This window comes from Tiliqua scincoides, chromosome 1 (assembly GCF_035046505.1).
Source record: "Tiliqua scincoides isolate rTilSci1 chromosome 1, rTilSci1.hap2, whole genome shotgun sequence".
Taxonomy (NCBI): domain Eukaryota; kingdom Metazoa; phylum Chordata; class Lepidosauria; order Squamata; family Scincidae; genus Tiliqua; species Tiliqua scincoides.
In genome coordinates this window covers 53,046,058-53,190,236 of record NC_089821.1, presented here as the reverse complement: position 1 = coordinate 53,190,236, position 144,179 = coordinate 53,046,058, and the positions used below count along the sequence as shown (strand labels likewise).

Here is a 144,179-nt window from a genome sequence, read left to right as displayed (position 1 = left end):
TTCTATTTAGCATTATGTGTGAAAGCAGCTTTATAGTTAGAACTTACATCTCATTGAAACATTTGTAAATTTATTTTATTTCTATTTTCCACATTTTTATATGGCTTTTCCTCCAAGGAGTTCAGTTATATGGCCTTTCCTCCAAGGAGTTCAGTACATAGTTCCTCCTCTTGTTCTGTCTTTCCATCAACCCTGTGAGGTAGGTGAAGCTGAGGGAGTGACTGATCTAAGGTTACCCAGGAAAATTCATGGCCAGGAGGGGATTTGAACCTGGATTTTCCAAATTTGAGTCCATCTCCTGAATCACAATAGTATCCTGTCTCTCAACTTTATTAGCTGCGTTTTTCAATCAAATTGAAATCAAGTTGAAAATCAATTTGATTGAAAATAAAAATGTTAATCAAATTGACTAATGCAGTGATTCTCACACATTTAGCATCGGGACCCACTTTTTAGAATGAGAACCTGTCAGGACCCACCGGAAGGGATGTCATGACTGAAGGTGACATCCTCAAGCTGGAAAATTTTTAGCAATCCTAGACTGCGATCCTACCCACACTTATCCACATTGACTATCATTGTTAAAAGCTTGTTAAAAGTACAGATCTGTAACATTTCCCCAAATGCAGTCACAGACCATGGTAGCATCAAGTCTAATATATTAAAAATAAAATATTGAAATGAATGGGAACCCACCTGAAATTGACTCACAACCCACCTGGCGGGTCCCAACCCACAGTTTGAGAAACACTGGATTAATGAATTGATTTGATGTGTTTTTAATAAATGCTTAGCTATCCACTAACATGCAAGGATCTCTGTGTGGGTAATGGATAAGTGAATACTGTACTTTTTTGTTTAGTAAATTGCCGTCAGGCTGATGTCCTGTGGAAAGGGGGACCAGCTAATAGAATCTAGCATAAGGACCCTTGAGTTGACATAAGGGGAAAACTCACCTCCTTCCACTGGTTCTTGAAGGAAATTCTCCTTGCACCTCTGTGTCACAGTTGTGTTTAGAAGGCCATTGTGCCTTTATGGTACAGGTATGGCAGGAACAGAGAGATGGATTCAGGCCCTCTTTCTAAAGTATTTACAGCACAGTCCTATGCATGTCGACTCAAAAGTAACTCATGTTGTAAGTTTAGGTTTGCAGCTCAAAAGAAACCTAAAGTCACTGTCACAAAGCAAGTGAACCTGGTTGGCATTAATGTGTCTATTTCTAAGGTGTCATCAGCAGTTAGTGCCCAATGTGTAGGGAGAAACTCTGACTAAAATTCAGCATAGCATTGTCTTCATGCCACAGCAGGCATCCAAAAAGGAAAACGTTTTGCAATGTGGTGAGCTGGTGCTGGTCAGCTTCCTGGTGAAATTGTTTAAAATGGCCTCCGAGTGACAGCCACAACATGTAATCGATTCCCCAGTCCATTGTGCAGAAACCTCCATCAGGATGCAAAGCTCTGCTTTACACAGATCAATTTATTCAACAGTGCCAAACAGAATTCTCGCATTGTCCTGCCCCGAAGCTTTCTTAGGATTGTAGAATGGGGATGTAGAGAGATTGGTGACAGCTCTTTATTATTTTTGCTGTCGTAATTAAATAATATATAAAAGCAGGGCTTGATGGAATACATATGTTTCACTAGTGTTTATGTACAAGACCATTTGAAAAGGGGCATTAACACTGTAAAGATGCTGAAAAATCAATGGTCAATCCATCCAATGTGTTTCTTGTCCGTACAAACAATCCTGGCCTTTGCCATGTATGTATGCATTCAAGGAGTAAATGTAATGTGTGAACTTTGTGGTTAATAATCAGGTTTGGGAGCACAGTCACACTTTTTGCCACCTGCCATGATAATAGAAATTAAGGTTGACCATGTTCATGATTGAATGATTCACACAGTACACAGCAGGTAAACAAGGTGTTTGGCTTCAGTTTCCAAATGGAATACCTTTTTGGCAATCAAGTTTCATAGTCTTATTCAGTTTTAAAACCATTTCTTAGCAGTATACAAATGGCACTTGAGGCAGCACACAAAAAATTGCCAAACTACAAAACATAAACCATAAATTAACAATATATCAAGCATGAATAAACCACCTATGGTAGTCTTGGCACCAGGAAAGTTTCATACTGAGCATAAGACAAATCTTGAGCTTCATTTTGAGTTATTTGGAATAAACCACAATTTAATTACTAATGGGATCAGAGTAAATTCCATGGACAGACTCTCTCTCCCCCCCCCCCCCTTAATCCAAGCAGTGTGCCACACTGATTTCAGTCACTAGGCAGGTTAATTCTTCTGGCCTTGCCAAGTCCCAGTGGGAAATCAACTCACTAGCCACATGATGAAAATGTATCTAGGATTAGTTTGGAAAGGGATCAGTAACTCGGAACCACCAGTATTGAAATTAAAAGCTACACCAGAGCATCTGGTTTCATGCTGATTCACTATAAAGCCTTCAAGTTCCCCAATACGATTCTTTAGGTTACGTGTTAAGCAGGGTCAGGACTGCTCATGTGGATGCCAAAATATATAGTATTGTGTGAACTGGTTCCTAGTCACATGTTCATTAAGTTCTTAGATTGTCAGCTTTTTCTGTGTACCATCTCTTCCCAGGTGTGGAATTACATAGAGAATGCCTAGGTGTGTCATCACATCAGCCAGAAGCCATCTTTATGTGTGCATTGTCATGATCCAGCATGCTGCAGTTGCATAATTGCTTGTGCAGTCTGCTTCATACTGAGATTTTATAAGATCCGATACCTAAGGAGAGAGCCTGTCTGAAAAGTAGCAATGTGAACAAGCCCTCCTCATGATGTGTATTTCAGGTAGTGGATGTGCTCATGAATCATGTATGCTCCTTGCAGTACATAAATGTGCAAGGTGATTCAGCATGTGTCAGACTTCTGACTGCTCACAAGGCTAATGAGGTTGACTGCAGAATCAAATGTAGACTGTGAGGTCTGCATGGCTGGCTCTCCACTGTTGTCTGGGTTGGAAGGATGTCCCTTCAGAGAAAAGGATGCTTGCTATTTTCAGGGCTACTTCCTCTGCTTCTATGCTGTGTAATGCTGAAACCACAATTGCAGACGGCTGCTAAGCAGAAGTGTCATGGGTATAGAAATTCATATATAGTTAAGGTTGCAGTATAGCTTGTAACAACAACAAAACCTTGACCTTGAAATCCACAGTTGAAGCTTTTTGACCATAGATAAGCATTACCACCTGCAGGAATAATGCCTTCCTTGGCAATGCTATCTACGCAACATTTTACTTTGTGTTTCTGTAAGGTTTTCACATGCGACACTGAAAGGTTTCTTTGAGCCTCTACCACAGCGATTTTCAGCCTTTTTCTTCTCATGGCACACTGACAAGGCACTACAATTTTCAATGCACACCATCAGGTTTTTGACAATGACAAGGCACACCATGCTGCCAGTGGGGGGTTCACATCCCTCATTGGCCCTACTAATAAATTACCTTCCCCCAAATTCCTGTGGCACACCTGTGGACCACTTGTGGCACACCAGTGTGCCACGGCACAGTGCTTGAAAATGGCTGCTCTACCACAGTATTCATGTATGTGTCTGAATGTTGCTAGAAGGATAAAATAGTGTATATCTGGTCACGGCAAGCATTTCATTTGCAGGTGGGAGAAATGCAAAAGTTGATTTAAAAGCTTATGTATAAAATTGTCTAAAGTCAAAATCTGGAAAAATGGATACGATCCCACCAAAGTTAAATACTGTATGATTAAGGCTACAATCCTTAATCTTAATCACTTACCTGAGAGTAAGCTGCATTATAATGGAACTTACTTCTGAGTAGACATACATAGGATTGGGTTCTAAGTTATTGTTGTTCTTTTGGGAGAGCTAAGCATGTGGTTAGATTATGGTGGATCAGATCAGCCGTGCCACTTTTAAATTCCTAGTGAATCTTGCTCATGGCATTGTCCCTTTAAATGTTGCAAGGATAACCAGTTCTGGTGTCACTTTCACTTTTCATGTGTTCATGGAATTTTAAAAAGTAATTATATCAGGACCAATCACAAGGCTAGGGTTTTAAGAATAGATAACTGGATGCCTAATCCATTGAAATCAAAAGGAGTCTACTTGTACATAATGAGTTTGAGACTGAGATGCTGGAAATCAATGGTTAGAATTTTTGAACACCATCCACAGCGATAGTCTGCTGCACACAAACCTCTTTGAAATGAATAAGAGTATCTTTATACTTTGACTTATTCATTATTTTCCATATTTCTGTACTGTTCTTCCTCCAAGGAGCTCAAGGTATTGTACATAGCTCCTTCCTTCATTTTGTTCTCACAGCAACCTTGTGAGGTAGGTTAGGCTGAGAGATAGTGACTGACCCAAGATCACCCAGGAAGCTTCATGGGTGAGTGGGATCTGAACCTGGATCTTCCAGGTCTAAATCCAACTCTCAAACCATTAAACCATAGCAGTGATTGCCTCATTTTCTAATCCTTTTTAGCTTCACAAGTCAAATTACACCATGAATGAAGACAATAAAGAAAATAAAAGCAATTCATCTGAAATGGGAAGAGCTGCAGTCATTTTTTCCTTGAAGAATGAAGTTGGGGGACTTGTCAAAGCCCTAAAACTCTTTCAGGTATGCAGTCTCTGCTATGTCTAGCAGGTACAGAAAAGAGCTCAGTAATAGCTTAATGCATATTGCTGTTGTAATAAAATACTAAAAAAAGAGAAAGTAAACCTAAATTTTCCCCTACATAGACTTCAGAGAAAGAGCTGAATGATAGAGATTTTGTTTCTCAGATGCTACTGACAAACTAACAAAAATTGTCTTATCCATCAGGAGAAACACGTGAACCTGGTGCACATAGAATCTCGAAAATCCAGACGAAGAAATTCTGAGTTTGAGATCTTTGTAGACTGTGACAGTAACAGAGAACAGCTGGATGAGATCTTCCATCTCTTGAAATCCCACGTCAATGTCGTTTCTGTGAACCCCACAGATAATTTCACAGTACAGGAAGATGGTAAGGAAGAAAACAAATGCCATGTATTAGAACTGTGACAGAGGAAGCAATAAGCCTCCATTTGCCTGAAGATAACTTCCACAAGGTCGCCAGTTCGAGGCCACTGGCACCGTGCGACCTTGAAGCAGCTGACAAGCTGAGCCGAACTATTTCCATCTGCTCTGAGCGTGGGAGGATGGAGGCCAGGATAGAGGCCAGATCAGAATGAAACATCTGAATTGTTGTGGCTCTTGAAAGATAGAGCCGTCTTTCGATTGTAAAAATCCCTACGGGGATTTAAATTAGCCTGCCTATGTAAACCGCCTTGAATAAAGTCTTGAATAAAGACCTAGAAAGGTGGTATATGAATACCTGTATTATTATTATTATTATTATTATTATTATTATTATTATTATTATTATTTAGTTGATAAACAATGAGGGGGACAGGGAAAAGGGAGAGTCATAGGGGCTCTTTACCTAAAGTCACTCATTAGGAGCTTCCACTATGAAGCTGTTCTGTGTCATTGAAATGAATGTAGCATTCATTTCCTGCCTGTATAGGAGAACGTCTTTAAAGATCGTGATCTCGGTTTAATTACAGAGCAGGAACTGCTAATTTTGCTTGAAAAAAATGTTTGGTATGATTTACAGAAAGTCTGCCCATAGGAAAATAATAAAGAAATCAATGTTAAACTACCACTATACATAAACCTCAAAAATACTTCATGCCTTCCAAGTTACATTCCGACAACCTTCTTTAGGGTGTACAACAACCATTCAGAGTGCAAAGTTCTGTTGCTCACTCTGGATATTATTATAGAAGCCCTAAGTTAAGTGAGAGGAATTGTTCTATTTCATTATGACTGTTTGGTTATCTAATTGTCACAGGATATGCTGTTTCATGCGCTGGAGACAAAAATAAAAATGAACAAACTGTATTCAGATGTAATTCAGAAATATGGGGACTGGAACAGATCTCCAACTTATCTTTTAAAAAAAACAAACCCCAAAACGTCATTCTCAAATACAGTAGACCCTGATAACACAGGTCTACAAAATTGAGGGCCAGAAATGTTTTTCCCAAACTTTATGGTGGTTTGATATGAATTTGGGGTGCCGATTCCAAAAATGGCATCTGTTTTGTCCTATCATGTCTAGTTTTGGAGATATAGTATAGCCTCATTAGTGAATGGTTCAAGCAGCTTCCTCATGAGGAAGCCATGGTATAGGTAAGAGGTCGAACAGTCACCCTCACAATGAGAGAAGTTGCATTGGGCCAGCACTGGCTCCAGCATGTCTCTGGAGGGCCATATGTTCATTGGAGACTAGGGGTTCCCCACGGGCGCGAGGGCTCACGAGTCAAGAGCTCGAGGGTCGAGGGCTCCCTCCACTGCTTGCTGTTTCACATCTGTTTCACATCTCATTTACATTGATGAATGCTTTAATCTATGTAAATGTATGTAAATTTATTCAACTTTTAAATATAAGTTAATTCTTTTTTTTCACGGCCCTCAACACAGAGATCGTGTGGCCCTCCTGCCTAAAAGTTTGGACATCCCTGTTCTAGTGGAAACTTTTCTCCTGGGTCAAAAATGGATATTTAGAAGTCAGATATCAACTACTAGAGTCTTTAAGATTTTAAATTCATGCAAGCAATAATGAGCTGCAACAGTTGCCACTTTAACTACAGAGGCTGGGTTTACTATCACTTCCCCTAATTGTACTATGCCAAGACTCTTTTGTGTGAACTGTACCACAGGAGGAAATGCCTTGGGTGGTGCATATGTCAGATATGAAGATGCTCTCTTGTCCTCTGCCATTAACTCCTTAATGGCTAGATTTCAGTTGTAGCTGGCCCTGAAAACAGTATTTCTTTTTCCTAAACAGCTTAACTTTATTAACAAATGGAGTTTGTGTTTTTTCCTTTTTCTAGATATGGAGAATATTCCCATGTTCCCTAAGAAGATCTCAGATTTGGATAAATGTGCAAATCGTGTTCTGATGTATGGCTCTGACCTAGATGCTGACCACCCAGTGAGTAGATTCATATTCACATTTGACTGATCTCTCTCTCTCTCTCTCTCTCTCTCTCTCTCTCTCTCTCTCTCTCTCTCTCTCTGTGTGTGTGTGTGTGTGTGTGTGTGTGTGTGTGTGTGTGATAGATATTATACCAGCTTGAAGTATTCCTTTTTGGAATGTACTAACTTCAAGTATCCAATGTAAGCTTGCTTTGCTTGCTCCATTAGCAAGTTTACTATACAGGAAACATATTAATACTGGAGTCTCACTGTCTAGGTTTCAGGCTTAAATAAGTTGCACACACTGATGAAAAGGAAATGTTAGGGCAACGGGCCCTCACATTATTCAAAAGGTCAAAGATACCCATTTGGGTCAATAACTGCTATGACTTGGCTTCATCTATTATTATTATTATTATTATTATTATTATTATTATTATTATTATTATTATTATTATTATTATACTGCTTTTCAATGAAAAGTTCACAAAGCGGTTTACAGAGAAGAATCAAATTCAGATCTTATTCAGATGAGGACATGTGAATTCTAAGCATGATGACTTGAAGAAAACCTAAGTGTCTTATGACTGACAGTTGAGAATGACCTTTGGAGGACAGTAGTGACTGCTGGCCCTTATGGGCTGAGCTGTCAACCCCCCCATCAGTGGGCTGCCACCTCTGGCCTCCCTCCTGGAGGTCCAGGGAGGCAGCACACACCCTTCCTGACCCTCCGAAGGCCTTATAAAGGCCTCAGAGGGCTGAAAAAAAACTTCACTTTCAATTTAATGGAGGAAACAGGAAATGACGTTTATCGACCCACTGAGGCCTTTATAAGGCCTTTGGAGGGTTGGGAAGATAGCAGCCTGCTTCCCCAGCCCTCAAAACAGCTCTGGGCATGCAAGAGTACCTGAGTATGGTGGTACTGTGGAGGGGGGTTGATGGCGGTGCAGCGGTGCCTCCCATCCTGGCATCCAGGGCATTTGTTCCCCTTATCCCCCTCAGGTACGCCACTGGAAGAGGATGCTCTTTTCCCCCACCTTAAATTAGCACAGGTAATCATAAGTAAAAAGATGCACCACTTGCTAAAAGGTACCTGGAAGTCGAGGATTCCAGAGGACTAAAGCAAGTGAGCCAAGGGCAACGATTGCCACCTTAATGCAAGCAAGATCCATTCTCAGTAGATTAAATGTAGTGTACTTTCAAGTCTGGGCTAGAAGTCTGTTCCTTGATTGCCTTTTCGTTTTTTAATTAGAGGAATGCCCATATTAATCACAACCACTGACTGGATTTATTTATTTTTATTCCACCTTAGGGCTTCAAAGACAATGTTTATCGCAAGAGGCGGAAGTACTTTGCAGACCTGGCTATGAATTATAAACAGTATGTATTAACACTTGTTATATGTTTTTGATATGAAAAAAGGAGCCAGTTTAATTCACTGTGCTGGATCCTGGGCAAACCTTCCCTTCTCTGAGTGATGGGAAGGTCAAGATAACCATTTTAGGATCAGGGCAACTTGGAGGAAAAGATACAGGAGACTTTTTAGTGGTGCTTTTGTAATAATTTACAAATTCAGAGACCCCAGAAGGATGTATTATGGACTGCATAATTATAATTATGGATTGCACCTCAGCTTCTCCATAATGGAGTAGGATTAAGGACACACAAAATATTCTGAATCCTGAATGAAGGATAACTGGGACTTCACTGCAGTATGTGTAACAGTGTTTACAGTATTTCTAGTATTCTAATACAGAATTTCTAAGAATGTATCAGTAATTTCATTCTTTACAATTTCTTCTCCTGATAGTGGTGATCCAATTCCAAAAGTTGAATTCACTGAAGAGGAGATTCAGACTTGGGGCACTGTATTCCGAGAACTCAATAAGCTCTACCCAACCCATGCTTGCAGAGAATATCTTAAAAACCTGCCTTTGCTAACAAAATACTGTGGGTACCGAGAAGACAACATTCCCCAGTTGGAAGATGTATCACGTTTCCTAAAAGGTAACTGAGCAGTCTGTATGATCAGTTTTAGTTTTAGTTTTTTTTTAAATTTCTGAAGCACTGCAGCCATGGCCTTGATGAAGGACAAGAGGCTAGAGTCCTAGAATATGTTGGAATTACTGGAACTTGGTTATCTTGTGAGAAGACCTGGCAGGTTGTTGCCTTCTAAACTTACCATTATATCACTTAAAAAATGATGTCCTTGGTTCTTTCACTGAAGTTTTGTAATCAGCAGTTATCATAGGGTAACTGGCTACTATTGCTGGTTGTTATTACATATACAAATGCCTTCATTTTCCTGTCCCCTTTATCTTATCATTATAAAACATTGCAATTAAGATCAGAATGGCAGTAGGGCAAAGTCTTAACATATCTATACCCCCTCCTGCCCTATTTTACCCTCCGCAGCTTGCTGTTTAATATGAAAAAAAAATAAAAAGGCACTTGCTTGTTCTGCATGTTTAGTTTGACTCTGGATTGATAGATCAGATGGACCAATGCTGATCGATCTGGTACATGGCAGCTTGCTATACCTTTACTTCTGTAAAGCTCTGCCTCTCTTGGGGTTTTGAATGTTGGCTTGCATCCCTTTTGCCATGTTTCATCCTTTTCCTGAGCAATCCTGCAGAGTACGTATCTTTCACTTGAGCTTTCTCAGCTCTTTCCTAGGGGAATGTTGAAACATAGCTAAATGTTGGCTCCATGCCAACACTCAAAACTCCAAGAAAAATTCTTGCTTTTATAAAAAGCACCTAATATTTGACTCCTCTACTTTCTTTAGCAGTCAATTCTTGTGTGCCCTTGCTCAGAAATAAGTCCCACTGAATTCAAAGAGGCTTTCTCTCAACTAAAGGCACATAGGATTGCCATTTTAGTGTCACCTTCACTAGTGAACATTTTTGTACAAGGGTCTATCTCAGAATTTTTCTGTTTAAAAGTAAACTATATGTGTTTTATTTTTCAGAGCGCACAGGATTTACTATCCGCCCTGTTGCTGGATATCTGTCGCCCAGAGATTTCTTGGCAGGCTTAGCATTCAGAGTATTTCACTGCACTCAATATGTGAGGCACAGTTCAGATCCTCTTTACACACCAGAGCCGTAAGCAATTATTCCGATGCTTATTTCAAATATTTGAGCATAATTTGTGTGTTTGTGGGTGTAAACCTCATGTAAAACCTCATGCATTCCAATTTAGATTTGATAATTGTATTGCAATTTACATCTAGTAGTGTCTCTAGGGCACTATAGGAAAAGGATTGTCAGGATAGGCATCATGTGAAATCTGCCTTTGGTAATATTGTTTAACGTGTCTCTTCCGCACTGACACACACACATTTATATATATATATCAAGGGCTCTCCAAACCCTGGCCTATGGACTGGATCCAGGGTTTGGAAAAAGCTCCCCTGTGAGTGGCACTTACTATTCTTACTCCCTGTGCCCCGATCAGTTTGAAAGAAATGCAGTGCCATGGTGGAAGAGTAAGCGCCGCTCAGGACAGGAAGGGCTTTTTCAGAACACAGCGTTTTCCAGTTTGAAAACCACTGTTAGACCATAATAATAATAATATTAACATTTTGATAAAATGGCATGTAGCTCCTGCAAGCTAATGACACAATACATAGCATAAAGATGCTTGATCTTTTTCAATCATCTTCAAGTTTTACAATTGTTACACATTGTAGTCACTTATCATGTAGTAATATTATGCAATTATATTCAGGGATATTGGTTTTCCACAAGAGCTGCAATAACTGGTTCAACATTCACTTTCTCGCCCCTTTTCCAGGGATACCTGTCATGAGCTTTTGGGCCATGTCCCTCTTCTGGCTGAACCTAGCTTTGCTCAGTTCTCTCAGGAAATTGGCTTGGCATCGCTTGGAGCATCTGATGAAGCTGTTCAAAAGCTGGCAACTGTAAGTAGAAGATGCGGCAGAGCTCCAGTGGTTGTGTAGGGTTTCCATGTTACAAATCCCTGTTGGCAATCCCAGGTATTAATGAAGAGAAGCGAGTGGTACAGAGCTTGAAAATTTGTGTGAAGAGCAGACATGCGCATTATCTTGAACAGGCCCAGCCCAAGTTGACCCAAACTTATGCCATATTTTGCCATCCACTCCCAGCATGCAAACTTGCTATCCATCCCTTCTCTACTGCTGATGCTGCCTTGCCTCATGTCCTCAGCACTGCGGCTTCCTTTAATCTGGCTGGGTGGAGTTGATTCTGGGAGTGGAACTATCCTCCTCCCCACCTGGCAGAGGCAGCAACAGTAGCTACCGCCTTCTCATTAGTCTTTCAGTACCATCTTCTCCAGCTCCCTTGAAACCAAGTGAAGCTGTGCCCCTCTCTTCCTGTTGCTAGCAGGGCATGTAAGAAGAGGATAAGGCAGCAGTTGGGTGGAGTTGCCAAGCAGGTGGTGGGGCAAAGTCAGAGACCAGTGGGTACAGAATATGGAGCACTTCCCCCACCAACTTGCTACCTCCATCAGCCCACCACTTAATGTGGCTATTTCAGGTAGCTTCATGGATGGGCTGTTCCAATGATGGTGTTTTTTTCCTCTCTCTGTCTCTGAAGAGAAAGATATCTCAGTCATCCAAAATGTATTTTTAAGTCCCTTTGATTTAAATGGTTAAGCCTGTGCTTCACTATCTCATTTTTTTGAAACAAAAGAAGCTTGAAAGTGCCGTGCTAATTATAAATTAACCACAGCTAAGCTAGATAACTTGCCTGTTTTCTGCAGAAATTTTTCCATTTCCCAGTTGTATGAAAGATTGAGGCCCTTTGGTGATGCAGTGCCCCCGTTTCCTAGGGACACTGCACCACCAAAGTATATACCATGAAGATATAGGTATTTTTTGAATCCAGAATTTGGGATTTCAAAATTTTGTGGTTGTGAAAGTCAAGGGTGGAGTTACAAGTGGCCTATTTGAAAAGGAAAGTATCATATGGTCCCTATGCCTCTCTGAAGAGTTCAGTGACTGCATTGACCAAATAATGTTGAAACTCAAGAATGTCATCAGTTTCATCTGAGGAAGTGATCTCTTGCCCTCAAAAGCCTACCACACAGTAAATGGGTTATAGCCCAATCCTATGCATGTGTACTCAGAAGTAAGTCCCATTAGAGTCAATGGGGCTTACTCCTAGGAAAGAGTGGATAGGATTGGGTTGTTAGTCTGTAAGGTTTTTTGTGCATGTTTGCTGCAACAGGTAACACTGTCTGGAAGGAGTTTTTATACATTTCAACCAGCAGAGGGAGCATGAATACAGTCATTGCCTGAGTTTTATCATGCTGTGTCTGTGCTGAAGATCCACTGTTCCTTCATTTCAATTCTCTTCTTTTTCCAGTGCTACTTTTTCACTGTGGAGTTTGGGCTGTGTAAACAAGAAGGTCGACTAAGAGCTTATGGAGCTGGTTTACTCTCTTCTATCAGTGAACTGAAAGTAAGCTCTAACGTATAGATTTGGATTACAGTTTAGGATTTCTGTCTGAAAAATGTCTACATCCAGGGAAAGTTTTCCACTCAATGTATCCACCTTGGAGCACTTGCCAAGTTCCTAGGCCTGCGGTTTTCAAGCTCGCAGGGAGTTTGAATTCTGCAGTAAGTCGTTGCGGGTTCGGGGGGAGGCAGTGGCAGCAGTGCAAAACGTGAAGCAGAGCGCGATCACCCCACTCTCACTTTCCCTGACCCGAGGAGCCCTGCAGGTGCTTGTGCCCGGCTCCCCGCAGCCAGGGACAGCTGCTGCAGGGGCTGGAGGGTGCACCCCAGTCCCTGCAGCCCGGTCAAAAGCGGAGCAGGGCGCAAATGCTCCGCTGTCACCTTCCCTGACCCAGGGAGCCCTGCCGAAGGTCGCGCAGGGCTCCCCGCACCCCCGGGGAGTGGCACAATCCTGGGGATCGTGTCGCTGGCTCCTGGTTGCCCCCGCCCCTTAGGGGGAAAGGGACCAGGACCCTCAGGCTGGGGCGTCGCGACGCCCCAGTTTGAATACCACTGCCCTAGGCCATGCATACGATTGTGAGACATATCCTAGAGCAGGGATGTCAAACTCATTTCATACAGTGGGCCAAAGTTAGCATTCATGGTGCCTGCTGAGGGCCAGAAGTGACATCATTAAGCAGGTGATGTCCAGAAAAAAGCACTTTGTTCTCTCATAGAAATAAGCACTTTGTTCTCACTCATTAGCTGCAAATCACAGAAGAGAAAATGTGCAAATCTTGTTCATAATTTCAAGATATGAGAGAAGCCACTTATTACTCTGGGAGAGCCCAATTATATCGAGGGGGGGGGCTTAGAAATTGCTTCCGGGGACCACATCTGGCCTGCAGGCCTTATGTTTGACACCCCTGTCCTAGAGTGTATAGTCAGTTCCCACCGGACCTTTGCAAGGTCTGTTTGGCTTCACTGTCACCTTGGAAGAACTGCAGGTGTGCCCCCAAACACACTAATGTTCTCCTGAAGCTGCATGATGCAGGGGAAGAGTGGTAGTGGTGGGCAATGTTGCCTTTCAGAAAAGCTTGTGGGGCATTACTGGTCTCCTAATTGGGGAAACTGATAAATTTCAAAAGCGATCTAGGGACTGTGGGAACACAGTAGGACTCTCCAGATAGCCTGGAAAGCTGCCTGATGTTCAGTGGTGTTCCTGGGGGTCCCAGCGCCCAGGGCAACTCATTTTCCACCCCCCCTTTTTTGCCCCCGCCCCGACCTGGAAGTAATTGTGGCCACGTCATTGTCACCACAATTACTTCCGCACAGCAAACAAGGGGGAATGGAGGAGGCAGCCGAAGCCCCAACGGAGCCTTCCACGCCGCTTGTAAGCGGCACAGAGGACCCTACTGGAGCGGTTAGCGGCTGCTGAAAGCAGCCCCAGACCGCTACAATAGAGACCTCCATGCCGCTTACTCTCTTCCGAAATTACATGCTTCTCTTCCGAAATTGGAGGGGGTGCATGCCGCTTCCCCTCCGCCTCTGAGGGTCGCCCTCAGACATGGAGGAGGGGCGCCCAGGAGTGCTGTGGAGAGGCAGCAAGATGCTGCTTCTCTGGCAGCGATTCAGTGCCGGACTGGGCCACCCCCTCTCCCCTCCTCCTTTATAGGAGAGGAAAGGGGTGCCCTAGAGAAGCAGCGCATCAGGAGATGCGACTCCCGGCATGCTGACGCTCTAGGGTGCCCGTCTCCTATCCTCCAGAGGAGACAAGACAGTGCCCTAGAGAGCAGCATGCTGGGAGTTCCAATGCTGCCTCTTTAGGGTGCCCTCTCCCCTCCTCGAGAGGAGAGGAAATGGGCACTCTAGAGTGTCAGTGCACCGTGAGTTGCAACTCCTGGCGCCCTGCCTCTATAAGGCGCCCCTTTCCTCTCCTCTTATAAAGGAGGAGGGGAGAGGGGGTGGCCCAGTCCGGCACTGAATCGCTGCCAGAGAAGCAGCATCTTGCTGCCTCTCCACAGCACTCCTGGGCGCCCCTCCTCCATTGGGAGGCTTTTTCTTTAAAGGGACAGAAGATGGTGGAGCTGCCGGCTTCTCTCCCTTTGAAGAAAAAAGGCAAATGGGCGGTGGGGGGGGGCAAGGCTCGGGGAGACGCCCCCTGAAGTTCAGTGCCCAGGGCTTTTGTCCCGCTTGCCTCCTTCCAGGTACGCCACTGCTGATATTGTCTTGGGATTTACCTCCCTGCATTAAATAAACAAACAAAACCCTTTCTGTGCTCCTTGTGTGCTGCTGTGCAACCTGGAGGGAGGTGGTGGCAGCAGCTGGCTTGGGGTGAAAGGTACCCCAAATTCACCACTCCCTCAGACCCCTCACAATTTGCTGCTGATGCAGCCTATGTCAGGAGCTTGCATGAACAGGCCAACCTTGATTACTGCCATTTTTGTTTATGCAGAAGAAAGTCCCATTCATAATAATTTCATGAGACTCAATGTGGCATGTTATGTAATAAGATGCTGTGCAGTTTGAGTAAGAGCAGCAGAAGGAGGCTCCATAAGAGTTTAGTGCCTTAAAGTTTAATGTATCAGCAGGAAAAATCCTTAAAAGGCGAGATACAGCTGCAAGATCATCACTTTCAACACCCTGTCATCTCTGAAAATCCTTTGATACTGATGTCCCTAATTTTTTGCCCTTTTCCTTTTGCCTGACAACTAGCATGCTCTCTCTGGAAATGCCAGAGTCAAGTCCTTTGACCCCAATATCACCTGCAAGCAAGAATGCATGATTACAACTTTCCAGGAAGTTTATTTTGTTTCTGAAAGCTTTGAAGAAGCAAAAGAAAAAATGAGGTAAGTGTTAACTACAGTTGGAAAGACTGAACATAGGAAGCTGCTTTATATGGAATCAGATCATATACATCTTGGTCAGTATTGTCTATACCAGTGTTTCTCAAACTGTGGGTCGGGACCCACTAGATGGGCCGCGAGCCAATTTCAAGTGGCTCCCCATTCATTTCATTTTTAATGTATTAGACTTAATGCTGCCATGGTATGTGACTGCATTTGGGGAAATGTTACACATCTGTACTTTGAACAGGCTACTATATATATATGCTTTTAACAACGATAGTCTATGGGACTTACTCCTGGGTAAGTGTGGGTAGGATTACAGCCTAGGATTGTTAAAAATTTTCCTGCTTGATGATGTCACTTCCAGTCATGACATCACTTCCGGTGGGTCCTGACAGATTCTCATTCTAAAAAGTGGGTCCCGGTGCTAAAAGCGTGAGAACCACTGGTCTATACTGATTGGCAGATTTATCCAGGTTTCATACAGGGATGTTTAGCATCCTTATGTGGAGATACCAGGAATTAAACCTGGGACCTACGGCATGCAAAGCATGTGCTCTAAATATTTTTTACAGGCCTGTAAATATTTTTCACAGGCCTAAATCTAAATATTTTTTATAAATCTAAATATATATATATATATATATATATATATATATATATATATATATATAGATAGATAGATAGATAGATAGATAGATATAAAAATAAAATATATATAGATTTAGATATAAAAATAAAATATATATAGATTTAGATATAATATAAAATATATTTTATTTTTTATAAATCTAAATATTTTTTACAGGCCTGATTCTTTTATGATTTGCTGCTGCTCTATGCTCTTTTTTACCTGACTATTTTTTATCTGTTTTTATGCTATGTGTTAATATGTTTTTATTTCTTTTAAATTATGTTTTTAATCTGTTTTAACCTGTTGTAAGCCACCTTGAGTCCCTTCGGGGAGAAAGGTGGGGTAAAAATAAAGTTATTATTATTTATTATTTACTTGAAAACTGTATGTAAGAAGGTTTCAGCTGATTTCATGATAACCTTTTTTTTCTGTTTTGCACCTGAACAGAGAGTTTGCAAAGACAATCAAGCGCCCTTTTGGAGTGAGTTATAACTCATATACGCAAAGTGTTCATATTTTGAAAGATACAAGGAGCATTGCTAATGTGGTGAATGAGCTACGTCATGAACTGGATATTGTCAGTGATGCCCTCAACAAAATGGGCAAGCAGCTGGGAGTCTAAGCTCAACAGTGAGACCATCAGCCACTTTGCACTCAGCAGTCATGCCACTTTCTTAAAAATGAGGAATGAAAGAAAAAGATGTATTTCTCTATGATTTACTCAGTTAATAATTTTAATATCCCATTTCCCCCCCGGACTTGCGATTTGGAAGGAAAGCAGCCTTAATTTTCTCTTTGAAAGCTGATGTAGGATCTTACGCGCAATTGCTAAACTGAAACAGACTAATGTTCATGCGGTGTGTTAATCTGACATCAAAAGTGGCAAAGCTCAGCTGGTATAGGAGTAAAATTTCTGAACAATGTATGTATTGTGATGTTACTCAACAGGGTGTCCTGCTTAACCTCCAATGATTTAAGTTCTTAGTTGAAGCAATAAGTGCCATTTCTCAACATTACATTACCACTAAATGTTATTATATTTCCATGTAGAGGATCAGAGTGCTTATACATTAGGAAAGCTGAGTTTTGGCCTATACAGCAATACCTTGACTTTCATCTACTTGACTTTCATTGCTTTGCTCTTTTAGCCATTTTCAATTATAACCACATTTCATATTTCATCTGCGTGTTTTGTCTTTCATCCAATTTCACCATCCTTCCACAATGTCCTTATTTTTATTTCTGTTTATTTTGGTTTTGCATGCATTTGCATGAATTATATAGTTACGTTTTTTGCTGGCCAAAATAAATTTGCAAGCTGTGCTTTGACATTCATCCATTTTTGATGTTCATTCATGCTTTGGTCCCTAAGCAGACGAAAGTGCAAGGTATTGTTTGTACTATTTATTACACTCTGATTTGGTTATCTGACCTGCAAATTTGATGGGCATTATGAAGAACAGACACTACAATTCCATGCAAAAGTTGTTTTTCCTTATAAGCAAATATATTATTTTGGGATGTTTCATACATGCATATTCATCACTTGTTTATAGTAACATCGAGCAATAAGTTGCATATGTGAATGAATCATTCACATGTTGCTTGAGAGCTATCAAGCACTGCACAATCAAATGATGACAGGACAAGTAGTATGCTCTTGAGTGACTCAGCATTCAGGAACATCAATCCTTAAGTTCTAAAATTTGCCCATTAGCCATGGCCATTAGCAGACTAAGGGTCCAATCCTATTCAACTTTCCAGCATCAATGAAGCCATAATGCAGCCCTGAGGTAAGGGAACAAATGCTCCCTTACCTTGAGGTGGCCTCCATGACTGTTCCCCCACAGCACAATGCAGTATGTGCCCCGTTGGCAAGGCTGCATCCATGTTGAAAAGTTGGATAGGATTGGGCCCTTAGGGCCCAATCCTATCCAGTTTTCCAGTGCCAGTGCTGCTGTGTCAATGGTCTATGCACTGCTTCCTGTGTTGGGGAGGCAGTCACAGAGGCCTCCTCAAGGTATGTGAATGTTTGTTCCCTTACCTCGGAGCTGCATTGCGGCTGCACTGGTGCTGGAAAATTGGACAGTAAGGGCACAATCCTAACTTGCACTGGAACAGGCAGGCCAACTGGCTGTTCTGGCTGTGGGAGGACTGGTTCTGGGAGGGGGACTGGATTGGCCTCCTGCACTTAGGCCAGATCCTAACGCCCCTCCTGGGCAACCCAGCATTATACTGGGCAATTTCTCTGGTGCAGATCTGAGTAGCCCCATTGTGTTGCTGGGGCATTTCTTGGGGTAAGGCAACATAAGTTCCCTTACTCTGAGTTGCACTCCATCCACCTTTAAACCTGTGCTGGATACAGTGTAGGCCACTTGGTCTTCCTGTTCCAGTACAGGTTAGGATTGAGCTGCCCATCGGTTCTGGACAGAATCTGTGAGAGGACAAGGCTTCCTGAAGTTGTGAAGAATTACAACAAGACTATGGGATATGTAGCTATGTAGGTAAGAAGGGGTTCAAGCAGGGTCTATGCTCAGAGTCTGCCCTAGGATCCAAAAGAAGGCAGAAGGTAAACTTCATTTCCCTCCTTATTACTTCTGCAGTGGAAGAAAAGCCCCTTTCACATTTAAACCAATTTTATTTTTATGGTTTCTTGTTGGGTTAGACTTTGAAGCTTTAAAACAGGGGTCTCCAAACATTTTGGCCAGAGGGCTGCATCAAATATCTGGCATGGTGTTGGGAGCCAGAAAAAAAATTTAAATATAAAATTTATATAAATAAATTAGAGATGGAACTTAGATGAGTGAAGAAATGAATGAATGGGCTCATTCATTCAACCTCTCTGGCCCTTAGAACACCCTCCAGACACAACCAGAGCATAGCTCCAGTCATGTTCGGCCAAGTGGGCCAGAAGCTTTCAGGGGACAAGAGGCCGGCCGCCGGCTGGATAGAAGCTCGCTGTGGGCTGCATCTGGCCCCCATGCCGGGGTTTGGAGACCCCTGCTTTAAAAGGATAATAATTAGTTCAAAAAAGTGGTAATTGTTAATCTGAATTTCACAAAAAAGGCATTATCATGTTTCTCATTGTGAACAGAAATTGATTTTTAAAAATTAGAAATTGCATTCAGCTTTGTTTTAGTTTGTATTATGCATGTAGTTCAAGACAAAATGTTATACTACTGAAGATGCAATTCTATCCAACTTTCCAGCACTGGCATAGCTTTGTCAATGGGGCATGTGATGCATCCTGCAGTCAGGGGGCAGTCATGGAGGCCTCCTCAAGATAAGGCAATGTTTGTTCCCTTACCTTGCAGTTGCATTGCCCTTATGTCAGTGCTGAAAAGTTGGTTAGGATTGCGGCCTAAATTATTTCTTGTATCTTAACTTCTTATATTTTAAAATTTCTATCTTTTGGAGCCAATAGGTGTTTGCATTGATCTTGATGGATTCAGGAATTCACTTGCAGTTTAAGGAGATGTATTTTCAGAGTACTTAAACATTTTTATTATTTTTAGCACAGATAGAATTTTGCTGCATGTATTAATGGTTTCACGGTGACTTACTGTGATGTTCACGTTTTGAAATATTCAGGGTTCTTAGACAACGACGTTACCCAGTTTTTAGTGTCATTGCTATCTTCAAATACAGAAAGTCATACAATAAATTGTGCTTTGTTTACTTGTATTTGACACATAGGACAAGATGACAATAAAATTGTGGGAAATGAGAATAATTTCCTGTTTTATTGAAGTTTTTGGGAGTTCGACTGACTAGTCAAAAAGGATTTGGTGAATGGACTGGTCAAATAATAGCCAACAATATTTTAAGCATTTTTTTTTTGGTGCTGCTTACAAAAATCAAATTTGTTAACTATCATTGTGAAGCGAGGAAATACATTTTTAAAAAAGTTATTAGACCAGTTTCTCATAGGAGCTGTATAGAGCACAGATCACATAGAGAGATACAGCTCATAGGAGCTCTATACAGCTCATAGGGGCTGTATAGAGCCAGATCACATATAGAAATAACTTCTTGGTTCCTGCAGCAAGCAAGATGGTGTCTTAAGACCCAATTCTATCTGGAGGCTGTGCCGATGTTGCACAGACATCAGCACAATGTTCCTAATATCCCAGGTCTGGTCAGCAAAGGAAGGGGAGGAGAGAAGACAACCAAATCTGAGCCACATCCCACTGGTGCAGCAAGATTAGCAACAATGCTAATGACCCTTGCAATCACAACACCATAAGAACAACATAGCTGGGCATGCTGTTAGCACCACAATAACCCTGCAACTGAGCTGTGCAAGATCACCCAATGACTGAGTGATGCTGCACAGACTCAGCCCCAGAACCGCACACTGGATCTCAAAGCCACCTGCCAAATCCACATTCTCAGGCACCATTCTACCTCCATTAAAGCATATGCACAGAAAATGCGCCAGGAAAAGCCAGTCAAATTTTACCATCCCAAGGAGGTCCTGCTCACTTGTTCCATGGGATGCAGTGAAGTCTAGTCCTGAGGAGACCTGCAGAGGACCAAGCTGACACTGTTGGGAGGTATCAAGGACTGTTAGTTATGGTATAGAATGCTTACCTGAAATGTAAAACTGCATGGTTTTTCATCTCTCTCTCTGAATGTCCAAGCAAGTTCAACTTGAGTCTCACAAGCATTTGGCTGGAATTGGGCAGCCTGCCACAAGATGTTTTCTTAAAACTATGTTGATACATTTGAATGAAGTCTTTGTCTTCAGAGCACAGAAAAAAAAATCTAGCAGTTTAAATTTGGCTTGAAGTTTTAACATTGCTTTAAAGTCCAGTTTGAAGACTTTTAGAGCACTAAGCTGTGCACACACATGCTAGAAAGCAAATATTCACCCCAGCTCTCATAGAAGAACACTAGTAAGCTTAGCTTTCTTATATTTTCTTGTTTTTCATTTTGAAATCAGTTTTGGGGTACACATAAGTGTGACTAACAAATAGTAATATTTTAACTGAGTTTTAGTGGATTAACTGCATTCTAGAGTTTAAAGAGACATGATATCAAAGCCTGGTCAGCAGAGACGGCCTCTTCAAGATTCTCCCCAAGATTGGATGTCCACCCAGGCTCCTCAGCATCATCAGATCCTTCCACAAGGACATGAAGGGCACTGTTGTCTTCGATGGCTCCACATCAGACCCTTTTGACATCCGAAGCGGAGTGAAGCAGGGCTGTGTTCTTGCACCAACCTTGTTTGGGATTTTCTTCGCTGTCCTGCTGAAGCAGGCCTTTGGAACTGCAACAGAAGGCATCTATCTCCGGACCAGATCAGACGGAAAGCTCTTCAACCTCTCCAGACTGAGAGCAAAATCCAAAGTCCAGCTGAAATGTCTGCGTGACTTCCTCTTTGCCGACGATGCAGCTGTCACTACCCACTCTGCCAAAGATCTCCAGCAGCTCATGGATCGTTTTAGCAAGGCCTGCCAAGATTTTGGACTGACAATCAGCCTGAAGAAAACACAGGTCATGGTTCAGGATGTGGACTCACCTCCCTGCATTACAATCTCTGAGCATGAACTGGAGGTTGTCCATGACTTTGTGTACCTTGGCTCAACGATCTCCGACACTCATTCTCTCGATGCCGAGCTAAACAGGCGCATCGGTAAAGCAGCTACCACGTTTTCCAGACTCACAAAGAGAGTCTGGTCCAACAAGAAGCTGACGGAACATACCAAGATCCAGGTCTACAGAGCTTGCGTCCTGAGTACACTTCTGTACTGCAGCGAGTCATGGACTCTCCGCTCACAACAGGAGAGGAAACTGAACGCTTTCCACATGCGCTGCCTCCGATGCATTCTCGGCATCACCTGGCAGGACAAAGTTCCAAACAACACAGTCCTGGAACGTGCTGGAATCCCTAGCATGTATTCACTGCTGAAACAGAGACGCCTGCGTTGGCTTGGTCATGTCGTGAGAATGGATGATGGCCGGATCCCAAAGGATCTCCTCTATGGAGAACTCGTGCAAGGAAAGCGCCCTACAGGTAGACCACAGCTGCGATACAAGGACATCTGCAAGAGGGATCTGAAGGCCTTAGGGATGGACCTCAACAAGTGGGAAACCCTGGCCTCTGAGCGGCCCGCTTGGAGGCAGGCTGTGCAGCATGGCCTTTCCCAGTTTGAAGAGACACTTTGCCAACAGTCTGAGGCTAAGAGGCAAAGAAGGAAGGCCCATAGCCAGGGAGACAGACCAGGGACAGACTGCACTTGCTCCCGGTGTGGAAGGGATTGTCACTCCCGGATTGGCCTTTTCAGCCACACTAGACGCTGTGCCAGAACCACCTTTCAGAGCGCGATACCATAGTCTTTCGAGACTGAAGGTTGCCAATACAAAAGATATCAAAGCACTTCTGGATTAACACATTGCAAAGGTCAGATTCCCAGAGAAAATCATTTCACAGCAGTTTTTAGATGAACACACACACCGTGACGTCAATAGCAAGTATGTTGCATTTCACAGGTTGCCTTACGAAGGCCACAGAACATCATCCGATGATTATGGATGAGGTCAGGTTTGTGTGCAGTGCCATTGGCCAACTGCTGGGGGTATATTGTATATGATGGATGTATAAGGTGGCCTATTATAAAACAACGGATGTTTTGAACCCACCAATGAATTGTCTCCAAATGTGTTTCAAGGAGGGAACCCCAGATTGTAATAAAAGTCAGCTAAAGGAGGCGTTACACGCTTCTCTTCTTCACACTTCCTATGCTCACAGTCTCCTTTGGTGATGTGGATGGATTTACAATCTTTTGCTGATGGATTTACAATAAAAGCCTGGATTTGATCACTGTTTTCTACTGAGTTTGCTTTGGTACCTGGGATTACAGTGCAACATCTGAGATCTCTTGTAACATCTAGGATCCCTTGTAATTCTTGGTTTTTGCACCTTGCAACAACACCAGAGTATATACTGAAGATATATTGCTGCCAAGGCCCATGACTGCCATGCCCAAAGGTGGGCAGCCAGTGCCCACACATTCCACTGCCTAGACACCACTACATCCACACAGCTCCACATACAAGGGACCATGTGTATCAGCTGCAAGGTGGTCAGTCACATATGGCATCAGCACTTGGGCACAGCACACTGTCAAGCCACCTGCACCAAGCATTGCCATCTCATGGTGATGTTGCACTTGGGGTTCATGAGGAGAAGTGGGGGGAGGGGTTGAGCAGGGGAAACAGGAGAGAGATAACAAAGAACAGGGAGACCCTACTGCCTGGCCCCTTGCTTGTATGCCTAGGAGTGTGGACTATGGGCACTGGTCCCACTGGTAGGGTGCTCGTGCCGGGGCCCATGCCGGCACCACAACCTGAGCCCTCACCGGTCAGGATACACAGCACAGTACTTTGGTCACTGACAGTGAGTGCAGGGTGGGCTCAGGGGTACATGGCTCTGAGGAGTCAACGCTGGGGTGTTGGTCCAGGAACTGCCAGGAACTGGTCCAGGACATGCGGTGGGTGGGGAAGCAGATGAGGCAGAGCCTCCCCACCAGAGTCCTCTGAAAAGCGCCACCGGGGTGAGGCACCCAAGCACCCACCACCCACACGCTCTGCGCTCCTTTTCTCCTCGCTCTGCGTGTGGGTGATGGGTGCTTGGGCGCCTCTCAAAGGACTCTGGTGGGGAGGCTCTGCCTCACCTGCCTCCCCACCCACCGAACCTCCCTGATAGTAACCCAGGGAAGGAATCTCGGGCAGCGACCACGCAGGGCACACGGAGCGCGAAAGGCGCGGGGCCGCCCGGACGCGGCCGCGCATCGGAGGCTACCCCAGCACCTCCGCCCTCCCCAGAGCAGCCCGAGCAGCCCGGGCAGAAGCGCCAGGCGGACGCGGAAGTGACGCCTCCTGTAGTTTTCTTGCGTGCCATGGAGGACTCCGCACAGGCGCTCTTCGCGTGGGTAGGTGCCCGTCGCGTCCCCGGAGAGGGCGGAGGCGCCTGTGCCTTGCTCGGGTGGCGGGAGGGCGCCCTGCTCTGCTCCGCTCCTTCTGGGACAGCGGGCGCGTTTGTTCTCTGCAGCCCCCTCTTCAAATAAGGCTCTTGAGGTGGTTTTCACCAACACCAACCCTTTCTGGACGACGCCTGGGTCGTGCGGTGGCTGGCGAGGCAGGCGAGGGCAGAGCCTCCCCGCCGGAGTCCTTCGAAAAGCTCTGCCGCCTTGTGTGGCGCCCAAGCACCCACAACCCACGTGCGGAGCGAGGAGGCAGGGAGTGCAGAGCGCCTGGGTTGTGGGTGCTTGGGCACCTCACAAGGCGGCGGAGCTTTACAGAGGACTCCGGCGGGGAGGCTGTGCCCTCGCCTGCCTCCCCAGCCACCGCACGACCCTGGCGTCCTCCAGTAAGGGTTCGTGTTGGTGAAAACCACCTCAAGGACCCACAGCCCACGTGCAGAGCAAGGAGGGAGGCAGTGCAGACCACATGGGTCGTGGGTGCTTGGGCGCCTCTCACAATGGCTGAGCTTTTCAAAGGACCCAGGTGGGGAGGCTCTGCCCTTACCTGCCTCCCCCACCCACCGCACATTCTTGGAGAATGCAGTTGATCAATGCCCCCCCCCCCGCCCTGCTACTGGAATAAGCAATTTCTGACTATCAGATACCTATCTTAGAAGAGATCATCTGTGAAAAGATCCCTGGCACCAACCCATGGCTCTACATATGTTGGCTCACAGCCTCTACAGCTGTACAACAGGCCACAATCCATAGGCACCACATTCCATGTCATTTCAACTTTGTCCCCCAGGGATTCCAAATTCTTTATTTGGAAATTAAAAGCTTGTTTATTCTTACTGAGAAATTTATATCCAGCCTTTCCCATGCCAAAGCAAATGCGGCTTACAAAGCTCCATAACGAAAGTACAAGGAGTACAACAGGTAAAAAGAAAAATATCAAACAAAGCATTAAAGACATTAGTTTGAACAATAAAACAGTGAACATTTAAAAAAAGACAAAGCAAACCTGACACGTTTCTTTATGCCATAGGGGGAGCAAATTAGTCTAGCCTGCAATCCTTTACACACTTTCCTGGGAGTAAACCCCATTAAACACAATGGGGCTTACTTGTGAGTAGACATGTATAGGGTTGTGCCCAAAGTTACCTAACAACCTGTTGCTTGTTACCTTGTGTGTTTTTAAGCGTAACAGCTTCTGTTCATAGAAAGGTGGCATTTTTAGCTTTTACATACCTTTAGAATTCCTCAGAAGCTTCCGGATGGAGTAGGAGTTCTCACAGTTTTTGTTAGGGCTTGTCCAAACAGCTGCAATTCGAATTGGGAATTGGAAGCTTTGTACATCGCATTCCCATCCCTGCAGTCTCTAGACCAGTGAGGTATTTTTGTCCTGTTCCATTCCCTGCTGGCCAATAGTGAAAGCGATTTCACATTCTATGATAAATGTAAGTGAAATGTGACTACTTGGCATCCTGGAGTCAGTCACAGAGCCTGTTTTTATGCCAGGGATCAACCTTAGAACTTATGATATAATAATTAAGAATAATTTGAGCATATGTTGAATGCCTTCCATTCACCACAGACAACTTCCATGTAGCTAGGACTAGAGGGCAGGACTTGCAGATATGAGGGTGTAGTTCTTTCTCTGGCAGTGAATTTGTGATTACTAGGTGTTGCTTCCCCATTATTTAGTTTAAGAGACAAACATAAACCACTGTTGGTTTCCATGAACAAAAAATATTACTGCCATATGTCACAGCAAACTGTCTTGCAGTTCTGAGATTAAGGGCCAAATTGTTCTTATACAAACTTAAATCGGTTTTGTTTTAAAGAATCTCCTAAGGCAGTGGTTCTCAAACTGGGGCATCATGACGTCCCAGCCAGAGAGCCCTGGCTTCTGCCCCCTTAAGGGGCAGGGAGGGGGGAAGGCAGCATCGCAATCGGCAGGATCGCATCACTGTTGAGGGGCACAGTGGCTTTCCCGGACTCATCACAGCCTGCAGCAGCCTTCCAGGAGTGCAGGGAGCCCCGTGCCAGCCTCAGCAGTGTTCCTGAATGTGTGGAGACACTGCAGGCAATGATTGTGGCCCACTTACAGTTTGCGATTGCAAAACGGGCAGCAAGTTTGATCGAGATTGGAAAATATAAGATCCCAGGAAATTTTTGGGGTGCTACTTTGGCTCCTGGGCCCCCTTTTTGACCCTAGGTAAAAATTACCCCCTGAATCCCCTCTCATGGACCCTGCATGCAACCCTCACCCCTTCACAAAGAAAATACAATTAAATTTGTAATAATTAGAGATTTATTAGATGTGAATCACTTACTAATTATAGTGAAGATTTGTGGGTTGCTGCTTTTGTTACTGGTTTTCCAGAAGTACAGTTTAAGACCTTGGGGAAGCCTCAGAAGGCTTCCCAGTCAGTCTCACAGTCGCGTGAGTCTTCATTGCGCTTAGAAGGTGGTGGGTGGCTTTGCGTGCGGGGGGGGGACGGCATCTTGCGAGGGTAGCAGCATGGCGGACCTTTACCCCAGGTGTGGGGCAGGGTAAGTCCATCACTGCAGTAAAGAAGTCTACTTCATTTTTCCTTCCACTGTACTTACAGGGAGCAAACAGCTATGGACAGCTTGGTCTTGGTCATAAAGAAGATGTGCTTGTGCCCCAGGTTGTGAAGGAGTTTCCCTGTAAACAGAAAAACATCCGAAACATTACTGGAGGAGGGGGCCACTCTGCAGTTGTTACTGGTAGCTTTAGTATTTCCTATACGTTGCAAAGTCTAGTGTATTTGCAGATATAATATGCTCAGCTTGCTTTGTAAGTGCACTTTACTTGCTACATGTACTTAGCAAACAAAAAATAATGCAGGTTGATTCCACCCACCATTCCACTTACTAAATACATGTCCCTGAGTGAGCCTGAGATGGGAGAATGAAACTGCCATTCTTTCAGTCAGTCACAATTCATCCTTGCCATTTGTAGTTTTTAAAGAGACAGTACGTATTTTTGTGTTGTGAGGGTTTTTCATGGTAACAGACAAATGTCTTGCTGTATGCCCAAACTAGTCATTTTAAAAAGCAGCCTGCTAGGTAGAATGGTGTTAAAAGCAGAACTATAATCAACAAATAACAGCCGTACATATGTACCCCATTGTTCCAAATGACGCAGGACTGTAAGTAAAACACTAGAGATGGCATCATCAGTTGACCTATTATTCCTGTATGCAAATTGACAAAGATCCAAGGTGTGTGGAAGACCAGACTTAATATATTTCAACACTAGCCTCTCAAAACACTTCATAATTACCGAAGTTAGAGCCACAGGTCGATAATCATTGAGAGAAGCAACTACTGTCTGCTTAGGAACTGGCACTATAATAGATGTCTTCAAGCAAGTTGTTTGATGCCAATCCTGCCATCAATATGACTTAGAATTTTCTGATTAATTGCAGCTTTCTGTGTTTTTTAAAAGGAGATGATAGAACAGTATTAGTGTAGCCAAATGCTAGTAGCAGTGGAAAGGATTGTGTGCTGTTAGTGTGGAAATTTCTCCAAATACTATGGGCAAATAGCAATTTTTGGATTCTAATATGTATTTATAATTTATAATATAATATTGTTTGCTTGCTACATATCTGCCTGACAGTATTTGTTCATTTTGCAGGGAGTGGAGATCTCTATTTATGTGGCCAAAATAAAGATGGACAGTTGGGACTTAATCACACTGAAGATGTGACACAATTTATGTTATGCTCTTCTTTGTCTGGCTGTCTTGTAGCACAAGTTGCTTGTGGCTGGGATTTTACAATCATACTTGCAGGTAAATCCATTTTACCAGAGGTATTACAAATATCATATGCAATTAATGCGCAGTCATACTCTACCCAGGTCCCCATAAATAGTCTCCTTTAAAGACTTTTACAGTGTACAGTTGTAAAGCCACAGGGATGTGTATTATTGGTGGTTTGAAAATAGGAACTCACTGGGTTGTAGCTTAAGTGCTTCTTCCATTCAGGAATGAAACTCCATTTGCACAAAGGGAAGGGGAGAGGTGATTTGCCCTGCTCTCCCCTGCCCCCCCCCCCCATTTCCCAAAAATCTGTTCTGAGATTCCTTTCAGCCACAAATATTCTGGGGGAACTGCAGAGGGAAGGGGAAAAATCACCCCTTCTGCTTTGCACAAATGGAATTTTGTTTCTGTGAATGGAAGAAGAACCTCAGCTATAACCCTATTATGTGTGCAGCTGCGGATTGATGTAATTTAAGAAAATGAATTGTGAGCCAGGACCCGTGCTTCATCCTTGTATTCATGAAGCATGGTCTGGTAATTGAGCTGAGAGCTGCCCAAAGACTGCTAAGCAGAAGCAGTCCTGGTTGAATTCTGGATGGGAGACTGAAAGCTGACAAAGCAGTCGTGAGAGGGTGAAGAACTTCTGCAGGAATGTGGAGGAGTATGGACAGTCAACTTGCAAGAAAGAATGGTTAACAGCTTGGCTGACCTGAAGCTGCTCCTGCTGGAAGCTCAAAAGGCATACCGAGATGCCAGATGTGTTGACCACCGTGAAGGATTTCAGCTGGAAGTGAAGGGTTCTCCAAGTTGCGTGTAGAAAAATAATTGTAAAAGCTCATTTGTAAAAATGAGTTTAGGGTAGCCTGCCTATGTGAACCGCCTTGAGTCTGTAAGGGCGCAATCCCTTGTAAGTCCCTTGCGTCGCCCCATGAAGATCATGAAAGTGCTATAAAGCACTTTCGCATAATTTCTGGAGGAGCTTGGCTGATGTGGGGGTCTTGGGGAGGGTGGGAGTGAAACATTTTAAGGTGGGCGGGGGGGCAGGCAGGCCCGTGGGCGGGCAAGGGGTAAATGGGAGGTGGGGCCAGGATCCGGCACTTATGCCAGATCCTAACCATAGGCAGTCCGGGGCAGCTCCAGGCAGCTCGGATCTATGTTACCTCTTTAGTGACGCAGATTCGAGTATGCCCATCAGGGCTGCTGCAGAGCAACATGTGGTAAGGGCAAGCAATTTCCCTTGCCTTGGCCTTTATTGCTTTTGGCCCCAGCCCTGCCTTGGATGTGGGGCAGGCCTGCTGGCCTACCTGGTCAGGGCAGGTTAGGATTGGGCTATAAGGCCCTCACAGTGTGTTGTGGGCATTAGTGTGAAAGCCAGTAATAATAATAATAATGGACACCATTTAGCAAATGTTAGAAGCAACAGAGACTTAAACCAAATAGAACTTATGTTTGTAACAGTAATTACTTCGCATCTCCATTTCATTGCTTTTCATGTGATGTAGGTGTGACTGATATTGGTTGAATGCTTACCCTTGAGGTAGTCAAGAACAAAACGGTTAGTATTATAATGCCGTTGTACAATCGATGGTAAGGCCACACCTGGAGTATTGTGTCCAGTTCTGGTCGCCGCATCTCAAAAAAGACATAGTGGAAATGGAAAAGGTGCAAAAGAGAGCGACTAAGATGATTACGGGGCTGGGGCACCTTCCTTATGAGGAAAGGCTACGGCGTTTGGGCCTCTTCAGCCTAGAAAAGAGACGCTTGAGGGGGGACATGATTGAGACATACAAAATTATGCAGGGGATGGACAGAGTGGATAGGGAGATGCTCTTTACACTCTCACATAATACCAGAACCAGGGGACATCCACTAAAATTGAGTGTTGGGCGGGTTAGGACAGACAAAAGAAAATATTTCTTTACTCAGCTCGTGGTCGGTCTGTGGAACTCCTTGCCACAGGATGTGGTGCTGGCGTCTAGCCTAGACGCCTTTAAAAAGGGATTGGACGAGTTTCTGGAGGAAAAATCCATTATGGGGTACAAGCCATGATTTGTATGCGCAAGCTCCTGATTTTAGGAATGGGTTAAGTCAGAATGCCAGATGTAGGGGAGAGCACCAGGATGAGGTCTCTTGTTATCTGGTGTGCTCCCTGGGGCATTTGGTGGGCCGCTGTGAGATACAGGAAGCTGGACTAGATGGGCCTATGGCCTGATCCAGTGGGGCTGTTCTTATGTTCTTATGTTCTTAGTCAATAAGTATTTTAATTGGTATTTCACAATCACACTCTTGGAATGCACTGCTTTGTCCTGCAGAAAATGGCCAAGTTCTGTCCTGTGGATCTAATTCTTTTGGACAATTGGGTATTCCTCTTATTTCAGGAAGTTGTACTGTCCCACAGAAGATTGAGGTAAGTGCTTCAAAATTGATGTTTTTATTTCTAAGTGGTCTACTAACTGAACATTTTCATTAGTTATTAGAAAGGAAGTACAGGTATAACCTAATTATCCACAGATTTTTTCACCTTTGGTTTTATCTCAGTGGGATGAGAAGAGTCCTTTAAATGAAAGAAAAAAGTTGTTTAACAATCACCTCGTTAATGCGGGAGAGGGCAGCCTGCAGACAATCAATCAATCAATCAATCAATCAATCAATCAATCAATCAATCAATCAATCACTCTCCCTCTCTCTCTCTCTGTCTCTCTCTGTCTCTCTCTCCAGGCGCTTAGAACAGCTTCAGTCTGAAGCAAGTGACCCAGCCTTTCCCACCGCCCACCCCCAGCATGTGAAAGAATGCAAGTGATTGTCACCTCCTCTTTGCATTCTTGCCTTGCACTGTACCCTGGGTGAAGGGAGGGGTTGCTGCCTCTGTCCTGCATAAGATAAGCAAGGCTGTTTTTTAATCACTGAACAAAGGGATGTTATTTTTTAAGTGGATTTCCTTTAACACAATTTTTGGCATCCACGTGGGTTCTGGGAATGGAGCCGTCCTGGATACTGAGACTCAACCTGTAATCTTTAGTCCATTCAGACATCATCCTGGTTTGATATCTTAAGTTAACAAATTAAGTTATCAAACTGTGATGCGCACAAATGGCAATTGCCTGTATTTGGATGAAACAAGAAACTGGTTAGTTGCAAATGGAAGGTCCTAATTGCCCCTGAAGGAGGAAGAAAAGGGATGGGGCCATGCACAAGCAGAAGGATTGTGCTCATAATGAGGGAAATAACACACTGTGGTTTGCTGTGATATCTGAGCTGGGTCTTACTGCTCAAATGTAGAAATGAAAGGCTTCCTTCCCCAAGCTACAGCACTGTGGATTAGTGCTGCAGTTTTTTATGTTATATTATACTCATGTATTTATTAATCAAATTTGATAATTTTGGTCTAAGCTTTGAATTGGCTTGTTGTGTTCTCTTGAATAGGCCATTTTTAAATATCTTTTTTTTTTTTTTTGTCTTATCCAATAGTCTTTAAAGGATAAAGTGGTGAATGTTGCTGCTGGACTCAGGCATACACTGGCTATCACTGGTGGGTTCTGCCATTACAATGATCTTTCTTTTTTCCTATCTTTCTTTTTTTCCTATTTTTATGAAGTCAGGATTTAGTAGAGGTTGTCATATGAACCAATAGAGCACTATTTCCACAGCAGTTGTTACTACATGATTTAAAAGAATCCACAAAGCAATTAAGGAATAATTCATCCACTGAAGGGCTAATACTTCACTCAGATGCACTCTAATCTCTTTTTAAAACTCACTTATTATCTTTGGCAATTACTGTTTCCCATGGTAATGAGCTCCATGTCAGTGGGTATGTTTTAAAGGGAATTTGTGTATTGACTTTATTTATATTGGCCTTTTCGATTAATACTATTAAACTATATTGAATTAATTGCTTATTTTAAAGCACAGTACCAAAGGCAAATACAAACCTCCCCACTGATATATGTGAAGTATGCCAATATCCGTAAGTGGTAAGACAGAGATGTCAGAGTGATATACTGAAAGCTTTGTTCCTCTGTAGCTGCAGTTTGTTTGTAGCAGGGCACAGGTAAAAAGGTTGGGATCCATTTTATGCTACTTGAATTAGGATGACCAGAGAGTGGCATTGGTTCTGATACTACGAAAGTACTGGGACAGTGAACCTATATGCAAACCTCTCTGCTTGGGCTTGTATCTGTGCATAACTGATGTACAGCTGTGGTGTGCAGCCATTGTAAAACCAGCCCTTATATTTTTGCTTGCACAGAAACAGTTTGGTCATTATGGTAGGGCCTTTCTAGAACTTTTTCTTTTAGCAATAGCTATGCCATTACTACTCAGTTCACGTGCAGGATTCAGAATTCTTTCTCCAAAGGTATACTTCTGTTAAAGGGTATCAGTTTTTCACAACACTCAAAGCACAACACTCTGGAAAACATGATTCTGTTCCCTCCCCTCTTTATCCCTGAGCTAGTGTGTCTATTACAGTTGAGAGTACTGTGTGGAATATAGTTATGTAGCAGGGGTGGCCAAACTTGCTTAACATAAGAACCGCATACAATAAACTTCAGATGTTTCGGAGCCGCAATATTTAAGAAGTATTTAAATTCTTAAATGCATTTAATCACCACATATACTAAACTTCTGTTTTAATCCTTTGGATTCTCTTTATACTTGGTAAATAATTATAAAGCTTGGAAAATTTTTTATTTATCCTTTATTCTAATTGTGACGTCAAAAGGAGTGTGGTCAACAAATTTCTGGCAGGCACATGTGTGGCTTATGAGCCGTAGTTTGGTCAACCCTGTTATACAGCATAAGTATCTCTTGCATAGTGACTGTGATATCACTAGTGAAGAGTAGTATGACTTCTCCAGCCTATGCTGCATCATTTCATGATCTGTTATAGAGTTTTGTTTTGTCCCAATACAGTATTAAAAAAAAAAATCTTTTGAAGCTGATAGCTACCCTGAAGTTCCTCTGAAGTACAGTACAGATGTGCTCAACCCTTAAAAACAAAGATAAAAAAGAGCAAACCTTTGCAATAATGGCCCACCAATGGACTTTTCAACTTTTTCAAATGCTATAAGACTGTGCATTCCCCATCTCTCAAGCTGGTGTGCAGCTTTTGTTTTCTCTTTTAAAGATAAGCTCAGTTTAGTACATGCATCAAGTCTCCTTGATGTCCTATGTACACTGTTGTACACTAGTGTGGGGATGGGACTTTTTGCCATTGCTGCTGTATCAGGGCCAGCACAATTATATTGCTGAAGGCAATTTGGGTCTTTTGATGGTCTGAAATGACCTTTGCAGATATTGTTGTTTCCCCACCTCTAAGTGAAGCTGTTCTAAGAATCCACTCATAGTCATAAAATTTATTTCAGTGTTTTTGTACTCCTGGGCCAGATAGAAAAGAGCAATAAATTAAGAGAATTGTTGCTGACTGCAGCCTGTTTTGGTGTGCTTTGATTCTCTGGGGCTTAAGAGTGGGTGGGATTGTAACTAGTGGCTGTTTTGCCAACTTGGATGCAATAGCAAACTAAGGTTTGATTAGGATGTCATGTATTTTGCCCATGTGTATAGGAGGAGGGGGAGAGCACATGAGTTGGTGGCTTGTTGCCAGTCCTTCAAACAATGGTATGGATGTTTACTTGAATGCAGTTATTGTCTTGCTTAAGGAATGATTGATGAGACGTCAAGGACTTTGTCATTAATAACAAATGCTGTAATGCAATGCAATGCAAGTGATCTGTTGATTTGCTGCTTTCAAATTTCTTCCGTGGTATGTTGGAGTGTTGCCTTGACTCCTAAGAAACTTTCAGTGCATTCCTAAGCATGTTTACTTGGGAGTAAGTCCTTCTGTGATCAGTGAGGGGAACATCCTAGAAAGGATGCTTAGAATTGCAGTCTTAGGCTTACTTCTGATTAGACATGTATAGGAGCGTACTGTTAGGATCATTTCACAAAGGCAGTATTTTGCGTCTCTAGCAAAAGTACCCAAAATCGGGATCTGCAGACAATCACAGCTTCCACATGTTTGTCACATTCATTACATTGTACATTTAAGGTATCTTAGGTGATTGCATGTGTGAAGTGGCCCTAAATTGGATGTGGGGATATTTTCTTTGAGGTGTTAAGACTTTTATAGTAGTTGAGCCTTATCATTTTTGTTTCATGCTGGTGTTAATAAAAATGTCCACACGCTCACTAGCAAGTGAACATCTTTTAATATTTAAATTTCCTTTTGCATGTATCTGCCAAAAAGAAAATGGCTCAGTATTCCAGTGGGGAATTGGTATGGCATCTCGGGCAAAGAGGGCGTGTCAAGGGAAACCGATTCCATGCTTCTTGAGGGCAAAAGAACCTTGCCAAGTAACAGGTCTGTTTTCTAAAATGTATTTTGCATTTGTGCCTGTAGTGTCTTAGGTATTAAAATATTTAAGGTATGGAGTGGTGTCTTTTGTATATGTATTCAGGAGCCCACAAATTTTTTGGCTTGGCATTGTAGTCAGCCGTTATTTGTGACATGCTACCTAGCTTGAGCTCCTGCTAGTACACCCCTGTGTTCTCAAGCCTGGATATGGTGTCAAGTCTTTCCCTTATTTCAGAGGTTTCCAAACACTTATCTCAGAGGTTTCCAAACAGTCTCTGCGGGGGAGAGGGAAGGGGCGGCAGCGGCGCTCCTGCGATTGTGCTGCCATGACAAAATTAAAACTCACTGGCACTCTGGAGGGTGCAGGGAGCCTGTGGTCTCCTCTGTGAATCTCCTTGCACCTCAGAACTGCTGGTGATCGTCATCGCGACCCACTTCTGGTTTTTGGACAAAGACTGAAGTAGGTTGCAGTTGCAACTGGCAGATGTTTTGAGGTGCAGGAAGCCCACAGAGGGGTCCACTGGCTCCTTGCACTTTCCAGAGTGCCGGTGTGACCCTGGTGAGTTAAGAAAAACCATTTTGTTGTGGTGGCAGCAATGCAATTGCAGGAGCACCGCGGCTGCAAGGTCACCATGCACCTCAAAGGGGCAGCAACTGGGCTTTCCTGGCTGGGTCATTGTGATGCCCCAGTTTGGGAACCTCTGCTTTATCTCCGCACTTGATTATCTTAGTCTCTTCTTTGCTGAGTACTCTATTCTGATAGCCTTATTATGCAACGTTAGCAGTTGGTGAATGTTCTCTCATTTGTCATTTTTAAAAAAAAATAGTAAAGTAGTTCAGCTGTATGTAGGTGACTTCTGAGCTGTAATATTAGCCAGGAATGTTGTATCTCAGTATAATTCAAAATGCCCTTCCTTTCCTCCATGTTCTGCATTTGTGTCTGGTAGCTTTTTTCTTACATAGCTTTACCTGCTTCGGAATTCTGAATTACAAAAAGAAAAGCTCTCTTCTGCCAGTGAAATAGAGTGGATTATCTTTCTAGGCCTGGAAAACATCATAGCAAAGAGGATCACTTCTGGCTCTTACCATGCTGTATTGCTCACAGGTAAGTTCTTGCAGTGTGTAGTCAAATATTTTATTAAGTTTGTATTAGTCGGGGAACAAAATGATTAATATATTTGAATTGTGTGAAGTCTTTTGTCCTTGAGACAGCTTTCTTCGGAAAACTGTGTGTTTTAATGTTCACATTTAATTCTTTTGCCCTCATGGTTCCTGTCCTGCCTTTTGCAACAGATTTGTGACTCCCAAAAGGCATAAGGAGGGTATTTTTTTACCTTGTCAAGGCAAACATGAGGAACATACTTTTTTAAAAAGTCATAATGGATTCAACACTCAGGCTGGGTTCAGAAATAATACTGTAAAGATGATATCTGGTGTGGTATCTGGACTGAGCCATTAGCAATTTGAACCCCTCACCCTAAAACTGTACATCCCTGAGAGGGACTCAGAAATATTTTGGTGTTGCATGGTCATTGGTCTGGATTTTGGCTGATGTCTTCTTCAGAGATAGAGAACACCTCCTCTTTGAAAGAGTTGCAGGATTTGTTAGCAGTATCTGACTCAAAAAGCAACCTTTATAGTTTTTCTGAGAAGTTGTGACTGCATTCAGAGGCAAGAAAAGGAAAATGTTCAGCAGTTGTAATATTGTTTGTTCAACAGAGTTGCAACCCAGATGTTGCACAGCACAAAAATGCAACTAAGGGCGCAATCCTGACGTGCCCTTGGGCTGCCGCAAGTCCCATGCGTCATCCCTGAAGGGTTGCAAATGTGCCATAAGATATGTTTGCGCCTCCTCAGGTGAAAGCGGGCCAGCACACCCCCAGAGGTGGCGCAAGTCTGAGGATACCCATAGGGGCAAGGGCGTTTTACCCAGGTGTAAGGCGAAAATTTTCCCCTTGCCTCTGGCTGAGCTGCCTTGGGCCCCTATCCTGCGCTGGTCACAGTGCAAGCCTCTTGGCTTGCCTGTTCCATTGCAGGGTAGGATTGCGCTCTAAGTTGCAACCTGTACAGCCAATGACAGTTTCAAAGTGACTCTCCTTTGCATGTTTTTGGTAACTTCTATTAGCATTTGGTTTGGTATAGGAATACATGTACTGTATTGTCTCTGAATATTAATACATAGTTTTTTTTATTCTGGTTTGATGAAAAGGGTTTTATTATATGATATGGATGTGTTTCATTGTATGATGCCATGACTACTTTTGTGTAGAGTAGTGCTGGTTGTGCTGCATGGGTCTTTTTGTGGAGAGGTAAGTTGCAATTCTGAGTAGTTGTGTTCATTGCAACTCATGCTTCATTTCTTTTCCTTTATAATTTTTGAGTTGCAAGGTAATTTTTGCCTCTTTCATAGAGCATTGTTTTACCTGCATCTGTGTTCAGAAATGAGGCAACATGTGCTAAAGAACGACTGAGTACAATCCTGTGCACATTGTCTTGAGAGCAGGCTTCATTGAACATAGTGGGATTTGGTTCTGAGGAAACAATTAGAGCAGTGGTTCTCACACTTTTCGCACCGGGGCCCACTTATTAGAAACAGAATCTGTCAGGACCCACCAGAAGTGATGTCATGAAAGGAAGTGACATCATCGAGCAAGAAAATTTTTAACAATCCTAGGCTGCAATCCTATCCACACATACCCAGGAGTAAGCCCCATTGACTATCATGTAAAGGCATATGCAGAGTAGCCTATTAAAAGTATAGATCTGTAAGATTTCCCCAAGTGCAGTCACATACCATGGGAACATCAAGTGTAATAAATTAAAAATAAAATACTGAAATGAATGGGGACCCACCTGAAATTGGTTCGCGACTCACCAAGTGGGTCCTGACCCACGGTTTGAGAATCACTGAATTAGAGGCTTGTGTTGATTCACAACCCAATCTAAATGGCACATTGTGCCAGCACAGGCCCTCTTTGCAGGCTTTTGAGGGTGCAATTATAACCCACTTTCCAGCACCGACTTAAGGGCAATGCAGCTCTGAGGTAAGGAAACAAACGTTCCCTTACTTTGAGGAGGCCTCCATGAGTGCCACCCAACTGCAGGATGCAGCACACGTCCTATTGGCACAGCTATGCCATTACTGGAAAGTTGGTTAGGATTTGGGCCTAAGTGTCACAAATGTTGCATAAGGCACATTTGCACTGACTTGAGAGCCAGCAGAACCAGCATGGAGGCTCACGCCAGCTCAGCTGGACTGGATCCCAATCCTGTGCCGGACTGAGCAGATAAGTTTGCACTGGCCAGTGCAAGGGGTGGGAAGGGTGGTGAGAGCAGGGTGACCAGATGTCATAACCACAAGAGGACAGGGCCCCTGAAAATGTAGGAAATCCCAAAAAAAAAGTAGAACGTGACAAAATAGAAGCTAAAAACACTTACATAGTGATTTCATGTGGTTAACTTAAACACTATATTACTTATTATTAAATTAAAACTACATTACAAATAATTTATTAGATATAATTCATTAATTACAAGAAGGCTATGCGCTGCCTGCATGGGCCCGCTGACAGGGAAAAGGAGGACTTTTAAGTTCTTTTCCAGGCACCAGACTAAAAAGCAGGATATGTCCTGGAAAAAGAGAACATCTGGTCACCCTGGGTGAGAAGGCATTGTGGGGTGGGGAGGGGGTGTTTCTGGGCAGGGTTTGCGATATGGGAGAGGATTGGGCTCGGGTCAGAAGTGGGATCAGTAGTGGCAGCACACAATGTATCCTAACCCCTGCTCCCAGGCCTTGAAGCCCTATATGGGCTGCTTGGATCTTCATCCGCTAAATAACTGGCACAGATCCAAGTAGTCCCACAGGGCAGACTGGGGTGTTACATGGGATAAGGAGAAAAATATCCCCTTACTCTGAGGTGATCTCCAGTAATTTCTCAACCTGCATAGGATGCCGCGTAGGTCATTCTGGCCTGGCTGTACCAGCACAGGTTAGGATTGCTCACTTACAGAACAATCCTATCTTGCACTAGAACAGGCAGGCCAGGAGGCCTGTGCTGTATCCAGCACGCGATGGGCCCAAAGTGGATCAGCCGGAGATAAGGGGAAACTCTTCCCCTAACCCCTGGGTAAGCCACCGCAGCCCTAATGGGTCTCCTCAGACTTGTGCCACCTCTGGAGGTGGCCTAAGTCTGAGGAGAGCGGAGCGGCTTGCAGCCTCTCTACGGCTGCTTGGGAAATGGGGTTGGGATCCAGCATAACTGCCGGGTCCCACGCTTGTCTCCTGCTCCCCACCTGCCAACACCCGGGACCGCCCTTTGCCTGTCCTGGAACACCTCCCTACCACCTCCCCAGACCCTTGCGTCGTCCAAGCTCGGCTGACGCAACCCTCCCTGCCAGAGTCGGCACAGAGGCTAGATTCAGCCTCTGTGGGCAGGCTTGTGTCCCTGCACCAGCCCAGCCAACTCTTGAGGAGATGCAAATGTGCTTTACGGCACGTTTGGGGCCCTCCTGGACTGGCACAAGGGACTTGGGCCAGCCTAAGGCGTACTCAGGATTGCACCCTTAATCTGTTTTTCTGTGTTACTGTAGCAGTGGCCAGGCTGCTGGATTAGAATTGGAGCAATCTAGATTCAAATCTTCACAGCTGCAGAGCTCACTGGCTGACCTGGAGCCAGCCACTCTCTCTGCCTGGCCTACTTTCAGGGAAAAAATGGTTTGGGGGAGAATAATGTACACTGCCTTGAACTCCTTGAAGAATGGGTGGGATAAATGTGTAATGGATAAAATGTTAATTTTTAGGTACCCAACTTCCTTTCTTACAATTTTTTTTAAAGATGGAGGAGAGTTGTATGTTTGGGGAAGCAACCAACGCAAGCAGCTGGTGAGCAAAGATGATTTTCTTTTGAAACCCCAGAAGATAGAAGCTCACTATTTCTTGGATGAAAAAGTCAGAAAGGTCTGGACTGGATGGACACACATTGTTGCACAAACAGGTAGGGTAACATAAAGTATCTTATCAAACATCCAACTGTTTAAGAGCATTGTCTGGACAGTTCATACAAGGTTTTCAAGATGTTTGTTAGTATGCGAATAGCTATATCATATTATATATTCCAGTGGCTCCTGCTGAAGATTATGGGTTGGTATTATTACTACTATTATTAACAGTATTTATATACCGTTTTTCAACAAAAGTTCACAAAGCGGTTTACGGAGAAAAATAAAATGACTAATGGCTCCCTGTCCCCAAAGGGCTCACAATCTAAAAGATGCAGAACACCAGCAGACAGCCACTAGAAAAGACACTGCTGGGATGAGGAGGGCCAGTTACTCTCCCCCTGCTAAATAAAAGAGGAGCATCCACTTGAAAAAGTGCCTCTTACCCAATTAGCAAGGGTTGGTAGAAAGACAATCACATACACAAAATGTTCATAATTTCATTTTTGCCAGAGTAGGAGAGATTCTGTGCCTGGAAACTGTAATGTATGAATTGGGCTTCAGACCAGAATCCTTACTTGACCAAGATTTTCAGACATAGAATCAGGGTCCACAGTGTGGAAAGGAAGAAGGTAGAGTCTGTTATGACCTGTTACAATCTATTGCAGCGATTTTCAATCCTTTTCAGCTTACGGCATACTGACAAGACATTAAAATTGTCAAGGCACACCATCAATTTTTTGTCGACTGACAAGGGACACTGCACTGACAGCAGGAGCACTCATCCTCCAGTGGCCCTACTAACAAATGATCCTCACCCAAACTCCCGCGGCATACCTGCAGACTGTCCACGGCACACCAGTGTGCCACGGCACATTGGTTGCAAATGGCTGAGCTATTGTTTAAAGTTTTGTCGGTGTTAAAGGTACAACAAAATACCTTAGGTCACTGGTGCTCAAGCTGGTGGGTTGTGATTCACCATGGGATGTAAAAAAGGCCCATTTCCCCTTAAAGGGAGTGGCCCAGGAATGGGTGCCCTGGCAGTGCTGCAGTGATCGCAATGCCACAGGCACACAGAGGCTTGTCACCCTACTGGGGGGTGGCGGTCTGCAAGCCTTGGAAGTACCTTCCAACCTGCAGATCAGAGCGATAAGATACTTCAGGGAGACCTGCAGAAAGGGCTGCAGGCCTTGTGGACCCTCTCTGAGGCTTGCAGAGCCCCCCCCCCCCATAGGATGACAAGCCTCTGGGTGCCTGCAGCACCATGATTGCTGTGGTGCTGCTGGTGCACATCTCGTCTCCTAATTCCTGCCCTCGCAAGCTTTCCTGGAGAGTTTGAGAACCACTGCCTTGGGCTGTTTTAGGAAACAACTTGACAATAGCTACGCTTCTGTTATCTCCCTTCACATATATAGCCTCCCTCATGGAACCCTTGCAGGTTGCATTGTTAGAGGAACTGGGAAATACAAAATCAAGGCTGGAAGTTGCTCCTTAATGTTCACTATGTCTCTTGTTGATGGAATTAGGTTCTGTGATGCTCCAAATGTAAGGATAGCGTAGAGCTCCTTTGACTGAAGGCATTCCTAAATATAGCAAAAGGGTGGTGGGGAAAAAACAATTGTCTTAAGCCTTATAAAAGGTGAGTCATCTTTAGTTCAGAACAAGTACCTTTCTCCTTAAACTGGTATGGTTGATAACAAAGGCAGCCTTAATTAAGGAAATCTGTTTAGCTGATTTATTCTGAAGAACACCATGATAAGCTGTTTGTCATGTACCATCAAATCAAATTAGTATAAAATTGGCTAAAGAACTTTTTGGCATAACCTAAGATTTACAAGCTACTTTACATGGAGGGCTGGCACGGAAAAGATTTTTTAAAAACCGTTTCTGCCTCCTACAAAAATCCAGGTGGAGCTATAAAAAGACTTGGATCACCTATACACTGTTCAACTTTTATTGAAGCAGCATTGCATAATAGTATGTCCTGCATACAAATATGTTATTGAATTTGAACTCACTTGGTAGTCCCTTAGCACAGTGGTTCTCACACATTTAGCACCGGGACCCAATTTTTAGAATGAGAATCTGTCAGGACCCACCAGAAGCAATGTCATGACCGGAAGTGACATTGTAAGCAGGAAATTTTTTAACAATCCTAGGCTGCAGTCCTACCCACACTTACCCAGGAGTAAGTCCCATTTTCTGTCATTGTTAAAAGCATATACATAGCAGCCTGTTAAAAGTACAGATCTGTAACATTTTCCCAAATGCAGTCGCATACCATGGTAGCATCAAGTCTAATATATTAAAAATAAAATATTGAAATGAATGGGGATCCGCATGGAATTGGCTCACGATCCACCTAATGGGTCCCAACCCACAGTTTGAGAGACACTGCCTTAACAGCATTTCAGTGAGTAGACAGCACTTCTTGTGGAAATACTGATGTACTCTTTGCTGTGTGCTAAATGTGCAAGCAAAGCAGGATTTCTCCTGTTGGGAGTGAAAGCCTTTGCTTGTGTATATGTGTGTGTGTTTTAATGCAATTAGATGATGCACTTAGATGCCCCATTCAAGAACCAGTGGGCTGCTAATCTAAGCAATGCACCCATAAAATTTATGACAGGAGTGAGATGGAGAACTTGGTGAGTTTGAGAAGACAGTGCACAAATGAAACAAAAGCATTTGGTCATGGAATGCAAGAATTTTGGAAGGACTAATCAGGTGTTGAGTGTTTATTGTGTTAGAAATATGCTGGCAACATTCCTTTTTACTTCATATTGAGAATGAGTGTAGCATGGTAGCTAAGGGAGCAAATCATATCTTTATCTCATTAGGTGGCCATTATTCTCTCAGCCTGATTTGCGTTTGAGCATAATAGCATTGACTGACTTTGCAGGATGGATGTAGAAATTACCAAGTTCATGTATATGAAAATGTTCAAATGTTCGAAAAGGACTAATTAGTATTAATTCAATAAGGGCGCAATCCTGAACTTCCCTTGGGTCAGCACAAGTCCCTTGTGCTGGCTCGGAAGGGTCGCAAAAGTGCTGCACTTTCGCGCCACCTCTGGTCTTGGCACATGGACATGTGCTGGCCTCCAGATACTGAATCTGGCTCCATTGCTCTGGGAGAGCGGTGAGTTTGCACTGACTGATAATCAGGCCGGCACGGGGTCTGGGGAGGGGGGGGTTGGAATGGGGGCTCTCCAGGGCAGGCGGAGGGCATGTGGTGGTGGGCCCATGGGTGTCTTCGGGCTGTGTGGGGTTGGGGCTTGCATCTGGCACTTAGGCCAGATCCTAACCCCAGTCCTGTGCAAACTGGCTCAGCGCCGGGCTGCTAGAATCTGCGCCACTGATTTAGGTGACGCAGATCCGAGTAGCCCCATTGGGGCTGCTGCCATGTTACCCGGGGTAAGGGGAGTTAATTGAAACGCAGCTAGTCCCAATCCTGTGCTGGATACAGCACAGGCCAGCTGGCCTGCCTGTTGCAGTGCAGGTTAGGATTGGGCTGTAAATGTTGTGGGATGCATATATTAATATGAAGAAGAGACTTAATTTAGTATATCAAAGAGAGTTAAGAACAGTAGTGTCTTAATGAACCTCCAGGAAGGAGAGTTTTATATAAGATGTTCTTTTAGAAGAAGAGGGAGAGGAAAATAATGATACATACAAGTTCTTCTTTGTTCTGAATTTTTTATATTGGTTTAAAAAGTAATAGTACTTCACTCTGTTCCAGTCTCTTCAATATTAATCTTTAATTCAGTCCTACCTCCTATGGTGTTTGCCATCTCTCTATGTTTTCTGCGCATCAGGATATGTTGTCCACTCCCTCATTCAAATTATTTAACAAGACCAAATTCAGGTGAAGTCTCTGTGAGGAGATGTTTTTTAACACTGTCCTCATTAACAATAAGCCATAAATAATTACTCTTTGGGAAGGGATGTTCAGTTAGCTGGCTAACTGGCATTAAGAAAGAACAATATAACCATTTCTTTCAAAGCTTTGTGCCTAAAAATGTCTTGTGGAGCTGACAGAAAAACTTTGCTAAAGTTCAGTGAGAATCATTAAATTGGAGACCCTGAAAGTTTAACTGGCATATTGCCCACCTCTCATCCTGTGTTTCATTCCTCGCAGCTTGTTCTGAGACTACCACAGGAAGATTGGCTACAGGGCCAAATTGCTCTATGGTTTTTCTGGAGTAATTTGGTACTTAATTTTTTTCTGTAGGTGCCCAAATCGATACTTTTCATACTGTCATGTATATTGATATCATCAGTTTGTCCAACTGCGGAACAAAATTTGCTTTCACCCATTAAGCCATTGAAAGGTTCTGTAGAACAAAAATGTCAACATTGAAGTTCCCTTTCTGAAGAAATGGGATATACAGATGCAGCCTATTTATCCACGGATTTTTTATCTGCGGAATTGTCTCAACTTGAATGGGCTGGGGTGCTGAATGTCACACACACCTTTGCCACCTTTGCCCTTCACTGGCTGGTGCCTCGCTCCGTTTCCAGGCAGCCCAAAACACTGCAAAAAGGCTCTGCCTCGCCCAGGCAGGGAATAGCCCTGGAACCCTGGAAGAGGTTCCCCTTGCAAAGGAATAGTAACATTCCTGGAGCCCCTGAGCCAGCTGAGGCTGAAGAGGGGAATGGGGGGGGGGAGAACCTCTGCAGCCAGAACACGTGCAGTGGGAGGTGGAGGTCTCGGTCTCTCTCTCTCTCTCACACACACCCCCACACAGGTGCCGTAGCAACAGAGGGGATTGCTTTAAAGAGTGTTTAAAAACACCAGGGAGTGTTTGCTGAATTCCCCCCCCCCCAATGGTGCAGGCTATCACAAAGCCTTCCCACCAAGCAAAGCATTCGAATTTACAGCCCAATCCTCTCCACACTTTCCTGGGAGTAAGCCCCATTGACTGGAATGAGGCTTACTTCTGAGTAGAAAAGCATAGGGCTGGACTCTTAAAAGATCAGCATCCCACCTGTGAAAGAAGCCAGGCAGCTGGCAATGGGGAGGGCTCAGGAGGAGGAGGGAGGAGGGGGAGGAGAGGGGATTGCTTTAAAAAACCCAGGGAGTGTTTGCCAAATCCCCCCCCCCCCCATGATGCAGGCTCTTGGGAAGCCTTGGTGAGACAGGTGACAGTGAACAGAGAGCTGGACTACAAGTCCCAGAATGCTCCAGGGCAGAGGAGTATCCATGATGGTGGTTGGGAGGGTTGCAGGAGGGCAGCAGAGAAGAGGAGGAGGCAGTGAAGAACCTGCAGTGCTGTTGGGAGGCTGCCTGGGACACAGAGGCTTCCCAAGCAAGCTCACCATTCCAACTGTGAAAGAAGCAGGATAGCTGGCAACAGGAGGGCTGAGTACGGAGGGAAGGGAATTGAGAACAGCTGCCTTAGTTTCCTTCCAACCGGAAGTGTCAGGCTGCTGCCTATTTGCTCTATGGACTCTAACTCTATGAACTCAGCACAATGTGTTTTTTTGTTAATCGCACCGAGTCATGGAACGGAACTAACGCGGATAAGTAGGCTCTACCTGTACAATAGCAACATAGAAAAATGATATGTTATATTGGCATTCCCATGGTGAAGTCCCTCCTCCCTGCGTATATCCTTCAGTACTGATTACTGCATAAGTTGGAACTACAGTCAACTGCCTGGTTTTTTTTCTCCTTTCAGGACACTGTATTTTGTCTGACCGAGTGCATTGGTGTGTGATGGGAGCCTTGGTGGTGGGAAATAATTGCCAGTGACTTGCCAAGGCAGTAGAGTTGAATAATTGTGGACAGGGCATCTGCAACAGCTCCCTTTACCCTCTCAGATTAGCACACCAGCCCAGCACCCAACTGCTTTCTTATAACACCTGCCCAGGGAAGCGAACATGTTATAATGGAGATTGCTGCTCAGGTGGTTCAGTGCAGCGAATCGCAGCAACCAAAGATCAGACCCAGTGACACCTTTATATACGAGTGGGTTGGAATGACCTTGCTACTGAGGCCTGCAAAATTTGTTACATGATTGCCTTGGCTCATGAGGTATGTGTTACTATCTACAGTGGCTGGGGTCTGCAAGTCACTCACAGGATGCCACCCACTTAGGAAAGCCATCACATTTGAGGCAAGCCTTCTTGTTTCCCATGTTGCTGCTACCGCTTCCGTGGGACTTGGTCACAATGTAAAAGTTGTTCTGACAGGGTCAGCTGTGCTGACCAGATGGAGTCTAATTTGTGCAGATATTGTTACTTTACTTTAAAAGTTTTCCATTCAGTGTGTTGGAGTTTTCAGTGTGAAGAGCTTTCAGTGGTAGTGTGCTAACAATAGATGCAGGGTAATTCAGGTCAGCTGTATGGAACAACTTTTATGGAACAGCTTTTACTGATTTATTTATTTTGCCTCTTTTTAGGGGCACCTTTACAAACAACATGACATTCCTGTTTTGACTATAGAATAGAAAAGGTGGAAGTGTCAGTAGCTTTTTACTCTTAGCATTTGCTAAATATGTGTAAATAGTTTTGTGTTTGAAAAATATCCCTAAAATGTAGATTTCAGGTCCACGGTAATGAGAAGCTGGGGCTTATTGCAGTATTTTTAGGGTGTAATCTTAACTGTTCAGATCCCCTGTACTGACTTGAGTATTGCAAAAGTACTGTAAAGCAAGTTCACACTGACTCAGTAGTTGGCTCCTGGAGGCCAGATCCAGATTCATGACCTGAGCAGGGCAGTGCAGGGGGTGGAAGAGGGTGGTGGGAGAGCATAACAGTGAAGGCGAGGGGGCATTTAGGATGAGGAAGGGTGGTGTGGGAGCCAGATTGGAACTAGGAAAGGGGTGGGATCGACTGTTGAAGCCCACGCTGAATCCTAACCCCCATCCCTGGGCCAAGCAGTCTTACATGGGCTGTTTGAATTTGCACCAGCGAATTCGGTGGCACAGATCTGAGTAACCCCATAGGGGTGGCTGGGGCTTGATATGAAATAAGGAGAATATATCTGCTTACCCCGAGTTGCCATCCAGCCACATCCTAACCTGCTCTGGATACAGCACAGGCCAGTTAGCCTGCCTGTTCCAGTGGAGGTTAGGTTTAGGCTGCCCATTTGAAAAGAATTCTGGCATGTTCTTTATTTTCCCTGATTGAGAAAACAGTATTTGACTTAAAACATGTTTTAAATGTAAACCATGATGTGTTTCTGTTTTGCAGTCAGTCTGATAAAGAGGGTGGAATAAAGATTTCATTATTTATGCCTATAAAGGGCAGTCTGGGATATTTAGATGCTCTCACTCTTTTATAGGAAGTTAGATTGAAAGGGTTCAGTAGTCTCCAAATTAAAGTTCTATTTCTTCAGAGCTACTTTCATTATAGTTGTAGCAAAACGCATCTGCAGGTGTTGCTGGGAACCTGAATGTGCAATGCAATGGTGTGTGCTGGAAAGTACATCCTGTTGCTTAGATGGTTTTGCTGATGCTCAACATAACTCAGTGAGCTCCTGAGAGAGAAGACATGTGCCAGAAGTTGAAGTCTTGACTCATGTTTATTTTGTGAGTGAATATATTATGTAGAATATACTCTTACAGACTGTGAGGGCCCAATCTTGAACACTACGTGCTGGCTTACCGCGGTGTGCATTGTGGCAAATGTGCTGTAAGGCAAAGTTCTTGCTGCGAGCCTAGAGTGGTGAGTCAACAAAGAATTCCTTGCCCAGAAAACATACACTTGAAAGCGACACCTTGAATTCTAGACTTTCAAATCCAAATCTAGTGCTCTACAGTCTAGGTTTTTCCCTCCTTGCTCCAGCATTTGTTTTGGGCCTAGTTATTTTGGGCAAACAATTGATCTAATCCAAGTGCCCAAGCTAGTGGAATATCATTGAGTGTGTTCCTTTACTCATCAACCTGAAGTTTAGCTAACAGAATGACTGAGAAATGTTGCTTCAGCCGAGGCCTCAGCTGTAATGATAGCAAAAGTTTCTACAGAAAGTTCAGTTAGCATTTTAGGTCCTGAAAATAGCACGTTTTTAGAAAATGGTAAATGTGTTGTCTGGAGAAATTCATGGAGTACACAGAAGGTGTGAGTTTTAAAATCACTGCTGAGCCTTGTCAGACCTTATATTGTATATCTTTATTCAGTCGCATCCCTCAGGATAAAACCTATAAAATTGTAAATGAAACATCATATTGAATCACATTAATTTTTTCTGCATACTTCAGTTGCCATGAGATTGGCTGGTAGGGTCAAGAGAGTGGCAGCAAGTAACCTCACACTGATCCAGGACAGTAGTGCCTTGTGGTTAGCGTGCTCACTCCTTTCCTGTTCCCCTCTCTCTCCTGTTTGGACACTCAGCTTACTGGCAAAAAATCTTGGTAGATTGAATCAGCTGCAACCAGCTCGGGAGATCAGGCTAGCTAGAGGAGCTCCCAGCGCAGAACCTTCGAGAACAATATTGAACGTCAGGCCTGTATCAAATGACACTCACAGTGGTGCCTGAAGAGTGCAGAGATGTGGCAATCCACTGTATTTCCAGAAAACAGGCATACTTGGAGTGAAATGTAAAAGGGTTTATTAAAAGTCTAATGAAAGAAAGAGGAGATAACAAAATCAAATGAGCAAGAAGAAAAAAAGAATTGAGTTTGAAGAGAAAGGGTTGATTTAATCTGCAGTGCAATAACATATATGGCCAGCAGATGGCACTGAAGTACCTTCCTTATGCACTTTTAACTTGGAGTTTTACTGCGAGATTTGAATGAGCTTATTGTGGTGTAAAGAAAATAAGCCACAATACAACATAAAAGCTGAGGATTCCTGATTAATAAACTGTTCCCTAGCTGGTTGTACCTGGGTGATGGAACCACCAGCTTATCCCACTTGCCTTCTCTGTGAGTAAGTTGGTGAGTTCTTCTCTAGCTGGTTGGAGGAAGAAAAGAGCAAGCTTCTGGCCAAGAACATTTTTTGTGTCCCAGTTGGCATGGTGTCATCTATTACCTGCTATCTTCTTTCCCCCTTCTTGGGAGGAGGACTGGCAGGAACATGAGCCAATCCGGGGCAGTGGCGTCACTAGGATTCGCGTCACTCAGTGCGGGAGGCCTGTGCGTCACCCCATGTAGTGGGTGGGGCAACGCCCCAGGTGGGCGTGGTGATGTACCATCGCCCCCCCACACTGGTTTTTTAGTTTTACCTTTTGTTAGAACACAGATATTTCAATGTGGTTTGCTTCATTGCATTCTGCATGAAATTACGCATTGATTGATATATAACATGATGGTCGAGGGAAGTCCGCCCGTCGGAAGTCAAGGGTTTTTGTGAGAGATTTGCCCGGTATTCTTCCCCTGACTTGCATGTCGAAACACATTGCAGCATGATCACTGTTCCCCAATGGCTCAGTAACATTGTCATCTCTAACCAGGTCCTGAGTACCGCACAATATTAAATCCAGAGTCACCTGTCCTCTGGTGGGCTCCATGACTAGCTGCTCTAAGGCACAGTCATTTAACATGTCAAGAAATCCGGTCTCCTTTTCGTGACCAGATCACAAATTGACGCAGTCTATATGAGGATGATAGGAGATTAGAGGAAGAATTTATAATGGATATTAGCCAACACTTTTCTTCTCCCCATCCTCCTCATATGCAGGCAGAGAGAGAGAGAGAGAGAGAGAGAATCTGATCCCAGTCTGAGGGATGAAGAGTGTATTGTGTATTAAGGAGAGCTGGACAAGTGAGTCGAGAGTTATGGTCAGGGATACGTTGGAAGGTGGAAATTTCAGTCTTATTAGTGGGTTTTTCTGGATCTTTCCAGTTCTGGATTAACAATAAGGAATGGCTAACTTCACAAGTACTTTAGATAAGATAGGGTTACTACATTGTCCCCTTTTGGCATTAGCTAAATTTGAAGCAAAGAAAATTTGTTGTACTTCATGGTAACTGTCCTCTAGAGCAGGGGTGCCCAAACCCCGGCCCTGGGGCCACTTGCGGCCCTCAAGGCCTCTTTATGCGGCCCTCAGGGAGCCCCTAGTCTCCAATGAGCCTCTGGCCCTCCGGAGATTTGTTGGCGCCCACACTGGCCCGACGCAACTGCTCTCAGCGTGAGGGCAACTGTTTGTTTCAGCTGTGGGATGAGGGCTCCCTCCACTGCTTGCCGTTTCACATCTGTGATGCAGCAGCAGCAGCAAAGGAAAGGCCAGCCTTGCTTTGTGCAAGGCCTTTTATAGGCCTTGAGCTATTGCAAGACCTTCATTCATTCATATAAGTTCATCTTTAATATATTCATTTATGTAAATTTATTCAAATTTGAAATTAAATTAATTCGGCCCCCAACACGGTGTCAGAGAGATGATGGGGCCCTCCTGCCAAAAACTTTGGACACCCCTGCTCTAGAGGGCAGCATTGATATCTTTTTTTTGTTCTTATGGTTCTTTCCTCAGTGGTTTGTAGTTGATGACAGATATACATGAGCGTGTGATAATCTGGAAATGTTGGAGTGCCAAACTAGCATTGTTATGTATTTTCCCTTGAATATCTGATTTTTTAAATGAGGCTTTAATTCCAAGTATTATTTCTAAAATGAGCCCTAGTGAATCCACACATTCATGGAACAATTGCCTTCTTGAAATAAGAGTGAAGAGTTTTAGAAACGACTGTCCACCAATTACATTAATTTATTCTTTATATAAACATTGTATCTTTACCCACTAATAAGGGTAATAGCACTAAACCCACTTATAAGTTTCTGAAGATTCCACCTTCAACGTATCCCTGTCCATAACTCTCGACCCACTTGTCTAGCTTTCCTCAACACACGCTTCATGTAAAAAGGTAAGTTTTTCCTGCACAGTCGTATCCGACTCTAGGGGGTGCTGATATTGGTTTCCAAGCCAAGGAAGCCAGCGTTGTCCGACGACATCTTCTGTGGTCATGTGGCCAGCATGACCATATTACTAGGATGGATGCCTTTCTGGAGAATGTTGAAGAACGTTTGAGAGAACCCACAATTCAACAAACAAAAGCTACCACTTGGAAGCAAAACCATCTTTAATTATTTGCTGTCTAAATAAGCAACCATCCATAGTGCAGAGGCGTGAAAAATGAGGGCTTTGGGTGAGAAGAGAAACATTTTGGTGGAGAAAAGCTATCACATGTTTTCAGATGGAATACAGCTTTAAATTTTTTGGTGTTTCAGTGGAAGAATTATCTACATGTTCATCATCTGGAATGGGTCAATGAGCACATAAACCATGACTCAGATCTGCAGAGGCCTCCTAGAAGTGATATAGCTTCATGATTGTCCTCTTGTTGAGTTATAGCAGAAATCCTTGGTTTATGTGTATTGGGGCCCACGACACTGCTGAAGCCTCAAGTTCATTGGTGGAACTAGGCATAAATTTCATTCCAGTGGAACTAGAATGAAAAAATAAGCTCTGGGGACTCCCCAAGAGAGTCGCCCCATAGTTATTCAATGACTATGCATAGGGGAGAGTGGAATAATGACTATAGTCTCCCCTTCCACAATTTTGAATATATTGGGTATTTTGGTATAATTGAATTTTGGGTATATTGAATGCTTAAACAGAATCTTTCGTGTGTGTGTGTGTGTGTGTGTGTGTGTGTGTGTGTGTGTGTGTGTGTGTGTGTGTGTGAAAGGTCTCTGTTAAACAGGGTCTCTGTTAAAAAAAATGCATGCAGATCAGGAGTTAAAGCTTGTTTCTCCATGTATGCTCATTAAACATGCTTTTCTACAATTTAACAGGACTATTGAGGATGGGGGGCAGGAAGAGGGAGAGACCCCATAGGAATGAGAGCAAGAGAAGGGCTTAAAGCTATAAATAAGTAAAGCATATGAGCCATCCTGTTCAGCAGAGGTGAATTAAATTTATATGCAGAAGTGAACTGAAGAGTAAACCTTTGGTCATCCTGTGATGCATTTGAAGAAATAGCCATCTATAGCTGTTAATGTTGTACCATTTTTGCTGTCTAGGGATGCCATAGAACAGCTTGATCATTGATTTACCTCCTTTGCGTGGTCTGTTGAAGATGGTGACCCTTGACAGCAATAGCTAGATGCTCAAGGAGGGTGGTGATTTCTTGACAATCACATAACTAAAATTAGACTTTACTAATGAATGTTTCAAAATGAGAGGTAGCTTGCATTTTCAACAAACCAGAGGCACATCTGTTAATACAGGCTCACAACTGCCAGGTGGAATAGGCAGAAATTGTACTGTTTATCGGTTTGTGGGTCTGTGTAGCCATGGTAAGATAAACACAAGATGTCCTCATTCAGGCACTTGCATCTTTTTTTCTGTGAAGAAATCCAGAGGCAAGCAGGAAGAATCTTCACAAGCCCGAGGCCAGAGAGAACTTTTGTAAGGGAGGAATGGCTAGACAGGCCTAGGATGTGGAGGAGTCTCCTCAGAAGAGATTTGGGAAGCAGCTATGTATATATAGAGCTCTCTGAGACATGGGGTTATGGTTATGTGTTTAGAAAATTTGGGACATTTTAAAAATAATTGGACTAGAAGTTAATTTATATTCTGCTTTACCATGCAAGTGACTTTTAAAAAATCAAACAAATTGAAGTTTAAAGATGAGTAAGCAAAAGGCAGCAGTCTAAGAACCTCATTCCCAAAGGCTCTATGTAATAAAAACAGTTTGTTGTGCCTCCAGTGAGGTAGACAAGCAGACATCCAGGGAGTTGGAGGCCCATAACCCTGGGACCACTACAGAAAGATGATAACCTTGTATCCAAAAAATGTAGCTAGTACAGGAATGTATTGGTTCTTCTTAAATCCCAGAGTAGGGGGAATAATTTGGGATAGTTTGGCACCTTGAACTGACACCTTGAATTGGGTGCAGAAACCCCCCCCCCCCCCAAAAAAAAACTATGCAGTTCTTTCATAACAGGACTGTATATCCTTGCACTGGTGTGGTTCTGATCCTGGGCTCATGGTAGATTGGCGTTTTCCCAGCCAGCCAATCCATTTAGTCTTCCCCTCCCCCCAATTGTTTCTGCTTTCACTAGATTAAGTATATTCCTCCCCCTCCTTTTTAAAAGAAATACCAGAAAGCTGAGATTTTCATGATTCTTCCTATACGGCTGAGTTGCTGGTGTGATCACAATGACGAACATTTCTAGAGTCTCTAAGTGTGTCATTGAACAGGGATACAAGAACTAACCCTACAAACGTGTGTCTTTGCAGAGTCCGGGAAGGTCTTTACATGGGGTAGAGGAGACTATGGTCAGCTTGGAAGGAGTGTGATGCTATGCGAGGGACAGAACCACGATGGAGCAAGATCTACTGCACACTGTTTGCAAGAGCCGTTTAATGCTCCTTTTGCAGTGCCCAGCCTCACTGGAGCATCTGAGGTAAGGAAAAAATTTGGTTATGGCGGTGCTAAGAGATTTTTTTAAAAAAGTTTTTAGCAGGAAAGGTTTTATAAAAATAAATAAATAAAAGAACATTCAAGGTTTTTGAGTGTCAAACTTGGTTTGAAGCCACCTGGAAGGATAAGCCTGGTTATTTTTCTGCTTTGTAACAGTGCTACCAACTTCAAATTTGACTGTAGTGCTCTATGTTTAAGTTCTGTTATCATTTTTATACTGTGCTGCCTGGCAGTGTTGTCATTTTTATGGAGTTGGAATGACAATAGCAGGGTTCACGTCATGACTGGGGAGAAACTAACTTGGGCTGCAATCCCATGTGTGCTTATCTGGGAGTAAGTCCCTTGAATTCAGTGACACTTACTTCTGAGTAGACATTGCACTATTAGACATAAATGTGGGGTGGGGAAAAGCAGTTGCCAAGAGTTTGATCCAAAAGAGCAATTTTAGAAACATTAACTAGTTAAACTTTTGGCAGGAGGTGAGTGTTTATTTTTTTAATAAATTACTTAGTAAGCTCTGCAGTGTTTAAGCTGCAGCCTGCTACTGATAATGGAAAGGAAGCACTTCAGGGCTGAGTTGGGTCACTACAGTCATTCTTGGTGCAGTCTCACACCGCTTGGAGTGAGGCCAGTCGACTTGGCTGACAGTTTATACACTTGCAGTGCAATCCTATCCAGCGTGAGATTGGTGAAGTGGTTCAGCCGGAGGCAAAGGGGAAAATCTTCCCCTTACCCCTGGGATGCCAACACCGCCCCAATGGGACTCCTTGAACTTGCACCACCTCAGGAGGTGGCAAAAGTCTGAGGAGAACAGAGCAGCTTTGAGTTGCTCTGTGCTGCTCTGGGAATGGGGTTGGGATCCGGCATAACTGCTGGGTCTCAGCCACAGCTGCTGCTCCCCACCTGCCTGCCCCTGGAATGCCGCCCGCCCGCCCTCCGTCTGCCCTGGAACACCTCCCTCCCACCTCCTCCCCGCCCTCCCCAGACCCTTGTGTTGGCTGAGCTCGGCTGATGCAGCCCTCCATCCCCAGGTCAGCGTGGGGGCTGGATGCAGCCTCTGTGGGCAAGCGCATGTCCCTCTGCCAGCCCAGTTGACTCTAGAGGAGGCATAAACAAGCTTTTTGGCATGTTTGCAACCCTCTGGGAGTTAGGATTGTGCCCTTAACTGTGCACAGGGCATTGTGAATTACCTTTGGTTCTGTGGATCACTCAACAGATTCTGGTTTGGCAGAACCAAGTTTAGGCATGGAAGGTGAAGACTTGCTGCAGGTTGGTTCAGAGTTAGTTGTCTGCATTCAATTTTCATCTGCGCAGTGTTTCCATTTCTGTGGTGCAGAAGCAGAGCAACAACTAGGAGTCTGGTTTGTTAATTGATAAAAGTTTCTAAACCATGATTTGCAGACTCACTTCGTGATTTAATCCCTGGTTTTCTGGCTGATCACAAATCATGGTTTGTCAATTCAAATATCATGCAAAACCGTAACAAAGCTTTTTAAACTATCCATGATCTATTTTTTCCAGAAGTTGTTTATAATTTTGGGGCTAGTGAAATGATCTATCACTATCGGCTCCTACAGTGATGTGATTTGTCCAAAATACAAATGAGTCATTGTATAGCTGGCTTCTGTATTTTTTTAACCAATCATGTCATCATGAGATTGCTTTGAGACTGAAAAGGTAAGGTATGCGTGGTTTACACTGCAGTGTAACTTCTTGTCCTCACGTTGCTTTATGCTGCAATAGGGATTCCATTTCCATTCTTTGTCTCTAGAAAGAGACTCCAAAAGCTGCTTTTCAATTATTTAATCAACTGCCCAAGAGCAGATTTTTTTTGGAACACTGAGTCACTAGAAGTTAGAATAGCATAAATGAGACACATCACAAGCCATTTAAGAAGTATAAAATAGCAGTAGAGAATCAGAGGGCTGGTTTTGATTTCTGTTTTTCTGAGGCATATGCCATCCTTGGGCTTTTAAGTACAATGCTGAATCAGTGTTTTAAAAGTTCCTTGGCACGTGGATGACCAGACACTACCTGTGATGCTAGCAATGCATGGATGGGCAGACGTGGGAATAAACTGATGTAGCTGACCCTGCCATAACTAGCTGAGCTATAAGAAAAGAATATTCTTCCCTTTCTTAATTCCTGTCAGTTATGGTTTAGGCTTTTTCTCAGATGGAAGGAGTGCTGCATCTTTAGAGGTGACCTTTGGCTGTGTGCAATGTAGAGACAAACTGGCAGGGTGCCAGTGAAGAGATTGCTTGTACTGATTTCATGTTTAGAATGCTGTATTGTGAGTAATGAGAATAAAGTTACTTTATTTAAGGACATTCATGAAATTTCTGATGTTTGCAATAACTAGAGGTGTTTGAAAATGGTGTTATTTGCCTTATTCAGAAGTAAACTCATTGTGTTCCGTAAGACTTGGGCTGTAATCCTGTCTTACTCACTGGAAACAAACACCACTAGCTATTACAATCATGGCTAACACTTTTAGCATGCTTTAATGTACAAAATAGCATACCTTCCTGCTTTTTGAATCAAAATTTCATTTCCACTTTGTAAATTCAGTTCCATTATTAATTTTACATTTAATGGAAAGTCAGCCACTGTGCAGGAAAATGTAAAGCAGATTACATTAGTATAGGCTGCAAGCAACTTGCTCCAGGACTCTTAAAACTACAGTGTTTTAATATATATATTTTTAAACATTTGGGGTCACTTAAAAATGTTCCTGTTTGCGTAGTTTAGGAATTGCTAAGTTCAGGAACCAAGTGTAACTTTTTGAAAAATCAGGCTAATATTATGGCTGTGTAAGGTTACACATACAAGTAAGTGAATTGTTAATGCAGACTTCATTGGACTGATTCACACATAGAAGTCACCTGTGGTAATTATATGCACAGGCGCTGGGCTTAGTCTCAGTATGTGGCAACAACGACAGCAGGCACAGCTGCGTCTGCGCAAAGAACGCTTTGCTGCCCTTGGAAATATGCTGAGCCCTCAAGCCCAGTACCGGTAAACAATAGAATGTTATGAAGAAGCGCTTCTTATCTATGTTGTGGTTAGCTAGAGAGCCAGCCGGTTGCTGCCAGTATAATCTTAGCAACCTTCAGTAATTTTCTTGTATTGTACAGTATTGCGACACATATTTAAGAATGAATAAAAGGCTGGGTCAAGCTGGCCGGGGGGGACGGGGGACTTCTCTCTCGATCTCATTTCGTTCCGGTTCCGGTTCAGCTCTCTCTGCATCTCTCTAAAACCTGTCTGCCGTTTCTCATTCATTGCTCTGTCCCACACTGCCCCTGTTCATAGTCTTAGCTTCTCAGTGCGCTCTGCACTCCCTCAGGCACAAGGCCTTGAAGCCTTGGGTGCCTCCAAAGCAGTGTAGAACTGCTACAGTCACCATATGAAGACTATTTGAATTACTCATTCTGGTGGCTTGCCCCATGTTGCCAGTCATTTATATACTTGTTTATATATACTACATTTATATACAGTCCAACCTTGTTATACATGGATTTTTTTAATATAGATTTGACTCAACATGAATGGCCACTGTCTTACATGGCCTCAGATGGCCTCACAAAGGTCAGCAAGGCTGTTTTTAGATCTCATAGCAAAGGGATATTGTTTTCTAAATGGATTTGCTTTAATGCGATTTTTGCCAGACACATGAGTTCTGGGAATGGAACCCTCGCGAATAATAAAACTCAAGCTGTATGGCATCCCTCCACGCCACCACAAGTGTTCTAGGAGGGGTGTGTGTGTGTACACAGTGGGGAGGAGAAAAATGTCCTAAACCACACACTGAATCCCTGGCTCAATGGGTTGCTATGTGGAGACAGCCATTACAAGGAACAATTTAAAACAGCTTCTGTATGGAGACTCTTTTGTGTGCATCAACCCCTAGTGCAGTGCTTCCCAAACTCCTACAAAGGAGTTGGGAGCACCGTAAATATGTGCAGGAGAGGGGGAAGGCAGCTATGTGACCCCTAGGTTTGTGCTGCTGCCGGGGTGGGAGGTTTTTTTTTCACTTATCTGCAGCCAGCGTTGCAGTCCTGAGGAGTTGCAGCGTTGCAGTCTGGGGGGTCCGGGGAACCTTATGCAGATCTCCCCATGCCTGCAAAAGTGTAAAAAAAATTGGCACTAAGGGTTTTGTCATGAAAACTGGAAATGCCTTTTTTCTTTTTTTTAACACTTTTGTAGGTATGGGGAGCCCTGTGGAGGGTTCCCCTGACCCCCAATACTCTCCAGGACTTCAGCGCTGGCTGCAGGTACGTTTAAAAAAAAAAAAACCCATCCCCAGTTGCACTGCAATCCTGGGGGTCATGTTGCTGCCATCCCCCCTCCCTGCCCCTTAAAGGGACATTGACCAGTGCTTCCCTGCCTGGTGGGTCATGACCCATCAGTTTAGGAACCACTGCCCTAGTGCAAAAATTGATATCTTGAAAAGATTGCTGACTAACATTTAAACAATTCATTCAAATCACTCCTGGCAGTCTAATACTGACAAATATTTCAGAAATTATGTATGCTTGTACCAGTAGCAGGGAGAGAGTAATTGTCCCTCTAAGCACCTAGTATCTTTTCTTATGTTCATATTTAACAGAAAGTTATTGTTATTTAACAGACAGTTAAATATGTTCTTGTTGGCCTTCTTGCTCTGATATTATTTCTCTTTTTATGGGTTTCACTATTCACCTGTTCATAATTTATATGCAAACTTTTGTATTCCGGACTCCCCCCCCGCCCCAATGTTAAATTTTGTGTCTATTTTTTATAAAACAAACTGTATTTTTTAAAAAAATCCCCAAGATTTTGTACAAAGGATAAAGTTTTTCAGTTTCTTCAGAAGTTGTTCTTTATTATTTTAAATTCATTTTAAATTTATTTCATTCACTTTAAATTCATTCTTTCATGTGTAAGACATTTCATTCAATATTGCATTTTCCACTCTGAATATTTCACTAATTATGTAACAGGCAGGTGTATGGTATTACACTCTTAAGATCAATGGTTGTATCCTATTGCTATCTTTGTATACCAGATTGTGAACATCATGGTATCATTTGATATTGGACATTTTCCTCCTCACATGTATAGAATTTGTCTTCTTCTTTGCTTGTAGACTTCAAAACTGTGCCATAGAGAAGATAAAATATGTAATGTGGAAAAAAGATTCCCTGCATAATATTGTCTGTCTTTTGGTAATACTGTTTCCTATGATTTGAGCGCACAATAAAGCACAGCCTGGGGCTTGAGAGAAGCAGAAAAACGGTATATAAAAATTCTCAATAATCACTTCCTTTTTCATCATGGGACACATTAAAGCACGCCTTTGCAATGTCTGTCAGTGTTGAGAGTACCAATTTTCATACAACTGATTCTTCTGGTATGCATTAGAATAAATTCTGTCTCAGTAGGGCAGTCTTAAACTATTTTTAAGGATCAGTGGAAGCCAAGAAAATACTCTGTAAAAGGAATTTTAAAAAGATCCATAATTTTGAAGTATATGACATCTTTAAATCAAAGGCAGTTCTTAATTTCATTTAGTTCTGACACACTGACAGCCCAGTCCTACCTAGATCCCTGTGCAGTGATGCAGTGGTGCTAACAGGAGTTGTGCTGAATCCCATGGGGAATTTTTGGCCGCTGGACGTCTGGCTGCTGGACCTCAGGATAAGAGGACATTTGTCCCCATGCCTCTGGTAAGTCCTAGCAGCCGCAATGAATCCATTCAGACCTGCGCCAGTGATATTGTTGGTGCACGTCTGTGTTGATCCATGCGGGCGGATCAAGTCTGGGAGTGGGATTTGGATATGGTGGTGCCTGGAACAAATCAGTTTACCCCCACCCCCATCACCACCCCGTTCCTTGCTTTCTGCACTTTTGTGACACCGTGTGCTGGTGGAACACATGTTCTGCTGGCAGAGGCACTCATTAGGACTGGGCCATAAGTGAACTTGCACCAAAAATAACTATATTCTTATCCATAATTATTGTATGTTATCTTTTTCAAGAAGATTTTTTTTCAGGGTCACTCTCTTTACTCAGGAATTAAAATTATGAATATTCAGCAGATTTTCTGATCTACCAATCTGATAAAGCCTGCATTTCTTTGATTAAAGTGCATCTGTAGCTTTCAGTATGCTTAAGTGGTTGAAATTCACGTTCTGCAGTTCAATGGGCATTGAATACATTTTTAGCAGCTGCATCAATTATTGAGGTTGGACTGTCAGTATGTGAAAGCAGGTGTGACAATATATAGATCTTAGAAATTGCCCCACTGGCATTAGCAAGATGGTTATGATTTCCTATCCTGCAGTTTTGTGAAATTAAAAAATTGAAAGGAAACAAAATTAAAGACTCAATTAAATTAATTACAGGCCCAGTCCTATCCTCATGAGGTGCCGGCATACCTCCATCTATGCCAGTGTAATGACAATCCTGCTGGCATAGACATCTGCCCACAGAAGGACGCACCATAGATACCAATACTATGTCAGAAAAATGGCACAGCGATGTAGCTTGGATGTCACTCAGAGACCAAAACATCACTACTAGTGGAGGGGTCAACGCAGGGAGGAGAGCAAGGTCTGACATGGGAGGGATGTGGAAATGAGGATTGGGAGTCATACACTGAATCCCAACCACCTTCAAAGGACATGCCCTAATAAATAACCCACTACACTGTTGGCAGAGCTGGCTTATGTAGGAGTAGCCCCATATGAAACAATAATAGAAGACTGCATCTCCTGGTGCCACCACTCTGTCCCGCCCACTCCCCGTGACTGGTTATAGGATGCAGATTACATTTGGCAGTCAATCACAGCACACCAACCCCAGTGCTAAGACCTCTGCCAGAGAGACTACATCTCAGGTTATCAGATGTGAAGCATGGTGCTATGCCTCTCTAGTCTCTCAAAGGGAACTTTGGTGATGGGAACCATGGTGAAAGGGTACTTGGTGAACAAAGGGAGCACTTCGTACAAAACACATTTGTCCCTCACAACATGTATAGCAAGATGCTTTGTTAATTCTTGTCTTCTCAGAATTCTTATTGCAGGTATTCTACCCCATGGGGATTCCACACACAAATGCTGGAACCTCTACCTCACCATCCGAACAGAAGAAGGATAATGCACTCAGCACAGGTTAGGAATCACTTGCTGCAACGTATTGATGCTGCATCACCCTCTTAAGTCTCTACCCCATTCTGACTCTCAAGGATTAGCAAATGTGTCTCTGCAAAGGTGTTGCCTAACCATCCCTTTCTTTTGTAACTGCTAAAAGCTGGGAGTATCTGATCCTTTTTTGAGAATGCCAGGGACTCCCACTGTTGGTACTACTGACCAAACACTCATTGGAACCCCCTTTTGTTTTTCAGGACGGCACCATTTTCATAAGGGGTAGAAGAGCTGCCCTCTGTAGAGTTCCACTGCAGCCCTCCCCAGAGAAGGAAAGGTAATGGTCCAAGCCACCATGCTCCTACAGGGGGCTGCTCCATGTACACTGATGGCACCGCTCTCCTTCACAAACACTGAGTATGCAAGCCAGCGAATAGGTGTGACTGATGCTGACATCTGTTCTTGTTACTCTCTCCGTGTTCCTTCTTGCTCCCCAAAGGCAGACGTCCTGTGAGGTGAGGACGTCATGGATAGGTGAGGACATCATGCAGACTCCAAAGAACACCTACTCCCTGCCTGCCTGCAGTGTGAGTCCTGCTGCTGCTCTACAAGGTTGTTGACCTACTTGTTCCAAACAGGCCCCTGTGGCTTTGCAAACTCCATGGCAGACAGTGAAGCAACTGCTCCAGCCAGACCTCGGTTACTTGACTGTCTGTTGGATGACTTGCATCAGCACAAAAGCCTGCTGGAACAAGGTGGTTGGCAACCCTACTTGCATGTATCTCTTTTATATGCTGCTCTGTTGCTTATACAGTTCAATAAAAACCTTGACTGGTTCACCCTTCTTGTCTTTTTGTGAGCAGATAGAGATCCCTTCTACCTGCCCAAGTGGTTTCTTACTTTAGTGGTCTCAGGGTTGGGTTCTGAGGGGGAAACCTTCTCTACTTCCACAGTCTGTAGTTTCCTCATTCCAGGATTTCTTGAGCTCCAAGGGAGAGAAACTCTTCAGTGATCAGGGGCCTCCCGTTCTCTACTGCCATGGTATATGGGGGGCAGTGGTAGAGGGTCAGGAGTGGCAGCATACCAAAAACCACCCTGGCAGGTGCCAGCAATGAAGCAAAGGGCATGAGGTATGTGTCAGTATGGCTAGCTGAATGGGCGCTGCAGTAGGCACTCTGTGTTGCATGCCAGCCCAGTGATTGGTCCATGCATGTGCTCACTATTATAGGTTCATGTGCTGTAGCCTTCTAGCCAGATGTACCTGTTTGAGTTATGCCAGGTACATGAGGAATTCTTTGCCTAGTTCCTGCTATCGCTGGGTGGTTAGAGAGCAGCGTTGTGGAGTAGCTGGTGTGGGTTTCAGACCTGCCTCCCCCTTTTTGTCCCTGCTATGGGTGTTTCTGGTGATGCAGTCAGCAGAAGGCAAGTGCCTTACTGATTAGGAAAAGTCCTTTGGCTGGGCTCTAAGCCATCTTGTCTGACTCCCAGTCTGTATCTTTGTGCAGTGAGCTGTCAGCATCCTGTATTGCCAGAATGCTATTGAGACACCCCTTGTTCCCTTCCCTGGTATCAGGGCTTCTTTCATCTGGTGGTGTCCCCACACAGACTCAAACCCTTGTCATGGGAGGGTTGGCCACACCCTTGCTATGTGTGTGTTGTGCATGGCTGCCCTCTTCCATTGGAGCTCTCTTTCTACCCTTGTTCTGCTAAAAAATGTATTTGTTGGATGTGTGAGTGGGATGAAGGGTCTTGAATCCTGGGTGCAGGAGCTTCTAGCAGTTGTTTACTTTTGTCCTTTTATTGCTGATGCCACTGTGAATCCTGTAGGAGGTGGGGGCATTGTGTTGTGGTTTGTGTGTGTGTCCATGGGACATCTCCCCATAGTTGAGGATGGGGCTATTGTGCTTCGCAATCCTAGCAACTGGCAGAGGTGTGGCCCTCCCTAGTCTTGGCAACTCACCAACCCTGTACCTACCTCCTTCCCAGCTCACCCTGGTGATATTTTTCTGGCTACCAGCTTTGGGGTTGATTGAATGTGGTGATTCAATCCATTGACATCACAATGATGTCACATAGATGATGTACTGACTTCCCAGTACTGACACCAGGTGATGTGCCAGCCTCACAGTGATGATGTGCTACCATCAGGATACTGCTCTGTGGATAAAAGGCCATGCTTCTGTGATTGCTGGGCAGTGGTCTGTTACTAGATAGGGCTACACTAGTGTTCCTTTGTCAGGACAGGCTTAGCATTTGGTCCTTGTCGGTGCTCTGTCAGTGTGGCATTGCCAGGACAGACTTAAGAACATAAGAAGAACCCTGCTGGATCAGGCCAAGGGCCCACATAATCCAGCTTCCTGCATCTCACAGGATGCCCGAGGGAGCACATAAGACAACGGACACAACCTGCGTCCTGGTGCCCTCCCCTGCATCTGGCAAACAGAGGCAGACTGCCTCTAAAACCGAGAGCTTGCACATACCGACTATGACTTGTAACCCGTAATGAACTTTTCCTCCAGAAATTTGTCCAATCCCCTCTTAAAGGCACCCAGGCAAGATGCTATCACTGCCTCCTCTGGCAAAGAGTTCTACAAACTAATTACATACTGGGTAAAGAAATATTTTTTTCTGTCCTAACTCTCCCAACACTCAACTTTAGTGGATATCCCCTGGTTCTGGTGTTATGTGAGAGGGAAAAGAGAGTCTCTCTATCCACTCTGTCCATCCCCTGCATGATTTTGTATGTCTCAATCATGTCCCCCCTCAGGTGCCTCGTTTCTAGACTGAAGAGGCCCAAACGCCATAGCCTTTCTTCATAAGGAAGGTGCCTCAGCCCAGTAATCATTTTGGTTGCTGTATTTTGCACCTTCTCGATCTCCGCTATATCCTTTTTGAGATGCAGCGACCAGAACTGGACACAATACTTCAGGTGTGGCCTTACCATCGATTTGTACAATGGCATTACAATATTAGCTGTCTTATTCTCAATGCCTTTCCTAACGATCCCAAGCATGGAATTAGCCCTCTTCACTGCCGCCACACATTGGGGTTGACACTTTCATCGAGCTATCCACCAGCACCCCAAGATCTCTCTCCTGATCTGTCACAGAACCCATTAACCTGTATGTAAAGTTTTGATTTTTTGCCCCATTGTGCATGACTTTACACTTACTTTCATTGAAACGCATCTGTCATTTTGCTGCCCAGTCTCCCAGTTTGGAGAGATCCTTCTGGAGTGGCAGATGTTGCACTGGCTTCCGTGCAATGTTGGTGTGGTGCCTGAATAGGATTGGGCCTTAAAACTCTTCTCCATGTCTCTAGGATCAGAAGATGATTGACTGAAGGGCATACAACCATGCTGAACAAGAGGCCAAAAATGGGTAGAACCTGCAAACAGGAAGCTTTTCATTACTACAAACTGGTCTGGGGAAAAACAAACAGGAAATAAACACAAAAAATATTGGAATGCAATAATTAGGCAATGATGTTGGCTGGATTTTCCGCAAAAAGTGAGTGAACAAGATAGCTTTTGCAAGGAAAAAGGTTAATGTGGAAGCCACCTAAGAAGTGCTTTGGTGTTTAAGACAATACTCAGGGCTGCTTCTAAGGTAATATTCTGAGCTCGTGGATAGACTTTTTAAAGCAATTGAACAGTGTACATTGAAGGCAGCTAGGCCTATCTCTCTCATTTTGTGCAAAATGTATCCATCTGATTTAACAACTCTGGTAAGTCCAAAGAGATCTGTGATTTGTAGGCTCGCATCACATCTTTTATAATTATTTTGGCAGTGTGCAAGGAGGCAGGTGGAAAAATGTTACAGGAACAAGTTCGTAATGTGTGGCTGCTATGATTTGAGTCTGCTGCTTTGAGACTCCTGCTACGATTTGAGTCTGATGTGAGAACAGCACATATGTTTAGCTTGAAACTTTGTCAAGATACATATATTTTAGATTCACATCTGCTGATTCACACATTAAAGAGATTGGTTTCTGTGGTCATTTTTTCTGCATGCTTTTCTATGTTTATTTTCAGAATGCATTAAAGGAATGTAGTTGTGTGGGAAGTAGCCTTTTCTGTAATGCATTTGAGATAATTTCATCTCTTGCATGTAGTTTTGTTGATCTCTTACCTGAAGTCAATCAGACTGTTCTGGAGTATGGTAGAATATAGATAATAAACTTTTACCCTCAATGATTACTTTAAACAGGGAATCGTAAAGGAATAAGGGACACTTTCAACTTATTGCATTGTCCTCCTTCACGTAAGAAAAAATTGACTTCACCTGGTGTGTAAACAATGCTTTACACCAGTGTTTCTTGACTAGTGGTACAAGTACCAACAGTTGTGCTTGAGATGGTGTCTAATGTACTCACAGAACCCTGGACACCTGCCACCTGGCAATGAGACCAGGAACATGACACAACAAACAGTGGTAGGAGGCCTGGCATGCAGAGCTCTGAAGTGTGCTTTTCGTGTGTTTGTAAAAGCTCTCTCGTCCACCCCAAGCCTCTTATTGGTGTGTGTTGCATCGCATCTGGCCTCTCAACCCAGAAGTAACTGGTGATGATGTCATCATCAGTTAGTTTCTGGTAGTACTTTGAATAGGTGGACTTTGTGAAGTGCTACAACAGAGAACAAAACATTGAGAAAAAACTGCTTTACACCATGTTAAAAAAAGAAGCATCATTTGCTGTACTTTTTAGGCTGTGATCTTATGCACACTTAACTTGGAGTAAGGCCAAGGAAGATGTGGCTGCTTCTTCCCTTCTTACTGCTCAGTAGGTAGAGATGCTCTTAAATGTTTTAATTTTTTTGCAGATTTTGTTTTTTTTCCCCAAGGAGGAAAAGTGCAGAATGTGGTACGCATTTTTATTCCAAGAGTGCATTTTTATAAATTATAATTACTTTAAAAGCATACTAGGTAGGTGATTTAGGTGGTCTAGTTTCAGCAGATACAGCCACAGTCATTACCCTTGCACCCACCCACCTCCAGCCCATTTTTTTTTATTTTTTGCAGATTTTTTTTTTGCATTTTTTTTGTAAAAATAAGAAGTGCGGAAAGTGGTGTTATGTGTTTTTATTTCATTACCACCGGGAAAAAAATCACACCACTACCAATAAGCCATGGAATGTTTACTGGGCAATAGGGAGGAAGCAGCAATCCCCCATCACCACATCAGCAGATTCCCTAGCTAGGACAACGTCTGTCTTAGGCAGATTTACTTTCAGCTTGTTAACCCTCATCCTGCCCTTTACTACTTCCAGGTATTTTTTCAGAACATTCACAGCTTCTCCAGCTAGGGAAGGCAGTGAGGTGTACGACTGGGCGTTGTCAACAGTTAATGCCAAATCCCCAGATAACCTGTCCCTCACTAGCAGGACTTCAGTTATCTGAAAGTACTCATTCATTGTTTCTCCTGGGTCAGAGTCACCAAGCGTCAGGGATGGTACCATATTGTGCTGGCCTATGGGACAGCACATAGAGGCCTCTAAATGCACGCTTGTGGTTTCCCTTCCCTATGGTTTCTTCCCTTCCCTTCTCCTTTTTCCTATCACTGTTTTCCCCTCTGCTCCCTTGCCTGGTGTTGCTTTCTTTCTCTTCTCCCAAGTGGGGAACAGCATCCCTGGAGGTGTGGTCCTGGGCACCAAAGTGTCTAGGAACGCTACTGGAAGCAGTGCAAATTATAGCAATCAAAAATGACTCCTGTCATAAAATATGGAGTTGTACACTGACATATAAAGATATATGAGACTCTGAGTATCATCTAAAAACCCCACAAGAGTAATCACATTGTTGTCTTCACAAGGATTTTTTAGGCTGTTGCAGCACATGCAACAACCAGTGAAAGGTGGCTCTGCCCACTATGGGGGGGTTCTTGAGGAGCTATGGGTCCTGGACATAGGCTTGGATCCAACATAGATTGGATCAAGTTCCAACCCTAAATCCACCCATACTTGGTGTAAATGCCACTCAGTTTTATCTGAACTTCTGATTGTTCAGATATATTTCTTTGGGACATATGGACATGCCCAACTGTATTGCACTGCTCTTTGAACTTATTTCCTGGATCATATTTGTTCATTTGCCTTTGGCCTGAGTATCTTTTTGAATTGTTGGTTGATACTCTGAACTCTATTATGTTTTCCATCAGAAATTTTTCTAACATTTGATTCTAAATAGTGAGTATATATGGATCCATGGAAGACTCTAGCCAGTCATTCATCTTTCACAGGGAGATGAACACGTGATGGCTTTTCTAGAGCGCATGGGTGACGTGCAGACTTAACCACATTCCTGCTGTCCCTGTGATCGCCATTTAACTTCAACAACAAACACTGGTCATGAGGAGAGTTTTTGTCTGCAAGTGTAACCTAAGAATGTCTAGGGCAGCATTTCTCAACATGTGCCCCCTGCCGTACCACTTTGCACAGTCCACCTATCAGAAGTACCACCGGAAGTCACTAATGATGATGTCATCACCAGTTACTTCCGGATTGGAAGGCCAGATGTGACACAACAAACACTGGTAAGAAGCTCAGGGTGAATGGGAGGGCTTTTTTCAAGCATGTGAAAAGTGCACACTGTAGCTCTGCCCACCAAGCCTCCTACCACTGTTTGTTGCATTGCGTTGCTGCCAGGTGGCGGGGAGTCTGGGGGTCCTGTGAGTACCACTGAACACCACCTCAAGTACCACTAGTGGTACAAGTAAAACTGGCTGAGAAACACTGTTCTAGGGCAGCTCTCACAGGGAGAAGTTCTTCCTGTGATCCTTGCTGAAGATGTGGCAATTATTGGTGGGGGACTAAGTGCATGTTTTGGGGAAGCAAAAACAGTCTCCAGAGTTCAACATGGATCCAGTTCACTCTGCTGTTGTATGCAATGAAATTAGTACTGTATTTGTGTCTATTGTATGTAGATATTTGTATTAGCTAGGCTTCTGTTTTCACTGTAAATTAGTACTGGATATTACATGCTTGAGTGGGATTAGGGTTCCCGTCTTTTTGTGGCAGGTTATTCAAGTTTGTTTGTAGTGCTGAGTAAATGAACGGAAGAGAAACTGAATGAGATTTCTCTTGTATTGAGTTACATACCTCATTAACTGGTCAAAAAAAAGATGTGCTTATAGATTTACCAGTTGTCTTTCCATGGCCAATGAGTAGAAGAGATAATTTGAATTCTTTCAGATACACTCAGAGGCTTAGAAAAAATGTATTTTTTTTCCTGCTTGTTGAGGCTGTTATGTATAGTCACAAACATATACAAGAGCAGCATGTACAGTATACCAAATATAAATGCATGGAAGTGTTTTGGTTTAGTTAGGCTAAATTGACACAGTACTTTTCCACTGATTTTTTTTTTTTGTTACTAGGAGCCATGAATGTGCTGTAACAAACTGCGCTACAGGCTGCAGTACCTGATTGGTATGCCAGAAGCATCACTAGCATATAGCTAAGTAGAGATTGGTGAGGAAACTGGGTCAGAAAGCATGCCTACTGTACCTGCAGACACTGCAGAGCACAACACCGAAGAAACAGTGCTGTCCACAGCATGACACTGTCTTATAAAGTGCAGATTGAGAAGGCTGCAAAGAGTGAATGCACATTGCTGCTGATGCTGTATGTTTTGCCAGGGGATCGTAGTAGTGGCTGTTGCACATGATTTTTTTTTAAACAGTCCTTAAAATGTTTGTGTGTAGCACCTCAAAGATCAGTTTCACTGCAGAGGTTGCTGATGTCCATGTAATTTTGTATATAAGTACTTTTGACAAGAGAATATTTTTATATTGGTAAACTGTTGGTAATTTATTGGTGTGAAAAAATGAGACCAGTATAAGGACAGATTCAGATGCCACCTCCAGGTTAAGAGACCTACCATTGATCGACTTGTTCTTCCACTCCCTGCCTTTTGCCCCCCGCCCCGAGCACTGACTTATCAGCACTGGGGCACATTGAGAGGCTGCTGGAGTGCGGCCACAGCCACTCACTGCTTCTGGCTGTACTGAATGGCATGTCACTGTTTGCGACAGTGGCAAGGCACTCTGTGACACTAGAATGTGGAGTTCTGGCAGCACAGCGTGCTGATAGAATTGGGCCGCAAATCATGCAAATGATAATAGCAAGTGCATTAAGTCAATATATAATACCTTCTGTTGAATGTATTCATTTAATGATTCCAGCACAAAGTCCAGGGTGCTAAACAGGAGTCCCCCAATACCACCATCTGCAATCTGTTGCCCAGGGAGGACCGGGGCAACTGTAAAATGGTGCCTCCACATCCCAACCCAACCATCTACCCAGAAAGACACCATTGTCAATGGCGTTGAATGCTGCTTGTGTCCAGCCAGACCAATTGTGATGCACTCCCCTTTCTAGTCCCTGGTATAGATTGTCCACCAGTGTGACCAAGACTATTTTTGTCCCAAAGCGAGGCCTAAAGCTGGATTGAAAGGGTCTGAAGACGTGTTGCAGCATATGGCCATATTTATTGTTCTAGTACATTAGTACTGTAAGTCAGGGTATCTGTTCTTTCTGTGGTGAATAGTCAGTTTTAGTTGTATCTTATAACTGTGTTTCTTTTTATAATTTAATTTCTGTTGAAACGGTTTTGACATATAGCAAAAGTTCTAAAAATAGTGTTTTTGGATTAAAAGATCTCTCTTCTCTCCTCCAAGTAAATGAAATCCTGGGGGTTATCACTGTTTCTTTAACCAAATAATAATCATAAAGAAACCTCTTTGGGAATGATGGTGACTGTTTTGTATTTAATTTGAGCTGAAAGCTGTGGCGCTCTGGCTCTGCTGTGCTGTGTCAGCGTGTAGCTTCTTTCCATTAAGTTGCTCCAGCCCCCCTTCTAGGAAGAAATGCTTATTTTATGCTTTTCAGCATTAATTTTCAATGAACCACTCCTATTTCCTGTCCATCCCAAGACAGCTCCCCCACGTACATAGCGTTCTGCAGTACAGATTGGAGTCATGTCGTGTTCTATTTGAAACACAAAAACGAGATATGAAATAGCATGGCCATGGCAGGATTAAATAGATGAAAGTAAATGTTCTTCCCAACTATTTCTCGCCTTGTCTTATCCAAGTGCTGATTTTGTAATAGGGAAAGAGTCATAAGTCACTGACTTTTCTCTGCTATTTTTGCCTTGACACACTGATATTCCAAATATACCTTTTAGCTCCAAATAAACATCAGAGCTATTTTTGCGTGAATGCAAAAATTGCTCTTAAGTACCAAATCTCTTGCTCTGAAATAGCTAAATTTGGACCTTTTTATAATTCTTTGAAGTATCAGCCTTAAGTGACTTGTGCCACATTACAGTAATGGAGAACTGAATTCAGGATTTGCTGGGATTCAAGCAAGTACTTTTACCATTGTTTTATTTAGATTCTGACTGATGTCAGGAATTGTGTTGTCCTTCCCTCTTTGTTTCAAAGCCAAATATCCGTCTGCTGTCTCCAGTCTTCGAACTATAGTGTACATATGTGGCCACATTTTGGTACCCATATTGCCTCGTGACTTGTCCTCCTAATGTCAGCTGTCCAATTCTCTTTAGGAGGATTGTAACACTTTCATGATTGGTCTGTTGCAGTGGTACCCAAACATTTTAGCATCGGAACCCACTTTTTGAAATGACACTCTATCATGACTCACCTAACTTTACGAAACACAAACACAGTTTTACCATTCGAGCTCCTCAAGTCTCTGTTTTTATCCTTTTTACTATGGTGGTGGTGGGGGTGCCTTCTGGAGCATTTTTTAGCTCTATGATAATCGGATTGGGACCATTCTGGTGGTCTTGCTTTCCTCTTCACCAGGATTTGATAGGATCCAAGGCATGTTTGCCTACTTGTGAGTAAATGCACACATGTGGCTCAGTTTTGCTTTCCATGTGGCCCAATACATTTTCCTTATCAGTTGGGGGAGACGACAACTTCCTTCTCAAGAGATTTTTTGAGACCTGCATTGATTGAATCAGGATCATTCTGGTGGCAATATGTTCCTCTTGGCCCGCCCTTTGAAATGGACTGAAGCACAGTCACCTACTCATGAGTAAACACACACATGTGGCTTGATTTGACTTTCCATTTTCCCTCTCAGCTATCAGCTTATCAGTTTCATGACCCACCAACCCACCCATCAGGTTCCAACCTACTGGTTGGTCCTGACCCACAGATGGGAAATACTGGCTTATTGCCTAGCATTCTACTACTGCTAAATAAATGTTTGTAATTTAGTGGGAATACAGGTTGAGTCTCACTGAGTCAAACGGGCTATGTCAGATGCAAGGGAGAGCACCAGGCTGCAGGTCTCTTGTTATCCGGTGTGCTCCCTGGGGCATTTAGTGGGCCACTGTGAGATACAAGAAGCTGGATGGCCCTATGGCCTGATCCAGCGGGGCTCTTCTTATGTTCTTGTGTTCTTATGTTCATTATTCATGAGGGTTCCGTTCCCAGAACTCACATGGATGGCAAAAATTACATTAAAGCAAATCCATTTGAAAAACAATGTCTCTTTTCTAGGCAATTTAAAAACAGCCTTGCTGATATTTGTGATGTAAGACAGAGTCATAAGGCAGACAATCCATCTATCAGTCTCTCTCCAGGCACTTAGAAAGACTTCACTCCGAGGTAGTGACCCCACTCTTCACCCAGAGTGCAGCACTGAGAAAAAATGCAAAGCATTATCTTTCTTTCACGTGCTCAGGGGGAAGGGAGGGGTTGCTTGCCTTGGAGTGAAGCTGTTCTAAGTGCCTGGAGAGGGAATGATTGATGAATTGTCAGCTGGCTGCCTTCTCTCACATTAATGAGGCTATTGTTAAATGACTTTTTCCTTTAATTTAAAGGGTCCTCCTTATCGTGTTGAGATAAAACCACAGGTAAAAAATCCATGGATAATTAGGTTATATCTATATGCAGATTGTTGCAGACTTGTATTATGCCATAGATTATGTTTCTACAGTCTTCTTTTCTTTTGGTAATAGAAGCAACCTTTTTCTTGTACCAGAACACATTTAGTTACACCTTTAGTTATTTTAGAACTAGTAGCACCAAGAAACTCAGCAGTCATGCCCACATTCTGCATTGTGGAATTACTGGTGGAACATATGTTTCCTGTTGTAGTTCTCATATTCTTCTCACAGTTTTCTCACATATGCTTCTCACATTCTTGTTGTCGTTATTTATATATATGCAGAACTAGGCCCATATTCTATTTGTTATATAATTTTTTAAAAAAATTATCTTTCCTTTCCAATCTTATCTAACATTTTAGTGTTCAAGTGCTGCAAATGATCCACAGGTGTGCCGTGGGAGATTGGGGGAGGGTCACTTATCAGTAGGGCCATTGGGGGATGTGGGCCCCCTATTGGCAGCATGGCGTGCCTTGTCAAGAGTAAAAAATGGATGGTGTGTCTTGACAATTTTAGCACCTTGTCAGTGTGCTGTGAGATTTAAAAAAATAAAAATGAAAATAATTGAACTAGAGGTATCCTGGCTCCCAGAAGGGGAGAGAATAGTAGTGGGAACTCAAAAGGAGCTCAAACTTAAGGCAAACATTGCAGCAGTGACTCCAAGTAAAACCTCAAGGCCAGGTTTAATGATGGTGATAAGTTGGCTGACATGGGAATTCTCCAGACTTTGCCTTGTGGCTAGTCAATCTTAGCTCCCATGTGAGTTCCCTTTCTGCCGTCTGACCATTGATGAAACAGTCACTATGTGGCACAAAGGGAGTTATACTATTCACCATTCGTGATGTCATGGGCATGATAAAAAAGTACAACCACATTGTAGACAGCAATTTATCTGGAAGGGGGGAACTGTATTTTTCCAGCAATGATATAGTTTATAATAATTATAGTATATCATTATATGTCAATAATAGTGTGTTATAAACTATATTATAGTTTATATGATACCACTACTACTACTGAGAAAGTCCATTGTTATGATGACATCTTTTGGTTATGAATTGTAATTTTAGTATTTGTAATGTACTTACTGTCTCAGAGTATGAGCTGGTGGCACTTTAGGCTCATGTAATCAGTGATGAAAACAATATGCCTGAGCTTTCACAATATAATTGTAATGCATGTGTTTATTTGAAGGTTCATATTGAATATTTGGTGGAAATCGCCTTTGTGTCAGGTTGCCTATTTTCCAAAACATTACACTAATAAAATTGGACGCCAGTGATGTGTGGCATACATACACGTACATCACATACACACAAACCCATCCCACAGGTACATTGACGATGAGCCTATCAGGACTGAATAATATGCTGGATGCTTTAAAAATCAGGAAACAAAATAAGGAAACAAAAGGCGTTTTAAAACTGCTTTCTACTGTATACTCAGGAAATCATTTCATGCAGGAGCTTTTAGACAAGACACTAGGTGTCAGCTGATCCATAAAATGTTAGCCAATAATTGGTAGAGGGTGAGGAGTTGTCTTGATGAATTTCGCTGCAGCTTAGTTGCCAGGGAAACTGCTTCTTTTGTACGTGTACTGTGTGTTCGGGGGAAAAAAAATCTCTGCATCACATGGGCTCTGCTTCCAGTCACTGCAGCTTATGGAAAAGCATTGCTGTAGCACCGTACATACTTTCACCTTTTGTGTAATGGGAGGCCAGTGGACATTGTTGAAGCTTAAGTGAAGAAGAAGCTTCCTTCCATGTTGTTGTCCATTCTTTTTTCTTTATTGGCAAATCACAGTGGAGAAAAAGTCTTGGTTTTTTAAAGTCTTGTGTGCTGGCTGAGTGCATAATTCCTCATTGGCCCTGGCAAGTTAGGATTCTTGTCACAAGAAGGTCGTCAGTATGATAAAGAAGCACAGTATTGTCATTTTCTTTTCTCTGGGGAGAGATAGAGATTTCTTGAAATAGGAGGTGATGGCAATAGTTCTGTTGTACAGGCGTGTGCGCTAAATACAATTTAAGGAGATGTCTGTGGCAACCTGCAGCATAGCTCCAATCTCTAGGGCAGGGGTGCTCAATACGTTGATCGTGATCGACTGGTCGATCGCGAGGCAAAATGAGTCGATCGCAGGCTTCTCTCCCGTCCACGCATTCCTGGGAGTGAGCCCCTTTGACTCTACTGGGGCTGACTCATGAGTAGACCTGGAGAGGAGCCGCTGGCAGGCTTCTCTCCCGTCCACGCATCCCTGGGAGTGAGCCCCGTTGACTCTACTAGGGCTGACTTACCTTTCCCCTGTTTTTGCACTGGTATGTATGGAGATCTGCCCCCCCCAACTTCCATCTGTTGGTTCTGTGTGCAAGGGGTTTTGCACTGGTCTTGCTGTGATGTCTGTATAGAGATCTTCCCTTCCCCACACCTTTCCCCTGCTTTTGCACTGGTATGTATGGAGATCTGCCCCCCCCCCCAACTTCCATCTGTTGGTTCTGTGTGCAAGGGGTTTTGCACTGGTCTTGCTGTGATGTCTATATAGAGATCTTCCCTCCCCCACACCTTTCCCCTGTTTTTGCACTGGTCTGTATAGAGATCTGCTCCCTCCCCGACTTGTATTGGAATCGAGGAAGATCTGGTGAGGAGGTAGATGTGGTGTCAGTAGTGGCCCCTTTAAGGGTAAGGCCTGGGCATCCAGCAGAGTGTGCTGCACAGCTACAGCCACTTGAAGGCAATAGGGCCCTCAGGGATATAAGAGCACCTGAGGCAGGAAGGGCTCCACTTATTTATGTGAGTCAGCCTTTTCCTACAGGAAGATCATTAAGTCCAAGTACCGTTCCACCATGACTGGTGGAAGTTGGGGATGGAAGTTGGGGGGGCAGATCTCCATACATACCAGTGCAAAAACAGGGGAAAGGTAAGTCAGCCCCAGTAGAGTCAACGGGGCTCACTCCAAGGGAGCACCTGAGGCAGGAAGGGCTCCACTTATTAATGTGAGTCAGCCTTTTCCTACATGAAGATCATTAAGTTCCACCATGACTGATGAACATTTGGAAGTGTGCTTGAGGCTGGCTGTCAGCAGCTACTGTCCGGACTATGCATCCTTGGCTGATTCACTTCAGTGCAAGTCATCAAAGTAAACTCAAGTAATTACAAAAATGTTTATAGTTAATTATGTTGTGTTGTGCAATATTGGCTCATTTGGTTATGCAAAGTACACCAACATACATTGTACACATAAATGTTATATGTTATGATGGCGTGAACATTGTAAAAAAAACTCTGGTAGATCTCTGGGCCTTGCTGGGTTTCAAAGTAGCTCTCGAGCCAAAAAAGTGTGAGCACCCCTGCTCTAGGGCATAAATGTGTAGTGGGACCTTGAAGTATGGTCTTTACTTAAACCTTTTCATTATCTGCATGTATAATCTTCAGGCATCAGGTAGGTGATTAACTTGGGAAGTGCTGGCATGCATCTATATGAGAGATGCTTCTGTTTGAAAAATCTGTGCATCACCTAATGTCAGAGAAATGATTCTGACCAGCAGAAATTATGAGTGGAGCGTGATCTGACGCTTTCTAAATATTTCTCTGCTGATCCACGTATGAGCTTTATCTAAGCCCTATTCAGTTGTTCATTCTCCCGTGAAAAGTGAAAGCACAAAGGGCTTCTGAAGAGTGAGTGTGCCAGCCACTTCTCTCACTGATGTTGCACTGGCTGGCCCTGCCTCCTGTTCTTGCCACATGTAGTGTTAGTCCGCAAAGGCAAATGTGCAGAGAGTTTTTCCCTGTGATTGGCACTCTGGAACCTCCAGATGTTTGCATAAAAAGAGCTGTATTTATTGTGCCTATTATTTATCTTGTTTTTCTATGTTTAAGTATACTCAAGGCAGTTTACTACATTCAAACACACACACACACACACACACACACACACACACACACACACACACACACACACTTTAAAACAGCAAGTAACCAACCCACCCACTCCCAAATAATTGAAGAGTTTAAAAAATAAAAACCTTGAAAGTGACCAGATTTCTGAAAAGTTTATTGAAACAAGACTGTCTTCAGTACCCTCCTGAAAGTGACAATGAAAGAGCCAACTGTACACCATCCCACATCTTAGGAGCCACAATAGAAAAGGCCATATTTCTTGTACCCACCTTGCTGCACATTCATGCTGCTGGGGGGGGGGGCAGAAACGCCTTTGAGGGCACAATCCTAAGCAGGAGATGGGCCGGCGCAAGTTCCTTGAGCTGGCCTGGGAGAGTCACAAAAGTGCCGTAAAGCACGTTTGTGTCTCCTCTGGTGTCACCTAGGCTGGCGCAAGGATATGCACCAGCCTGCGGACACTGCATCCTGCCTCCATGGTGATGGAACCAGGTAAGTTTGCACCGGCTGAGCTCAGCCAGGATAGGGGTCTGGAGGGCATGGGGAGGGCAGGCATCGGGTGGGCCCGTTGGTGGGCAGCAAAAGAGCAGGCAGTGGGGACAGGATCCGGCACTTATGCCAGATCCTGAGCCCATTCCTAGGCAGCCCAGTGCAGCTCCTGGCTGCTCAGAACTGCAGCACCACTTTAGGTGGCGCAGATCCAAGTAGCCCCATTGGGGCTGCTGTGGCTCTATCCTTGGTAAGGGGAAGTGATTCCCATTACCCCAGGTTGGGCCGCTTTCATCTCCAACCTTGTGCTGGATACAGGGCAAGCCAGCCAGCCTCCCCTTCTAGTGCAAGTTAGGATTGGGCTGTGAGTGAATTTCTTAGATAAGTTTATATGAAAGGAGGCATTTCCTAAAATACCTTGGCACCAGGCCATTTAGGTAAAGTCAGTTCAGGGTATGTGTAATATAACCCAGTCTGCTGACCTTGAACAAACCTTGGTGGCCACATTTTGGCCAGTGGAATTTTCCAAACTGCCTTTAGAGGCAGTTGTGCATAAAGCACATTATAGCAATCCCACCTAGAAGTGAATGCATCACGAATGACCATGGCCTGGTCTGATTTCTCTGAGAAGGAACATAGCCAGTGTACCAGATAAGATTGGTAAAAGACATTCCTGTTATCAGTGTGAGGTGGAATGAATCATATTGTTGACATCTGCGAACAAGTTAAAGAAGCACTTTTGCAATGAAATTGGAATGAGATTCACTTTCTTGCATGAAGAATGTAGCCAGTTTGTTTATTTATTTTTATACAGGTATTTATATACCACCTTTCTTTGGTCCTCAGATTTCTCCTCAGACTTTAATCCAAGGTGGTTTACATAGGCAGGCTGTTCTAAACCGCCATAGGGATTTTTATAATTGAATAGTTCTAGTCTTTCATAGTTACACACTACTTTACCTCTAAGGACAATAACAATAAGGTAAGTACTGTTGTCACTTTCTCCTACTCTGTGAGCAACAGAAAACATTTCTGAGGACATGTGCTCAGCTGTGAAGTGAGGCAATGTTAATTCCCTTCTCCTATTACATATAAAACAATTTCTTTAGGCACAATGGGATCGAACAAGCATTGAGCTGTGCTGTCTCTGTTTATTTCATCTGGGCTTCTGTGGCAGTTCTGTGCTAATCCAACAAAAATGGAATTAAAACTGGACAGTAGTGCATGCTGGTAGTCAGATTTTTTTTCTTCGTCAAGTTACTAACTTTTATTTTTATGGGATGAACTGGAACTTAATGTAAGACTATGTTTAGCAATGCTGGCATTTGATGCTACTAATATATGCCAGGAAAAGGTAGTTTCACTGTGAGCTACTGGCTTCTTCAATGTAGTTATTGTCTTGTACAGCACAACTTTGTGCACAAGTGGTACCACTCATTTCCATTTCAGTGTGTGATGGGCAGCCCAATCCTGAACTGCCTGACATGTGGGAAGGCTGTGGTGCCAAAAATGGCTGCCACAGTATCCTGTGTGCACGGGGCAGCCGCAGGATGCTCCTTGGGTGAAAGGGGTTTTAGTCCCCTTCCCCCAAGTAAGGGAAGTAGCCCCACAAAGGGGCCACTTGATTCTGTGGCCACTCTTTAGCTAGCGCAGAATTAAGGAATTCCATGTTGGGCTGTGCAGCCCAACACAGGGCTCTCAATCCGGTGGAGCTGAGCTCTGTTGGTCCCGTCCCCACGTGCCATGCTCCCTCCCCCACCATGTGTTCTCCCATCCTCTGCCTGCCCTGCAATGCCTCCTGCCCGCCTCCCCCATCCCGTTTTATCTCTCTGCTGCCAGGTACTTTGCAAGGATCGCCTGGCATCAGACCACCGGCCTCCCACTGGCACTGCCTCAATGTGGGGTCGCACTGGGCCAGCTCTGGCACTCGACCAGTGCGAACCCCCACAAATGTGCTTTATGGCATGTTTGCAACAGTGTGCGCCAGCAATAAGCCAGTGCACACAGCATAGGATCAGGCCTTTAGTACTGAGGCTGTTCGGTTTTTGGTGAACCATAGTGATAATTGATGGAGGAATAATCATATCGGATTCATTGGTGTAGAGAAATGGTGTACTGTTGCTTTTTCTTACAAAATAATCATAGCTGACAGCTGAATTTGAATTTGAGATTCCTTTCAACGTCTTCTTAGTACATTACAGCTGATTACTTTTTATGTCCTTGCTTAAAAAAAGAAAAAACTTGGACAGGCTTTTGCTAACAAAAGGGTGATTTACCTGTCTGTAGACTTGACTGTGAGACTAGTAATGGATGCTTTCCCTAAAACATTCTAATAAGTAAGTGTGCCTAATCTTCTCAGAGTTGCACCATTTTTTTTGTGTAACTTTGCCAGTGTTTCTGGTTGTATTGTAAGTCTCAATTATAACTTAGTTTGGCTTCTTTCAGTCTCGGAAGCCTATGGTATCGTGCTCTGAATGGTGGTTCTGGAATAGCGTGAAGTGTGGCTGAGAAGGCTGATTCAGGAGTGACAGTGCCTTCCAAACTGAGAGCAAATGTAGTCTGTCTCTGGTCTGTCTCCCTGGCTATGGGCCTTCCATCTTTGCCTCTGCCTCAGTCTGTTGGGCAAGTGTCTCTTCAAACCGGGTGAGGCCATGCTGCACAGCCTGCCTCCAAGCAGGACACTCAGAAGCTAAGGTTTCCCATCTGTTGAGGTCCATTCCTAAGGCCTACAGATCCCTCTTGCAGATGTCCTTGTATCGCAGCTGTGGTCTACCTGTAGGGTGCTTTCCCTGCACTAGTTCTCCATAGAGGAGATCCTTTGGGATCCGGCCATTGTCCATTCTCACGACATGACCAAGCCAACGCAGGCATCTCTGTTTTTGTAGCATATACATGCAAGGGATTCCAGCTCATTCCAGGACTATGTCATTTGGAACTTTGTCCTGCCAGGTGATACCGAGGATGCATTGGAGGCAGCGCATGTAAAAGTGTTCAGCTTCCTCTCCTGTCATGTGCAAAGAGTCCATGATTTACTGCAGTACAGAAGTGTACTCAGGACGCAAGCTCTGTAGACCTGGATTTTGGTATGTTCCGTCAGCTTTCTATTGGACCATATGCTCTTTGTAAGTCTGGAAAAAGTGGTACCTGCTTTACGGATGCGTTTGTTTAGCTCGGTATCCAGAGAAAGAGTGTCGGAGATCGTTGAGCTAAGGTACACAAAGTCATGGACAACCTCCAGTTCATGCGCAGAGATTGCAATGCAGAGGGGTGAGTCCGCATCCTGAACCATGACCTGTGTTTTCTTCAGGCTGATTGTCAGTTCAAAATCTTGGCAGGCATTGCTAAAATGATTCATGAGGTGCTGAAGATCTTTGGCAGAGTGGGTAGTGACAGCTGCATTGTCGGCAAAGGGGAAGTCACACAGACATTTCAGCTGGACTTTGGACTTTGCTCTCAGCTTGGAGAAGTTGAACAGCTTTGCTCTGGTCCGGAGATAGATGCCTTCTGTTGCAGTTCCAAACACATGCTTCAGCAAGACAGCGAAGAAAATCCCAAACAAGGTTGGTGCAAGAACACAGTCCTGCTTCACTCCACTTTGGATGTCAGAGGGGTCTGATGTGGAGCCATCAAAGACTACCGTACCGTTCATGTCCTCATGGAAAGACCTGATGATGCTGAGGCGCCTGGGTGGACATCTGATCTTGGGGAGAATCTTGAAAAGGCCATCCCTGCTGACCAGGTCGAAAGCCTTTGTGAGATCTGTGAAGGCTATAAAGAGTGGCTTTCGTTGTTCCCTGCATTTCTCCTGCAGTTGCCTAAGGGAGAACACCATATCAGTGGTGGACCTCTTGGCTTGGAATCCACCCTGCGATTCTGGGTAGACACTCTCTGCAAGTACCTGGAGCCTCTTCAGTGCAACTCAGGCAAATAGCTTCCCTAAAGTGCTAAGGAGAGAGATGCCGTGGTAGTTATTGCAGTCACACCTGTCGCCTTTGTTCTTGTACAGTGTGACGATTGCATCCCTCATGGTCTGGGGTACTCCACCTTCTCTCCGGCAGAGACAGAGGATTTCATGCAACTCAGTGACGGTGATCCCTTTGCAGCTCTTTAGGACTTCAGCAGGGATGCTGTCTTTCCCAGGTGCCCTTGCAGGGAGGCAAGGGAGTCCAGGGCCACATTAAGTTCTGCTAGGGTTGGTTCACTGTCAAGCTCCTCCAGCATAGACAGGCACTCAATGTTGTTCGGTGCTTCTTCAGTTACTACATTTTCTCTGGAGTGTAGCTCAGAGTAGTGCTGCATGCAGCGTTCCATCTGTTGTGCCCGGTCCTGGATGACCTCGCCTGTGGCAGACTTCAGAGGGGCAATTACAAATGGCTTGTTAAATACCAACTACCAAAACAGTTCATTAAAAATAACATTGTTTTAAATCTCACCACACAGCATAGCAGCCACATGTTTTGTTTTACAACTGAGGAATTTGTTGCCAAGAAATAGGAATATTGTGCATAGTTGTTCATCGCCCAAATGAATGTCTGGAGAATCTCTAGCATGTTGCTCAATCTGGTGCCAATTCTGAGGCAATAGTTCAGTTTCGCTTTGTGGTGAACAGTGACACTGAGCTGCACCTGGTTGGTGAGGTCCTCAAGGAGCAGCATTCCCTCTTCTTCAACTTCACATTACCCATAAGGTTAAACAATAAACCTTAAACTTCTGAAACCTCAGCATTAGGTGCTGTATATTTATGTACAAAGGTTGCTAGTATTCAAAAGTGTAGAAAGGGTTTGAGTGGATGAAATATAAAACGTTGCTGTTATGTGAGAATTTCCTTTTGTTTTCCTTTTGCAGAATAATGGACACTTAACCTTAAAGCATTATGTCGCCATCTCTTTTTCCGCTTCAAAAGAGCCTTTGGTTTTGTGTAATCTGTTTAGTCCACTTGTCTTTTGTTCATTTCTGTTTTGTGCTGGACGTTTTTTTCTTTGGTGGTGTGAGGTGAGCAGAAGTTTCTGTTTAGTAAGCATGTTAGAGAGTCTGTAGCCTTTAGTGCTAACCCGGAAGACCTTTTCTCCAGAGGCACAGTGGGAAGCTACTTGGACTGCTGGTGTTTCTCTCAGCTCTTTGTCTCTCAGCTCTTTGTCTTCCTCCCTCCTAGTTTTGCAGATGGTCTGGGAACCAGAGGACTACTTTAGCTACTCACAAGAACTTTTGCATGCCTTTTGCGTTGCAGGCTCTCTTGCCATATCAGAACATTCTCTTGGAAGCCCCCTTCTTTGATTTCAAAAGGGGTTTGTCATGCAGCATGAGGGCTGTTGTCTGAGAAACACACTGTTGTGTATTCTTCAGGCAAGGTATGGGGGGAGCCTCATTCATTTTTTGCAGCCCTTTTCAGCAAAGAGCAGCATTCAGTGTTTACAAAATAGAAACAAGCAGATATTAAAGCTATATATAGCTTTATTAAAGCAGATATATAGCTTTAATATTAAAGCAGATATATAGCTCTTGCAGTAAATGCTTGGCCACCAGTGCTGTAGCTAGGTCATTTGTTACCCAGGGCCCATAAATTTTTGACACCCCCACATATGACAAATTATTTAATTAATTAAGGCTGCAACCCTATACACACTTTCTTGGGAGTAAATCCCATTGAACACATTGAGACTTACTTCTGAGTATATAAAATTTTATATATTTATTATATATTATATAAATATAAATATATATTTATATTTGTGGGCCTGGTCCAGCACACCTCTGCCTCACCCCACAATACAATTTTTGGGAGGGAGGTTTCCTTACAGTATCCTCCTTCTATGTGGCTTTTCTTGGGCCTGAATGGTGGCAATGACATACTATATCAGTTCAAACCCAGTCTCAGGATAAAGGCTGGCAGGGGGTGATAAGTGCTCTGCGCTGCACCTGGCTGCCTAGCTACTATAGCTATTGAGACATGATTGAGCAATTGTTTGGAGAATCCCTACTCTGTTGTCCAGTGTAGTGCTAGTTATGATGTAATTGTTCAGTGGACTTTGTATGGAGCAGGCTTGGTTTGGACAGCTGCTTTATACTGTAGAAGGGGGAAAAATCCTGGTGGTAGTTATGTTTGTGGGTCTAGCAGGACAAAGAAAAACAGCTGAGGTAAACACAGCCACCTGCGATTGCATCTCTCTTGTTCAAAAGAGACCGTCAGGAAATAGTAAAAGCAGACTTAAAACAATATTTACCATTGGCGGCATTGAGGAAAGTTATCGCTTGTGCAGTATTTCATATTTAAAGACAAATACATGATTCAAGTGTGAGGCATATTGATAGTTATCATCCAAAGTATTCTCCAGATGAAATGAATTGGCTTGAACATTACTTTAGTATTGCGCTCTCTCTCCCTCCCTTTGTCCCTCTCTCTCTGAATGCCTCATCTAGAACTTGAATTCCTTTTCTTCCTTGCTCCATCAAATTGTCATAGCCTATCAGTGGCTATCTTTTTTTTTTTGTGTGTGTGTGCTTAATGTTATTTGTGTCACTTCACAAATTCTGTTTTTGGCTGTACCCTTAAAAAAAATCCTGTGTGTGAATAAAACACAAGTTTGGAAAAAAAAAATCATGCAGGTGTACTCTTTAGAGAGCTAAGAGCATACTTGGTTGAAAATGGAGGTTTGCTGCCACATAATAGCCCTTTTCACTCACCCTTATGGTAGTTTCTGCCTTGGCTCAGGTATGCAGGATTTCTGTGAGAACTTATGGCAAAATCCTATCCCTCTACTCTGCTGGCGCAGCCTGTCACAAATGTGCTGGAGAGCACATTGCAACCTCACAGTGGGAGGGCTTGAGCCGTCTTGCTGACTTCAGCATGGGGAGCAGCATGTGCCTGAGCAGTTCCTGCCGGGCAGCGCAGGGGTGGGGAGAGGGCCGAGTGGGCGTATTAACCCAGGGAGGGAGACAGGATTGGTGGCAATGGCATGTGCCATATCCTGTTTCCCTTCCATGGCCTGATCCGATTCCATTGCCTTCCGTGGCAATGCGACACAGGGCAATGTGAACCTTCACCAGCAATTTCGCTGGCACAGACCTGAGCTGCCCCATTGTGGCTGCTTACTCCAAGACCAAGGGACAAATGTCCCCATACTCTAGGAGACTTCCCTGCAGGATGCAGCAGAAGCTGCACTGGCACATCTTCATCGGCATGAGGGAAATTTTGTAGGATTGGGCTGCCTAAGTCAAACTAGATGCAATCCTTAATATGTGCGTGAACCTTCCATTTTAGGTTTTATTAATTGAGTAGCACATGAGGAAGGGTTGAAATGGTCCTTTAAATGGGAGAGTGGTACTTTAGTTGTGACCCCTCCCCAGTGCTGCATGTTTAATGGGGGAAAAAGCTTCCATTGAAAACCAATGGAACCTTTTATTTTTTAAACAAAAAATAGATTGGGGGGGGGGAAGGAAAGATGCAACGGAGAGTAGAACCACAGAAGGGGCAAATACTAAAGTCTTCCTACCCCTCTGCCACAGATGTGCCAATTTGTCATCCCCCCACCCCCATTACATACTTACAAAACCAAAAATGGAAGCTTCACTTACATGTTTAGAATCACGCCTCGTTTGGCATTAATTGAACTTACCCTAAATACTTCTGAGAATCATGTGAGTTAGTTATCAGGTTTCATTTTTTCAATTTTCTTGAATTGGTACCACAAACATGAATTGTGTATCTTGCAGTTTGTGAGTTTTGGTTTTTCCCCAAGGACCGTTTTTAGAGGGGGATATATATATATATATATATATATATATATATATATATATATATACACACACACACACACACACACACACACACACACACACACACATATATATATATATATATGTCTCATGTGTTGCTTGTTAATTTCAAGAGCTGTCTCATGAGAAAGAATAGAAATGTAAAGAAAAAATCAAGCCTGAAGTCAAATACTTTTGTCCAGTTTAAATCACAAGGAGAATTGTTTTTTCATCTTCTATGAGATGCACTGCCTTGGGCATCCACAGGTGGAGAAACTGTGGGGTAGAAATATGTTAAATAAATATAATGGGGAAAAGTGAAGAGACAGGAATTTTGTAGATTTTTTTTTTTGGAAGTGGTTTTTACACACATGTACATCTTCCCCTCCCTACACGCACACAAACATAATGCAAACATTTCTTAAAACGAGTCACATTGTGTGCGCGCAATTATAATCTCTTTATTATTAAATTAATAAGAATTATATTATAATTAGTATGCAGAAATGTTTTCATGCCTACAGAAATGCCTGATTTCCTTTAGGATCATGTAATGAGAAGTAAACATCATGCGAAAACACATTTCAGGTTTGGTGCAACTTCTAATCTTTCCATCTCTTGTTCAGTATAGGGATTGCAGGGTTGAGTACAGTACAACTCTTCCAGCCTTGACCTAAGGCTTCCCAGTCTCTTTTCCAGAGTTCAATTTTCAATTCAGGGCATAACTTCAACTTCCAGTCATTGCAGCTTGTCAGCAACTGTTTCCTTACTCTGCTGTCACTTATTACCTTACTTTATTGTTCTGCTTCTAAGGAATGGATTCTTCCCCCTGAGAGAACATTGTGCTCATATCACTTGGCTTTTGTTTTGATGCTTACAATCCCCAGTAACTTGCCCCCAGTGCTCTGCAGCACAGAGAGTGAATTAAGGGTCACGAATCACCAGTTGTGCAGCATGAACAATGTTCTATGCTCTTACAGGGGAGGGTCTCACTACTGAGATGTTCAGTCTTGCCCTGCCCCTGTGCCCCTCACAAAGAATGTTGGGTGACATTCTTCAACGTTTATGGACTTCAGTAGGCTGTTGCCAACCATGCTGTTTAATAGGCACTTATGACATAGTGTGAATACATTCCAAATTGCAATTTCCTCAGCAATACTACAGTACCATTAGAGAATGAGATATTCTTCCAAAATGAGCAACAACTGTGCAATTGATGCATTAGAAACTGGTTACCTGGAAAGGCTTTAGGAGTTAAGAAGCAATTTTTTCTTCTCATAGTCATAGTACCAAGCTCTTTAATTATGAATGATGAGATTTGCCGGATGTATGCAAAGGAGATGATGAAGGCCAAGAGCTGTGGCCTGTGGGTGGATGGTACAGTAGAATGTTGGGAGGAAGGCAAATATATCTATGCACATAACTGTGTTTGAAGGGCAAAATGAGGAAAAGAATATTTGTAGGCAGTGATAGAGGCAAGACTGAAGATCTGGCATAGGGCTGAATGTCAACATGTAAGGAAGTGGAGCCCTGGAATACTATTTCCAGCCACAGTGGATTGTACTTTTTCCCAAGTGCCACTTTTGAAATTCCTAGATTCCCCACCCCTGATGCTGCATTGGGTGCCAGGATATCTGGGAATTGAAAAATGGTACCAAGGATGTGTCCACTGCTGCGTTTCTCATTACCCAGAAAGCCACAAGGACACTTACTAGATGATGGAGAAAACAACTCTTTCAACAGGTGCAATTTTTCTTCACCCTGCAACTACAGCTATGGCACAAAGAAGAATTATCTTCTGTCTCCTGCATAGTTTCTAGGCAGATGGGTGTGGGAAGTGAATGTTCATCACAAAAGGGGAAATCCCACTGGGCGTGTGGCTAACAGCCCTGCCCAGAACTGGTGGCAAGGTTGGATAGTGTTAATCCAGCATTATGTATCATACCAGAGCAGTGATTTTCAGCCTTTTTCGTCTCATGGCACACTGGCAAGGCACTAAAAAGGTCAAGGCACACCATCATTTTTTTGACAATTGACAAGGCATACTGTGCTGCCAGTGGGGGGCTCACATCTCCCAATGGCCCTACTAGTAAATGACCCTCTTCCAAATTCTTGTGGCACACCTGGAGACCATTTGTGGCACACCATTTTGCCCTGGCATAGTGGTTGAAAATGGCTGTACTAGACGATGGCACCGTCATTATTCATGTAGAGTTTTTGAATGCATTGACTAGGAGGAAGGATGTCATCTGAGTAGAGGCTGTTTCTAATTCTGGGCGATGAGCTCAAGTTACAGCATATCCTCCAGTTGGTTTTTCACAAGGAGCTTTGGACTTAAGACTTGTTTTAGTGAACTATATTGAAAAAGCTTTCACAGAAAGCATTGCTGCGTGGGATGAGCAACACATATTTAGCCAACTATGAAAGTAACTTAGACTGTTGTTGCCCACTGTCTGGTTCCCTCAGCTGTGAAAAATGATGCCAAAACTATTCTCTGAAGGGAGAAGGGGGAGGTATAGCAGTAGACCTTAGTATTGCATGAGCTCTGTGTATATTGTAGTCACCATCTGCTCTGCTCTATGGAATGACTGTGGAATGACACTGGGGAATTTTTCCTGCAAGAATTTCTGACACAGGGAAGCCAAATTTGTTCTCTTTTCAGTATCAAATACAACAGCAACCTTGATTATGAGGTTCCTCTAGATAAATTTTAACTTTGTGTCACATTCTTCTGACGAACATTCCCTTTCTTCACTCTGGAATTTGAAAACCTCAAAGTTTTGTGTCTTTATCTGGTGGGATGCAGCAAACCCAGCAGACCTTTCTTGGGTTTCTGAAAAATCTGCTGCAGTGATATCTGTAGCAAGTAAATCATCATTATTCTCATATCCCTGGGCAATTAAGGAAGCATCCTCTCAGCTCTTGATATATCACTTCATTGCAGCAATGGATTCTCCATGCTGAAGAAGCAAGTTGAACATTGCACTTCTAGAAGTGATTGAGGGCCCAATCCTATCCAACTTTCCAGCACCGGTGCAGCCGCAATGTAGCCCCGAGGTAAGGGAACAAATGTTCCCATACCTTGAGGAGGCCTCTGAGACTGCATCCCCAACATAGGAAGCAGTGCATACCCCCATTGGCACAGCAGCACCGGCACTGGAAAATTGGATAGGATTCGGCCATTAATTGACTTTGGAAATAACATGTACAAGTTGTTGGTGAGTTTCTTGTCAGTATATATAATCTCCTACACCATCAGCTTTATTTATTTTATTTTTTGTATTTTTAAACTGCTCTTCCTCCAAAGAGCTCAAGGTGGTGTACGTGGTTCCTTCCCTCCTCTTATCCTCACAACAGTCCTGTGAGGTATGTTAGGCTGAGAGATATTGACTGACCCAAGGTCACCCAGGAAGCTTCATGGATAAGCAGGGATTTGAACCTGGAAACTCTCGGTCTAATGGCCCAATCCTATCCAGTTTTCCAGTGCCGGTGTGCCAATGGAGCATGCACTGCATCCTGTGGTGGGAAGGCAGTCATAGAAGCCTCCTCAAGGTATGGGAACATTTATTTCCTTACCTTGAGGCTGCATTGTGGCTGCACCAGAGCTGGAAAGCTGGATAGCTGGAAAGCTGGATAGCTGAAGGATTGGGCCTTCAGTTCACTACCACTGTTTATGCACCTTAGCATCGTAGCACTGCACTTTGTCCAACATACATGACAAACATAGCCATTGAGAAAGTGCATAGTTAGGTGCATAGAAGGTGATTTTTGACAGCTTCATTACCCTACCCACCCAAAAGGGAAGCTCTTATTAGCTTATCCTTTTAATCTCTCTTTAAAAATATCTCAAAAGTTATTTCCTAGAAAACCTTGGGAATCAAATGGGAGCACAGGAGCCTTCTTCTCCTACAATAAGTCCTAGATGATAATTATAACCTACTCAGTACATTTCTCCACATCTTCACCTTTCCTGGGGAGTGTGAGAACATCTCTATGCTTGCCAGTTATTATTACTGATATTTTGTCAGCTAAAGCTGGACCTTAAACCAGAAAAGCATTTTTGTCCAGTTTCCAGGAGTACAGAAAACTGTCTCCTGGAGAGTTCACGTGCTTATGACACATGATTAACATATAATTCTGAAATAGCTGAATGGAGCAGACTGCCTGTAAAGAGAAAATGTGGCACGTGGAGAGACAAAATATGAAACATACACAAAGAATTATTATTTGGACTCTGTTTCAATTAAAAACACACACAAACACACAGTGTGTCCTAATGGAATGGAATGGCAATCTATGGTTTTATTCCAGGCCAGCCCACCAATGAGACAAGTTGAGCTGGTTGCATCAGGTGGCGAAGTGGGGGAAGCCATGCAGCATCTCATATCCATCCAGTGCCAATGAAATCAACCTGCCATGCTTTGCTGCCCACCCACTCTTATGCAACCATCTGTCTTCCCCACTGTCCTGTGGTGGTGTATTTAAGAAAGTCCTGTGCTTGCCTGTACTGCACTACACAGCTGTCTCCTCCTTCTCTTGCTCTGCCGTTTCCCTTTCTCTGCAATATGCTTTCCTGTCCTCCGTTTATTTGGCTTGTTGCTAACAATTTTGGACTAGGGTAATGGGTGAGGTGCTTTCTACTCGTCAATTACAAGATGAATATGATCCAGAAGATTTCAGACCTTAGATTCTTTGAAACTGACAGTTATTCTAATTAAATGCTTGCTACTTTTTCTCTTCTGTACTTGTGGAATTATGCATACCAAATGTAACTGGGATATGTCAAACAGTACAAATCAAGGGTATAATACATTAATCAAGGACATGAAGGAACAGCAGGAGAAAGGAATGATTATATAAGTGTTGATCTGTACTGATGTGCAGGCTCTGCTACTACTTATCATTCCTTTGTGACTTCTAAACCAGGAGAGATTAAAATTATAAATTATAAAATTATAATCTTCTACTGGTCTGTCTAGTTATGTTGCCAAGGACAGAATCACCCATGGAATTATAAGAATCCTGTGACTAGATGCAAATCTCAAACTTGATAAAACACTTAAGTGGCATTTAGATGCTCTTTTATCTCTTTCCTGTTGTACACTCCCCACAGTAGCTGTATATTAAAATAAGATGTCATTCATCTTCAGGGTTTTAATCTCAGTGGTGTCATGCCGCTGTAGCAGTGTCATAGTTGTAAATAGTTTGCCCTCCTCCAAATGGTTTTGTTTATTTTTTGTGATTTTATTTTTTGTTTTTTTATATGGTCTATTTTAGCTGGAAATTTTAAGCTGCCTTGTAGCCCAATCTTGAGCTGCCCGGGGCACGGGGCTGCAGCGGCACCGAAAATGGGCGCCACCGCATCCTGTGTGTTCTGGGGAGCCGCCGGAGGCTCCTTGGGAGAAGGGTACTTTTGTCCCCTTCCCCCAGGTAAAGCGAGTAGCCCTGCAATGGGGCTACTTGATTCACCACCAATCAAAAGGTCGGCAGTGAATCAAGACCCTCCGTGTCGGGTGGTGAGTCTGACATGGAGGGTCTCCATCCTGTGAAGCTTTGCTCCACCAGGCCTGCCTCCCCCTCCCTCCCCACTCCCTCCCCTAGCACGCCTCCTCCTTTCATTGCCCCCTCCTCCCCAGAATGCCTCCTACCCGCTCTCTTCCTGCCCTCCGCCTGCCTCCCCCCTGCCTGGAATGCCTTCACCCCGCCTCCCCTCACGCCTCCACTTACCTCTCCACTGCTCAGCAGTCTGCGCAAGCAGCGGAGCTCCGGCAGCCACCAGCGGTAGTGCTAGGACCCGCAAACATTCCTTACAGTATGTTTGCAACAGTGCATGCCGGCAGTTACCCACACGCACTGTTCAAGATTGGGCCCTTGGGCATCTGCTCTGGCAAAGGAAAGGTGGGGGGGGGGTGGAATCTTTTAAAGAAATAAATTCCAATCAACTCATCAAACTGTGAGTTTTTAAAAAGCATTTTCTCTAGAAGAGAGTAGAATGGATGAGGCCACCTTCTTAAATCTAAATAAGAAAATCTAAATAAGTCTTGTTTCATATTACCTTCATCTACTGTAACAATCTGTAGAACTTCCATGAGGGTCTTATCCTCACACCCCACCCTATTTGCTTGTGGTCAGCATAATGTGATTATCCAAGGTTTGACTGCAAGATTAGTTGAAAACTGAGCAAACTGCAGATTTTGAAAAAGTGGTTCATTGTCACTTTCCACAGCAGCTGGGATGCCATAAAATGAGAACCTTGTCCAATTGAGGGATCACAGCAGCTGTCAAAGTAGTTGTGAGCATTTCCACTTCTGAAATCAGATGTAGTCATCAATAACTAGCAAGAGATGTCCTCTGTTGGGGAGATCACAGACATTGACATTTGCTTCCACCCATGATGATGGAGGAAGGGAAGAAACTTGCAGTGTCGCAAAGTATTCTGTGAAACTGCTGCTTGTCATGGTATGTAAGATGCTATACATTGTTTGCCATGGTGTCAATTTCAGAAACTGCACTTTCTTTCTTGAGCTTTAGTTTTAACGATTTCTTGGTGACTTTCATGAGTCAACTTGATTGCACTGTTCCATAGAGAGCATGGAATTCCTAATGAGTGCCTTCAAGGAGGAGGATATTCTCTGTGACAGTATATTTGGCACCAGACAAGTTTCTTTGACATCAGTATTTCAACAACAGGGTGCAAGTGAAAAAAAATAAAATCAAAAACCCTCTTTCTAGTCACTATTTGCCTAATCTCAGAATGTGACGGGATACAGAGAGGGACCTGATGAAGATCATCAGGTGTGGCCTCCCAACAAGAACTAAGGGCCCAATCCTGAAGAATGCACCCGAGCTCACTGCCAGCACATATTGTTGCAAACGTGCCATAAGGCACACTTGCGGCAGTTAGCACTGGCCCAGCGCCGGAGCATACTTAGTGTGAGCCCACGGTGGGCTGATACTGGTCAGAGACCAGCTGGCCGCCACGTGGCGCTCCATTAGAAGTACTGGGCTGTGGAGAGGTAAGTCAGGGTGTGGGGGAAGGCATTCTGGGGTGGGAAGGTCGATGATCAGGCGTGATGGCGGAGGGAATGGGGCAAGACTGGCAGAGCTCAACTCCAAAGCCCTGCGTTAGGCCTTTCAGCCTGACATGGGACTGCTTTTCTCTGTGCTGGCTAAATAGCTTGCCCTATTGTGGGACCACTTACTTTACTTGGGGAAGGGGATGAATGTCCGCTTCCCCCAAGGAGGCATTGGGAGCAGCCAGCAGTTGCCCAGCACACTTAGGAAGCTGCCGTAGCCATTTTGGCACCGCTGCAGCCCTGGGCGCTGGGCAGTTCAGGATTGGGCTGTTAGTTGTTCCAATGCACTGTGCCAGTTGACATGCACAGGAACCGGTTGGATTCCATGCTGCTCTATTAATGTTTGGATCGTCTTCATGCGATCGGAAGACGTACGGGATCAGACAGGTACATCCAAGCTGCTTAAGCATTTCAGATACAGCAGCCATTTTACATTCTGCCTAATCTTGATCCAGCATGAAGAGATGTAGCAGCAGTCATTTTGAGTTTTATATCCCAAAAACCGCCTGTCAGAAGTGTGGCATATGCTTCTAACACAAACTAAATCTCTCATAAGGGTTAAGTGAGAGGGACACATTACTCCTACTGTGAAAGACATCATGGCAGATCAGAGCAAAAAGCTTCTCCAAACTTGACTTCATGTCTGGCTACCACCAACTAGGAAGAGGAGTTTTTGTTTTTTTTCTCCATTTCCACCCTGTTGTTGAAATGCTGCTGTCAGAGAAGCTTGACTGGTGCCAACATTTATGCTGTTCTGGCTACAAGCAAATCCTCTTAAAAAAAAAAAAAAATTGACCAAGTATTCCAACATCTTGTATAGCTGGTTTTTGTTGTTGTTGTAGCCTGAGCTGGTTTTTATTACTGCTGGACCAAAAGTTTGAACTTGCAAACTTTTAGTTGAACTTTAGGATGTTAGCGGGGTGGGCAGAAATTCACTTATCTCTTTCACTTGCCACCATCTGTTTCATGACAATGGCAAAAACAAGACTCCTCTCAGCCACTGCTCTCAGCTGTTGGCTGCCATTTTGTTTTTCGCAAAAGTGTTGGGGCCGTTGGAGCCAATTCTTTTTGATAGATATGGTTGTGTCTCCATGTTATATTGGGTCATCATTAAATGTTTTTCTAATTGTATGCCACCCTGGAAGCTTGTTAAGGCTAGTTAATAGATGTAAAATAAATAAATCAATGTTTATTTCCAGCATATGGTAAAGTTAGAATTTGTGTGTTTAAAAATTGCATCTTTGTTGCTATTCCACGTGCATAATTTGTTTCCATGGCTCCAAGTACAAACCTTGAATCCCAGCTCCATATGCAGAAGTCATTATCCTTGAGAATCAGCAGTGAAAACTCTCTACTGCTGTTGTGTAGGACTCTGTCATATGATATATATTGTTGCGGTGTGAAATGCCTTCTATTTGTTTTATTTATTTATTTAAAGAAATTTCTAAGACAAAGCTAAGCAGTTTTTGAAATATTGGATAATATTGAAATATTGAATAAATTAAATTAAAATACAAAGGTTCATAATCTTTGTATTTCGATTGGTACTGAAAAATAGCCACATCTTTTGATGCATCTGTTTTACTTGTACAGTGCTATCAGCACCCCAGATGCTTCCTTTTTTGCTTCCATGTAGCTGAACCAGAGGCGCTTCTGTTCTATTTGAAACGTTGGCAGTGGACTATATAAAGAGGGATTTAATCTTCTAGTTTTGATACTTTTTTACCAGTAGTCTTGATTGCAGCTTTTTTTGCTTGATTGCTTAGGGCAATTATTGCTTATCAATACCCTTGATTGTGGCACTCAAGCTAGTTACAAGGCCACTTTTTAAAATCATAAATTGCAATTTGATTGCACTTGTTTCTGATGAGCTCACGTTTTCCAACTGAAGCAGTAGCAGTAGGTTGCTGGCATTTTTCTGAGTTTGACAGCCCTCATGAGCATCATTTTCCAGTGTTGACTTTGGAGTTTGTTTATTTTTTTTAAATCATTCGCTGGTTGTGCAAGAGGATGCACAGGTAATTTCTTCATGTGTTTCTCATACTGCCATGCAATGTGCAAATGCAAAGCTGCATATGTGACCAACCCATGTTATTTTTACCGTGTGATGTGTGTTAAACTTTTTACCTTTATTCATAACTAGGGGATGCAACTTGGATCAGGGCCACATCATGGAGGGTATTTTGTCCTATTTTTCTACTGAAAATCACATCCCAGATGTCTTATTAACTCTTAAAGTACCATTTGCTACTGTGGCACTTAAGAGTTAATTGGTTGCTCTGTGGATGTGATTTTTGGCAGGAAAATGGTGTAAAGCGTTAAATACTTTCAACCTCTGCATCATGGCCCCAATCCAAGCTGCACCCCGTAGTCATGAATAAAGGTAAGAATTTATCTACATAACACATGACAAATATAACGTCATCTGGGTTGTCTTTCCCAAGTTAGCATGCCCAAGTTCCATATGTATTTGAAACTTACAGCCCAATCCTATGGAATGAGAGTGCCAGTGCTGTGGTTGCAGCTGCTGTGCTGGGTGTCCTAAAAGAGTGGATAAACCACCACTGGGTTTTGTAAAATCCCCTTAAAGTACTTTTTGGCACCCAGCAAGTAAGCAGTGGTTATTCCTCAGAAGTGCCTAGATTTCTGCAGCCTCATTAGTTATGCACCCTAACTCGCTGTTGTTTTGAACAGTAGGTTAGGTTGGCAACCTTCAGTCTCGAAAGACTATGGTATCGCGCTCTGAAAGGTGGTTCTGGAACAGCGTCTAGTGTGGCTGAAAAGGCCAATCCGGGAGTGACAATCCCTTCCACACTGGGAGCAAGTGCAGCCTGTCCCTGGTCTGTCTCCCTGGCTATGGGCCTTCCTTCTTTGCCTCTTTGCCTCAGACTGTTGGCCAAGTGTCTCTTCAAACTGGGAAAGGCCGTGCTGCACAGCCTGCCTCCAAGCAGGCCGCTCAGAGGCCAGGGTTTCACACTTGTTGAAGTCCACTCCTAAGGCCTTCAGATCCCTCTTGCAGATGTCCTTGTATCACAGCTGTGGTCTACCTGTAGGGCGCTTTCCTTGCACGAGTTCTCCATAGAGGAGATCCTTTGGGATCCGGCCATCATCCATTCTCACGACATGACTGAGCCAACGCAGGCATCTCTGTTTCAGCAGTGCATACATGCTAGGGATTCCAGCTTGTTCCAGGACTGTGTTGTTTGGAACTTTGTCCTGCCAGGTGATGCCGAGAATGCGTCGGAGGCAGCGCATGTGGAAAGCGTTCAGTTTCCTCTCCTGTTGTGAGCGAAGAGTCCATGACTCGCTGCAGTACAGAAGTGTACTCAGGACGCAAGCTCTGTAGACCTGGATCTGCACTAAATATACATGCACAAATACCTTTGTTGACAAAAAAAAGTTTGCTTTGTGTAGATAACATTTCTGTGTTATAATGAGGTAGAACAGGAGTCACCAAACTCCAGCCTACAGTGAAACAAAAAAAAGGGCCCCCAGGTGCTGTGTGATGGTGGCTCAGCCTTACCGTTCCATGCTGCAGCTTGCTGTCTTTGCAGCTGATCGTTGAAGAAACTTGTGCCAAGCAGCCACTTCCGCAGTAATCACCCAGAAGGCTCTGCACCCTGATTTCCCAGTGGAAGTGACTGCTGGGCTACAGTTTCTTCAGAGATTAGCTAAAAGGATAGCTGGCTGCAGTGTGGAATGGTAAGTCTGCACAACCACCATGCCGTGCCCAAGGGGCTTTTTTTGTTACACCAGATCTGGCCCATGGGCTGAAGTTTGGAGGCCCCTGGGGTAAAGCAATTAAAAGAATCTCAGGAAATGATCTTAAAATATTCTGTTTTATTTTTGTCTTAGTTTTGAATGAGTCCAAGCAGTGGCATCACTAGAGGGTGCAGATGGTGCAGGCCGCACCAGATGACGCGCATGGGGGCGATGTGCACTAATGACCAAAATTGCTAGAACCGTGTTTTGTAGGAATAATACCATCATGTTATATACCAGTAGATATGTAATTTACAGCAAAATGCAATGAAAAAAACCAGAGTGAAATATCTCCATTCTATCAAAAGTTATTGCCAAAGTATCAGAAAATAAAAATGAAACTGTCTTATATAACAAAAAACTACATTTCCTTAATTCAGAACAGACCAATGAGACTGATGGTTCAAAGAGCCAATGAGATGTTATTGTGACACAGCATGGAACCAATAAGGTGTTAGTAAGGTGATACCATTAGTGACCAAAATAGCTAAAACTGCAATTTGTAGGAATAATACCATCATGTTATATACCAGTCAGTGCATAATTTACAGCAGAATGCAATGGAAAAAAAACCATGTTGAAATATCTGTTCTATCAAAAGGTATAGCCAAAGAACCAGCAGGACAGGGCAATGGTATATCACCACACCCACCACCCAGGTTACTGCTCTGTCCACTGCGTGGGAGGGGGTCCATCATGAGAGTGACGCACTGGCCTTCCACACCGGGTGATGCAAATCCCAGTGAGTCCAAGGGTGGGATTTTAGATCTTTTTGAATCTGCGCCCCTTTGGAATTTCTCTGCTGCACTTCAGATTAGCTTTCTTGTGCACAAGGTGGCAAACTGAAATCACTTGTTAGGATAACTGTCTCTGAGGTATATAAATGGTGTGTATAAATGATAGAAATGATAGTGCCAGTTTGATATTCTGGAACTACAGCACAGTTTCTTTCATCACTGTTCTAGCTGGACTCTGAATTGAAGTTCAGTTTTGGACACACAGCACACGACCACTTTTCCTAAAAGGATATTAAAAATTACACTGACAGTAGTACACATGGTTGCCTTGCTAACCTGTTTACCATTATATTCACATTTGTTTTGCAGATTGCATGCGGGTCAGAGCACAATCTAGCAATAACAGGTGAGTAGCTTGAATTCTTTATTAAATGCTTTGAATGCTTCCTTTTTCAGTTAAAGCTGAAAAGAGAATTTATGCAAGCCTTATCAATCTTGCCACAGTAGGGTTGCAAATACGGGAGAGGACATGAATGTTCCACATCATCCATAGAATTCAAAATGTGAAAAACAGTAAATGTTGAGGAAATGCTATTTCCAGTGAAATTGTGGTCAAAGTTCTCATTCACTAGCAATCTATTTCTAAGATGACATTGCACAGTCTTCTGATGCCAATTAACCCCACACATGAATATCGATTGCAGATGTATACTTCAAAAAAATTGCATGGCAAACTGAAAAAGGCTCTTTTTGGGGGTGAGGGGCAAAGAACAAATTTGTGAGCAGTTTTAAAAGCTTTTTCATATTGACACTTTATAAGTTATGCAAGCATTACAACATTACAAGAAGTTCTTTAATTCAGTGCTGGTATTTTAATAGAAAATAGAATGTTTGCTAAGTTTTGAGCATTGATCAGCTTTCCACTGACTGCATGCTCATAAGCACTTGCCCTATGGCTTTATATGCAAGATGGAAGCCACAGTCTGGAATCAAAGCATCCACTCACACACATTGTGATATTTAAATAAATTATGTTGAGTACAAAGATCTCAAACTGTGCATCAGCAGGTGCCTGTAGTAGTGAGGTAGGAGCAATACTGTAACAGCTGCTGAATGCATCTTGCTAGACACTGCTGGGCTTTCCTCTTATGCTACAAGCACTCACCCTTCCCAGTCTGGCAACGTTATTTGCTGGCAAATAAATGGTTAGGATGGGGGCTGCTGCAGTTTCAGGTCTTGATCATTGCAGGATTGCATGCCTAGAGGCAAGGTGTTCAGTGCAAGTGTTCAAGGGCTATAGCTGATAAACGGGAAGAATGGATTCAGAAACATTGGGAAAAAATTCTTCACGTTTGGCACCTCACTTTTAGGGTGCCATTATTGGGATTGGTGCATTATGGGGATGGTGCATTATGGGGATTCTGAACAAAATAGACTTTCATCAGTGAGGTGACAACACAAAAATTATGATAATTTGATGGTCCCTTTTGTTTATGAATAAAAATCAACACCATGAAGTATGTTTAAAAATAAACCAACATCCAATAAGGCATCTATATAGATATAAACTAGAACTCACTAATTCAGTGAACTAGCTCTGCCACATTTTGTACCAGTGGAAAGTTATGGCAAACATCAACTGCAAATCACACATAGAGCACCTTACTAAAGACTAAACAAGGTGAATTACTATATGTTAACTACATGGATCTCACATATGAGATTAGTAGCAGTAGTCTTTCAGCTCTTTATATGTTTGTGTACAGCCTTTAGTGGTGAATGTGTTGCCCACTCCTGATCTGTTCTTATACAGAGATGAGCAAAAACCTAGGCTCAAATTAGGAAAGTTTCTGAAAAAACTCCCAAATGGATACTGTGGTTCATTTTGGGCATTTCTCAACTCATCCTAAACCTTCTCTTCTCTGCTCTGAAGCCCCGGATGCATCAAACAGGTGATATCAGTGTCTTTTCAATGTACCCTCAGATATAAGAGCATAGCACAGCTGGAAATGGCCTGGGCAACACTCTGCCCACATTTCATTGTTTACAGAGTAGACCCCAAGCCTGTAAGACAGCAGCGAGTACTGGAATAAGATGCTTCCCTATGAACTGAAATACATGGTTCCAGGTAGCCTGGAATTCTGGCTGGGTCAAAAACTCCACCATGTTTGATTACTATCCTCACTTGATTGCATCAATTACAGACCTGGCCCTGGTGCTCTCTGGGGGCATAGGACTGCAAAATGCCGCCCCCCCCTGCCTGAAAACGGCACTTCTGGCTTTCTGTGAAAATGGAAATGATGTTTTAAGGCATTTTGAAGATCTTAGAAGGCCTTCTGTGGGCCAGGGAAACCACAGGCAGCCTCCTTGGTCCATAAAAGGCCTTCTAAGGCCTTGAAAATGGGCCCCCAAACAGGCCCAAATGGCGGCAGGGGAAGGGTCACAGTGTCGCCTCTCCTGTGGCATTTGCCCCCCCCCCAGGTACACTGAGGACAATTGCTGTCCTGGCCCCCCCGATACATCAGTGGACTGTATTACCTTTCTTGCCAGTGTAATGGAGGGAGTAAGCAGAAAAGAATATGTACTGTTTCCTTACACATGGTGTGTATGTGTGTGGGTGAGAGAGAGATTACACTGGGGCTGCAGTGTGGCTGCATCAGTGTGGGAAAGTTGGTTAGGACTTGACTGTACGAAAGGCATATTTCCATGGCAGAGTGAGCACCAATCAGGGACTAAGGCTGGCGCTGCTTGACAGATCTCTCTCTTATGCTGACATAAGATCATGAAATAAAGTAGCAGACGTGATCATGTGTCTAACGTGCTGTCCTTGGGAACTCAGGGCCTGATCCTGACCTTTGTGCTCCTGCTCCGTTCCGGCGCACAGTGTTGCAAACGTGCCATAAGGCAGACTTGTGACACATTCCGCCCAGTGAATGTGGGCAGTGAGATGTAAGTGAGGGCATGAAGGGAGGTGAGGGGATACATTCCGGGGCAAGGGGAAGTGTGGTGGGGCAGGAGCGGGGTGAGAGGGGGACGGGACAGGCAGACACGGAACTCCATTATTCTGCACTGACTAAATAGCCAATGCAGAGTCAAATAGCCCCATTGAGCGTCTACTTTCTTTATGTGGCGGAAGGAGATAAATGTCCCCTACCCCCAAGGAGCTGCTGGTGGCTGTCCGGCACACTCAGGTTGCCACTGTAGCCATTTTGGTGACACAGCAGTCCAGTGCACCGGTCAACTAAGGATTGGGCTGTCAGTAGACTGTTAGGAGGAAATAATAATAAATTTCTCTACCTCTTTATCATATTGCTCTGATAATTGGGGGAATGTTTTAGCAAGTGCAGAGCTGTAGTGTACAGCAAGAAAGCACAGCATGCTGTTCTATTACTTTTATCTATTATACATGATAAATTCTGCTTCAGCTAGTTTGGCATTGTAAGAGCTTCCTGGAAGACCAGCATGGAGGCATGTTAACAGCACCTTCTCTTTTCTCACTGCTGTCCTACTCACAGCCATAGATTGCTAAAGGCCACCTAGCAGGAATTCTCCCTAACAACCGCAGATTGTTTATTCATACTAGCATTTATATCAGTTGGCCACTGTCATTTTTCTCTTACACCCTCATTTTGTGAATAATTTCATTGCTGATATGGATCTTTGAACAAGAGGATGGATAGGTGTAGCAACTGGCACATCATATATATCATTGGGAGGCTATATGATGCTACTTCGATAGAAAACCGATTGAGGCCATGAGGTTTAAGAGGATAAATAAGTGTTAATGAGCACATGCAGATTAAAAACAGCAAAGTGTTATTGCAGAAAGGAGGGCAGTAAATAGTGGGCAATCTAAAGGAGGAGGGCAATCTAAATCTAAAGTAAAGGAGGGCAATCTAAATAGAAAATGCATGGAATGCAGCTAGCAAACAGCAATGCAGAACAAGCATTGATACAGGGTTTGCATCACCTGGCGCAGGAGGACAGTATGTCACCCCCATAATGGACCTCCTCCCATGCTATGGGCATGGCAACACCCCAGGTGGTGGGCATGACAAAGCATCATTGTCCCACCCTCACTGGTTTTTTGGCTATAACTTTTGATAGAATTGAGCTATTTCAACACGGTTAGTTTCATTACATTCTGCATGGAATTATGCATGGTATGGTATATAACATGATGGTGTTATTCCTAAAGAACACAATTCTAACAATTTTTGACCAGTAGTGGTGTCACTCCCCCGTGCGTATCACCTGGTGTGGCCTGTACTCCCTGCACCCCCCTAATGATGCCACTGATGGGATGTTAGATTGAGTTGATCATGGAAGGAACTAAGCAAATGTGACAAATGTAACTATCATACTTGCTAACTCTATTGAGAAGGGAACTCCAGCAGAAAGGCTCTCACTGACATAGAAGCAGTGTTTCTCAGGGGATGCCAAGTCAATCAGCTCTTCATTTTCAAGCAGAATTTGTTATCCTTTCCCCCACTGTAGATACCATAAACGACCCTGTTTAATTCTAACCCCCAATTCCTCATATTCTAATTAATTCTCCTATAAACTGCATATTCTATAACTAAAGAATTCATTTAACTTTTTCATTATGTCAATTTTATTTTAATAAGTTCCATTATTTCTGAAATCTAGGAAGCTAGTAAAACAGAGGTTCTGAGAAACTCAGTAATCATGGTAGATCTCAGCCTTTATAGATGCCTCTAAGTCCTGCATATACAGCAACCACCAGAAATACAAACTGATGCATTTTAGTGATTCATAAAGCTGGAAGGAGCCCATCATAATAATATAATCTGAAGTTATATATAGCTCAAGTCAGGGAAATTCATTCACAGAGTAATCCAGTCTGACACTTGAGCTGGTGCAAGACCCCTGCACCAGCTCCTGAGTGTCACCAGTGTGCCATAGAGCATGTTCATGCCAACAAGGGAGTTGGCTGGGCCAGTGTGGAGGCCTGTGCTGGCTCTCAAAGGCAAGATCCAGCCCTGGATGGGGTATGTTTGAGCCGGCCAGGGCAGGCGAGCATAGGGGGTGGTGAGAGGGTGGAGTGTGGCAGGACAGGGACGTTTTGGGCAGAGGAGGGCAGAACAGGAGGTGGATCAGACCCTGGAAGGGAATGGGATTGGTCGCGACAGCACAGGCTAAATCCTAGCCCACTATCCCACGCCTGGCAGCCTAACATGGGCTGCTTAGATTTGTGCCAGTGAAATTGCTTTTACTGATCCAGTAACCCTATAGGAGTGGCTGGGGCGCAACACGAGGTAAGGGGAAAAATATCTTCATGTTGACCTTCAGCCTGCACCTAACCTGCACTGGATACAGTGAAGGCTACTGTGATCTACCTGTTCTACTGCAGGTTAGGATTGCACCCTCAGTGATTCTTCAGGCTTGGATTAGGTTGTCTTGTTTCCACCACATTTTTTCCCCCCTAAGTTGGAAACCATATTCCCCTAAGGTTGGAAAGGACTGAACTGTCTCTTGTGGAAAGGGCAGATGTCTCTCCAATGAGTTTACTGCCACCCTTTGGAACCTAGCACCGAGGGTAAGAAAGACAAACCTAGTAAGAGGGTAAGGCAGGCTTTATATTCAGAGCTCCTAGGCGATTACTTGATGAGCCACCAGTCATGAACTTTGTCTTTTGGCTTTTCCGAGTTGGAGGGAGATACACTCTAGGCTGCTTTCTTTGACACAGGAAGGGATTCAGTTACTCATGCGTTCAGTGTCACATTTCCCTTAAGATATATGGAGTCAAAGACTGTGAAATGCAGCCGAGTCAGATGTGCAAAGGCATGTGCTAGACCTACAGGCAAAACTGCATCTTCAGCTTTGTCTTCTCATCTCCAACTAGCAAATTTATTTCACTGCAAGTTGGTCTGTCTGTCTGGCATGCTTCCACTTGTGCTGCCGTTTCCTTCAAGCTCATCAGTTGTTCACTTCCGTTGAAGGTTCCAGTGTTTTTGTGACTGTGACCGAGCCCTTGTTGTTGCACTTTTTCATGGTTTTCTCATCTTAAAGCTGTGTAAAACAACCTGTCACTTTTGTGTGTGCATCTTTTGCATGTGAGAAGGAAGATGGTTTACTGGCAAGGGATTACAGTGTTATGACAGTACAGAATGTTTGATGTAAAAAGTGTCAAATATGAGAATGCAGATACTGCAAAAATCAATTAACCAGCAGAGACCAGACAGCCACATAGATTCTTCCAAAAAGAAAAATCAAATCAAACAAATAGCATATGCAGATGACAGAAATGTCCAGTGCCCTCTGGTTCCTCTTTACTGTCACACCCTATTTGTCGATGTTTTGACAATGATGATATATCATTACCAGCTGGTTATATTAGACAGATGTACCAGCATTTTTCTCCCTGTAGCAAAATTGTGTGGTCGTTTATGAGTGGTATGATGGTCTTAGTGTCACTCTCATTTCAGTTCTGATGTTCCTTTTTGATGGAAATTGCCCGGTGAAGCTTTTTGTGGATTGGCCTGTTGTGTAACAGTTCTCCCCATCCAGAAATGATTAGATGATTTAATAGTAATTTATAAAATTATGCCTCGTGTGATGCAAGAGGATAGAGTGGTGTGTTCTCCTCTCACACTCAACGCTAGAACTGAGGGTCTTCCAATGAAACCGATTGGCAGATGATTTTTGGCCGGGCAGTTTAATTAATCCTTAAATTTTTAATTTATTCTCTGATATAGGTTGTGGTGATACTGATAACCACTAGCTTAGTTGGCTTTAAAGCAGAATTAAGCAAGATCATGAAGGAAGGCCTGTCACTAGCAGGGATGTGCAGTGGGTGGGGAGGCAGGTGAGGCAGAGCCTGCCCACCTGACTCCTTCAAAAAGCGCTGCTATGTGCATGTGGGCTGTGGGTGCTTGGGCACCTCACATGGCAGTGCTGCTTTTCAAAGGCCTCCGGTGGGGAGGCACTGCATCACCTGCCTCCCCACCCACCACACGTCCCTGGTCATTAGCTATACAGAACTTCCATGTTCCTGGATACCATCGAGTTCTAGGGGCTGAGGAGCAACAACAGCAAGAGAGAGATACTTCTTGAGGGCATTCTGGGGGCAGCTGGAAGGTCACATTGGGAACCAAAATTCTGCGCAAGATGGTCCCTGGGTTTGAACTAGCTAGGATTATTTAAATGTAAAAAGCCTCAGCAAATAATACATTCCCAGTCCAATGAGTCTTCAGCTTCATCTGTCCAAACAGAAAACTCTTCACAGTGCTTTCCAAACCCATTCCAACTCCTGCTGTGGCATAAGTACAGATCTGTTTTGTCATTCTTGAAAGAGCTGAAATGCTTGCAGCAGCACAACTTGCAGACTGTATCAGGTGAGGCTTGGTAAGGTCCGGCTGATCATTAACAGTGTGATTAGGGGGGTACCAAGTGTTAGAAGAACTGATTGGACACTTGATCAAAGATACAAAGCTACAGTAAGATGCAGTTATATACCTCTCATCGCCTGACATACAAAATGTAAGGAAAATGTTGAATGCAAACCTGGGGAAATTTCTGCTTATTCAGTTGGGAACACTATTCTTGCAAGAACTCACGAGATCTCATGCTATTCTTATGAGATCTTGTGGAAACAGCACAAGATTTCATGCAATGTCAGCTGGGCAAGCCAGGAAGAAGAGGCTGTGAAGTGCCACAGCATACACCAACCATTTTCAACCACTGTGCCAGGGCACACTGGTGTGCCGCTGATGGTCTGCAGGTATGCCACAGGAGTTTGGGGGAGGATCATTTGTTCGTCAGGCCACTGGGGGATATGAACCTCTGGTGTCAGTGTGGTGTGCCTTGTCAGTTGTCAAAAACCTGATGGTGTGCCTTGACAATTTTAGTGCCTTGTCAGTGTGCCATGAGATGAAAAAGGTTGTAAATCACTGGCATACACATTGGGAACCTCTCACACGTAATTCATTGCATACCTTACATTCGCACCTGATGACTCTCACTTCAGTGTGTGAAGAAGAAGCCCTGATACTCCCCACCTTGACACCCTCTTTTTCTCCTTATATTAGCATCAGTGGCGGACCTACCATTGATTTTGATGGAGCAAATGCCCCAGGCGTGAGCCTTTAGGACCCTGCAGAAGCCTCTCTGAGGCTCCCGATGGGGTCGGAAGCTGTGCTTTCATTTTTCTTCTTTCTTCTTTCTTCTTTCATTTTTCTTCTTTTCTGTGCTTTCATTTATAAACACAGTTTATAGCTTCGAGGAAACCTCAGGAAACTTTCCCAACGCAGCCTATGGTTGCACGAGGCTCCATGAGCCTCAGGAGAGTGGGGGGCAGATTTGCACGTGGGGGAGTGGTGACAGCCTGCAGGGGGGTGTCATTGCAGACCTTTGCCCCAGGGCGTGGGGCTGGGGAGGTCTGCCACTGATTAGCGTAAGTTATAGATAATAATAAAGGACATAAGTCTTTATATTCGCACAGTCAATCACTGTAGTTTGATTATGTATCTCAGTATATATTTTGAATTTTATTTCTGTGTAATAGAAAATCCACAGCTGTGGAGAGATTCAAAGAGCTTTTATCTTAATTGCCTTTAAAGGACAATTGAGTTATGACTTGAGAGACTGGACAATTTCACAACCCAGATGGCTACACAGTTCTTAAGTGCTTATCGTTTTAGGGCGCAATCCTACCCTGCTCTGGAACAGGCAAGCCAAGAGCCTTGCGCTGTATCCAGCGCAGGATAGGGGCCCAAGGTGGCTCAGCCAGAGGCAAGGGGAAACTTATCCCCTTACCGCTGGATAAGGCACCCTTGTCCCAATGAGTCTCCTCAGACTTGTGCCACCTTCTGAGGAGGCACAATCTGAGAAGAGCAGAGCGGCTTCAAGCTGCTCCAATGTCCCTGGGAATGGGGGTTGGGATCCAGCATGACTGCCGGATCCCAGCCCAGTCTCCCTCTCCCCACCTGCCCACCCCCAGAGCCGCCCACTGCCTGCCCTCCCGCTGACCTGCCCCTGCCCAGGAACTCCTCGCTCCTGCCCACCCTAGAGCCTTGCATCGGCCCAGCTGGGCCGATGCAAGGCTCACGAAGGAAGCCCACACAGAGGCTTGTGTCGGCCTCCGCAGGCCAGTGCACCTCTGAGCGTCGGTCTGGCTTCCTCCCAAGGAGGCACAAAAATATACCTTACAGCACATTTGCAACCCTCCAAGGGACTTGCGTCAGCCCATGGGCATCTCAGGATTTGACTTGTTCTATTTTTAAAAAGACAGAAAATGTACCTACCCTGGCAGATGTGAGTACCTTTAAATTGCTGAGACACAGGTAACAATCTTGCTGTGAGCTTCTATTCCCATTGTTGGAATGAAAGTTATTAAATATTTTAAAAAGCATTCATCTAGCTGCAGAGGTAACTATGTGGGCAGTGTCTGATGAGATCTTAGAAATCTGAATTCAAAAGATTGTATATCTCTGATGATGGCACTGAAGTGTTCGATATCTTGAATTTTAACTTGTGCTTCAAAAAAATGCTTGCTTACAATATTTTCCCAATAAGGCAATCTTTTCTGACAGTTGGAGTCCTGTGTCCATAAACTACAAAGCCTAATTTACAAGCTGTGAAGGACACAGCTGATACATGGTGACCTGTGCTACCTTCAGCAGGTATGGCACTCAACATTGCTGGCCTAAACTCAGGAAGAGCAGATTGCTCATTTTCCCTCAAGACAACCACCATTCCTTCATGATAAACCACACAGCTGAAGTTTGACCTTATTCTTACAGTAAGCAATTTTCCCCCTCCATATAGCTTGACTCTGCAACCCAGAGTTGACAATCTGAGTAAATCAGGATATTAATCACCTGAATCGTTCTAAATTGGACAAGGTTGAAATACCCTTTTCTAGTTCAGTCTGAAGAAGGTTTTTAAGCCATTTTCTATATGCAAAGTTTTGACGAAAACCTTGATATCAAACAGTTAACATGATTTTCATTCCATGGACATTCCAACTTAATGGGAATCTGAAACAAAACCCAGTATTATAAGTGACTTTTGTTGTGCGTACACCTGCAAATTTCTAGCTGGGTTCCTGATCAATGAACCAACATCATATTTTTAAGAAGGAGATGAAAACATGTTGATGAATGAAAAATGATTTTTTTAAAAATCCCATTTGCTACCAAGAAAACATAGGCATAGGCAACTAACATTCTGAGCAGGAGTAAGTTGTGAAGTGTGACTGATCCTGGGTCCTGGCTGGCATGGTGGTTCTTGAATGCTGACTGGAATGGAGATAACTAAATGCCACAGTGGGTAAAACATCCAGAGGGGATGGCAGGGCAGGGAAGATCTAGCAAAGAAGAACAAGATGCCAAGACTCTAAAGGTCTTGACTCTAAAGGGCAGGAGGTCTGGTCTAGAGGGTTGAGCCTCCATTTGCCTGAAGATAACATCCGAAGGTCGCCAGTTCGAGGCCACCGGCTCTGTGCGACCTTGAAGCAGCTGACAAGCTGAGCAGAGCTATTCCATCTGCTCTGAGCATGGGAGGATGGAGGCCAGAATGTGCAGCCAGATCAAGAAAGAAACATCTGAATGTTGTGGTTTCTTGAAAGACAGAAACCTTCTTTCAAATTGTAAAAATCCCTACGGGGATTTAAATTGCCTGCCTATGTAAACCACCTTGAATAAAGTCTAAGGAGAAATCTGAGGACCAAGAAAGGCGGTATAGAAATACCTGTATTATTATTTTTTATTATTAAAGCCAATGTTTTATATAGGTTTTTGCCCCATAGAATCCTATGGGATTTGTTAGTGGGGTGACTAAATCAGGACGTCTTCTATTACTAGTCATGGACTCCTGCTGGGTTCTGCCCATGTTTATATAGGATGGAGGCGAGCAATGCACAGCACACTGTCTGTGCCTGATCCGTTGCAGAAATCCAGTTTGTTGGGCACATTTGTTTACACGTGCCAAAATGATGCAATTTCCTCCCCGCAATCATTTTAGTCAACTTGTTTTATCAGTAGGGTGAGGTTAACACTGAATAATCAAGGTTTGAGGGTCTTAATGCATACGGCCCAGGTGACTGAAAATGAGAGTTAGCCAGGTTGACACCACTCTGGCCATCTAAAAAGAAGCATGGTGGATAGAACATGTGTGTCAACTGTTTGACTGCGTAGTTAGGAAAAAATATTTTAAATTGCTGCAGCCTGGATAAAAACTTGTGGCAGACTGTATGTGGCCGTCGGGTCATAGTTTGGAGACCCCTGATTTAGTGTGCAGTTTCTTTTTCTTGGGATACATCTCCTTCTATCTGGGTAGAGACTAGGCTATCTACTACCAGCACCAGTACTATGACAAAATCCTCTGTCCACCAATAGATGTAGTGCAGTGCAATCTGCATGTTGGGTCAGCACAAGTCCCTTGCACCAGCCTAGGAGGGTTGCAAACGTGCCTACTGAGCCCGGGCCTGCAGGGATGGTGAACTTTCTCTCAGACTCGGGATACTCTCCATCCCATATTTTGAGCAGGAGTTCAGAGAATTGCCCAGCAGAGACATTGCCTCTGGAATGGACCTTCATGTTCTTCCTGAGAAGGTGCGTCCAGATGAGGGGGCCATAGGTACGACACCTTGACACACACCTTAACCTTCCACTTGGCGGCAGAGTCTGCCAGAAGTCTCCAACCAACAGCACAGTGACTCCCCCCATCACTCCATCATTGGTGCTGATTTCTTTGAGGGTTATGCTCAGTGTCTCAAAACCCCCCTTTGTCCACCATGGTACTTTGTTTTGAGATGCAGCAAGTACAGGAACACAGGGATAAGCTGAGCAATTCCTACTGTGAGGGAAGCAAGATTGCACCACACAACCCATGAGCCAGACCCCCCACAACTCTTGTCTCACTGGAACATAGGGATAAGCAGAGCAAGTCATGGTGATAGCACATGATCTCAGGAGAAACTCATGTTAAAATCTTGGGTTAGCAGAACTTCGCATTGAGCCAGGAATACACTTAATTTTACACTTCAGAGTAAACTAAAATGACTGTTATTTTTCTGTTATTTTACTATTACTACTTGCCATACCAACTTAAAAAGGGTTAAGTTAAAAGGGGTGACCTGGCCTCAGTTGTCATGTAGGTCACAGGCCTCTCTCAGGCCATAGCACAGGAGAAAAAGCCAGCTAGGACTAAATAGTAGGAAGGGTTCATAATTCACCCTTGAATTTAGATTCACCCCTTTATGCATTGATTAGGGCGAAATCCTAAACATTTGTATTAGTAACCTTTGTAACTAAAACAAAGTTGATATTTCATCAGGCCTAAGAGATACTGAGGAATTCATGAAACACATTTTATCCCTTTTCATTCCCTTAGTGGTCGAATTTCTTTTTTATATATATATTTTTTGTCATTTATTTAACTATAATAAACATAAAATAGAAAAACAAATACATACATAAACAAAATTCCAATAAAGCAGCACGAGCGAAGCCAAAACATTCCCATATTTATAATCCAAATACATACAGTCCAAACATTAACAAATGTTAATCTATACCACTAATACTTCAAAATCAATCTTCAAATCCAAAATACCTCAAATCCCCATCCTCTCTCTGATTCAAAAAATCAATAACTGGACTCCAATTCTTCAAAAAGGTTTCTGTTGAATTCTCCCTAAGCAAAATTGTTAATTTATCCATCTCCGCATAATCCATAAGTCTTATCCGCCATTCCTCCACCGAAAGTATATTCATAGTCTTCCAATTTTGAGCATAAAGTATTCTGGCAGCGCTTATCATATACAAAAATAAAACTTCATTTTTTCTTTCCACATACTCATCTGTCATACCTAATAAAAATACTTCTGGCTTCAATTGTATATTTGTTTTTAAGATCAACTGTATCTGTGCATGAATTTGTGACCAATATTTTTTAACTTTTGAACACATCTACCACATGTGGTAAAATGTTCCCTCTTGTTTCTTACATTTCCAACAACTATTGGACATAATTTCATACATTTTAGCTAATTTACTTGGTGTCACATACCAACGATAGATCATCTTATATATATTTTCCTTAATGCTAACACTCAAAGTAAATTTTGTCTGTTTTATCCATAATTTCTCCCATCTGTCCATTGAAAGTTCATAGCCCACATTTTTTGCCCACTGGATCATGCATTCTTTAACCTGTTCATCTTCTGTTTCAAACTTCAAAAGCAATTTATATATTTTAGATATTACCTGCTCATCTGATCTTAATTGTTTCTCCAATATTCTCTCCCTCTTCAAAACCATATAATTTTTTATCAATTTTAAATCTTTCTAATAATTGTAAATACATAAACCATTGGCAGTCAAAACCCTCTACAATCAATTCCTTCAAAATACATTATACTAGATTTCAAAATACATTAACCTTGATTACATTTCAATAAGTTCTTATACAATAACCATTTATCTCTTGGTACAGTCTTAGCGGTCGAATTTCTAAAAATATCCCTTCTTAGTGGGTTCTTGCATCATAGAAGGAATATACTCCCCAAATTTCATATTTCTAGGTCCAATGTTACAGATCTGTACTTTTAACAGGCTACTATGTATATGCTTTTAACAATGATAGTAAGTGGGACTTACTCCTAGGTAAGTGTGTGTAGGATTGGAACCTAGGATTGTTAAAAATTTTCCTGCTTGATGATGTCACTTCTGGTCATGACATCATTTCTAGTGGGTCTTGACAGATTCTTATTCTAAAAAGTGGGTCCCAGTGCTAAAAGTTTGTGAACCAGTATACTAGATAATTTTTTGTCTTTCCTGAAGATCAGTTGCTTCTGTTTGGCAGTGTGTGGGTTAATCTTAGTGCTCAGTATATAGGAAACATGCAGTTTCATGAGACTGCGGTGGGCAATGAAGCAGCAGAATTCAATTTGCAGTAGTGACCTAAGAAGGGCTATTTTTAGTAATAAAATAGGTCAGAGCATGTGTGATAGTACAGACTGATAAATGAACAGTCTTCCCCCTCCTCTCAAGGGGCTTGTTTCCTCTCATAATAGGGCAGCTCTGAGGTAGAGAAACCAGATTAAGTATCATCACATGACTAGTGTTGAATTTTTCATTGTGAAACCATCATTGGGAAAGCCCTGCGGTTTCATTCTCAGGCTTGGAGCAAAACAGAAACTAGGTAAATACTTGCTTTGGGATTTCACAAAGAGCAGAAGCAGTAGACAGCTGGGTGATGTTGCAGCATTTTAAAAGCCTTTTTAATGTGCTAATTTAAATGTTGTGCAGTGCACATGGCAGGCAGATCTAATTTTCACCACAGTGGCTGGTTTGCAATGATTTGCTGTACTTCCTTTGCCTTTGTTGCACCATGAAAACCAAATGCTCTTTTTTTTGCATTTAAAAAGGAAAAGATGAATTTGTCAACTTGCTCATATCACACTTTTGCACTGATTGTATTTTCATTACAGTATGTAATAGTTTGCTTCCTCTGATTTCTTGCATGTTGACACAGACACATTTTGTCCAGAAATGTGCAAGACAGAACCTGGGTCTCTATGAAAGATAAATGTTAAGAAACAATGTTGAAATGCTTGAAATTAAATGGACTGTCTGCAGTTCTGTGTAGTTTCTAATTAGTACAGGAATTGGTGCAGGAAACCTGCATATTTACTGCGTTGGCCTATGATGGAGTACCCATTATCTCTTCTTCCAAGCAAAGGTTTTGTGAAAGTGCTGTTAAAGCAATCAAGTAATGCAGTGAAAATAGAACATAAGAACATAAGAACGGTCCCATTGGATTGGGCCATAGGCCCATCTAGTCCAGCTTCCTGTATCTCACTGTGGCCTCACCAAATGCCCCAGGGAGCACACCTGATAACAAGAGACCTGCATCCTGGTGCCCTCCCTTGCATCTGACATAGCCCATTTCTAAAATCAGGAGGTTGCACATACACATCATGGCTTGTAACCTGTAATGGATTTTTCCTCCAGAAACTTGTCCAATCCCCTTTTAAAGGCGTCCAGGCCAGATGCCGTCACCACATCCTGTGGCAAGGAGTTCCACAGACCAACCACACACTGAGTAAAGAAATATTTTCTTTTGTCTGTTCTAACTCTCCCAACACTCAATTTTAGTGGATGTCCCCTGGTTCTGGTGTTATGTGAGAGTGTAAAGAGCATCTCTCTATCCACTTTATCCTTCCCATGCATAATTTTGTATGTCTCAATCATGTCCCCCTTAGGCGCCTCTTTTCTAGGCTGAAGAGGCCCAAACGCCATAGCCTTTCCTCATAAGGAAGGTGCCCCAGCCCAGCAATCATCTTAGTTGCCCTCTTTTGCACCTTTTCCATTTCCACTATATCCTTTTTGAGATGTAGTGACCAGAACAGGACACAATACTCCAGGTGTGGCCTTACCATCGATTTGTACAACGGCATTATAATATTAGCGGTTTTGTTCTCAGTACCTTTTCTAATGATCCCAAGCATAGAATTGGCTGCCTTTAGTGCCGCCGCACATTGGGTCAACACTTTCATCGACTTGTCCACCACCACCCCAAGATCTCTTTCCTGATCTGTCACAGACAGCTCAGAACCCATTAGCCTATATGTGAAGTTTTGATTTTTTGCCCCAATGTGCATGACTTTACACTTACTTACATTGAAACGCATCTGCCATTTGCTGCCCATTCTGCCAGTTTGGAGAGATCCTTCTGGAGCTCCTCAAAATCACTTCTGGTCTTCACCACTTGGAAAAGTTTGGTATCGTCTGCAAACTTAGCCACCTCACTGCTCAACCCTGACTCCAGGTCATTTATGAAGAGGTTGAAGAGTACTGGTCCCAGGACAGATCCTTGGGGCACACCGCTTTTCACCTCTCCCCATTGTGAAAATTTCCCATTGACACCCACTCTCTGTTTCCTGATCTTCAACCAGGTCTCAGTCCAGGAGAGGACCTGCCCTCTAATTCCCTGACTGTGGAGTTTTTTCAGTAGCCTTTGGTGAGGTACCGTGTGGAACGCCTTCTGAAAGTCCAGATATATAATGTCCACGGGTTCTCCCGCATCCACATGCCTGTTGACCTTTTCAAAGAATTCTAAAAGTTTTGTGAGGCAAGACTTACCCTTACAGAAGTCATGCTGATTCTCCCTCAGCAAGACTTGTTTATCTATGTGTTTTGAGATTCTATCTTTGATGAGGCATTCCACCATCTTAGCCGTTATAGATGATAGGCTGACTGGCCTATAGTTTCCCGGGTCCCCCCTCTTTCCCTTTTTAAAGAGAAAATAGCATTAGGTGGGAAATGACAAGTGCCTGAAAATGTGTATAGCACACAAGGTTTTGAAGGACTGTTGTAACACTGGAGACTGAGATTTGGTTTTGGTTTCTGTCCAGTGTTACTGATTATCTGTCATCTTGAATAAGCTTTCAGAGGCAGAATGGACTTTATGGACCTGACTTAATTCAGTGGGACTTTGGGTATTGGGGTTACAACTGTGGATGCTTAGAAATTTGGTATTGGTCACTTAACACCATTTAAAATGCCAGTTGCTCTTGAAAACTTCTTTTGGGAAAGACAAAGCTTCCTTCCCACATACAGAATTGTTTTAACATAGTCTGAATCATGAGTGAATTTAATTCTGCCAAATAATTTAATACCAGTATTTTGCTTTGAGCTGCTATCAAGCTAGTTTTCTCAGTACAGAAAGCTGAACACATCTGACAGAATCATGCCATAGAGCTCAGCGGGCTGGTCTGATTAAAACATGCCAGCTCTTCTTACTGAAGGAGGCCAAGAAAGTGATTTGGCTAGAATGAGTTGCACCTTTGTCTCAGCCCAGGACATTTACCTGGGAGTATGCTCACAGCCCAATCCTATGGTTTTCCCGCCACAGCACGCAGCCGCACAAAAATGGGTTGCACTGCATGCTTTGGTGGGAGGTGCAGATTGTGAGGCTTGGGAGAGGTAAGGGAAAATATTTTCCCCTGCATCCCTATAACCTCTCGATCACCAGTGGAATCTCTCCATTGGGTCTCTTTAGATGGTGCAAGTCCAAGTAGAGGGGCATGTCAGGAGGTGGGGAAGGGGATAGCATTTTGCGTGTGCCAGGACTCACACCCTCCTCCCCTGTCCCTGCCCCATTCTGCCCTCCCCACTGACTCACTTCTATTGGTGGGCCTTACTCCTCCTGGTGCCACATGCAAGGCCTCTGTGGCCTTTCTGGTGGTAGCCCAGAAGCTTGAGGCTCTGAGTTCTTCCCAAGCACCTTTTGCTTCGGATTGGACTGTCAGAGGCTTACTTTGGACTACATGTCAGACTTCTCTGACTTCTGACTATGTGTGCGTAGATTGGACTACTACTTGCTAGATTCTAATTAATCTTCTCCATCTTGTTTTGATATTTGCAATATTTTCCATATATTTAAACATCTAATGGGATTGATGGAAGTCGTTGAAAACCAAGGGAAAAATACCCATAATCAATATGGACTATTAGTACCAGACATTTTGTCCCAGATATCTTGGCCTGGAAATTGTACCAAAGTACATTCTATTTATTCTTAAGGTAGCTTTCCAATACCCAGTACCTGTTGTTTAATCAGGAACAACATAAATATTGCTCTTCTGGCATGAAAAGGGCTTATTATTTACCTTGAATAACTCTTAAACTGGTTTCATAAAATCAAACTGCCATCTCTGCTTGCTGTGAATGCAGTCATTTCAGACTTTTCCACCCTACTAGTCTGTCTCTTCTTACTCATCATAATGGTTGTAAATTCATGCTGAATCATGATCAACTCATTGCATGCATACAGGCAGAAGACAACTCTGTTGTTTAGCATGGCATGCTCACTGATGTTGAGGTATTCATTATTGATGCAGTGAAGAGCTGAAGCAGGAACTCTTTCCCACAACCCCCACCATTCTGTGATTTACAGGGCTGTAGTCTACCACTGACATTAAAATTCATGCTTGCAGCTGCCACCCTTGCATGTGGAGTTTTCTGTTCACAAAATGTGAAGGGCCACTTCCCTCTCTTTGTGCTTGCAAAACATGCTTGCAATGAAAACACCTGGTTTTCTCTGATCCCTTTCCTCCACCTTTTCCTTCTGTTCCCAAGCTCACAAGCCCCCTCCCCCGTGGTTTCCCCCCATTTCTCTACCTAATCCAAGCCTTCCCCATTTTCCTTCACTCACCTCTCCTCCTCCTCCTCCTTTCATTGGATCCCTTGCTCTCTCGCTCAGACCTCTCACTCAGGACTCAAACTGAGAGCTTTCATCAGCACATCGCCATATCAAAATGTAGCAAGCTGCACTATCACACAAAAAGTGAGTGGTCACTCAAAAGGTGAGTTTGTCTGACTTGGGAGTGGCAGTTTCCCAGCTGTGTCTGTGCAAGGGCAACTACATTGCCCCATCTGAAGACCCTGGGGGCTTTCCTGCCAATGCCTTATAAGTCATTAAAAACATCACTTCTGATTTTAAAAAAAAACCAGAAGTGACTTTTTATATTGTAAGGTTCAGCCTTAGCCCAGCAGAGGCCATGGACGGAAGTGCTCAACCTCTGCTGGACGACCCTCCAGTGGTGAGGGGAGCAGAGCTCATCTTAGCTCTGGAGGGGGTGCACACTGGGGAGGGGGCTGTGGACTCAATCTGCAGATATGGAATCCATGGATATGGGGGCTCCCTTGTAGTGATGCTTCTGGTATTCAAAGTTAAATTGCTCGGTGCATTTATCTCATTTGCCTTTCAGAAAAATTCTGTGCATTCAGCAGATAAAAATCCAAAATACTTAATAAGATTTTTTTATCCTTCAGGCAAGGTAAAAAAATTGGTTCTCTGTGACATTAGACCAGGGGTCTCCAAACCCTGGCCTGGGGGCCAGATGTGGCCCGTGGCAAACCTCTATTAAGCCTGCAGCTAGCCTATTGTTCCCTGAAAGCACCTGGCCCACTTTACCAAACATGACTGGAACAATGCTCTGGTTGCATCTGGAGGGTGTTCTAAGGGCCAGAGAGGTTGAATGAATGAGCCCATTCATTCATTTATTCACACATCTAAGTTCCATCTCTAATTTATGTATATAAATTTTATATTTAAATGTTTTTTTCGGTCCTCTAAACCGTGCCAGACATTTGATGCAGCCCTCTGGCCAAAAAGTTTGGAGATCCCTGCATTAGACCTTTGATTTATGAAGAACAAATTTATGTGTGTTAGGATCTTTGAACATCTGCTCATATATTAAGTGACTTAATGAGAGCATTGTAAATATGTCCTTGTTCCATACTTGCAGAACTGTTACTGCATTATCTGGAAGCCTTGTATCATTATTCTTTTATTTATTCTAGATGTGCTGATGTTTCCTTTTTTTGTACTCATTTGACCACATTACAAAAATGGCTATTTATACTAGCCCACTTCTCCCTATTCAGGATTGTATTGTATGCCATTGGAGGGGATGAGGACATTCCTGTCACAAACAATGGTTTTAGATTAAGGCTTGCATGACAGGGCTTGTGAAATTCACATTGCCCATGGTTTTTCCTGTAGGCTCTGATGCATCTCAGACTAGAACAATGGCAACAAATTAGTGTCCCATTTGATGGATGTCACTGCTAGGTGCATTGCCTTAAGGAGATTGTTAAAGAATGAGGACACTTCCCAAGCAGAAACGATGTGGGGGATATAATCTGTCAAGACCAACCTGGGCAGAGATTCCCAGTTTGTCTAATTTTTGTTTCTTATGTTTATCTCCTATGAATGCATCCACAATTTAAACTCTGCATTAGATGGAGAGCGTTAGGTTTAGTGGGCTGAGCTAAGCAAGGCCTTTGGTTTAATGAGTTTCTGTGGCTTGTTTGTTACAGGGATTTTCTACTGAAAATATGATATTAGAAGGAAATTTGGTATACATATTCAGGACACAAATCTATATTTCATGTTCATTTATCAGTTTGCGGGGACGGCTGGGGGAAGGGAAAAATGCAGAAGGGTCCGCAATGTGATATCTGCCTTGCAGACTGAGGGCCCAATCCAGAACAGTGTGCGTCAGTGCACATTGTTGCAAATGTGCCATAAGACACGTTTGCGGGCCCTACTGCTGGGCAAGTGCCAGTGGTAGCCCAGCGCTGGCCAGCACTGGGCAACCACTGGGTGGCCGCCAGAACTCTGCCACTCGGCGGTCACGGGGACCGCCAAGTGGTGGAGAGGTAAGAGGAGGCATCAGGGGAGGCATGGAGAAGGTGTTCTGGGGGGGGGGGGGAGGCAGGTGAAGGGTGGGGAGAGGGAGGAGGCGTTATGGGGAGAGGGGAGGCAGGGAGATGTTTGGGGGGAGGAAGGGAGGTGGAACTGGTGGAGCTTTGTGCTGCACCGGATCCAGAGCCTCCACGTTGGTCTCATCGCCCGACATGAATGTTCTTGATTCACTGCCGACCTTTTTGTTGGCAGTGAATTGAGTAGCTCCATTGCGGGGCTACTCCGTTTACCCAGGGGAAGGGAACAAAAGTCCCCTTCTCCCAAGGAGCCGCTAGTGGCTGCCCGGAATGCGCAGGATGCGGCGGCAGCCATTTTCAGTGCCGCTGCAGCCCCGCGCCCCAGGCAACTCAGGATTGGGCTGCCCAGTACCAGAAAGAAAGCTGGTAAGCACATTCTCGATACCATCGTCAAACGTGAGTTCAAACCTCCACACAGTCACTTTTATAGGGACACATGAAAACATGTAAAACATAACACAATATCTCCCTTTCATGTTGAGAGATCACAATGAAACTGGGTATGTGCGTTTACAACATAAGCGTTCCTTGAAGTTTGAGTACTAACTTGACCTCTGCAGCCATTTTAAGGGGAAAGGAGCAAAATAGATTGTAATATATTTTACATGAGGCCCGTCAAACACTCCTGTGCTTATGAAAGCATGTGGAGACTAGATGCTTCATTGCAATTAGATACAAGTATTTTTTTCTGTCATCCTTACTTTGTCACATGCATTCATGAACACATGTCCCTACTTACTGGGGAAAGAGGCACTTTTTCAAATGGTAGTTCTCTTGTATTTAGGAGGGGGAAAGCAGCTGTCCCTGTTTGCTTTACTCTAGTGTCTTCTCGTGGCTTTTTGCCAGTTTATCTTCTGTATCTTTTTTAGATAGTAAACGCTTTGGAACAGTGAACCATCTTTTTATTTAACTGTAAACCATTTTAAACTTTTTGTTGAAAAACATTATATACCGTATTTTTCGCTCCATAAGACGCACTTTTCCCCCCCAAAAAAGTGGGGGGGAAAGTGTGTGCGTCTTATGGAGTGAATGCTGCAAAACAAACAAACAAACAAAAAAACCTCCGCCCCAGCCCTGGCCCCGCCCCCTGCCCGCTCGCTCTGCTCTGCTTCCCCGGGCAGTCAGAGGCTACTCAGAAGTAAGTCACAGAGTCAGTGGGGCTCACTCCCAGGAAAGCGTGGGTGGGGTGGCAGTCTCGCTGCCCAATCCTGTGCATGCCTACTCTGAAGTAAGTCCCATTAGAGTCAGGGGGGCTTACTCCCAGGAAAGCCTCTCTCCCCCCCCCAAGCCTGGAGCATCACAGCCTTTCTTTGCCCCCCACCCCAAGACTGGAGCATCACAACTTCTCTGCAACACAAACACTTTCCCCCCTCTCTCACACACACAGGCTGCCCCCTTCTCTTACACACACAGATGCTCTGCCCCCCCCCACACTCACACTCACTCACACAGCAGGGGAGGGGCGCTTTCACTCACCTCATCCAGCATCTGAATGTAGCTTAAGGTGGGGTGAAATTTAAACAAAATCAAACTCTTTCTGATAAAACGGGTCTCCTTAAGCTACAGAGAGAGAGAGAGAGAGAGAGAGAGAGAGAGAGAGAGAAGGGCAGGACAAAGAATAATCTTCCAGATTCAGATTCCATGTCAGCTGATGCAGAATGGACTAAATGAGTTCTGGTTGGGATTCTTGCTTGGTAGCATGTTAACACCCATTTTGTACCATCTCCACTGGCTGCCAGTGCCAGTTTCTGGGCTCAATTCAAGATGTTAGCAGGAGTGGCATGTGCCCCGTGCCACCAGACTCTGCTGCCAAATGATGTCGGTGCACATGTGCACACCCATTCAAGAATGAAAGGAGAGGACAGGTGGGCAAACAAGCAGGCACCCCATCCCCCTTTCCATTTATTTACAAAGACTGCTGTGAATAGTCTCCCTTCTCCATGTGGCTTCTGTTTGAAATGGACACTGCACACCGTGCTCCTTGAAAGTAAAGGGGAGAGGAGGCAGATTCCACATCACCTGTGCTTGCCTACTTGGTTTCATAAACATGAAACAGGTGCGGAGAAGCATTTTGGAACTGCAGCAGATCCTTTTGTTTCTTCTCCCTGCATCAAGTCCTCCATGGCACTCCCTGCCAACCCTTGATGGTACATTGGGCTGGACTGCTACACCAGTGCAGAGAGTTCAGGGGCTGGCCCAGCCCTTACAAATACAGGCCCTTGCCAGCCCTTGACGCCTACCAGTCTTTTGGTAATGGCTCTTCTCTTTGACTTCTACAAGTTGAATTTTTTGAGAAGGTGTGTATTGTAGTTGTGCTGAAATATCATCTGAAATTATTATGGTGTTAGGCAATGCTGAATAAAGATCAGACCATTCTTTGCTATGTTCAAAACAGGATCAAGCAATACTGCAGAAAAAACAAAACTGCATTCTGAGGATTAAATTTACCAGGTAGTTAAAACATTATTTGAACTTGTCCTATTAAACTAAGAGATGGATGAAAAGGTAGAATTGCATTTGCAGACGTGAAGGAAATGGAGCAACCTTTACATACTCTATCACCTAGGTTCTTTCTTAAAGTACTCATAATAAAAACACTGCAAATGTTCTTGCAACTATTAATTTAGCCCCTTTAAAGAAATGTTCTAGGCCAAAAAATCTATAATGCACTTGGAAGTAGACTGAGCACATGAGACTGAATCAGCCTTAATTCACTTCAGATCAAAGGCCAAGAGTGGTAATTATTTCATTCTGAAGATTTGAGGCCCAGAGATACTTTTAAATTTACCAAGAAAATGGATTCAGCTAAATGCAGAGGGCATAAGCTAATATTCTCCTCTGATTTAAATGCATGCATTCAGTGGAGAACAGCTAGAGTATGGTGCTCCTGGAAAAATCATCCCTAATGATTTGATAGGCTTATGATTATGGCCAATTACCTGACTGTTCATAGAAATGGAGAAGCACAAAAGTATGACAGAGACATTTTATTTATGTGATAAATTGCTGAGCAGTAGCAACTTGCCCACTGCCACCCAATGAACTTGATGGCCAAAAAGGGTGTTGAAACTGAATCACCAGATCTGGGCTCAGTACCCTATCCCAGTGGTTCCCAAACTGATGGGTCATGACCTACCAGCCAGGGAAGCACCTGTTCCTGTCCCTTTAAGTGGGTTGGGAAGGCAGAAATAAAATCCCCAGGATCATGCTGCTGCTGGGGATGGAAGGGGGATTTTGCGCTTACCTGCAACCACTGCTGCAGTCCTGGGGGATCAGGTGTGCCCTCCACAGGGCTTCTCTTGCTTGCAAATGTCTAAAAAAAGGGGAAAAAAATTGGCATTTCTGGTTTTCGCGATGAAACAGGAAGCGCCTGGTTTTTGTCTTTCTAAAGACCTTTGCAGGCATGGGGAGTCCTATGGACCTCCCAGGACTGCAGCGCTGGCTGCAGGTAAGTGCAAAACCCCTGTACCATACCCAGCAGCAGTGCGATCCTGGAGACTGCTTTGTTGCCTCCTCTCCCCTGCACATACTTACAGTACTTCCAACTCCCTTGTAGGAGTTTGGGAAGCACTGCCCTATCCCCTTCTAAATGGGATGGCATAATGCAGGACAGCCTAATCAGTTTGCTTGCTTGACCAAGGGCAGCAACTTGTTGAGAAGCAACACCCACCCTCCCAGGGGCATGTTAGCAAAGGTGCCAAAGCATGCCAAGCACCTAGCTATAATTTCTGAGTTAATTTCTGGTTAAGAGATGATAGTTTTCAAGAGCTATTTGCAGCAGAGCTTGAATAGTGCTACTATGGAGAAGCTGCAGTGTTGACTCTTATTATTAAACTACCCATGGAAGGGTTTTCATCCCTAATTTCAACTACCTCTTGCTTTTGTTCTTTTGATCTATTCTGCAGGTATAGATTTGCAGCTGGCTTTCATAATAACTTTTTATTGAATATTTTTCCAATTTATAGTTTAGTACAGTATTCAAAATAAATTGTACAACTGAGTTCTAATCTTCTGCCCCCCAACTCACAATGTATGTTTTTTGTTTCATTTCAATATAGAATTCATTCAGAATAGCAACTCAGAGCTTGTAAAATGTATTTTTCAGACTGTCTTGACAGAACCAAGCTTATCCCCTAAGGCTCACTGTAATGATGTTTAATGGAGGGTCTGCATGTCACTTTCATATTTTATTGTGGCACATTAGTGAAATACTGATGGGTTTTATCCTGTGATTTCACAGAGCACTGCCCCATTGTTGGAAGTGTCTTCCCTTCTTGGAAGGGGTGTTCCACTTGCACAAGGACTCCTTGCATGAGCAAATTGCCCCTTTTAAGGAGTGGAAAGAGCTTCCAGTGACAGAGTAGCACTCTGCAAAATCTCAAGATACTAATCCAGTGGGTCCCCAATGTTTTAGTACCTGGATCCACTTTTTTAAAATGACACACTATCAGGACCCACCTAGCTTTAAGAAACTTAAAACAAGTTTCACCTTACCAGCTGCTCAAGCCTCTGCTTTTATTCTTTTTACTATGGTGGGGGGACTGCTTTCTGGAGTGTTTGTTGAGCTCCATGTTCATCAGATTGGGACCATTTTGGTGGCCTTGCATTTCTGGGGCATTTGGTGGGCTGCTGTGAAATACAGGAAGCTGGACTAGATGGGCCTATAGCAGGGGTGCTCACACTTTTTTGGCTCGAGAGCTACTTTGAAACCCAGCAAGGCCTGGAGATCTACCAGAGTTTTTTTTTACAATGTTCACGCCATTATAACATATAACATTTATGTGTACAATGTATGTTGGTGTACCTTGCATAACCAAATGAGCCAATATTGCACAACACAACATAATTAACTATAAACATTTTTTGTAATTACTTGAGTTTACTTTGATGACTTGCACTGAAGTGAATCAGCCAAGGATGCATAGGACAGTAGCTGCTGACAGCCAGCCTCAAGCACACTTCCAAATGTTCATCAGTCATGGTGGAATGGTACTTGGACTTAATGATCTTCCTGTAGGAAAAGGCTGACTCACATAAATAATTGGAGCCCTTCCTGCCTCAGGTGCTCTTATATCCCTGAGGGCCCTATTGCCTTCAAGTGGCTGCAGCTGTGCAGCACACTCTGCTGGATGCCCAGGCCTTACCCTTAAAGGGGCCACTGCTGACACCACATCTACCTCCTCACCAGATCTTCCTCGATTCCAATACAAGTGGGGGGGGGGAGCAGATCTCTATACAGACCAGTGCAAAAACAGGGGAAAGGTGTGGGGGAGGGAAGATCTCTATATAGACATCACAGCAAGACCAGTGCAAAACCCCTTGCACACAGAACCAACAGATGGAAGTTGGGGGGGCAGATCTCCATACATACCAGTGCAAAAACAGGGGAAAGGTAAGTCAGCCCCAGTAGAGTCAACGGGGCTCACTCCCAGGGATGCGTGGACAGGAGCTCACTCCCAGGGATGTGTCACTCCCAGGGAGCTCACTCCCAGGACGGGGCTCACTCCCAGGGATGCTTGGACGGGAGAGAAGCCTGCGATCGACTCATTTTGCCTCGAGATCGACCAGTGGATCGCGATCAACGTATTGAGCACCCCTGGCCTATAGCTTGATCCAGTGGGGCTGTTCTTATGTTCCCCTTTAACTGACCTTTGATAGGATCCATGGCACATTTGCTTACCCATGAGTAAACACGCACATGTGGCTAAGGGCGTAATTCTAACCTGGAGTCCTGCTGGCCTGCCTGTTCCAGTGCAAGCTAGGATTGCGCTGTAAGTTTCACTTTCCAAAGGTCTGAATACATTTGCCAGTTTGGGGGGGGGGACTTCTTTCACAAGTGTTTTTTGGAGTGTGCATTCATCATATCAGAACCATTCTGATGGCATTGTGTTCCTCTTGCCATTCGAAATGAGCTAAGGTGCAGTCATCTACTCACAAGTAAACATGCAGTGCAACTTGGTTTCACTTTCCATAGGTCTCAATGCATTTTCCTAGTCAGCTATCAGGTTGTCAGTTTCACAACCCACCAAAAATCAGGTCATGACCCACAGTTTGGGAAACACTGTACTAGCCTATATTTTCATTATATTAATCTGTGAACAGTGAATGTGCAGTTTAAATTATTCTGAGGATTTACAGTTTGGAAGACAACACACTGTCAAAATTCTCTGAAACTGGCTGAGCCAAGTGAGAACTTTGGTTGAACTACTCCATTGGGCATTGTTTGCTTGTAATCTAATAACTCTCTTGGACATTGCAATACTGGGCTGAAATTTGTTGTACATTTTCAGGGCATAATTTCCTGTTTTTATTACAAGTATCAACTAGACATCCTTGCTCCTGCACCCAGTTTCAAAGTAGGAAAGAAATATGTAAAAGACAACATAGTGTATTATTTGCATTGAAGACGGAGAGCCCAATCCTGAACTGCCTGGGTGCGCGGCTGTGGCAGTGCTGAAAATGGCTGCTGCCGCATCCTATACACTCAAGGCAGCTGCGAGCGGCACCTCAGGAGAAGGGGACTTTTGCCCCTTCCCCTGGGTAAAGGGAGTAGCCCTGCAATGGGGCTACTTGATTCACCGTTGACCAAAAGGTTGGCAGTGAGGTAAAAGCCTTTGCGTCAGGCAGTGAGCCTAACGTGGAGGCTTTGGATCAGGTGGAGCAAGGCTCCAACAATCCCACCTCCCTCCCTGCTCTCTGCCTGACACACCTCCCCCCACCCTCTCCCTGCCTCCCAGCTACCTGCCACGCCTCGCCCCACCCCACACCCCCACTTTCCTCTCCACTGTTCAGCGGTCAGCGCAACCCCCAAGTGGCAGAGGCTGAGCGCCTGCCCTGTGCTAGCCCAGCACTGGGCTGGTATGGGTGCTCACCTGGCGTTAGGGCTCACACTGCGTGCCAGTGGCAAGCTGGCATGTGGAGGTCAGGATTGGGCTCTGAGTTATCACAAAGTTTATATCACGAAGTTGGTATGCAGAATAGCATTCTGAACATGCATTTCAGGTCTGAATCTTGGCTCGATCACTGCACCCCTTGTCAGGGAGGGCGGAAAATACTCAATAGATAACAATGTGACTTCTGAAACACTTACCCAATAGGATTAGGCACTGAGTTCTCTATTTGGTTTTTCCTTCTATGGTTTTATTTCAGGAGCGTGAGAAGTTTATCTGCTAGGGCAGAGGTATTCAATCTGTGCATCCCACCTCTCTAGTGAGGCGTGGCTAGCCTCCAGGGGCATTGCCAGGCATCTCGGGGAGAGAGGCTGGGCTGCTCTGCTCTGCTCAACTCCATGTGCTGCCTGCTCACTTGCTGCTTTTCTGCAGCTGTGAATGAGGTGGGTGGGGCAGCATGATGCTGGGAGGGCTGTGAAACATGCTGGGGGGAGGTGGGAGAGAAGGCTGGCTGGGCAGGCAGGCAGAGGTGCCGCATCTCATCATGGAGCTCTCTCTATGTGCAACCTCGCCTCAAGGACTACATTTCCCAGTGTGCCCCTCGCCCTGAGCATCCTGCGATTGGTCAAGGCTGCTTGGGAAGGAAGGAGCCAGCCTGCTCCTAGTGGGGGGGGTGTCCAATGCCCCAGCCTGCATCCCACCGTCTTGCCTGGGGGAACAGGGGTGGCATCTGCATGTTGGGTGTGTGTGTGTGAGCAGCCCCCATCTACTTTGGGGTGAGTTGTAATCTTGCTGGGTGTGGCTGCAATCCTTTCCACACTTTCCTGGGAGTAAGCCCCATTGACTCAAGGGGGTCTGTGTCAGCTTAACCAAGGATCCTCACCTTTCTCTTTTTCCTCCTCCTTCAAAAAAAGAAAAAAAGCTACTCTTGATGACTTTGTCTCCAAAAATTGATTAAAAATAATCCCCATTCCTTTTCAGCCATCTCTTTTTCCTCCTGCCTCCTTTTGGGAGGGTACTCTATTGGCTGCTATTGTAAGACAAAAGGTACAATCCTAGCTAGGTCTGCTCAGAAGTAAGTCCTATTGTGTTCAATGGGACTTACTCCCAGGAAAGTGGGGTTAGGATTCCAGCCAAACAGTCTCTAGGTCTCAGTTTGCATCAGTTTGCAATTAGCAGATACACACAAAACAAAGTCTTCCCCTCCTGCAAATTCATCACTTCCCCCCTCCCTTTCCAAAACCCTCCAGGTGTGCTGCTAACAAATTCAGGGCACAATCCTAACCAGGTCTACTCAGAAGTAAGTCCTATTTTGTTCAATGGGGCTTACTCTCAGGTAAGTGTGGTTAGGATTGCAGCCTCAGAGTGCTGGCAGCCTTGTTTCTAGTGTATAATTATGACACCTTCATCCCCATTTTGGGGATAACTGAGGTGAGGTGTTGTAATGGGGAGCCGTGGCCAATGGCTACAAGCATCAGGGGAGGCGCGAGCTGGCAAAGTTCGAGAACCACTGACTTACTGGTTTCTGTCTGGGGCTCCACTTCGTTTGCTGTCACCCACTACTCTCTTTTGCAAGGGTTTCCTTGGCATGCAAAAAGAGTGAAGAACAAGCAGATTTGGTTTCATCTTTTTTTCTTCAAATCCTGACATGATGCCATTACCATGAACAGCTTTTAACATTATTTTAAAATGTTTGTCATGGGTCTAATCAAGAAACAAAACTCCAAAGCTCACTTGGCCAGAACTAGTTGTGAGGTTCTTCTTGTCTGCCTACTTTAGTCTCTACTTGTATGCTCTTGCTTGCTGCAACTGTTTTGGGAAATACGCCCTAGTTTTCCTTAACCCAGGAAGGTGTACGTATTTGCAATGTATGCCTTTGGAGGGTTTTTGCTATGGTCATGCTTGACAGATTACTTGCTGTCGTTTTTACTTTTCATGTTTCATTTGACTTCCCTTGCATGTAGCATTTCCCTTTGGGAATGAGTCTGACTCACCTTGACAATTCTAAATATAGAACTGTTTGAGGTACAGGGCCCAGAAGGCATATATGTTTACAGTGTAGTTTTGTAGGCTAGGTATTCTTGGTGGTGTGTATATCTTCTGAAAATGAGCTTTTCCTTCTCCTGCCTCTCTTGAATATGTCTGAGTAAAATTAAGAATAACTTCAAAAATACTTTTTATTAACTAAGGCTTTATTTAATTAAAATGGCATTCTCTGGAGAATTCTTTAGATTATATCCTATGAGTGAAACCCTCTCATTTTATAACCTGCTGTGATCTGCACTGAAAAAGGCAGCTTGCAAAGGTTAGTAGTGCCTGGACTGTAATTATGTCTTTTGTGAAGATCCAGGCCCCTAAGAACTAGAGCATCACATTGGATTTTGTGGGTGCAGTTTGGAAATTCAGCTACCGCTTTTATGGATCTTGCTGCAATGTACTTTTTGATATTACTTTTGTGATGTAGGAGAGGCTTCAGCGTGGTTATTCTTTGTGCTGTGATGATATCACAACCTCTGAATTGCATGGGAAGGGGCCACGGTGACTCTTTTCCACACCTGCATGGCATCTCCCAGAAACTGAGACAACTTTAGTATGGGAAAAAGCCCCATACTGGACTCTTCTCATGTGGGTGGGGAGAGGGGGGGCTAGCATTACCATTGTGGTATGTGAAGGTATTCAAAGAGCAAACTGTTTTTACCTAATTGAATCTGCCCTCTCAAAGGAATTGGTTCTTTTATCCTAGATGGAACCACTCTGAGGCAGTGTTTACCAATTATAAACAAACTTTATTATATAGATCTAAGCAAAGAAATAAAAAGGCATCAGATTAAATCTTTACTGAAAGCCAATGGGTGATAGTGGATAAAAAGCCATTTTTATGAATTTGCAGCAAAAGTAACTAATCTCTCTAACCGGTTTCATACTCATGTCCATTCTCTCAGGCATACAGCATTCATTCAGAGCTGGCTAGAAATCCACTGTAGGTATTACCCAAGTCCAGACTTTGCTGCAGCACTGATGACACAACCTAGGTTGGTTGTGTGGTGATGAATCGTTCATGATTCATGAATGTGATGAATCGTTCATGATAGAATTGTTCTTTTCCTAATTCCTGTGGGCTTCTTCCTTTTAACTCCTTGGGATGGTTCTCCTGAAGTAAAGTATTTATCATTCGGTCTTTTAGAATGGAAATTTCCATTCCTGAGTTGCTTTGCTTTTTACAGGCATTCCAGGCCCAGTTGGTCTCAGCTTCCCCAATCCTGGCTTGAATTATTGCTAAATCTTCTTTTGGCCAAGGGCCTCTTTGATGTGGTATCTCTTTGGCCTTGATGGAGTACATCAGGTCTTCAGGGCCTCCTGGTGGCTACTGCTGGTATGGATGCTACACAGTTATCTCTAGCAGACCTCTGTTCATGCCCAACAAAGAGGTTCTTTCGTCTCCTCAAAGATTGAGTTGCTAGTTTATAACTTGTATAGGTAAACTGGTCTAGTTCCTTCTTCATTAAGCTCTCTTCACTGCAGTGCTTCATCCAGCTTGACATTTTAGCCTGGCTAACCCCACACTCATTCACATTGTTTAACAACCTCATCACTTGACTTTCGTCGCTTTGTTCTTTCAGCCGTTTTCAGTTAGAACCACATTTCATATTTCGTCCATGTACTTTTCTTTTTTCTGTCCTATTTCATCCAGTCCTCCATGACTTTAATCAATGTTCTTATGTTTATTTTTTTCTTACATTTATTTAGCTTTTGCATGCATTCATATGTGTTATATAGTTATTTATGTTTTTCGCTGGCCAGTATAAATTTGCAAGCTAAATGAAGCTATGCTATGACATTCATCCATTTTTTTAAACTTTTGTACATGCTCTGGTTTGTAACCTGATGAAAGTGCAAAGTATTGCTGTAGCTTTTTGCCATGGTTGACCATAGTATTCAACCCACGATCCAGGTTTCTTACTGTCTTGCTGTTAGTTCTTATGAGTTATCATTTTTTAAAGATGTGCTGAGTTGGGCCAAAGTAGAGAAATCACTAAGCAGTAGCCTAATTTTCAGTTAATAATAGTGGTTGGTATCATCGGTGAGTAATTGAAGCAAAATTACTTTATAATTGGGGACTGAGATCTTGGTTCACCTGGATTTAAATGTTTCCAGAGTTGAAAAAAAGCAATCTCTGGGTTCAAATGAGATTATCTAGATAGGCCTTTGCTATCTCTGTGTCTTTGTTTCATGTGGGAGTGTCCCTCAAAGTACAAGTTGATTTGCATATGGATAGTAATTTGTCTTGGTTGTGCGTATGAATATTTTACTGTGTTTATATTCGGTGCCCATGGAGGGTAGAAGCCACAGTCATGTCATGACTTTCCTGCACATCATCTAGTTAGTTGGCAACCTTCAGTCTCAAAAGACTATGGTATTGCGCTCTGAATGGTGGTTCTGGAACAGCGTCTAGTGTGGCTGAAAAGGCCGATTCGGGAGTGACAATCCCTTCCACACCGGGAGCAAGTGCAGTCTGTCCCTGGTCTGTCTCCCTGGCTATGGGCCTTCCTTCTTTGCCTCTTAGCCTCAGACTGTTGGCCAAGTGTCTCTTCAAACTGGGAAAGGCCATGCTGCATAGCCTGCCTCCAAGCCGGCCACTCAGAGGCCAGGGTTTCCTACCTGTTGAGGTCTACTCCTAAGGCCTTCAGATCCCTCTTGCAGATGTCCTTGTATCACAGCTGTGGTCTACCTGTAGGGCGCATTCCTTGCATGAGTTCTCCATAGAGGAGATCCTTTGGGATCCGGCCATCATCCATTCTCACAACATGACCGAGCCAACGCAGGCGTCTCTGTTTCAGAAGTGCATACATGCTAGGGATTCCACCTCATTCCAGGACTATGTTGTTTGGAACTTTGTCCTGCCAGGTGATGCTGAGGATGCATCGGAGGCAGCGCATGTGGAAAGTGTTCAGTTTCCTCTCCTGTTGTGAGCAAAGAGTCCATGACTCGCTGCAGTACAGAAGTGTACTCAGGACGCAAGCTCTGTAGACCTGGATCTTGGTATGTTCCATCAGCTTCTTGTTGGACCAGACTCTCTTTGTGAGTCTGGAAAACATGGTAGCTGCTTTACCAATGCATTTGTTTAGCTCGGTATCGAGAGAAAGAGTGTCGTAGATCGTTGAGCCAAGGTACACAAAGTCATGTTCAACCTCCAGTTCATGCGCAGAGATTGTAATGCAGGGAGGTGAGTCCACATCCTGAACCATGACCTGTGTTTTCTTCAGGCACATCATCACACACAGAAAAATTCAAATATGCAGTTGCCATGTGTTAGCATCTACATGTGATATAAACGTGAAATTATTTTTCGCAAAGGAAGTTGTAATGTGTAAAGTGTGAAACTTTAGGGAAATTATTAGTGCTTAAGTAATCAGTGAATAGTATTCAATAATAAGAACATAATAGCCTTTCCTTGAGACAGTGGAAAAATTCATGCTCCACAACTGGTCTGTCGTATTGATTTGTTTACAAAACTGTTGGCAATATTAGGTAGTGATCATATTTCCGTAGCTATAGTATTACCACCTAATGGTTGTAAGTGGGATAGCTCAAGTCAAGGGTGACTTGAGTTTCTGTTTGTTTATCAGTATTGTAACACTCCCATAGCCTGTAAATAAATAAGAGACCACAAGGGATCAGATATCAAGGGAAGATATCTTCTCATAACTATGAATCTGGACATTAGAAGTTGATAAATACATCAGCTAATTGTTCTGAGTTCTCCTGCTGTTGTGTGTATAGAATAGTTAATTCACCATAAATACCAAATGGTCAGCATTTATTGCTTGCTGTTAGCTGAATCAGACACAACCTTCTCTGACCTTTAACTGAGTTAGTAACTCTTATAGCAGGGGTCTCCAAACCCTGGCCCGGGGGCCAGATGCGGCCTGCGGCCAGCCTCTGTCCGGCCCGTGGCCAACCTCTTGTCCCCTGAAAGCCACTGGCCCACTCAGCTGAACATAATCGGAGCTGTGCTCCGGTTGTGTCTGGAGGGCATTCTGAGGGCCAGAGAGGTTGAATGAATGAACCCATTCATTCAATTATTCACTCACCGAAGTTCCAGCTCTAATTTATTTATTTAAATTTTATATTTAAATTTTTTTTCTGGCCCTCAACACTGTGCCAGATATTTGGTGTGGCCCTCTGGCCAAAAAGTTTGGAGACCCCTGTTTTATAGAACTGTCGTTCTATAAGGAACGTTCTAAAAGGAACATTCTTTAAGGAATCGTTGCATTCCTTAAAGTTTGATAGTTTTATAAATAACAACTGAATTATTCAAAGTGTCCAAAGTGCTACTCTGCTCACACAGAAATGCTGGGCCCCATGACATTTCAAAAGGAGTTTGTTGAGTAAATTAGTGTAACAATCTTGTACAATAATCAGGGACAGGGAATCTGTCACAGGGGCAGAGACTCGTAACTCAACTGGAAAGAAGCTGTGCTGGACTTGCCCATCCCTGGCTAATACATACTTCTGCTTTGTTTGAATCTGAGTACATGTTTGCAGCAACCAGCAGGCATCCTATTTTTGGAATAAAAGTTGGTACTGGAAATCAGAGCACACAAGAAAGCAATGAGGGTTCAAAATATCCAGCCAATTGCAGAACAAACTGTTCATTCAGTATCATTTACTCAGTCAAAATCCAGTTCAGGGCTGGAGCAAACATCTGAACAAGTTTAGACAATATCAAAGGCAAGGAATGCATTTTCTTCACTCACAGACACCAGTGTGAAGGGTTGACCATTATTTATGTGGAAAGTTGAAAGTTGTATGATCTGGGGTTGGGAGGGGTGATTGAGCTCCATAAGCATCAATTTCCAAGGAGTCTGCTAGAGTTTGGTCAGATTGCTAAAATATTTTCTAACATTCTATATTACATACAGACAAAGAATTTGGTTCTTGAAAATATTTGTGAAAGAGAAGGGAGATATAAATTGAGAGTTCTCTGAAGCTCCTCTTTCTATAAACAGATCATGCTGTTATAAAAATAAGAGCTGAAACTTATTTAGAAGTAAAAGTTTTGAAAATGCACTTTTCTGTTCAGTTTGAGAACATCATGTTGCTATGGAGAGAATGTAACTTTGGCTCTGTGTGTGTGTGTGTGTGTGTGTGTGTGTGTGTGTATCAGTGTTGGCAACTCAAGTCAGGTGACTAGAACTCAAGTCGCAAAAATGCGTGTTTTTTGGTGATTTGGCGACTCGTGAGTTGCATTCAGGGAAGACTCTGAAAAAGACTTGAGTTAGAGCCCCCAACTTGGCACTCATCCCCATGCGTGCTGACTTGAGTCTGCCTATGTCTGGGGAAGCTTGTTTACTGTTTTTGCCGTGTCGAAAACCTTGTGGAGCAAGCATTCCAGCAGCCAGGAGTTCCAGCTGGGAGGCAGGAAAGTGTTAATAAATCAGGTGGGAGGGGGGAGGCAGGAAAAAAGGAGCTCTTTTTTCTTATCTCTGATAGAAAGCAAGGAATCTGATAGGATAGGAATGATCATTGGACAAAAGATGGGCATTTGAGTATTTTTATTGGCTGAGGGAGAGCAGGAGGGGGAGCCCAAGGGGTTTCTTGCCAGAAGCCCAGAGTGGTGGGAGAAAACGTTTTTGCCTGATTCTGCTTTCCAACCTTATGGCAACTTCTTGACTCTGTTGACTCTGTTGTTACTTGAGGAAGGGAGCCTCACTGAATGACCAGCTACAGTAGGACGACTTCTGAGTAGGGCTGCCAAGGATCTAGTCATACTGGTAAGCCTCCCAGCTGCTGTTTTTGACCCTCCTCCCTCTTGCTGCTTCTGTCCCAACTCACTCGTTGCCCCCCCTCCTGCCCTCTTTACAGATGGGCGGGGACATCAGGGGAGTGTTCAAAGAGAGCTCCGACACACACACTCCCTGGCAGCAACCCTGTTTTCTCAGCAGCTGGCTTTTTAAAGTGGGGGGGGGGTGACTCTACTTGAGTCCATTAGAGTCACTAATGAGTGACTTGGAGACTCAGAAAGTGCCCCTATTAAGACTCTTTTTCAAGTCAAGTTGTGGGAGAGGGTGGTGATTCTCTGCTGGGTCATCTGTTGGCCTCCCCTTCTGCCTGTCAGCTTTTTTTGCATATTTATTTTTATTTCTTTAGGGAAGCTTATTCCCTTGTTTATGTTTCTAATACTACCTCCTATTATAGTCCCTTTCTTTGCACGCTATTATATCCTCATGTGTGCCATTTCTTGCTTTATGTTAACGAGAAATTATGTCATATTTCTCAGATTGTCTTTTCTTCTCTAGCCTGCATGGGATAGCAGGCTATGGGATGCATTAATGCATTAAGCTGTTACTGCATTTCCTTTTTTTAAAAATAATGAAGAGTAGGTCTTTTATTATATGATGTTAATGGTGATTTTTATTGGAGAATAATATGAAGCAATTAAAGCTCATCCTCCAGAGAATTATTTCTGTAATCTAGGAGAGTAAAGTTTCAGCAACTAGAATGTTTCCTTTTCCAGTTGTGGGCTTCCACTGCAGACAATGTGATAAGGATACAACTCAAGAGCTTGCCTTGTCTGCAGGCCTCTTACCCTACCTCCCCTACCTGTTCTGCTTTTCTCCAGTGGTGCTGGTAGTTTGATGGTAATGATTGGTGGTGACGACTTGTTCTCTTTTCACGTTCTCCGTTAAATAGTTGTATCATGTCATGACTCTTATGCTGTGTGTATATGAGGCTGTTGAGTAACATGTTGAGCTGCTTTGGGCGCCCTTCAGGAAAAAAGTGAGCTAAAAATGAATGAATGTAGAGATTTGAAATGGCACACAACATTAGCTGTATCTGTCCATTCCATCCAACCGTGTTCCTGTACTTTCTCTTTCCCTGTAAGCTCAGGGAATGAATACAGGCAAATCTTTTGAAGCCTAATCTAGTCTCAAGCAATAATAACCAACCTGGTGGTGGTAATAATAATAATAAATAAAAACTAGGTATTTATATACTGCCTTTCTGATCATCAGATTACTCCTCTGACTTTATTCAAGGTGGTTTACATAGGCAGGCATTTCTAAATCCCTCAAGGGGATTTTTACAATCATAGAGGTTCTCTCTTTCAAGAACCAACAACATTTCAGAATGAATCTTCCTGGTTTGGTCTTACTTCTGGCCTCCAGTTCTCCCACGCAGGCTAACAAGCAGCTCCATCTCTCACATGGAGGGCAGCCAAGACGCTTCTTGCTCACACCAAGAGCAGATGGAATCACTCAGCTGGGCTTGTCAGCTGCTTCAAGGTGTCGCCATTCTCAGCTGTTCAGGGAGCTGCCGGTGTCCTCGAACTGGCGACCTTCTGATGTTATCTTCAGGCTAACGGAGGCTCTACCATCTAGACCAGACCTCCTGCCCTAATGCCCTATCCCTCCTAATAAGGGATATCTTTTTGTCCAGGGAAGAAGATGTATGATGTCAACATGAGGGAACACCCATTTTTTGTGGTGTGAAATAACAAATTTTAAAAAGGCAAAAGTGGCTCTGTTCAGTTAATTATATAGCTTGCAGGTTAGATGACCTTGAACAGAAGAATGCAAAGATATCTTCCTTAGCCCTCAATGACCAGCAAAGGTCAAAAACCCTAAGAATGTAAGAACACTGCTGGGTTACAGTTTTGGTGAGGTTCAGCCATGGGGACATCTTACCTCAATCATTCAGATTTTGAACTTAGATGCAAATAAGGCACCGTGCAAAATGTGTAATGTGGCCTTTTGGGTTTTTTTGTTTAAATTAATGGATGGAGAGAAGCTGCAAGAGCTAGTGGAAATATGGTTGGGCCTGACTATTGCCTTCAGCACAGTTCTGCTCCTAATTGAGAGCCCAATTCTGTGCGCTGGTTTACCACCAGCACACACTGTGAGCTCATGCTGGGCTAGTACTGGTGGAAAGTTGATAATCTGCCACTTGGTGGTTGCCCAAACTACCAGGCGGCAGAGAGATAGGTGGGGGTGTGGGGGGAGGCGGGGGCGTTCCGGGGTGGGAGAAGGTGGGGAAAGGCGGGGAGAGGGCGTGCTGGGAGAGGGAGGCATGCTAGGTGAGGGAGGAGGGCAGGACTGGTGGAGTTCAGCTCCACCGAATCCTGAGCTCTGTGTAATGCCACACGGCCCCGAACTCTGATTTGGCAGCAGCTCTAGAGCTGCTGCAGAATTGAGTAACCCCATTGCAGGGCTACTTTCCTAATCCGGGGGAAGAGGATAAATGTTCCCTTCCCCCAAGGAGCCAGCAGCAGCTGCCCGGTTGTGTTCAGGATGCTGCAACAGCTATTTTTGGCGCTGTGGCAGCCCCTCCCCCCCACTCTGGGCAGCTCAGGACTGGGCTTTGACTCATCCATGCACTATTTTAAAGAGGAGAAAAAGTTTCCTTTGCTTTTTTTGTCTTTAAAATGACATGCAATTGTGCATTGAGCCATGGCACAAAGTTCTAAAGCCCCACTCCATGTTTCTCTCCCATTTAGGGATCTTATCTTATGGCCTATCCACTACAACTGTCTACTCAGTGATGCAGCGGCACCAGCATGGTGGCTGTTGTATCCCATGCGGAAAGTTTGGCATGTTGAATCCTCCTTAGGGGAATGGAACATTATTTTCCCTTCCCCGGGGTAAGCTCCCACTGCCTCCATAGATCAACCCAGACCTGTGCTAGTGATATCGCTGTTGAAAGTTCACGTTTACTGGTGAAGGTGGATCGGGCCCAGGAAACTGGTTAGGATTTGGTGGGTGTTGGTGCCACTGAACCCACCCCTTTCTAGGGCCCAATCTTTTTGGGGCCCAAGGGAAGCACATTCTACTGGCATAACATACCAATAGGATTCGCCTCCAGGTTCAATGAAGAGTTCCAGCATTTATGAAACTTCAGTCTGTACAGAAAAAGTAGATAAGAATACTGTTCTTTGTGGCTACTCCTTGATTGTGGAGCATGCTTCTTTTGGTAATTTCCAAAGACTAAATATCTTCTAGAAGAATATGATATGCATGGCATGAGAATTAGAAAGGTGAAGTTTGAAGTTCTAAATTAATATATTATTTTGCACTGCCTACAGCTTCTGGTTTTTTTTGCCTTTGGACTCCATGTGTTCCTGGTAAAAACAGGAGGAAGTTCAGGGTTTATCTTTTTCCTTGGGTTCAATAATTGAAGTTCCACCATTATTGGAAATTTCCCCAAATCTAAGTGCTTTAAAAATCTTGCATTCCGTTGATTTAGGAATGCTCACTGTTGCATATGTTATGTTCCTTCTTTTGGCACACTTTTTTAACGTACCCCCTTTGTCCATACGTGCAGAGAATTCATACACAATTGTACACACCAAGTCAGTTATCTCTGTACAGTCAACTTCCATAACGATGAGTTAGTCTGGGAGTTGTCTTTTTCGGAATGCTCCATTCCTGTTTGCCAGGGGAAATCAAATACAGGGCTGTTCTTACATGAATACTGGGGTTGTGTTTCACTATTTGCAATCAGAATGACAGGTCTGTCCAGCTATATTTTGTCGTTCTCAGATTCACAAGTAAAATAAATTCCATTCTTACCACATAAGCACTTCTACAACATAGGCTCCATTCTGTGTTGCAGTCAAATCTCCAAAGCATGAAATGTAATGTGATCTTATGAATGTTCTCTTGGAAGGCAGCCCCAATGAATTCAGGGGGACACCCTGCCAAGCAAGTGTCCCTATGAGTGCAGCCTTGACATTTTAAAACCACGACCCAAGATTAGAAATGATCAGATTGGAATCCATCAATAAAGCATTTCTTATTTGCTTACTGGTTACTAAGCACTTCAGATACATTTGGTCATTATCTCTGTAACACTGACAGCTGTTTGTTTGTTATGTTTTTGTCCAATCTCTTTTTTTTTCAAGTAAAATTGAGCTGAGGAGTAGTAGCAGGGGAAACTTTGGGGACTGTGCTCTCCCTGACAACAATGGGGGGAAAAGCACCTGGAAGTCTCCTGTCTTAACAGGAACCGCATTAATCAAAGGTGGTGTTGTTTTTCCCATTGTGATACTGTTCCTCTTTCATATACCGGGATGGAGGGGAAAGCAACTACAGAAGGTGGGTGCTGCAGTAACCACTCATGTTATTCTTCTCATTGCTTCAAATTATAAACTGGATAAACACATAGTATGGGGTTACTTCCAGAGAGGGTCACATGTTAAGACTTTGCCTTCTACAGGTAGCTTCACACTTCCAGAAGTTCTATTCTCTCTTAGTCCTGTGCCTGGAAGTTTTTCCAAATGGCTTCGATCCAGGGACCAAGGCAGAAGAGAATTTGCAGGTGCTGTTACTGGCACTTCTAGCATGGGAGCCATGTTAACTTTCAACAAGCAAAAGGGCAGGGATGAGCAAGCTCAGATATGCAAACCCTTAGTGCTGCGGTTTTCAAACTTTGTTTGAAACCCACAGTAAGTCTTTGCAGGGGCGGGGGGGAGGCAGCAGGGGCAGGGGAAAGGCAGCGATGCGATCCCCAGGATCGTGTTGCTCAGGGAACTGCAGGGACTGGGGTGCACCCTCCAGTTCCTGCAGCAGCCATCCCTGTATGCAGGGAGCCCTGTGCAAGCGCCTGCAGGGCACCCCAAGTCAAGGAAAGGGAGAGTGGAGTGATCTGCTCTGCCTCTGCAAAAGCAGAGGGTGCACCCCAGTCCCTGCAGCCCCGTCAGAAGGGAAAGCGGAGTGATTGTGCTCTGCTTCCGGTTTTGCGGAATGGGCCGCGATCGCTCCGCTTTCCCTTTTCCTGACCTGGGGAGCCCTGCTGAAGGTTGCACAGGGCTCCCCGCACCCCTGGGAGGCTGCAGGAGGCTTGAGCAAGTGCACCCAAGCCCCTGCAGCCCCCCTGAGCGGTGTGATCTGCTGTCTTCCCCCTGTCTCCTGGCTGCCCCTGCCCCTGCCCCTTAAGGGGGCAGAGGCCAGGACCCACAGGCTGGGGCATTGCGATGCCCCAGTTTGAATACCACTGCCTTAGTGCCTGCTGGGTATTATTTAGATGTGATCTGTACTATGTGGTAGTGTTGGCTGTGATTAAATGTGTTTCCGCAAAACTGATGTGTCCAAAAGCATAGACACACACACAAGGAAAATACACAGATATGCTGAAGCTGCATGTGCTGTGTGCAAAAATAATATAAGACACACATACACCACCTCCAACATGACTACTGGCTACTGACTGGCCAAAGTTGACCATGTGAGCTTTGTGACTGAACAGGGATTTGAAGCCAGAGTCATCTGTCCACAATTCTGTCAAAGTCCAGTACTAGCCAATCTTTTTTTTTTTTACCAAGTTGAGATTCTATAACAGGTTTCCTGAGCTCTGTGTGGGCCCAATCCTATCCAGTTTTCCAGCACCGGTGCAGCCCCGAGGTAAAGGAACAAATGTTCCCATACCTTGATGAGGCTTCCAAGACTGCCTCCCCAGCTCAGGAAGCAGTGCATACTTTATTGGCACAGCACTGGAAAATTGGATAGGATTGGGCCCTGTGTTGGCTAATTCCCTGGAACTTTTCATAATGTGTAAATTGCCTTGTAAGTTTTTGAGAGCCCAATCCTATGCATGTCTACTCAGAAGTAAGTCCCATTAGAGTCAATAAGACTTACTCCCAGGAAAGTGTGGATAGGATTGGGCTGTGAGTCAAATAAGATTTGAAAAAACATTTGGAAGTAAGCTAAATATAGGCAGAAGGCATAACTTCAGGGAAGTAATTTAGAATGTATGAAATCAGTGGTTAATTTATTTTAGAATTCACTTACGTTCCTGGTTAGTAATCAGTTTAAAATTTGTATTCCTTAGTCACAAACAGTTTGCAATTTCTTGGTGAAATAAGAGCAAGGAATGAAAGAAGGCCTGCTCATCAGTTAATTGGATTAACAATCATACTTATCAGCACTTATGCTTTAAACAAGGAGATTGTTCTACTCAGCATAAGATGCCAATCTCTTTTAAGCAGCTCAGCTCAATGTTACTATAGTTGGTAGTTTTCTTTTGTGTTTTAGATTTTTACAGGACATTGTTTGGAATTGCCCCCAATGAATTAGAGTGCAGTAATTGAATGAGGGGACAGGTATCAAACAGTAGTTTGAAATTCGTTTTATTCCAATAATTGATTAAAATTCTATTAGTAATCATAAAAGATATTGGCAGGGCAGCTCTTCAGGGATGAGCAATCTAAAACCTTGCCTTCTTGTTTCCATAGCAACCCAGCATCTCCATCCTTTCAAAGCATTCTGGCCTCCATCATGTACTGCAGGGGTATTAGATTCAGCAGAATTACATGAACAATTCAGTGTCTTTCCATTTCCTAAATTTCTACTGCATGAAAATGGACTGCACTAGCATTTCATGAAGGGGAAAAAGCTTCATGTTTCTCTTACTAAAATACCTTTAATATCTAGCTTAACATTGTTTACCTTAGATTTGGTCTTTTATTAATTAATAAAAAAGAACCCATTTGCCTTTTCAGGGGTTCTGTTCCTTTGAAAAATTTTATCTAATCATGCCTGACCAGTTGACTTAGGCAAAACAGTGTGGCAAATATTGATTTTGCTCTATTTGACATATTGTTTCCAACATATTAAACTGTTTTTTTCCAGTTGTCATTAATACTACATTTGAGCTGCAATCCTAAACCCACTTTCTAGGCAACAAGCCCCACTGAAAACAGTGAGATTTGCTTCTGAGTAAACATAGATAGGATTGCTGTAATTAAATGAAATTAAAGGCTGTAATGGGATACTCAAGCCCCATATATTTGCCATTAATATATTTGTCAGGTTTCCAGCTTGGTAGAGGGATTAGGATATGGAGGCAGAGGCTGCCACCGTCTCTGTCCCCTCCTGGGCCTGCTCCTCTCCTCCTCTAGCCCACTTCTGCTGCCTTCCCGCCCTCCCCCTGCTCCAAAAAGCCATACTGCTGGCCCCATGGCCATACTAATTGCCAGGTGCTCTCAGCATGCTTCTTCAGGCCCTGAGGTCCAGTACCAGCAGTGCATCATTAGCGTTGGCACAAAAGCGCCTTATGGCACCTGTACCTATGAATAGTGTTGCTAATGCAACACCAACCCATCTCTTCTCACCATGCTCTTTTAGCACCATCCTCTGTCAACTTTGGACATGCCCCTCCTTTCTGTGAAATATTTTATAATGCCCCTTTGCATGGACAGAGTGTTTTTCTTCACCGTTTACCAACTGCACTAAGCCCTCCTAGAGTAGGGCTTCTCTCCAGTGAAGATGGCAGGGCCTCATGAGATTTGAATTCTGGTACTTCTCTTGTAAGAACAAACTTCCTTGGTTTCCGACAGTATTCTGAACACCACAGTCCACAATTTGTCTAGAAACTCCTGAAGTGGATGATGGTGCTCCTATGACACAGCTAAATATGATGGCAGTACTCCCCACTTGAGTGTAGCCATTCATTTTTAGCACTGACAATCTAACAGTACCATGGGAGCAAGAGTAGCCAATTGCTATCATGTGTAATAAACACAGATTGCTACTTTGAGAAGATAATTTCTATGAGTAGAATGGTGAAAGGTGTGTGCATGTGTGCTTAACCCTTCCCCTGCCAGATGTGATTCCTCTATGACTTCCTTTCCTTTTCTGGGTTGCTTCTTGTTTCATTTGTCACATTTCTATCCTGCCCTTCCTCAGAAGAACTCAGGGCAGGGGTAAGATTCTAGGTGATAGTTGTAGTAGCTATAGTAAAAAAATGGAACAATACACTACCCCACAGCTATTAATCTTTCCTCTCAATTTGAACAGGACCTTCTACACTAAGGGTGCAATCTTGTCTTGTGCTGGAACAGGCAAGCCAGGAGGCTTGCGCTGTATCCAGCGCAGGATAGGTGCCCAAAGCAGCTCAGCCAGCGGTAAGGGGAAACATTTCCCCCTACCTTTGGGTAAGCCACCCTGGCCCCTAGGACTTGTGCCACCTCCTGAGGTGCTGAAGCTGCTCTGAGCTCCTTGGGAAACTGGGGTTGGGATCCAGCATAAATGGATCCTAGGGTCCCAGTCCTGCCTCCCACTCCCCACCCACCTGCCCCCGGGGCTGCCCACCACCCGCCTTCCCCCTGCCCTGGAATGCCTTCCTCCCACCTCTTCCCCACTTCCTCCCTGCCCACCCCAGAGCCTTGCGTCGGTCCAGCTGGACCAACACAAGCCACCACGGAGGCTGGATTCAGCCTCCATGTGCCAGCACACCTCTCTGCACTGGCACAGCTTGCTCGTGAGGAGGCGTAACTTGCTTTATGGCACGTTTTTGACCCTCTGAGACTGATGCAAGGGACTTGCGCCAGCCTAACGTGCAGTTAGGATTGCGCTGTAAGTAGATCAAACATAACCATCTAAATAAATAATTTGTTGCATTTACATCCCACCCTTCCCAAATGGTTCACTCTGCTTTAATCGTCACAGCAACTATGTGAAGCCAAGCTCAGATTAGGCTGAGACAAAGTGACTGGCTCAACGTCGCCCAGTGATCTTTATGAATCAATGGGGAATGGATTTCCCTGTCTAGTTCTAACATTCTTAGTTCTACTGTGGGTTCTGTTAGAGTGCAATCCAGACATATTTGGTACATCTAAGCCCCTACAGGAATTGATGGGATTTAAGCTCTTGTTTCTAATAGGGTTTAGGTGTGCCTCATGCTTTTATGGAGAAAGAGCTGAGCGGTTTTCTGGTATGTACTTCAGTCAGAAACTTTTAAAAAAAGTTTGATTCTGTTTATTCAGAAAGTGATATACAGTATATCAAGAGAATAACAACAGTGATGATGTTTTGCATTTGTTCTCATATTGTGTCATTTGGCACCCAACCAGTTTCTTACATTAGTAAAATTCAGAAAAGTCATCCTGTCTAAACATGAAAGGAATGCAGCTGTAGTCTCTCTATTTAAAAACAGTATCCGCTGTGGAGTACAGCCATTTTTAGAAGGTTAGGCTTTCCATCAAAGGTGGATTAATATTATTGTCCCATTTTACAGCTGTGGAGAAAGAAACATCATTTGCCTGTTGGCTCAGAGTTTAATTTATTTAATGGAAAACCAACCACTTATTCAGATGCAAATGCAGTCTCTCTGCCTGTTCAAATCAATAGAATAAAGCTGGGAAAGGAGAGCCTGTTTTCTCATCAGATTTCTGGCATGATTAGTCCTCTTGGAATAGAGCACAAGAATAGCGTTTATTTTTCTATATCAGTATTTCCAGTTCTGTTTTCAGATGTACAGCTGAAATAAAATAAGTAGCTGAATCATTCTGTTTCTCCAAAAATTTTTTTAAAAAACCCTACCAATAATAGCAGTCGCATTATGGGATGGTCCCTTTATGCCTGAACCAGTTTCCACATTGCTACTCCAGTTCTTGAAATGCAGTTGAGTAATCCAGCTAAATGTCCTGTAGCGTGTTAAGTGTTAGAGTCAGTCTAGACATGATGTGACAGATCCATGACTAGGATCTCCTGCGGTTTACAGAAAAGTGAACATCAGTTTTGGGGGTGGGCACCCATACGTGTTTTCCTCCTTGGGCCAAACAGTAGTCGCAGATGGGCCATTTTAGCCAGGAAAATGATTTGGGCAAGAAAAGAAGTTTACCACTTCCTAATGTTGCAGTCCCAATCCACATCAGGGCCTCTTGTGGCTGTTAGAAAAAAAACAACTCAAAAAGACAGAACTAAAATGGCACATTTCTCACCTTGGTTAGTGTTGTTTGTGTGTGCAGTTACCCCTGGCAGAATGCTTGTTCCACGAGCATTCCAGCCCAATAGGATTGGGCTGTTAATTCTAGTAAGACTGCAGATGAAAAAAAAACACTTTCCTGGAAGTAAGTTGCACTGGCCTTCTGAATAGATACATATAAGATTGTGCTGAAAGTTAACCTTTCACTTATTTTGTAGGCTGCAGTATTCTTGTCGCCTGTTCTTCCTCTTTTTATGCATGACAATTCTTCACTTTATTCTTTGCTCAGGACAGTTTTGCATGAACACTTTTATCTCTGATTGATATACCTTTAATCAGTTCACAGATGAAAATAGGGACATGCTTGTAACACTTCAGTTCTTAAACCAAAGACCACTTCGTACACCCAGCTCGGTGCATTGTTACGTATTGTTATCAAAGCGTTCTTGGCTGTTCATTTACTCTGCAATCATCTGTCCCTCACTGATTTAAAACCCAATAGCAATTATATATTTGCATAGAGAAATACTACAAAGGCCTCACTGTGCAAAAATTGAAATATCAACCATTCAGGCAGCCCAATCCTACTTGATTTCCTATGTGGTAATACAGCTACACCAACGTGGGGGAGTTTTGGCCTCCAGAAGCCTCCTCAGGGTAAGGGAGGCTTGCCTGGGTAAGCCCATGCTGGGCTACAAGGATCTACCTGGACCTGCACCAGCTCTACAGCTGGTGCAAGTTCACATGGACCTTGGCTGGAGAATCAAGGCTGGGAAAGGAGTTAGGATATCTGTGTGGACTGATGCTGCTGATATGGCCCCTTTCCCAGACCCCATCCTTCCTCCTCCCTGCCACATTCCTTCTCCTCCCCATCACCCTCCAACCCTCTGCACCAACTTACTGGCACTAGTGGTTGTCCCTGATCCACTGGTGCGCAGTCTGGTCACTCACCGCTTGTAGCAGCAGCCAGGCTGCACCAAATAGCTTGTTGCCTTTTACAACAGCCTTAAAGGGCCTTACACCACTGTAATGAGTGTTCAGGCAGTGTAAGGCCCACTTAGGATTGGGCCAAAAGTATACCACAGTGGCAGCTGCAGTGTGTGAAATAGCAGGACGTGCATTGTGTGGTGTTGTGCTATTCACATGCCTATATTTATGTGCACGCATACAAACAGGATGGATTCATTCCCCAGTCAGGCTGTCATGCTCTGCTCACTTGCATGGGAGTAAATCCCATTGTCACTTATTTCTGAACAAACATGTAAAGTTTTGTGTTGTTAGAGGTCTCACGTGTAGAGAGGCCTGGATTTGGAAGCCCTACACGAGACCACTATCAGCAACACAGAAGCAAACTTTTAACAAGGCATTTCCAACAAGTGAAACAAGTGAAAACAGGGACAAACGGGACAGTGGTTGTCCAGAGACAGGAACAGAAAACAGGGACCACCCCTCTCAATAGCAACAGTTGGATTTATGCTCTGATACTATAAACATAAAATCACTACCACTAACTTAGCTGAGCTTCATGAAAACTTTATCTGCCAACTTCTAGATCATAAATATTTGTTTTTCCACATACATTGTGCTTAGAGATGGGAATTGAGGGCAATGAGAAAGAGTGGGTGTGAGATGAGCAGTATGATAGTATTAAAATCTGGTTTCAGAAATGGGGGTGAGTTTGGGGTTCATACCCACAGGCTGACTTCAGGCAACTGAAAGACTGGACTAACTTGGAGACTCACAAGAGGGCATTTGGTAGTTCACTTTAAAATTACTTTGTCTTTGGAGCTCATTAAGGTCTAGGAAGCATTGCAAATGACCTAAGTTGGCACAGACTATCCTCTTTCCACTTCCCATTGCCAGTCAAGTGTAGTTGCTCCATCCCTGTGAATTCAAGCAGTGAGCATGAAGCAAACAAACAAACACTTCTGATGCCAACATCGCTGTTGATACAAAATAGTTGATCTGAGTTTGGTTATGTTTATTTGTTACCTACTTTAATGCTCTGATTATAGTATTTCTTATTTTCTTCTAGGTAGCCAGTGTTATTCTTGGGGCTGGAATGAACATGGGATGTGCGGAAGTGAAACTGAAGCAAATGTTTGTCCTCCTCAGAGCATTGGGACATTTAGTTCTGCAGAGCTGCTTTTAATAGGATGTGGAGCTGGACATTCCATGGCACTGTGTCATTTTCCAACTTAGAGCTGTTGCACTAGAAACGTTAGCATAGTTCTAAGCACAGTTTGGTCAGTGTACTCAAATTGCTAAAAAAAAATGTTGTGAACATCACAGAAAAGCTAGATCTTGATTCAGAAGGAAACAAAAGTTGCTTGTAGAGCTAATTTTAGAGACAGTTTCCGTATATTGAAGTAAAACCTGTAAAGTGAACACAAAGTGAACACAATTTAGCCAAAGTTAATAATGACTAATCAGTCCCACTGAAAATAATGGAGTAGGATTCGTTGCAACTAACCAAAGTTCACTGTGGTCCAAAAGTTATTCCATTTGAATCAGTGGAAAGAATCAACTTATGCTAGGTCATGCCCATTATGTTTGGCACTATAATTTTGTATAGCTCATTTTCTAAGTAGTGAGGTCACTTCTTGCCTATCGGAAAAAGATAAACATGTTTTTGGTCTGATGAAATGATGCAAGGTGTATTTTCTCCACTTACTGATGTGTACTGCCACTTTATTGGCCATGCATTGTTCCTAGTGCTCGCTGTTCTTAATAAGCCTAGAATAGTCAGCATCTTTAATGCAATCAAATTTTTTATTGTTTAGGGAATTATATAAAGCTCTTGATATTTTTTGATCTCTTTAAATTATATTTCTCTGCCTGGTGTGCATTTTAGTGCATCATGACTGGCCGTGTGTGTTGTTGTGTCATATGTCCAGATTGCCTGCAAAAGGTCCTTGGGAACTAGCCAGAATTTAGCTGGTGCAGATCTGAGTAGGCAGCCATTGAGGAGGCTGGGGCATTACTTGGGGTGAAGGGATAAATATCCCCTTACTCCGAGTCAATGGTGATCCTGGCCCCGGTACTGCCTGGAACATGACTGCAAGCTGCCCCCCCACATGCTGAACTGCCACCCCACCGGCTGGCTTCCACCTCCCTGCCTCCCTTCCAGAGGCCTAGGGAGGCCACGCGCACCCTTCCCAACCCTCCGAAGGCCTCAGGGGGCTGAAAATCATAACTTCCAGTTTCAAGAACTGGAAGCGACGTTTTTATACTGTTGGAAGGTCTTCTGAGGGCCAGGGAAGCCCCCCTAGCCCTCAGAAGGCTTCTAAGGGCTTAAAAACATCACGTTGGGTTTCCTTTGTGAAACCCAAAGTGATGTTTTCTGGCCCTCCAAGGCCTTTACAAGGTCTTCTGAGGGTTTGGAAACCAGTGTGCTTCCTCTCCAACCCTTGGAACGCCTTTGGGCAAATGACCCTGAGTGCCTGAGTGCCATTGGGGGGACGCCATGGCGGTTGGATGGCAGCGCAACATCGTCCCCCCAGTCTAGTGCCTGGAGCATTTGTCCCCATTGCCCCCCTCAGGTACACCACTGTTCCGAGTTGCACGGCAGCCACCTCCCAACCCTGCACTGGATACAGTGCAGGCCATCTGGCCCATCTGTTCCTGCGTAGGATAGGACTGGGCTGACCCTCCAGTGAGTCATGATCCCATTTTTGGTGGGTTGTGAAACTGACATGGCATTTTAGGCTATGTCCATCAATGGTTAAAGAACCTTTTCTTGCGTTGAGGGGTGCCCAATCACCATTATATTCACAGAAGCTTGAGTGGCTAGTAAAGTGAAACTTTTTTTAGGTGGGTTCTGATGCGAAAATGTTTGGGAACCACTGCAATAAGGAAGTGCTGTACAAATACTGTTTTGTTAATGTCAGTCTCAGACAATCCCAGCAGTTTGCTAAATATTAAAATTCAAATTCCAAAAGTTAGCCTCCTGACTATATTCAAACATTTACTAAATGATAGCAGGGCACCAATATCTCCATTGTCCAGATAGACTTAAATGAAAATTGTCAAAAAAATGGTAACATTTTTGTTTTAAAGTTTTTACTGAACTTTAATGATAACAGAGTGGCTCCATGTCTTACATGTGCACCAGAATGGTGATGGTTTCAAATCATGGCCAGTTATAGCAGTGATTCTGTTATAGAATGATGTCTGATCAGGTAAACGGATGCCTGCCAGGCAGCTTTAGTAAAAGAGTGATACATATAAGCTCAAATCTACAACTATTCATATGTATGCAGCTTTTGAAAAATAAATTAGAATAGATTAATATGCTGTTGGCAACCTTCAGTCTTGAAAGACTCTGCTATCGCACTCTGAATGGTGGTTCTGGAACAGCGTCTAGTGTGGCTGAAAAGGCCGATTCGGGTGTGACAATCCCTTCCACACTGGGAGCAAGTGCAGTCTGCCCCTGGTCTGACTCCTTGGCTATGGGCCTTCCTTCTTTGCCTCTTTGCCTCAGTCTGTTGGCCAAGTGTGTCTTCAAGCTGGGAGAGGCCATGCTGCAAAGCCTACCTCCAAGCGGGACGCTCAGAGGCCAATGTTTCCCATCTGCTGAGGTCCATTCCTAAGGCCTTCAGATCCCTCTTGCAGATATCCTTGTATCGCAGCTGTGGTCTACCTGTAGGGCGCTTTCCCTGCACGAGTTCTCCATAGAGGAGATCCTTTGGGATCCAGCCATCGTCCATTCTCATGACATGACCAAGCCAATGCAGGCATCTCTGTTTCAGCAGTGCATACATGCTAGGGATTCCAGCTTGTTCCAGGACTGTGTTGTTTGGAACTTTGTCCTGCCAGGTGATGCCGAGGATACGTTGGAGGCAGCGCATGTGGAAAGCGTTCAGTTTCCTCTCCTGTTGTGAGCGAAGAGTCCATGACTCGCTGCAGTACAGAAGTGTACTCAGGACGCAAGTTCTGTAGACCTGGATCTTGGTATGTTCCGTCAGCTTCTTGTTGGACCATACTCTCTTTGTGAGTCTGGAAAATGTGGTAGCTGCTTTAGCGATGCGTTTGTTTAGCTCAGTATCAAGAGAAAGATTAATATGTGGACCTCAAATATCCAAGTCTATAGTTAGATATATGGTAAGGTCAAAAGCTGCCACTTAACTCTACTTCATTGCAGATGGTTTTTTAACATAAGAATCTTGCATGTAGGAGGCAAAGAGCACAAAGTGACAAGGACATAACACAAGA

The 144,179-nt window shown here is 43.8% G+C and overlaps 2 protein-coding genes across 4 annotated transcripts; both read left to right on the top strand.

Annotated features, from left to right (window-relative positions):
* The first annotated feature begins 4,508 nt into the window (after positions 1 to 4,508).
* Positions 4,509 to 16,555, top strand: TPH1 (tryptophan hydroxylase 1). The gene is made up of 10 exons (XM_066625656.1): positions 4,509 to 4,640; positions 4,845 to 5,028; positions 6,944 to 7,044; positions 8,341 to 8,408; positions 8,839 to 9,035; positions 10,000 to 10,135; positions 10,827 to 10,953; positions 12,380 to 12,475; positions 15,166 to 15,299; positions 16,381 to 16,555. Exons 1-10 carry the CDS (start codon positions 4,524 to 4,526, stop codon positions 16,553 to 16,555), a joined length of 1,335 nt encoding a protein of 444 aa, XP_066481753.1. The 5' UTR covers positions 4,509 to 4,523.
* A 7,271-nt stretch (positions 16,556 to 23,826) lies between these two features.
* On the top strand, positions 23,827 to 143,221 carry SERGEF (secretion regulating guanine nucleotide exchange factor). Of its 3 annotated transcripts, none has more exons than XM_066625676.1 (11): positions 23,827 to 23,870; positions 26,519 to 26,657; positions 27,574 to 27,729; positions 30,012 to 30,106; positions 31,168 to 31,228; positions 33,947 to 34,060; positions 35,097 to 35,159; positions 38,890 to 39,048; positions 52,178 to 52,344; positions 94,481 to 94,517; positions 141,005 to 143,221. In XM_066625676.1, the coding sequence occupies exons 1-11, from the start codon at positions 23,838 to 23,840 to the stop codon at positions 141,115 to 141,117; spliced, it is 1,137 nt and encodes a 378-aa protein (XP_066481773.1). In that variant the 5' UTR covers positions 23,827 to 23,837; the 3' UTR covers positions 141,118 to 143,221. The 3 variants fall into 3 exon arrangements, with proteins under 3 accessions (XP_066481773.1, XP_066481764.1, XP_066481781.1); XM_066625667.1 differs by having other exon boundaries at positions 141,001 to 143,221; XM_066625684.1 differs by lacking the exon at positions 141,005 to 143,221 and adding an exon at positions 95,925 to 95,985.
* The last annotated feature ends 958 nt before the right edge of the window (positions 143,222 to 144,179 follow it).

Excerpts from the sequence above, each read along its gene's own strand:
- TPH1 (XM_066625656.1), top strand. The coding sequence starts at position 4,524 with ATGAATGAAGACAATAAAGAAAATAAAAGCAATTCATCTGAAATGGGA. Across the intron at positions 4,641-4,844 it reads AAGCCCTAAAACTCTTTCAG|GAGAAACACGTGAACCTGGT; the intron begins GTATGCAGTCTC and ends CTTATCCATCAG. Across the intron at positions 9,036-9,999 it reads TGTATCACGTTTCCTAAAAG|AGCGCACAGGATTTACTATC; the intron begins GTAACTGAGCAG and ends TTTATTTTTCAG.
- SERGEF (XM_066625667.1), top strand. The coding sequence starts at position 23,838 with ATGGAGGACTCCGCACAGGCGCTCTTCGCGTGG. Across the intron at positions 39,049-52,177 it reads ACACATTGTTGCACAAACAG|AGTCCGGGAAGGTCTTTACA; the intron begins GTAGGGTAACAT and ends GTGTCTTTGCAG. Across the intron at positions 52,345-94,480 it reads GCCTCACTGGAGCATCTGAG|ATTGCATGCGGGTCAGAGCA; the intron begins GTAAGGAAAAAA and ends TTTGTTTTGCAG.